The 106,744-nt window shown below is 44.6% G+C and overlaps 17 protein-coding genes and 1 long non-coding RNA gene across 18 annotated transcripts; 9 read left to right on the top strand and 9 right to left on the bottom strand.

The window, feature by feature from the left end:
* Positions 1-9,882: 9,882 nt before the first annotated feature.
* LOC125501156 lies at positions 9,883-20,815 on the bottom strand. Its single transcript, XR_007278684.1, has 3 exons — positions 20,536-20,815; positions 20,259-20,425; positions 9,883-10,188 (listed from the first exon to the last, which is right to left on the bottom strand). It is a non-coding gene; the product is annotated as an uncharacterized LOC125501156 (long non-coding RNA).
* Positions 20,816-34,032: 13,217 nt separating this feature from the next.
* Positions 34,033-36,323, top strand: LOC105690156 (myrosinase 1-like). Its single transcript, XM_012407725.4, has 8 exons — positions 34,033-34,176; positions 34,276-34,388; positions 34,482-34,615; positions 34,710-35,043; positions 35,124-35,460; positions 35,520-35,670; positions 35,798-36,039; positions 36,110-36,323. The coding sequence occupies exons 1-8, from the start codon at positions 34,127-34,129 to the stop codon at positions 36,246-36,248; spliced, it is 1,500 nt and encodes a 499-aa protein (XP_012263148.2). The 5' UTR covers positions 34,033-34,126; the 3' UTR covers positions 36,249-36,323.
* Positions 36,324-37,165: 842 nt separating this feature from the next.
* LOC105690150 (myrosinase 1-like) lies at positions 37,166-39,699 on the top strand. The gene is made up of 8 exons (XM_012407718.2): positions 37,166-37,402; positions 37,474-37,568; positions 37,668-37,801; positions 37,878-38,211; positions 38,298-38,634; positions 38,749-38,899; positions 38,979-39,220; positions 39,307-39,699. The coding sequence occupies exons 1-8, from the start codon at positions 37,356-37,358 to the stop codon at positions 39,515-39,517; spliced, it is 1,551 nt and encodes a 516-aa protein (XP_012263141.2). The 5' UTR covers positions 37,166-37,355; the 3' UTR covers positions 39,518-39,699.
* A 1,120-nt stretch (positions 39,700-40,819) lies between these two features.
* Positions 40,820-43,233, top strand: LOC105690200 (myrosinase 1-like). The gene is made up of 8 exons (XM_020854755.2): positions 40,820-41,143; positions 41,205-41,308; positions 41,385-41,518; positions 41,584-41,917; positions 41,978-42,314; positions 42,388-42,538; positions 42,606-42,847; positions 42,910-43,233. Exons 1-8 carry the CDS (start codon positions 41,058-41,060, stop codon positions 43,082-43,084), a joined length of 1,563 nt encoding a protein of 520 aa, XP_020710414.2. The 5' UTR covers positions 40,820-41,057; the 3' UTR covers positions 43,085-43,233.
* Positions 43,234-43,375: 142 nt separating this feature from the next.
* On the top strand, positions 43,376-46,660 carry LOC105690199 (myrosinase 1-like). The gene is made up of 8 exons (XM_012407815.4): positions 43,376-43,757; positions 43,877-43,986; positions 44,093-44,226; positions 44,310-44,643; positions 44,804-45,146; positions 45,225-45,369; positions 45,459-45,703; positions 45,782-46,660. The coding sequence occupies exons 1-8, from the start codon at positions 43,684-43,686 to the stop codon at positions 45,963-45,965; spliced, it is 1,569 nt and encodes a 522-aa protein (XP_012263238.2). The 5' UTR covers positions 43,376-43,683; the 3' UTR covers positions 45,966-46,660.
* An 84-nt stretch (positions 46,661-46,744) lies between these two features.
* LOC105690201 (myrosinase 1-like) lies at positions 46,745-48,994 on the top strand. Its single transcript, XM_012407817.4, has 8 exons — positions 46,745-46,886; positions 46,969-47,066; positions 47,174-47,307; positions 47,382-47,639; positions 47,720-47,903; positions 47,981-48,336; positions 48,401-48,648; positions 48,731-48,994. The coding sequence occupies exons 2-8, from the start codon at positions 46,973-46,975 to the stop codon at positions 48,852-48,854; spliced, it is 1,398 nt and encodes a 465-aa protein (XP_012263240.2). The 5' UTR covers positions 46,745-46,886; positions 46,969-46,972; the 3' UTR covers positions 48,855-48,994.
* A 3,958-nt stretch (positions 48,995-52,952) lies between these two features.
* Positions 52,953-55,317, bottom strand: LOC105690204 (UDP-glycosyltransferase UGT5-like). Its single transcript, XM_012407830.3, has 5 exons — positions 54,640-55,317; positions 54,181-54,551; positions 53,885-54,107; positions 53,506-53,725; positions 52,953-53,405 (listed from the first exon to the last, which is right to left on the bottom strand). The coding sequence occupies exons 1-5, from the start codon at positions 55,115-55,117 to the stop codon at positions 53,108-53,110; spliced, it is 1,590 nt and encodes a 529-aa protein (XP_012263253.2). The 5' UTR covers positions 55,118-55,317; the 3' UTR covers positions 52,953-53,107.
* Positions 55,318-56,074: 757 nt separating this feature from the next.
* On the bottom strand, positions 56,075-58,953 carry LOC105690205 (UDP-glucosyltransferase 2-like). The gene is made up of 5 exons (XM_012407831.3): positions 57,671-58,953; positions 57,227-57,597; positions 56,846-57,068; positions 56,558-56,777; positions 56,075-56,492 (listed from the first exon to the last, which is right to left on the bottom strand). Exons 1-5 carry the CDS (start codon positions 58,140-58,142, stop codon positions 56,195-56,197), a joined length of 1,584 nt encoding a protein of 527 aa, XP_012263254.2. The 5' UTR covers positions 58,143-58,953; the 3' UTR covers positions 56,075-56,194.
* Positions 58,954-83,695: 24,742 nt separating this feature from the next.
* Positions 83,696-84,690, bottom strand: LOC105690149. The gene is made up of 2 exons (XM_048655102.1): positions 84,189-84,690; positions 83,696-84,115 (listed from the first exon to the last, which is right to left on the bottom strand). Exons 1-2 carry the CDS (start codon positions 84,635-84,637, stop codon positions 83,881-83,883), a joined length of 684 nt encoding a protein of 227 aa, XP_048511059.1. The 5' UTR covers positions 84,638-84,690; the 3' UTR covers positions 83,696-83,880.
* A 1,344-nt stretch (positions 84,691-86,034) lies between these two features.
* LOC125500894 lies at positions 86,035-87,564 on the bottom strand. Its single transcript, XM_048655052.1, has one exon. The coding sequence runs from the start codon at positions 87,280-87,282 to the stop codon at positions 86,194-86,196; it is 1,089 nt and encodes a 362-aa protein (XP_048511009.1). The 5' UTR covers positions 87,283-87,564; the 3' UTR covers positions 86,035-86,193.
* Positions 87,565-87,906: 342 nt separating this feature from the next.
* On the top strand, positions 87,907-89,726 carry LOC125500893 (sarcoplasmic reticulum histidine-rich calcium-binding protein-like). The gene is made up of 2 exons (XM_048655051.1): positions 87,907-89,009; positions 89,096-89,726. The coding sequence occupies exons 1-2, from the start codon at positions 88,253-88,255 to the stop codon at positions 89,599-89,601; spliced, it is 1,263 nt and encodes a 420-aa protein (XP_048511008.1). The 5' UTR covers positions 87,907-88,252; the 3' UTR covers positions 89,602-89,726.
* Positions 89,727-89,865: 139 nt separating this feature from the next.
* Positions 89,866-91,679, top strand: LOC105690146 (glycine-rich protein DOT1-like). The gene is made up of 2 exons (XM_012407715.2): positions 89,866-90,462; positions 90,703-91,679. The coding sequence occupies exons 1-2, from the start codon at positions 90,099-90,101 to the stop codon at positions 91,677-91,679; spliced, it is 1,341 nt and encodes a 446-aa protein (XP_012263138.2). The 5' UTR covers positions 89,866-90,098.
* A 15-nt stretch (positions 91,680-91,694) lies between these two features.
* Positions 91,695-94,378, bottom strand: LOC105690145 (protein PFC0760c-like). The gene is made up of 2 exons (XM_012407714.2): positions 93,227-94,378; positions 91,695-93,151 (listed from the first exon to the last, which is right to left on the bottom strand). The coding sequence occupies exons 1-2, from the start codon at positions 93,555-93,557 to the stop codon at positions 91,953-91,955; spliced, it is 1,530 nt and encodes a 509-aa protein (XP_012263137.2). The 5' UTR covers positions 93,558-94,378; the 3' UTR covers positions 91,695-91,952.
* A 106-nt stretch (positions 94,379-94,484) lies between these two features.
* Positions 94,485-95,394, bottom strand: LOC105690144 (histidine-rich glycoprotein-like). Its single transcript, XM_012407713.2, has one exon. The coding sequence runs from the start codon at positions 95,314-95,316 to the stop codon at positions 94,582-94,584; it is 735 nt and encodes a 244-aa protein (XP_012263136.1). The 5' UTR covers positions 95,317-95,394; the 3' UTR covers positions 94,485-94,581.
* Positions 95,395-96,224: 830 nt separating this feature from the next.
* LOC105690143 (histidine-rich glycoprotein) lies at positions 96,225-97,192 on the top strand. The gene has a single exon (XM_012407712.2). The coding sequence runs from the start codon at positions 96,244-96,246 to the stop codon at positions 97,018-97,020; it is 777 nt and encodes a 258-aa protein (XP_012263135.2). The 5' UTR covers positions 96,225-96,243; the 3' UTR covers positions 97,021-97,192.
* Positions 97,193-98,867: 1,675 nt separating this feature from the next.
* On the top strand, positions 98,868-99,863 carry LOC105690142 (histidine-rich glycoprotein-like). Its single transcript, XM_012407711.2, has one exon. The coding sequence runs from the start codon at positions 98,982-98,984 to the stop codon at positions 99,714-99,716; it is 735 nt and encodes a 244-aa protein (XP_012263134.2). The 5' UTR covers positions 98,868-98,981; the 3' UTR covers positions 99,717-99,863.
* Positions 99,864-100,854: 991 nt separating this feature from the next.
* Positions 100,855-101,864, bottom strand: LOC105690172 (histidine-rich glycoprotein-like). Its single transcript, XM_012407748.3, has one exon. The coding sequence runs from the start codon at positions 101,777-101,779 to the stop codon at positions 101,018-101,020; it is 762 nt and encodes a 253-aa protein (XP_012263171.1). The 5' UTR covers positions 101,780-101,864; the 3' UTR covers positions 100,855-101,017.
* A 2,217-nt stretch (positions 101,865-104,081) lies between these two features.
* On the bottom strand, positions 104,082-105,178 carry LOC105690141 (histidine-rich glycoprotein-like). Its single transcript, XM_012407710.3, has one exon. The coding sequence runs from the start codon at positions 105,176-105,178 to the stop codon at positions 104,297-104,299; it is 882 nt and encodes a 293-aa protein (XP_012263133.3). The 3' UTR covers positions 104,082-104,296.
* Between the last annotated feature and the right edge of the window lie 1,566 nt (positions 105,179-106,744).

The following is a 106,744-nucleotide window of genomic DNA, read 5'->3' as shown; positions in this document are numbered from 1 at the left end:
ATCGCAGACAGGCGTATAGAGTAGAGCAGAAGCGATGCTGCAAACTGTTATATTCCTTTAATGTGGGTAAGGTATCCGCTTTGTAGCGCGCACACACCACTACCATACGCGGACGTTTCGAGTGGAGAAATTCCCCCGTGCAGAATCTCCGGAGAATTCAGTCGCGGTCTGTCGGTGGCTCTCTCCGGCTTCGTCCGCGAGCATTTCTCCTGAGTAACAACCACCACCAGCTACCGTAGAGATGATGGTACCACGCGGTATTCGCCGACAATGGCACGAGGAGTGGATGGTGTTGCACGCTACCCCCCTGCCCTGCCCTACCCTCCCCCCGCCCTCCGTACGGCCGCGGCGTACGGAAAGCCGAGGGGATCAGACGATGGCAAAATTCGAGAACTAGGCGAAGGTGAGACTTCGGTATCAGGGGCGGAACCGTCGGAGTCTGACAGCGTCGAGGATATATCCCGTGTGTCGCGTGAAGTGCGGGGTGGAATTTCAGCTCCGCTGTCGAGAAAATTCGCGCGGAGTCGAAGAAAGAGGGGCGGAGGGGGCGGGAGGGGGGGGGGCACATGCGGGTTCGTCTTTCGCGCGGATCCGTTGCATCTTTCCTCGTTTGTCGTTTCGCCGGAAACAAGAACGAGTCGAACGTTGAACCTCGCGATGGAACGAGTATTGGAGTCTCTGCGAGCCGTACCGCCAATTGAACATTCCCCGCCTGTCCGCCATCACGGTTCGAGACTTTCTTTGATTAAAAGGAAGCCACTCAACGGACGTAGGAAGCAGCCGCCTCAAAGCTCTTCTCTTTTTACGATAGCGAAGTTAATCCGTCCTCCCGAAAATGTTGGGGAGAATACTAAAGAGGTGACGTCGAACCGGTGTACTTATCGAACACCTGTTTATATCGTTCATGCAACGAGTGTAGGATACGTATTGCCGGAAGAGGAGTTGCTTCTTCGGATCGACCGACGGACGATTTTTGTTCGATCGAAGTACGAGGGAATAATTTTCATTTTCTTAGGCAAACGCTCAGCTCTTTTTTCGCCAGTATTATACGGACGGGCGCTATTTGTTCTCAAGAAAGTTGTTTGAAAGGGCAATGAATTATTTTCCTAACCGTCGAAATGACAAATGCCCGCGAGTTGCTTCCCTCGTTCCCAATACCTAGGGCGGTTGACAAGGGTGAAAATGGAGCGTCACGGTCGTTTAAATGGAAATATTCAGTCCGTTAACGCTCCGGGCAGTCCTTGAGTTCTGCTCTTGAGGGGCGTTCGCTCTTTCGAGTGGGTATCCGACGTGTGGCCGATTCGAGGATGTCGCAAAAATCTGGAGTGCGAAAATCGATGGAAAAAAAAAAAAAAAGGATTCGGAAGGCGAGGACTCTCCTCCGGAAAATCGGCGGGCTGCGCAGGCCTCGGTAAAAAAAAAACTAACCACGGATATCAACGAAGTTCGCGAAGAGCGACAGTGGTAAGTTTCACGCCGCAGGGAAATGTAATTCCCCTTTGTACGTGATGCAAAATTCATCCGGTGTCCGAACAAATGGGACGTATATTCCTCCGCGATCTCCGTCGTTTAAAGCCAGCGCCATCCGACAACACGGAAGTACGCATCACCGTTCACCCTGTGCTTGAAAATTGAAAGACTTTCAGGTGCGAATGTCAAAACGGTGATATCTTCCAGAGAAATTACAACATTCGTTTCACTTGGTTTCTTCTCTCTGTTTTTACGTGTGGTATAAATGAGTATAGATTCGATAATGATAATTGTATAGCTAAAGTCTGTGGGAAATGAGCGAACGATGAATCGTTATCAACAGTTAGACGGAACGATCGCATCTCCTTTTTATTTTGTCAGAAATGAAAATTTTTTCCATTAAATTCTGTAATAACGTATTATATAGATAGATTATGCGGCAACATATAGATATAGGAAGGCCGCGAATGAGGTTAACAGGTATGTGTGCCCGTGAGGTGAATCGTAACGGGAAAGAACTAAGAAAATTGAAAATCTGCATTGAACGGAGAAAGAAAAAAAAAAATAGAGTTGATTGGCGTCAGATCGATAGAAAATCTGAGACGACGACGACGACGCTGCTGGAATATTTCTGACACGGGTACTATTACCTGTAACGGCCGTGCCATACACCCGACGCTATTACAACCTCGAAGAAAATTCACCGTCGTTCGACGATTCCCGGAGTTACTTTTATCAACTCTCGCACCGTAAACCGCCGCGATTTATCGCATCGAGACGCGGAGTTTCAACGCCCCCCCCCCCCCCCCCCCCCCCCCCCCGATTCCTACGCGTCTTCCGATTGACGATTGTTTTTCGTACAAGAACCCCCCAACGAATCTCCGCGAATTTCGAAAGAGTTGAAAAAATCAAATTAATTAACGAACAAACGTTCGGATACGATATCCATACTCGGGAATAATCGTGAGAAATTCGCGGTGCGTTCTGCCTGTTTACACGTGTAGAAAAGATAACACACAGAGCAAACTATCCAAACACGCCTAACGATAGGGCCGGTGGTAGTCGAGCAGGTAAATAGAACTGTCAGTGTAAACTTGCTGTTTGCATTCCCGTAGTCATGAACACGTGTAAGTATGTGAGACATTTCCGCCAACGCCCGTTCCACATCCGGTTGCTACTCGATACTTCTCGCCGAGTTGCCCGCACCTGGTTTACCGAATACACGTGTCTACGGAATACGTGTACCTATGTTATCATAAACATGTGCGTGTACGTGGTCTTACGACAATGGCGGACACAGTTTTCTAAAGAATATACAGAAAATACGAAGTTACCGTTTTTCGCAAAAATATTACAAATTACGTGCGAACGTATAAGTTGAAGCTTTTAGCGTCACGAAAATTCGGGATCACCCTATCGAGTACCACCCGGACCCGGCCACCCTTTTATACCCGGCCGCGTATAGGTAGTTTCGCCCAACCACCGCGGGGTTTGGGTATGTACGCGAGGATCTCATCCACGCTTCGAATATCCCCGGAATAGTTTCTGGAATAGCACGGTACGATGAATGTGGCAAACTCCGGCACGCCCGTGAACGAAGTACAAATGTGGTACGTACACATACGGCCGTAGCCGGTGCTGTTTGCAACGCGCGGCAAAGCCATCGCTCGATGACGGGTATGGCGATCACCAACAGTGGCAGCCTTCGACATTAAACACAGATGAACATCCGACAACGAGTGGTGTACACATTCGACGTTGAACAGGTAACTCGAATTGCCTGTGCACACCAACCATTCGCACCGGTCAATTACACGGCGGGTTGAAAAAGCCTATTCTCCATGGTTTTTATTTATATACATCATATATGTATGTATATTTATGTTTCATCGATTTCTTGCGTTACCCTGACTTGAAAATTCCGACTCCGCAACTGTTTTTCCTATTGTTCGGTGAGATCGTTGTAACCTAAACCCGTGTTTTCATCGGGTTTGGCGCCCAACACCTGTTTCCGCGTCGCGCGGATTGATCCGGTAATTGTTGCGAAATTTTACCGTGAAACGTACCGCTCGAGATATCGCGAGGCAGGAAAACTGAGTCGCTTAGGAGCGTTCGACTGTTCGTCGCGTAGATTTCGGAGGGAACACCCGACGCTATCCCATCCATCCCTGTAACATTACGGTTTTTCGACCGTAAAACCCATCCCCGACACTCCCCGGTAATATAATCTGGCAGAGCGAGAATTTGAAACGTGACCGGTCGAGACTAGAAGCCGTAAAGAAACGGGCTTGACTTTTACCCTCGGATGTATAGCTTCTGCGGTCCATTGACGTTCGTTGTATCAAACCTTACTCTTTCATTTTACCCTTTCGACTCGTTTTACAACCCAAGTTTTTCTCCACTCGCATCGATACCGAGTCTTTCTCCGCACCCCCCCCCCCCCCCCCCCCTCGCTCTCGAGGAGGCGCCGTAACCCGCCTCGTACAATCGCTTTGACCCGAACACGTCTACCCATTACTAGTTCCCGCCGTCGTACGAGCGAGGCGAACTTATCCCATTGAGAAAGTAGACGAAAAATACAAGAATTCCGAAGCAGCGACCGTCGTCCTCCGATGAGAAATTGAGTCGCGAACGGGGAACGGCTGTGTCGACCTACGAAATCGGCTTCGCGTCGTTTCGCAACCCCCCCGTCACTTTTTTAAGCGTATTCGTTCCGCGCCACCACCGTATCGTATCTATAGCACGTTGTGTTCGGAAACGGATGCAAATTACTCGGTCTCGCGGTCACTACGAAGTGGCGGGCCGTGCACCCGGTGCCGCGCGTAATGAGGTGAACCAACTTGATAACTGTCTCCGATACATAAACCCGGGGGAACTACATAAACGTAACAAACTCCAGTCGATTGATATTAAACACCGCAACTTTGCACCACCCGAGCGCTATGAAATTATGGTCTGGCAAATTTCTGGCTCGGTGACGGTAATACGGAAAGATCGTCAGCTGTTGCCCGAGTCCTCGGGGATCACCGTCACCCCCCGAGAATCGCGACCGTGTGCCGTAAAAATGAAAATAAAAATGAAAATGAAAATATAAAAATAAAAATGAAAAATAAAAATGAAAATCGATTTCAGGCGTTACAATGATTTCTGGCTGACTTTTCATCGATCGTTTAACGTCGATGAATTTCGACGGTTACGGGAATCACGTATGATTGCGAATCGGGTGAAGCGACGACAAATCAACATCCGATGTACCTGTAGTAAACCCACCGAAGTGAGCTTTCGTATTTGTACGATGTAAACGTAGTCGTATTTGGGGAGGTGTAGTGGGTTATTCGTGTCAAGGGTAAGAATGATAGATACGGCGGGTAGTGGCGGGTACTAAGCCGCAAACGGAATATCATTTTTCCGCCGAGTAGAGTGGGGTTCCGAGGCAAACAGCAAGCTGAAAACGTTTACTCGTGGAAAGATTAAACAGGGTTTAGATAATGCTGAGTACACAACCGCCACTTCATTATGTATACATATGTACTATAAATTCGTCGATCGTTAGCCGGAGGTAAAACACCACGTAAAGATTATTTGGCCTGCAGTTCAGATTTTCATTGTCCGCGCGGATCGGACTTGTGGAATTTAATTGGATCAGTTCTTCGCATTCGGGTTATTAACAGTTCGATCGATGAATCCGCGTCAACATCAGACTCCCGCTACCAAATATCCTGGAGTTGGTGTTGGGAAAAAAGTAAAAATTGGCAAGAATTTTGAACAGTTGAATCAGAATTTAGAATCAATTCGAGGAACGGAAAAAAATGTTCGAAGAGTCATTGCGGGTGGAGTTGACGGACATTAAATTTTATTGTTCACTAAGCGAGATAACGAGAAATAGTGGCGAGGGCGTGATGAAGGTTGATGACGAGGTCGCGTGGCTTCCATCAATTCGTGTAGGTGTTTCCGAGTACCCACTGCACTATACGGAGAGAGGCTATCGGTTGGGCGTCGTTAAACGATACCTTTAAGAAATAGACTCTTGTTAAACACTTCCGTAAGTATTTCTCCGACAGCTAAGTGGATAATATCTGTTTTATTAGTTTTTGTAGAATTCTTTCTATGAAGTAGTCGATTTGTTCACGCGAGTCTCGCTCGCGTTTTTGGCCGTTCGCAGAGCTTGGAGATTGTAGCGAGGATTTTGAAAAAAAAAAAACATTCGGGAAATCAGTCCGCGGAATATCTTAGCCAGTGCAGGTGGTTCCATAAATATGCAGATGCCTTTCGATCCTGAAGCAGGAAGCCCCTCCGACTAATGGAGTCTTGCCGGCAACACGGTGATTGACTAATTACGCAATTAACTGATTCCCGTATCTAGATTCTGCCCAAGTTTTGGCAAAAAGGGAGAGAGAAATATAGCCGAATTAACTCGCGTACCATCGAGTTCCATAACGCGATACTAAATTCATTTGGCATCGCTGAAATACGTGCGTCGCTGTACGAAAACCGTTTAATCTATCATCTGAAAAAAAAAACAAAATAAAAAATAATTGATCCAAACACGTTGATTTCCGAATACTCGGAGCACGAATTTTGACGATCAATTGTTTCGATGTCATTCGGGGCCGATTAAATTTCATTTCGTAACGAGAAATTCCGTCGGTTGAAAAACCACAGGGAAGTAGATGATGATGACGATGATGATGAAACCGCTGTCGAACTGCAAGCATCCCCAGTTGCGGTGCACATGCGGCACGTCACCTAATGTACCTAGGGTAAAGGATTTATAAAATTATCCATGCGAAGAGATTCGGGCTTTAATCAGTCTCCCACTGTTTGGTTTCGAGATGTCGGTACACAAGGTGAAGCCGTTCCATGTCATCCGTTGTTGAAAGGCCGTCGCCTTTACCTTGCTATCGAGAGGAGAGTAGGAGAGGAGAGACGAGTGGGGAGGAAAATCACTCCGCGAGATGCTTCCTCAAATATCAACACAATCACGGATCTGAGACTACAGTTTCCTCTTCTCGCTTCGGATGTATAGGAATCCGACGTATTCCAACGATTATTACAGCGAGAAGGAAAATTGAAAGATATCGAAAACCGTGGCAATTGTTTCCAACTATTATTTATCGTTTGTTCGTATGGTTCGAGCTTGCGGAGGACAAACGAAAGGGGAGGAAGGGTTTCGGAGTCGTTCGGCGGACGGCGGGTTACCCAAATCGTAAAGCAGGCCACGCTGAGAAGAGTGTTCCGGAAAGCGAAGGTTACCGGTGTGCAGGAGCGGGAATGGTACCGCAGACCGTAGAGAATGAAGAGGGTTTGAAATCGTCGGAGCGGTAGGCAGCCCCGCGGTCGGTATGAGTTCTTGATTGAGAGTGGAACGGCTCAGTTTGGATGTGATATTTGTCAATGCGGGTGTATATAGCTGCCTTTTGTCCGTACGACGGTTGGCAGAAGTAGGTGAAGCCCGTACGAATTGCGAAGGGGATTGTCACGTGACAATGCCACCTCTAAATAAACCACCGTCCACTTCCATTCTTCGCGAAAGTACACCGCGAGTGACGGTAATTGAGTGAAAATAGTGGCTCACGAATTTTTTAACGGTTCGCCGAGCGCGGCCGAAGATCCAGGTTCGCCGTTTCAACGGCCTTTGTTCAACCCTTAAACTTTGGTCGTTGTTGCTCGATATCCTACCGACGGGCGTTTCATTGGATAATAATGTCCGTCCGGAATATAACAAGCGGCGAATCGCGCGAGCCGAAAATCGAAATCGAAACGTAAGGAGAGAAAAATAATTAAGTATTCGAAACTCGGAGTCGCAACAGCCCGTGCAGCGCGGTAGCTCGTTATAACTCGGGGTCCTTCGTCGACGTAGATTTCGATGACTCGAGGATCAACTTGAGCGTGAATACGATCCGTCAATCGTTACAATCTCGAGGTAGAGTAACTTTTAACAAACTAACTTGGCGAGTTCGGTCATTGGCGTAGCCGTTTGCACGACGAAGACGCGGCGTCGAGAGCAGCGCGGTGTTCGACAAATCCTATGTAAACCAGAAATTCATAATCAAAGCCCTCCGTATAATATGATGTGACAATGTACGTATACGTATTTATTCGAGTATACATCAGCCGCGCGCGAACATTGACGATGTACTTCCAGGTAGCGCGAGTGACTCTCGTAACTTTCCTTAAAGCTTTCGCAAAGAGTAACTTCTGGCGAACTCCTGGACCTCGAGAAGTCACGGAGAGTCATTAAAATTTATAAGCTTCCTCAATATCGACAGCTTTGTTTCTCAACAGTTTCCCCACACGGATTCTCGCGTGTGAGCCAACATGGGTTACCACCACGTACACCGTAGGTAGGTAGGTAGGTAGGTACGTACGTACACGCGTAGCTCGACACACTTACCTCTCGTTTAATGCGGTACCTCAACGTCGTAAACCAAGAGACCGAACCCACATTTTCCACTACATCTTCTGAGTGGTTGAGGGGAAATAGGGTTCGTTGTATAAATAAATACCTGAATAAGGTACACCGCGCCCTACTACAGATCTCCCGATTTTAGGCCACCGCGACCAATTTCCTACCGATATATCTGTTCGGTCATAGGAGCGTCGACGCTACACCCGGCACTGTAATATACGCCATTGTAAGTATATTGTCACGTGTTGCTCATCTGTGTATAATACCGGAAAAGGACCCTTTTCACTTCCGACGCTCCTCGTAAACCCTTGGCCCTTTCCCTCGTACGTCGCAAGTAATTACTCCGGCAATATTAATGAGTGCGCAAACCCCGTCTTTGTACACCGACTGACGAGACTCGGGTAAGAGAACGCACCAGCTGAGACCACCGAGAGGACGGCCGCCTGTGTCTACTTACGTGCAGACGCTATGTATGTACGTACGTAACGTGTACACCGTCGGCAGGCTGGTCTTACCGGAAATTATGCCGAACCGCAAGTGGCTGGTCCGCAATGATTCATCGAGGAAGTTCATCGAACAGCCAGAGAGGAGAGAAATTTTTTGCGGGTATGACGCCTGAAATTTTGCACATAACATTTCGGGGTGCGAAACGGTCGTGAGATTGGAGACAGTTTTTTGGATATTTTTATTTACAGAGACAAATGAAGTTGCGACGTACCTCGAGAGCTACCGAAAAGAAAAATCTTGATTGATTAGAAGGTCTCTTCAAATTATTCGGGGGCCGCATGATCAATTGCTGGTGGTTGGTCGAGAGGACGGTGGAAATAGGCGCGTACCTACTTCAGTAACTGATTGCCGTCCCGTTGATTGGCTCTCACCCCTGAATATACCTAACCGCCTCAGCGCGAACCCGAATACATTAAACCTGTAGCCTAAAAGTTTGGAGTTGAGGTTTAACCGGCTGTGGCTGTGGCTGCGGGTGCGTGGGCGCTGGAGTTTGTTGTCCTAATGTGAAAATTATGACGTGAAATTAAAAAGAAGTCGGCTTCAAGTTTACAGTTTCGAGAGACGGATTATTTTGCGATCACGCGTCGATCCCTTTTCTTCGCGCATAGCTTTTCGATTGCAAAATTAAATCTAAAAGTGGACGGGGTTGTCGGTAAACTATTCCGCCAGCCGCTCTGGCCACAGTGACACACAGTTCGGTTCAACTCGAATGCTGCGAATTCTTTGATTTCATTAGCAAAATTTTTCATTCAACGCGGTGGTTCTATGAGCCAGCGCGCGATTCCTACGGCGAAATTAAGTTTACAGCTCGTTAAATTACTCGGTAATTTGTTTTTCACTTTACTCGGCGCGGTATGGTCATACGCCCGTACTATACCAGCGGGTCATATTTTATATTTCCGGAAGCCGAGCCGAGTGCGTATCCACGGTACATGAAATTTCATACAAACCGTGTGGCTATCTAAATTCGAATCAGCGAGTACTCGCCGATCGCACGGAAATGTCCGAAGTTAATTTGAATTTCTTCGGTGCGTCGCAGTTTTCAATAAAACGATATTGCTGCTCTGCTCGAAAACGACTCTGGTCTCTTCTACGCTATCTCAATTTGTTTGACGTTTCAAATTGTGCATGACGAGTTCGACAAGGTCGAACCGTAACGAACGAAATATTTGTGAAAAAGAATGTAAGCGATTTTCTGGCCGCGCACAGAGATATCGCGACCCGTCAAAGAATTCAGGTGACTGCGTTATACTCGACCTGCAGCGGCGGAGCAGAAATCGAACCCACCCCCTCGACTGGAATTTGAAGTGAAAATCAGCTCGATCGTGAATGCATGGGGGACGGGTATTTTCCCTACCCCGATTGATGCCGTAATTTCAATATTGGCCAGAGACATTTGATTGATTACGGAACGCGTCAATCATCGAGGCGTCTCTCTGATGTGTCAATAAATTGATATTGGAATCATCTCTGATTGATGAAACAATTTATTTAATTAGTTACTTTCTTGTCTCTCGCGTAACGTACAATATTTACACTTTCCATTACGCCCTTCACACCAATATCAACATGTTAAACTTCGCAGCTTAATCGAAATTTTTATATCTTCTCTCTATAATTTTCTGATGCCAGTATAATTTGAGTAATAACAGCATCGGTGGATTGCAGCGTGGCGTGACTTATCATGATTTTCCGAGGGCCTTTAGTCTTGATTTTTTTCGATTTTCGAGTCAAAAATCAACATTCTCTTTTATTGCGGTTTCTTTGGTATTTCCAATTGTTTTGACCTCAGAAATCCGAATCTGAAAGCCAAATTAATCCATTTATAAAACTAATCGAGTTATCGTCAATTATTCACTTTTCGGAGTAGAAAAATCGACATATCTCAGTGGGAAAAATTAGTAGCTTAATTTGATCGATGAATTCGTATTCCTGGCGTTAAAAGACTTTAGAAAAGCATCATACGATTGATTTTAAAAATACTTCATTTTCAGCCCAAATATCAACATTTTTTTTTATTGTGATTTCTGTGGTATTTTAATGCAATACACTGACCCCAGGAATCTGAATTTAAAAGCTAAATTGATCTATTTATAAAATTGATCGAGTCATCGCCAATTTATCCTTCTGGAATATGAAAAAAAATTGACTTTTCAAAGTACTTATGTTAGTTTTCCCGAAGACTATTCCGATTCCACATTCGATGAAACTCGCAACTGTTCGGGGTTTTTCGAAAGATTTTTCATTTCTAGGTGATTTTTCGAGGTAAGTGATATTCACAGTGCATAGATGGAACTCTTTTTCTTTTCACTAGAATCTAGATGATAGTATCATAGATTCTATGATAGTATGGTCTGCACGCAAAGTAACCCATCATATAGCGCATAGTGTATTTCGCTTTGGGCATGTCAACCATCGATACGTGTGTTCGGATATAACGGGAGGTGAAAGATCGTCCATCAATTGAATCTTACTTCGTTCGAACAAACCGTCACGGTGTTCCGAAATATTTCGCACGTTGCTAACGACAACCATGAAAAACCAATATTCACCATCACGATCGTCGTCAGCGTAATTATTCCGTTTGAATTACTTTCGCGCGTCTTTAAAATATTTGTGAAACGCGTCATCCTATTACCTTGAATTTCAGTCGGTTGGTTAGCGGTGAACTTTCGACGAGAGAAAAGGGCTCGTCAAGGGAATTCGGAGTATCGGTGGAGATTATTTCCGGCTCTGCTTATGCACAGATTACGCTGATCGACGAATCGGAAGCCTTGCTCGCAAATAACGCGCGCCCAAATATTATAGCGGGAGATTGTCGAGAACGGCGGTAGCGAGGAGGAGGAGAAATCGCCGTGCGTAACATTTCGGGTGAATTCGAACGTAATCAGCTTACCTTTCAGGATGGCCGTCCATCCGACGGAAACGAATCGGAAGATAGAAAACGGAAAGGAGGTAGAGAAAACTGGGGGGGGGGGGCAGAAGGCAGAGGTCGTCGGGACACAACGGTCCGGAGGCTGAGAGTGTCTGCCGCTTCGCGCCACTTTGCGAATCACCAACAACATCTGCAGAAATAGAAATAGATGGAAAAGAAGCAAAGGGGACTAGGTATTTAAGAGTTCAACGGAGCCCCTTGACGAGGAACGGGAAGAATCCCGGCGCGAGTAATTTTGTCTCAAACAACTAAACTCGATTCTCGCCACTTTGACGCGACGGAAAAAGGATCAAGAGAAAAGGTACTTTCCCACTTTATCCGCTTGCCTTTATCGTTCATCAACGTCCTCCCTCTAAGCCGAGTATTCACGTATAATAATAACGCACATATTCGAACTCTTACCATTTGTAATTTTATTGACTTAATTAGAGATCTGAATCAACTGTTTATCGGTCGAGAAAACTGTAATTGATCAAGTTTATTTTTTTTTTCTTTCTTTTCCAACGAAATCGGAAAGATAAATGAAAAAAAATGGAGAAGCGTCTGCAACGGGGACGCGAAAGAGAAAAGCAGCGTGGAGATGAAATAGAGGTAGAGAACTTTACTCGTTTTCTCTAAGTACTCTTCGCATCGCTTTTAGCGCTCTTGTTGATTCATTAAAAGCGCCGGGTGTGGCGGCCGCTTTGTTTGAGTAATAGAGTATCAAGTAGCCAGATCTGATAGCAGTTCACCCCGGTGCAGTACGTTCATACGACTCAACTTAACCTGATGCAGGCGTGATGAGGAGAGAGAAAATGGTCGGGTGCAAAGGTACAAACAATTTCTCTGCCGCGCTATAAGGTTGCAAAAAAAAACAAGTGAATTGATTAAATGTAAAAACGAGTGAAGGAGGGAGACGAGAAAAAAAATGTAGATGAGAGAATCCGAATGTGGCAAAACATCGAGGAGAATTCAAATTAGATTTCACGTATATCGCGGTTGTTGAACACACGTGCGAATCGATCTACCGATTGTAATAACGCTGGAATTATCCATTTTATAGAACAAGCGTCAAATAGTACGACATTTCATGTTCGAGCGATGACGAATATCGATAAATTGCGCAAAATCGTCTTCCGGACAGGTGTGAAACACGTGGGCGGATATTCCCATGCGTAAAATTACCAGAGATTCATTCTGCTGTGGTACCGATCCGCGATTCGGGGGAATTAATGGGTGCCAAAGAAAAAAAAAAAAAAGAAAAAAAAAGAAGATCCCTCAGTCGATGGGTCGATTTCAATACTGCTTGCCTTTCACTCGACTCAAATCTTTTCCTCTCTCTCTCTCTCTCTCTCGGTCGCCCTCGTTCACTAATTGTAAAAGTCCAAATCAGGGGAGAAGAGTCTTTCGCCTCCGCTTCGCGACTCGTCTGAGGGTTTTCTTTTCTCTTCTTTTTTTCTTTTTTTTTTATTTTCTCTGCCTCCTCACGAGGTTTACGTAACGAAGTAGGGCTCAGCTTGGTGCGACATCATCACCGCTCGTGTTTGATGTGAAATTCTCACCGCGCGTCTGTTCATTTTAAAACAGTGACACCGAGAATTTTCATTCCCCATTATTCTTTTTTGGCCCTCGAATTTCCTTTATCCCTCATCATTCGAAGGTGTTACTGTACTCGAACGAGAACGTGAAGAAACCCTCTCGAACCGTACCCCTCGTACATGAATCGCCCTCGAAAAATAAATCTCAATGAAAAGCATGTCGGCATTTCAGTTTGCTTTCTTTCCTCACTTTTTCTCTTCTCCCTCTCCGACGATTATTATCGTTACATTATTTCGAGTTTCCGATGCTCGTATTCTTCGACAGCACTCGAGGCCTCGTCTACCCGCGACTATAGTACCTTGAAAAGTTGGCGAGGCGTTGGGGAAATAATTGACTCGGTGTAAGCAAGGGGGCGGTAAGAAAAGGGGCGTAAAGCAGAGGTCGTATAATTTTAATGTATGTAGATGAATCTCGAAAACACCCCGTTGTACCTATGCGAAAACAACCTTTACTCGGATGCGCGGCGTTTGGCTATTAATTTAATTAGTGACGTACCTCTAGCCGGTCGCGACACGCCCCGCGACCTGTGGGAAACATAATTATATCCTTTACACCTCGCCTTCCTTATTAAACACAGTTTTAGCTGCTACCCATATTTGCCGCTGCCTATACCCAAGGACGACTTGTTTATTTTCCGCCAACACCGCGCGCACCCTCTCGTTTCTCGTCATCATCATAATCATCTACCTAGGGAAACGATCAAACTGTGTACACACGCTTAACAGTGAGGGCAGAAATATGTTTCGATTATAATTTCAACGGGGAAATGAAAACGTGTGGCTGGTTCTCCTTTCTCATATATGTATAGTAAAAATGAAAGAGAGACGTTTCATTAATATTGAATAAAAAAAAAAAAAGAAACCGAAGCACGCGGTTTTACGACCGTCGCGATTTTGATTACAATTCATATACATGTATATACATATATAGGATTCGACATTTGAAGTAAATTTCGATTCCTCACATCGGTGTAACTATTGCCAGGAGAATTGTAATAATGCGACTCGATATCATTTGTCTCTATACGTCCAGGCGCGATGAATATCGCCGCGGTGTGATTATTCATATTTTTATTAGGACATTTTCAGGAGAAATATTACTACGTTCAACGATTCCCCTCCGTAGTTATAACGCACTCGCGGCTTCCTACCTCCTCGCTACAATTTTTTTAGGAAAAATAAAAAGCTTCGGGTATATAACCGGTTATGTAATATCCGTACATGCACTTATATCGCTAATGTATTTCACTGGCACTTAACTCCGATGACATATTTTTGGCGTGTATATGAGATCGCGATGTTGAAAAGGAAAGGGACGAGGCGGAGGAGAGAGAAAAAAAGAAAAAGAAGAAAAATTTTCTCCTTGATACACGTGCCCGATAAAATTGATCTTCGCGGCTGACGCGGTTACAACTTCTCCAATGATACGCTAACCGTGTAGGTATACGTACATATCTCGCGAGCGATGCTGCACTGTGCGGAGAAATGAAGGAACACGAACCTCTCCCAACGGTAGTGGCGTTGCAGCAGTAACACCTCTAACCGACGTTAAGTAAACGGTAAATACTGGGCTTGAAAAGGCTATTCGTCTCCCGCGTATTTGAATACACGCAATAAAAAGCGCCGCGAACATTAGCGAGTCGTTTCGCATGAAATATGTATATTAGCCCGCGGGTTCTGAGCCCCCGTACAATACCGATATTTATATGGAAGCCCGGGCTATTCATACCTTCCCCCGAAGATCTTCCATATTACCCGTCGCACAGTCTTATTGTTAACTTCCCTTTCACTCGAACGAAGCGCCAAGTCTCGAGACGATATAATAACAGATTTTTTTCTTCCTCTCTCTCGTCTCGCCGCACCCGAACTCCTACGAATCTCGCACACTCGATGGGATGGAAAAATTATCGCTCCGATTCTCCTTTGACTCTCGAGCGGCGTCGCGATCCACGCCGAAAAACGAGGAGCGGCATTAATCCGGAGGAAACGGGGTGGACTCAATTTTTAAGGAATTAAGAAAAGTGAGCGAAAAATTTTTTCACCCCTTTTCCCGCGGATAATCGTCAAACACGCGAACCAGTGCGAGACCAGCCCTTTTTATTCGGAGCGAACGATTGGTCGACTATACCCGAAAGCGCTGAGTATTTGAGCGTAAAATTTTCATAAGGTAAATCGTTGGTAAAAATTTATGAATAAATAGGTTTTTTGGTTCAGTCTATTTAACCGGGGTAACTTTACCACCGTTTATCGAACGCTCCTCCGTCTTCTTATAACTTCTGAGCAGTCAGCCGCTGTGGAGGGTATTGAATACGGCTTTTAATAACGGTGTACGAGAACAAAGTATCGAGTGTACTTACTTTTGACATTTTGTGTGTATACGGCACACGGACACCTGCCATTACTTTGCCGTGAGGTGGAATATATATTTTCTTCTTTATTTCACGGTTTACATAACCCGGTGCATCCGACAACAATTTTCCACTCTATATATATATATATATATATATAATATATTTCACGTTACCATTTCACCCATTTCGTTCCTGCGGATTCCAGACAGGGTGTTTTAACGAGTCCTGGCTCTCCGATCCCCCCGTAAACGATGCGGAGGCGAAGAAAAATGGCGAGATAAGAACCCGATGTATATTTTTTTCGACATCGTGATCCGCGGTCACGCAGCGAAAAAAAAAAGAAAATAGATCGCGCGGCGCTTATTCTTGTCAAATCTTGTTTTCATCCGGCGAATGTTTCGCACGTAGTTAGGTAGCGTGAATCCGATTACTTAATCGACCGTCGCCGGTGTTTGTTATATTCACGGGAGTTCGCTGGTATAGAGTAACAAAACTCGTAACACGACTCCTTCCATCAAAGAACCGAGTATTTCGCTCGAATGAAATAGTAATTAGTGCAGCAAGTGGTAAGCAATTCGTAATTATTTACCGAAAACATTTCCTCTCCGCTTTCATTCGTTCTATGCGAACTTACGAGCAAAGATTGTTCATTGTTCTTGTTTTATTGACATTCGTCATTAACTCGGGCGAATCAAACGAATGAAACGGCTCCGCTCAGCGAGGAGGGAAAAAGAGTACCTCGAGCATTACGTAAGACGGGTATTGAAAACAATTTTAATAACCTCGTTACATAAGCTGCGTTCAAAGGCAATCTCCTGCGTTATATCGGCTGCGAGAAGTAAAAGCGCTGATGTAAGTGACGCTCGAACCTCAACACCGAACCGACCCGAGGGTGTATCCCTAATCCCAGCGCTTCCACACTCGGCTACAGCTGCCGGACTCAGGACGGCGTATGCACCAGAAGTACATACGTACGTATATAGCGATACGCCTACTCTGAGCGTACATATTATTACACGAAATTTTGCAAGCGCAGCCGCATATTGTCCAGCTGTTGTACCACGTTCAGCACGTACGGATACACGTATAGTATAGTAGGTACGGTACCTGGCGGACGTGCCAGTTTTCTCTCTTATCGCGTGTACACGTACGAACCCACACAGGGTGGCGGTCGAACGTCCTCAGCGATCCCGTGCGTTGAAAATGTGGACGAGATAGCTTCGAGATAAAGAAGCGCGCATAGCCGAAGCAAAGAAGGAACGTCACGGGCGAACCCGTTGCCGCGCGATGGTGCACCTGGTTCACGGTCCGCTGCAACCTCTGGAGGGAAGCCAACCCCGTTTCTTCTCCCACCACCCGACGTGATAACGGAGATGAGAATTCCCCGTAGGTATATTATAAGCGTATCTCGAGCTCGCGAGATTATCGGTGCGCGGCTGTTTAATTTTTTATGTATACTCGACTTCTTTTTTTTTTCTCTCGTCCAATTCGAAGAAAAATTCAACCGCTTCGAGGACAACGATTTCGCGCGCGCGGTGCGGAGTTATCCGATTTCGGGAGGACGAGAGGAACGGCAGACGCGGCTGAGGATGTACGCACGGATATACGGGCGGGTACAGGATATAAGCGACTCATGCATTATTCTAATACGTGATAGAAATTGTGGCTGGCGCGGGCCACCCCGTTGAATAACCCATCACCCCGCTTGTTATCGGCAACTCGCCTAGTCGGGTTGGGTACACCGTGTAAAAGAAGAAGAGCGAGTTAAATTATTTATTACCTCTCCGAGGTTGATGACGACTAACCGTCTATCTCCTGTTTTCTTCGTTCTCGTCTTCTCAGAGAATCCGCGATACCACCGCGCTCCGTGTATTAAACTTATTTTGTACTGGCGTTATTGTATCACCGTAACAACGTTACGTGTTACGCGTACCAGAACGAACCACCTTTTGTAACGATGCGTGCCCACGGTTTCCGAGGATCGAGGAGGAGGAATTTCTCTCGAAAATCTAGATGAAATAAATTCGAAAGAAGAAGAAGAAGAAGAAGAAGAAGAAAAGATGAGGCGTATTCGCCGTTACGAATATTCGAAAGCTTTTCGATCGTTATCTTCGCTGTGCTCGGGAGTAAAAAAGATTTCGCAGTAATAAGTGATGAGTCGGTCGAGTGATGAGCGATGGCGCGGTGGGGTATAAAAGACGTACGTATAGAGCTTTACGTACGTATATAGATATACCCGTACCGTCAGCCGCCGCGGGAAGATGAAGAGATAGGAGAATGGACTATATCGGCGGGTGGCAGGAGAGTAGGAAGATATAAATATTTTATGACATTCGGTACACCGGATTCCTGGGGTTCCTTGGCGCAATGGCGATTTCCGCGGGTATACCTATATACTCGCTTGCTCGCCGAGGTATAGCGGGACGGAGGACAGCGTCGTCTCGTTGTTCACTTCCACGAGGACCGTTGCGGAGATTCGAGCTCGGATCCCATCCATCTTCGTCTACGACAAAGTCCGACTTTGCAAGGTAAAGCTTTCGCCGGTGTTACGTCATGATTGCGAATACCCACGGAAAAAAGGAAAGCGAGAAAATACAAGAGACGAACGAAAGCTCGCGGTAACAGCGTTGCGCGTCGCGTGTTTTATTTCCGTCCGATGACCGCTGCTTCGTCCCGATCTCGACGCCCTCCTCACGAGCAATAATCGTCATCGGGTGAATTTCGCTGCGTAAATTGTATCGCCGGTCAATTGTGGACGATCATTTGAACGGCGGTTGAATTTCGGTGGAACGATGCTCAGCTCGGTTAACCTGGGTCGTTGCCTGCGGCGCGGCGTTCAACCCTGAACCTTCCCTATCCAACCCAACCCAACTTACATCAAACTAGTCCCCGAGTGCTTTCCGAGTACGGGCAACCGTACGGAATTGATGGATCAAAGCAAGATACAGTCAAGTTAATATTATATGATGAAAATGGCGAGCACATGTGTACACCATCCGCTCCGTTCTACGTAAACCAACCGATGATAAATTAGTTCGTTTATTTTCAAGGCCGGAGCCCCCTGCCATTTCGCCGTCGATAGAACCGCTCGGTGTGCGTTAAAAGAATGTACGCGATATTTATTCAAATTTCATTTTTACATATATATACAATACCAATCGGCTCGATTCAAATTCACCGGAATATTCTACCGGTACTTTCGCTCGGTCATCGTTACCCCGAGAGAAGGAACAAAGGTGAGTAAATAAATGAAAAGCGGAAACGTAGTTGGCGCGGGTGGTTGAAAAATTGAAATTACTCCATCGGTCGGTCCGGCGGTGTCGTAAGTCGGTTGAAAGTAGTTCGCGGATGAGAATCATGGAAATATCGTCGCGTCCCCGGAATCCAGTTCCCCCGAGGACGGTCCTCGCGGCGTCGTCTGTCCGTCCCGTTTACCTTTCCGCAATGAGAATTTATACCACCACGGTGCATCTTCGCTGCGCACCCTCGTACCCTCGACCCCCCGTCATTCGGTTGGCTCCCCTAAGTTCGCCTCCACGTAACCAACGCTACCTGCATCACCGCGTGTATTATTATCTCTTCTGAGCAATTTGTTCGATATTCCCGTGTTTTATAGTAACCAGAAGCTTGTAACAGCGAGCCGCGCACCTTAGCGGGGAAAAATAACGACGGTAAATAAAAGGTAGACGCGGGAGAAAAACAAAACGAATTTCATAGAATTTATATTTATCCAATGCAGTGCGCGGTGCGGCTCGCGGAAAAATTGCCTGTAAATATTTATGGCCACATGCTAGATGTAAAATGAAATACCTCGGTACACGCGGCATTTGCGTGAATTTTTAGCGAATTATAACGCATTGTTTTACCGATTGATATTTTACTTTCGTTTTTCCGTCAATTTTTAATTTCTCGCCACATCCTCCGCGGAACGACCAAGAGCGAAACTTTACCAACGCGGTGGGCTTAGTAATCAAAGCTTAACTCGGAATTAACAACCGGGCTAATTCCGGGGTCTGCAGGGGTAACTTAACTTCCGGTTAGTCTAACCGGAAGCTCCGCTTTCCCCCCTCCCCCACCCCCTCCCCGCCATTCGGCGCAAAGTTCGCCGCTGGCCGGCCGGCGGATACCTCGATTCTAAAATTCAGTCTCCGCGTAGAGGATAATCGGACCTGCACCCGGTGGCTACCGGTCGGAAGGCACTACGGATGGCGTTGACGCCGTCCGCGCTTTCCTTACCTCGAGGCTTTCCGACCTCCTTCCCTCTATCCTCCCCTCCTTTATTGACCTTTGACCTTTGCTACAGCTAACTCGATTGTCCCCCATAGACTTTGAGGTGCCGACCTTAGTCCTTCGGACGTGAGTTTCGACGCAGACGGCAGGGGTACAAAGGTTTTTTTTAGAGGCGAAGAGTCTCGTGTTGTATGTATACAGGAATAAAAATTCCGTCTTCGTATATATCGAAGAGAGCTTGCGTGATTCGTATATAAGTCAAGCTTAGAAAGGTATATCGGTAGTAGGCCGAGAGAAACGGGAGGTGAATTTTTCCCTTCCTCCCCTCCTCCCTCTCTTTCAACTCCGCTTTATTCGAACCAGAGACAGAGAGTTCATTCTTCAACTACCGGTGAGCACGTCAACCCGGTCCGTAGACTTCGGGCGACAGGGAGACGGAATTCCTGATATCTAGGAATTTCATTTGCGAATTGTTCACTTCGACATTCGTTTATCCTGATTCCCGCCGCATGAGGGAATCGTGGACGAAGTTGAGAGAAAAAAAAAAAAAACAGAAAAGAAAAAAAAAAACACGTATGGTACGAGGGTGATCGCAGATAGAAAAAGAAGCACGCACGCACACGCGCTCATTGTTTTCCATAGGTACGTAGGTGAAAAAAGAAGTAACAATTTAATGTCGCTTATGGATAAATGTACTTATTCTGGAGAATCCATCTCCTCGCTGTTCTTCGAAACGCGGTGGGAAATGGAAGATTGCAATCGGTAGTCGGCGATTTTACCTCGGGGTGGGGGAGACGTTGTCGATGGCAATCGTGTCACATGACGTCGATAGAGGAGGCGCCGCATACATTAGGGTGTCTGCGGGTCGCTCATTGCCCACCACCCTCCGGGGCACGAGAGATCCACGTCGCCGCTTTGAGTCAGGTGTACTATAAATAATCCAAACCTGGAATAATGATGGAAATTTTCCCCACCTGACGATCCACCGGAAAAGGGCACGCGAATCACAAATTTTATTTATCGTCAAACAAGCGTGTAGAGGCACGTGAGACTCACCCTTGTACGAATTCCACCTATCTATAAAATAAATATTACCCCGCGATAACTCATCCTCGAAACCCCGGCGAACGTTTCTTTATCTGCGGACGTTTGAGCTAGAAAGAAAAAAAAAACAAGGAGTAGGAAAAGTAGACGTTCGTTGTACGTGAGAATACCGCCGCTCGGGTTAAAGTTCGTGCGACTCGGGGTGGCGAAATTAAAATAATGTTTTTCGTCACTTTTTCGTTTTATATTCGTCGTTTTTGGCGGTAAATTTTATAGCCGTATTTATTCGCACCGGCTGAGGGATTAATTGCGAACAGTAAAACGGGACTAGCGTAACGAATAAAGTCCGTCAGATACAGTAACGAGACCGGAATCCTCCGGTCTGCGGAGCAAGCATCGCTACCAAGGTATACAATATGAGCGCGCGGGCGTCGCGTCGCGACGGCTTAGTTAGTCATAGTTGAAAATTGCCTGGCGTCGTCCGACATTAAAGTTTCAACCTAGCGCAGACTGCGAAGGGTAGTTATTCGCCGAACGTCCGCCGTCCCGGGAACTGGGACACTGATTAAATAATGACTTCTGCTATCCACTGACGCCCGGAGATACAACGTAAATAATAACTTCGCTTCGACAAGCTACGCGCGCACGAATTGATCTCATCGTCCGTCGAATCAAAGATAAAAATCTTATTTCATTTTATCGAGTTTTCTCAACAGGGATACTCCTCGCACTATTTTCAATCGGGTAATGAGAATTCGACCAACGACACGAAAGGGAAGTCTTCGGTTCGCTCATTTTCTTGAAAGCATTTTTCTTTTTTTTTTTTTTCTTTTTTCTCGGAGCCGCGAGTCCTTCTTTCCGGCATCACAACGTTCGGGTGAATTAAATATCTTGAATAATTTTTGACAACGTTTTAAAAATCTACAGGTATCCGCGCACCCTCGTGATCGGTTATATTTATCTGCTACCGAACTCCGCGCGCCCCCATATTCTTCGTATCTTTCCAAACTCGACCTACTCCCGCGGGACTACAATTACCTTTGCTAAATTTATCGAAGCTATTTTATTGTACCAATAAAACTGCGTATAACGGTTTGACTTATCAGCATGAGCCACTCGTAAAAAAAATATCAGTTGCTCGCACGGTAGAGGTGGTCAATTCCCCCGGATCTTATATACGGACATAAATACACCCAGCGTACACGTACATCCGTCCTACGTGTTGAGTGAGCGAGTGGATACTGTATCTTTTTGCATTCCCCTGGATGCTTGGGGATCGTAAAACTCGATACGATATCAAATCGTGCAGTAAAACGCCACTCCCGCATCTATGGACGTACACGCTATCGTCTATGTGCGTACAACCCCTGCGATTCCAACGCCGAAATGGAACGTTTCCATACGCTTTCGTATGAACACTTCGCACGGTGGCAGTTGACGTTTCGGACAACGTTCCGGTACACCCCTGTTACGGCGAGATTTTGTCCGGATAATCAATTCCCTACCCGCTCGAATATGCGTTTCTACGTAAACGGGTATAGGTATATTCGAGAGTAACGTACCAATCGTACCAACTTCCTCCTCACGCGCGCACAAGATTTTATAAACATTCGAAAGCTTCGGATATTGCGAATTTGTCGGAGGAAAATATATATATTTTTTTTTTTTTTTTCCAACTGGGTAAAGATCCTTATTTTATCCTAATTATTTTTTTTTTTTACCAGGTTTTTCTCTCTCTCCTTCGTTTTAAATAATCGGGATAATCCCGAGCGCTCGAGACTTTTCTTCTGAGGTGAGGAGTGTGTTATTTTAGGAAACCCAGCGCTCCTCACTTATTGGGTAAATTTTTTTCACGCGGACATCAGTCAAGGCGTGACCGCTGTGTCGGGGTGAAGACGGTAGAAAATTGGCCGTCGATTTCTCGAGGCTAATAACAATCAATAGCTATTACGAAGGAAGAAGGGCAGGAATAGGGGGAGGGGGGGAAAGCCAAAAAAGTATGACAAAAAATGTGAGCGGCGACCGACCACTCAGAAAGTAATTTGCGCAATACGCTTCGACGGTCACCCTACCCGCGTAAAGTCGAACCGGCAAGAAAAATTTTAACCCCGCACGCGGTATCGGGGGGGCGAGCGATGTTAAAGTGCGACGAGCAGAAGACCCTCGGCCAGCCAAATTTTGTAATTTCATAACATTATTAATCCTGTGTCGGTATCCCAGAATCTCCGGGTTCTCATATTCCTTGAAAATAGTTTCAATTTTCAAATAACCTCGGAAGTCGATAAATTGAGAGGGAAAACTTGTTTTGATCTTTTTTTTTTTTTTTTTCTCCACCGTCGTTAATCGTCCGATAAAACAACACCGGCTCCAGTTAATCTCGCTAATTGTTATTTTTTCCTTTTCCTTTGTTTTTTTTTTTTTTTTTTCTTTCTTTTACTTCGCTAAACTTTTTAGCGCGTACATAAAAGTTTTTCACCGGAAATATGCCACCTGTGCGCGACGCGGCAGGTGCATCCGTACAACGTTGACGAAAGCCCAACTGTTATAGATATATATATATATACATATATATAAATCGTGCCTCCGCGGTACGTACGAAAGTAAGCGCGGGCTTCGCAGCGACGAAAAAGCTCGCGAAACGGTCGGTTTCCGCGATTTCGGAGTCGGGGTTTTTCATACCCTTCGCGGGCGTACTGTGCCACGGACCCTTTATGACGTTATATTATACGGGGTGGTACACGCGTAGCATACAAATCGTTTATGTGTATTACGGCGTGATCGAGTATATGGAGGTACGCCGTTGCTTCGAATATAGACATAACGTGGTGTAATTTCGCCGTTCGGAATTCTGTCCCGGTAGGTCGACCGACGTCCTTTACGGGCCATAGCGAGCGACGTAATTGCTGGAAAATTCCTATTGGCCGCCCCATCACCCCCAAACAATTGTCGCGCAAAGAATCATACGACCAACGGATGATGCAGCTTCCGTAACCGGAGCACCGCGAACACCTCTGAGTCAATTTTGTTCACGGCGCAACGTGCACGGATGTAACAAGAAAATGGCAGATCTCCCTCCCTTACATTGTACTCTATGAAAGGTTTACTCGGATTTTTCGTTTCACCTCGCGCGTTGGGTGAACTTACGTCATTTTGACCTCGGAATGCGCCAGACCAATATGTTAAAATATAATAATTAGAGTTTATCACGAGAACGGTCACCACGGGGTGGCCATACACCGCGGTTCGTTGTACGATGCTCGTAATTGTTTTAAGTCTGCTATAGACCGATTCGTTTCAATTAGCATGACGCTACCATAGTTTCTTACGAAGCAGCGATTTTTCGCCACGGGAGGTTGCCACGGACGGAGCCCAGCGGCGAAAGGGATGATATCATACGAGGGAAATAATGCATGTATCTTTATTCATTTACTTTTTATGAATCCCCGCGAAGCGAGCGATCGGAGCTCAGGTTACGTAGGTGTAACGCGGGTACCGCGAGAGTTCGCAGATCCGTACGTGGTTGTTGCGTATAGCTCCGAAAAAAATTCCCTACCGTATAACGACGTTATAAAGAATAATCGTCGATTCCCAAGCGTCTACTGTAACGGGTGAAACAAGACATTTTTTACATTAAATAATGCATGAACGGAATATTTACTATTGCGCGGAGCAGCTACTTTCTACACTCCACCGCTACCCTTATACTCTCCAAGGTCTAAACGTTTATTTCTTTTCCACGTTGTTTGAAAACGTGTTTTTTTCCCACCCGATGCATAATTTGAGCCCCGCGTCGCGCACCAACGATAAGCCTTGACGGTAGACGTTTTAAAAATACGCGGAGTGAGGCTAATGACCGTGCGATTATCGACGTATGCGGGGATTTGCACATTTCTTATCTTATCTTTGTTTTATCTCGAGTTTCTTCTCCGCATGAGAATCGGCATCGACTCGAAACCGGCGTCGCGCGACCCGTGAGAGCTGATTTTTTCGAGCGATTCGGATTACTTTTTACGGTAAAAGGTCCAGCTGTCGTTCGAAGTTAGGGGAGTAGGGTGTCTCCGCTGTATTGGGTATGTACGTACATCGGTATACTAACAGGGTATGGGACTCCTTCAGTGAGTAAATTTGATTTGCCTTGATATAGCTAGGCGGGCCGTTACGACGAATTTTCACTTTTTATGTAAAGTGGTTGGAAAAGTTCTCGCTTTTTTTTTTCGGTTCCCCCCCTTTTTTTCGTCGCCCACTTTCTTCCCTCCTGAATTCCCTTTCTTTCTCTCCTTCGTTCCTACGGTGGTTCTTCTCAACTCGATGCGGGTGCGGAGTCTAACCACGTAGGCTGGTTGCGTCATGTAAACACAAAATATCGCTCGTGTCGCACCCCAAACCAACAAGCCCCGCGCTCGCCTAGCTCACTCTCAACCCTCGCGAGCGAGCGAGCGAACGAGCGACGTCCTCTCCGACTCCACCCTACCGTTCACCGCACCGCGCCAAACGTTACAACTATACAAATATTTATGCCCAACACGAGTTCTTCTTTCCCCGTTCTCGTCATCTTATAATTTCATCTTTCTTCCAAAGCAAATATTTGCCACCTCCTCACCCTGTTCACATTTAGCCCTCCGCCACCCTTAGCCGCCCTACTTCTTTTCAAATTCACTCTGATTAGAAAGAACATTGAAAATTGAAGTCGTGTGACGAAATCTTCGAGGACGAGCTCATACCGCTCTGTACCACCGATACGTACTTCCGTAGAAGATAAAAAAAGGAGATGCGAAGGAGAGAAAACTACAAAACGACGACAACGGTGGGAGAATAGAAAAAAAGAAAGATGAAGAACAATTGCTTTATACATGTAGAGTAATTAATCCAGTCGAAATTCGTGGAATTCATTAACGGGACATCCACTATGGCAACGAAATCCAAACAATGCGTATTGAGTTACCAGCGGGTTCCAGCTATCCACCAATCAACGATCGGCCAACCGTCGAACGCAACGATCTGACGCTGTTTATTTAACTCGGCTACGAAATATCCATGAATTAATTAACTAACGCGCAAAATTTTCTGTACATAGGAAAACCAAATAAGGTCATTCGAAACACAACCATTGTGTCGGTGCAACGCCGTTTCGCCGATATCGTTCCGGCTATATTTCGTTAACACTATATTTCGCTGCGAATGACGCCTCGCTGTGTAACGAGACATTGATTAACTGCGCTCAATTATCGAATATCAAAGGTTGTAAAAACAAATTATAATTGCCGCACGTTCGTTCGAGCTATTTTTATTTCGTCTTATTTTCGGTCACTTTTTTTTTTCAATAGAACTGCAGGCCACGAAGTATCACGTGACGATGGGCCACTTTGGAAACAGTCAGTTTTTAAATGCGCTGGGATTTTGCATCGCGCATTTTTATCGCGGGCAATCAATTCCCAGACGGTGGAGTAATCGTCTCGCACTTGTCGCAACCCGGTTAACCACCGAGGGTGATACCACCGCTATCAACTTGCGTTGCGTTTTGTTTCTCATTTTCGGCCCGTCAATAACCTGACCCACTTACAGCTCTGATACCGATGTATAACTAAAATTTTCGCAACACCTTTGACTCTCGCGGATAAAATTTCTGTGCGCGAGAGGGGGAGGATGCATCGGGTGGGATGCAAGTTGAACTAGGTAAGTATGGAAATTCGGGAACAAGCGAAGTTGACTCACTCGACGAATTATTATAGGTAAGGTGAGGTAAGAAAAGGGAGTAGCGTGAGGAGGACGAGGAAGGAACGAACCGACAGACGTCGTAGGCACGGGGGTTGTAGGGGTCCGTCCCTCGCAGGTACCGACAAAACTTGGCTGAACTAGATGTAAATAAGGTTTACATATTCCGGTAATGCGCGCGGTACACATAGCAACCCCGTACAGTTGACTCTGCAGCACTGAATTGTAATTATGCAAAGAACCGTTCGCGAGGGGAGCCATTGTTGCTGGTGCTGCGCTACCAACGCCGACGGCGATGGTGACGATGCCGCGTTCACCTTCGCCTTCCACGATGATCAACGCCAAATATGAAACGGCGATGAAGCTGACCTTGAACGCTGCGAAGGAACGAACCATCCGAACATCGAGCGTACTACGCGGGGCTGTGTTTACTCGTTTAGTTTTCTTCCTTTCGTATTACGTATCGTTAAGAAGAAAGAAAAAAATCGAAGGCGACCACTCGTCGGTTTGGATAACCAGAGCGAGGAGTCCCCGACCTGTTTACATCCGTACGGGACGCGGGTGTATTACAATTCTATAAGCCGGGGGTGGGTACGATTCGATTTTATTTCCAAGCATAAGAATTCTATCCGTCGAACCGAGATACGAGGAGCTTGGGAATGAAAAGAAGAAGAAAGTTCGCGGGTTCGGAATCCCCCGTCGCCCTTGAACGTTCGACGACGTAGCGGAAGATCCTGATCGGATGACCAGAAAATATGATCGTTTGAACTATAGACTCGAATGAACAAAGGTTACCCCGTCGGTCCGGAGTAGGGTTGACCCCTTACCTCTTTTCTCTTCCAATCGCTCCCGCCTCTCATCCCTTAGTTTCTATCCCCTTTCTTCCTTTTCTCTCGAACCTTCTTCCTCTTTTTCCTCTAGGTCTGTCTAGGATGGCCAACTTGGCCGCACGATAGAATGAACACTCAATATAGGTGAGGCAATAACGCGCCAGTTGCTGCTCCGCTCTGAGATTAAAACGATCCTCCGTCCCGTTTTCTACCGAGCTCGACCATCATCCCTTGTCTCCCGTAACCCCGCGCACGCTACTCCTTCTATTTCCACTCCTTTACTCGTTTTCTGCTATACGAAGCTAAAACCCCGTCAGCTAGCTGCTTCGTGTGTGCCCCGGGTGGCACCACGTGCCGCAAACTCAAAGGCGAAGCCACTCCTAATATCTTCTTCTTTGTGCCCCATTTCTTTAGTTTATTCTTTTTTCTTCTCTTCATTTTTGCTGGTTTTTTTTGTGTTTTTTTTTTTTTCGCTTCCCTTTTGTTCCATCATCACACGGCCGGGGACCTACAAAATGAAAGCTGTCCAATGCTCCCGCAGGATACTTTTCGTATGATCATCGTTTTTCAAGGGAAAATAAATACGTAAAGAGAAAACCAAACAGAAGGGGATGGAAAAAAAAAATATTGAAAAATGAATCGTTGCAACTCTCTACCTGAATCCTTATTTCACCTGTTTGTACAGAGGGTGCGAAACTCGTAAACTTTATTTCTCGAGAATTGAATCCCTTCTTTAATAACGACCAATAGAATCGCGCGCGACAATCCGGTAAACGGAAAACGTGATTGCGATATTTATTTCCGTGGTGGTGGAATAAAAATTGGAAAAAAACCAAAAAAAAAAAATCGAATAAGTTAAAATAGCATTCTTCCCTTCGCGGTTTTATTAAACATCCATATCGACGGATTCACGAGATCCGAAGAGATAAAGTAATACAGGTCGTCGCTTTTGCTTGCAAAATCTAGACTATTTCCATCTACTTTATAGTTATACTCGAGTCGAGATATTTTATTCCGCGCCAACATCTTTTTCTTAACAAGCTTTCAGAATCGTTCCGGAACCCATCAACGGACTGCATCCGCGTACCGGGTTCTCCTGGCGGCTGCTCGCGGTCGAGTTAGGTTTCGCCTTTTACTGACCGCTGTAGGTACTATAAACTGAATTTTATTGAGAAATCTCGGAAAATTGAGCCGGAAAAGAGTTGACGCGTGTATAAGGTATCATCATCATATCAGACGTTACCGCGTTTACCCCTGTTCGTGCATGTTTTCGGCATCTCGCGATTTCATCAGTTGATTATTCCGCTATAAAATTGGTCGTTTTTGGTGTATCAGATCGCGGAGGTATCCAAATAATTCCGATGTTTAAACTGAGCTCTGCGCGATTCGCATATTGTTCGATAACTATGCGTTCAGACGTACTTCGTCTGCGATTAACGTAATGTATACGATCGCATCGTAATGCCATTGGGTAGTATAACGTGTAACTGTCGAAGGTAATTTTCGTCGGAATCTGCTACTGCGACTAGCGTTGGAAAATTTATCGATACCCTCCAGTCAAACGGCGGTGGATTTATATCCGACGTTAAATATTTCAGCACCCCGATTCCTCCGGGTGAAATAAAAATGAAGATCGGTATCGCCTCCGAGATACGTAGAAATCTCTTTCCTCGAGTCATTATCACATTTTCATCGGATGTTCCATGTTAATTAAAAATCGAAATTATTATTTCACCGTTCTCTCCAAAACAAAATGTAAATGTATCAGGTCTACGCTATTTATCTTCCTACCCCTTGAGCCGCTTGGAAATCCCTTTGGAAAAAAAAAAGGTGGAAGAGGAAAAAAAGGGAAGAGAGGATTCCTCAGTCTCCCCCAAGGTTCATGGGAAGATCGTTGTTATCGATGAAGTACACCGGAGTAGGGCTCGAGAGTCAAAATCTACGATCATCCTGGATCCAATTGTGGAAAGAGGGAGAGTTGCGCGTTACACGGAAAAAAAAAAGAACAATCTCCACTCCATTCCCACCCCGTTTCATTTTCCTCCCTTCTCCCTCGTACGCGCACCGCTTTCGAGGAGATATCTGACTAATCTTCAACCTTTCGATTCTTTTTTTTTTTGTTTTTTTGGATTTGAAGGATCGATAAATTTATAAATTTTCGAGGATCTTGAGGCACCGAACTTCCTCAGGCCAACAAGGATGCCTCTGTGCTTCGAGTAAATGATTAGAACCACTTACGATGACTCGAATGGATTATCACAAGGCTAATTAAACGGCTGATTTAATTTCCGGCTAACACTAATTGCTGCAATTTGCATAATGAGCTCACACGGTATCGCCTCACCGAGAAGTGTTATGGGGCACGTATCGTCCGTACCCAGCAGCAGCTACCGACATCGTGTAGCTGCGTTTTATATATATATATATATATATATATGTATATACATATGTATATACGTATGTGTGTCGTTTAGTCTCCGGCATCATGTACTAGAATACGTACAGTTCTGGTAGTCAATTCAAATTGGTGGTTATTCGGTCTACATGGAGACCCGATGTGTATATAGGCGTGGTTATGTCAGCCAACGGTAAACAGTCAGTTTTCCTACCTCAAATATGTACCTCGCTCATATATATTTTCAATTCCGGCCTTATTGATTTTAAATTAAATCAAATCTCTGCTATGTTTCGGCGAAAAAAAAATGGACAGTTCAAAATTGTCGGGTATCCAGGTTATAAATTATGTAATAATATACGGCTGGTCCCCTCATTCCATCATCGTCAGACAAAGAGGAAGGGAAAAAAAAAAAAACATTTACGGAGGGAAACAAATGGAAGAATTTCTATTTAAATTTTGTCACTTGAAATGGACATTCCATCAGTTTTCTTTTTCCACCTCTGTAACCGCGGAATAAAAGTATAATATAATCTAGACGTGTGTGACGAATAACTCGAGCATCTGTTGGTAAAAAGGGTGGTAGATATATAATTATTCAGGTTATCGTGTCCCAAAAATGTTCCCCTCAGACGCGCGCGGCATTTCGGCCTTACGCGTATACATATATTCAGGTATGTATACATAAGCGGTATGCATACGTGTATATATATGTAGAGGATCTCTCGGAAAAGTTTAGAACGGTAAGCAGTTGTTTGTAAACCTCCGCGCGCATATTTCCATATGGAAATATATGGGAATAGCTACTCTCGAGCCTGAGAAATGTCGGGTTTACCGTTCCTCGTTTTCTGCTGCACTCGGATGTATATGTACAGAAAATATGTCGAGGGAACGTTTTGTTCATTTCATTCGAATTACGTATTACCATACCGTAGCTACTTACTTTCCTAATTCCCGCCCGACAATTCCACAATTGAATAACGCGGACTTTATATATTTCAAACGAACACGCGTTTCCGCCCGTACGACGATCTCCACCGATTACACTTGCCGACAATGCCGAATTATTCCCCGCAGAACGCGACCCTTCGTTTCAGCGTCGGGTGGATCGTCGAAAGGGTTATTCGCTCCGAGAAATTTCCCACAGAAGGAGTAGGAAGGGATGGAAGGACGGGGGTTATATCGGTTATGAAGCGCAGCATGCCGCTTCATTATGCGCCGTTAACTGGCAGCGTGCCCGATCCTTTGATAAAGGTTTTCCCGCCCCCCCCGGTACCGCTGCGTTTTTATATTTCTTTCAGCTTCTTCCCTTCAACCCTTATATCTTATATCAGCGTCGTGAACCCCGCGCAAGTATTCGGGCATGTGGATCGCGAACTCTCAATTTTTGTGTTCATAGATCATTGGACGAGTGCGGTGTGCAATTTTCGCTCGACCGATATTAACGTGGTCTTAAAATTCTTCCGGAATTTCTTAGTTCTCCGTCAACTCTCTGAATATAGTATATCGTCAGCGGGGAAACGTGGGACGAAAAGGTCTAGCGGAATCCTTGAGACTTTATATTACAAAAGATTTAATCATCCTGATGGGCAGCTTAGAAAGTTGAGTCAAAGTTTTAGTTGAATTTTTTTAGGAATTTTCTAGTGCGGTCTCCGACGTTAATTAATTCTGCGGTATTAGTTCGGTCTTGCTACTTAATTTATTATAACCCGGAGAAGCCAAGTTGGGACAAGGAATCCTAGCGGTTATACGTCCTTCCCGTCGATAAAGGGGGACCGCTGATAAAATTACATAACTGGATACGCCATTCAGGTGAGACAGCCACGGAGCAGGTTCACCGGCAATCAGCGTCACCCTCTACCGTACGTATATACCTTATACTACAAATGCGACGCTTATAAAAAATTCAACTTCATTAACGAACTACTTTCAGCCGCCTCAGACTTTCAGCCCGTTTTCGCCCCGAACCAGCAGCAGCCCACCTCTTGTTTCTCACGTACGTTCCGCATTGGCTTTTGCACAGGAATTGAAAAATCTCGTTAATCAAATTCCTGCGCACAGTTCGAAAAATTTCCGCACGGTTTGTGTGTACCCTCGAAGAGGCGACGACAAAAATAAAGAATCACAAATCGATCCTGATTATTCAGTCGTTTTTGCAAGGATCCGGCAGAAAATTCTACGCCAATTTTGTTTCCTTTGTAAAAGACAAATTATTTATTCATAGAATGAAAGCAGATATCAGATGCCTGCAAAGACCTTTACGAAACAGATGCATGGAAATGTATGCTACGATCCTCCTGTACGTAACCTTGTGAGTCAGAGCCGTTATTATCCTGCAGGATAGGTGGCTGCAGGTAGCCGTAATAGAGGAGAGTATCAGCATAAAATACGTTCGGGCTTTTTGATCAGAAATTCCGGGGATACTTTCAAGCTTAATACGGTCCGGGTAGCAGTCATTTATAAGCGTAATCTGACATTAAAAGCGGGTCCCATATGCACGGGGTGCCGCTACCATCACCTCTTCGTAATAAACCTTCGCTACGATTAATACGTGAGCGTGAACCACGCCACGGATTGGAAAATTTTTATTTTCTATTCGCAAGGGAGCTAAGAGAAAGACGTTACGTCTCCAACCGGTGAGGTGAGTCAGAGGACACGGGGAAAACAATCGGAATAGGTCACGATGATTCTTAGAAATGAAATAAACACAATTTTCTAGAACTCGACTGATCGGATTTATTTGAATTGTTATTATCCATTTCTCAACTTGGTATGTTGTTGATGTTTTTATTTCGTTATACACGCAGCGGCGGCGATGGCGGCGGCGGCGGCAGCAGGCAGCAGTGGTGGAAGTTCGCGATTTTGTTCAGAGAGAGAAACGAGGGTTGGTATTGCCGGATCAATTTATACTCTCGGTAATCCTAATACGCCGTACTGTTTGTTTTTTAATATGGGATCATAAATTTTTACGCGTCGCTACACTCTGGAGTATTCATAAATTAGAAGGAGAGTACAGGAGCCACTCCATTCGCGAGAAAGCAATTTTCAGATCTTGTATTTTTCCCTCCCCTCGGTTGAAATAAAAACGAGTCGAAATCTTCGGTCTTCGGCTCTGTTCCAACTCGAGGGATACCAAGTAATGGATCTTTATCATACCATAATGACTTTGCCCATCTTCCAAGTTACCTATCTCCTCGCAATATATTTTTCTCGAACCAATCGTGCGTCGGGTTCCGGTATATTAAAAAAACGTTATTCCCTTTCAACGGAAATTCAGATGTTTTATATTAAATTTTCTGGCTCAAAGATTTCATCGTAAATCCAGGAAACAATCGGAGGAACTGAGTTGTACCGATCCTGCTCCGTTGTGTACGACCGCGAGACGCTAGTCAAAGTCCAAAGAACTGTCACATGCAAATGTAGAACTTTGCTTTCGGTTTCTCTTTCGCCTTGCTACTTCCACTTTTACATACCTATTCCCGTGAGTCTCCTGTCTCTCCGACTTCCTCCAAGACTTTAAACCATCGAACCATAAACTCACCCACCCGTAGAGCGAAAAAGCGAAACTGCTCGATAAAACATATCGGTGACATGTTGGTTCTCGATGGAATCATATTTTGCATGCCGTTACTCATCGCGGCGACGACAAGTTCTTATTTTACATATCTGTTATTTTTTCAAAGATACCAAAATCATCCGCAATATGAAATTCCGTTCGTATTATCCATCGAATGACATTGCCTGTTTTAAGAAAACAGCAGGTTATCTGACCGTCTCGATACGCTTCCTGATACTGGTTTTAGGTCAATCTACTTGAAATGGTAGATTAGGTGCAATAAATGACGTTGCATTTGCCTTGAAATTATGAAATAGCAGGAAAAAAAGAAAAATGATCGCGATATACGCTACTCGGCGTAAAATTCACTTGAATTGTAAATTTTTTTCTATTCCATTTCATATTTGTTTCGCAAGCCAGCGTTTCGGCTGCGGTATTAATTCGTTACGGTGAAAACTGAACGCGGAGTCTAGGACAAAATGAAACGGAGGAAACGAAGAAAAGTTTATGAATCTAGTAACTAAAGAAGTTTTCGTTGGCACTCGCAGGCGCTGTCTCGTTCCGCAGATATAGCGTATAAGAGTATTACACAATTCACCGAACTCTGGAGGAACTTCGAAGGGCAACTTGAGATTGAAAAGTTGACGATTCAGTCATCTAATGGCTAACCAGCGCGTAGATGGTTGGAAAAGTACCAACGATTCAACTACTTCCTTATCTTTATTTATCGCTCGCAAAGTCTCTGAAATTTGGGCCAATCGATCATCTGTGTGACGACCAAAAATTAAGAAACAAAGAAATTTATAATCACAAAGAGATTGAATACATTGAATTGATAATCAAGTGAGCGTAGATAATCCATTGAATTCTAAACAGCCTCGCTCTTCAATTTGACCCTGGGAACGACTTGGAGAATTTTTTTATATTATAAATATAATCGATAAGTTGATAGCGACTTTGAGTTTGCTGTATGCGTTGTTATCTCTCACGAAGTCCATTATGATAATTTCACTTAAAACATCCCACTCGAAACGTAAAACGTCACGGCAGCCACGAGCGTATATATGAAATAGCTTTTTCACGTAATGATGCAAGTCAGTTACATTCATCATGCGAAAGTGTTTAACATATGTGCTTTGCCTATCGGTGGTAACCTTGAGGTACGAGTGTACGGAAAAAATTTGCCGAATAAAACAATTGAATAATACAAAACAAACGAATGGTTCTAATTTGAGTGAAACTTTTGTCTGAATCTATAGTTACTCGGAGGTGCAAGCGACCAAAAATGACTCGTACTTCGTGATTCCGGAAGGTTTAAAGATCGGTGTCGGGACATCGTCCTACCAAGTCGAAGGAGGCTGGAACGCTAGCGGTACTCACATATTATTCATTTTCAAGCAACTTCTTCCGTAGACGACTATTACCGTCAATTTTTTCTATCAATTTCGCTAATCGTTCCTCACAGATAAGGGTGAAAATGTCTGGGATCGACTCGTTCACAGCAAACCATGGATGATTTTGGATGAAACCGACGGTGACTTGGCCGCCGATTCGTATAATAAATACAAAGAGGACGTGCATTGGGTAAAGCGAATGAAGGTGGGTTGTTTTTTTTTTTTTTTGCCGCCGGGAGAGTTTCCCTCCGTCGAAGTTGGCAGGTCGCTAATTGCGGGGTGTTTCTTCCGTGTTTTAGTTCGATCATTATCGAATCTCGCTCAGTTGGGCTCGCATACTGCCAACGGGATTATCAAATTCAGTAAGTAGGGAGGGTCTTCGATATTATCACAATTTGATCGACGAACTTTTGGCCAACAACATCGAACCTCTGGTGACGATATATCACTGGGACCATCCGCAAGTTCTCGAGGACATGGGAGGATGGACGAACCACATGATGGTGAAATTCTATCTCGAATACGCGAACGTAGTTTTCCGAGAATTCGGAGATAAAGTGAAAGTCTTCACGACTTTGAACGAACTTCAATTATTCTGTCTCAGCGGATACGGGATCGGCGAGATCGCCCCGGGTAAGTCCGAAGGTAGAGACTCGGCGGATGAGAAATCTTTCGGAACGTTTTTACTTCTTTTTTTTTTTTCGACTCACCAGGTAAACCGTTAAATATAACTGGAGCTTACTTGTGCGGTCACAACGCTCTGAAAGCACACGCGGAAGCTTACCATTTGTACAACAGGGAATACCGTTCGAAACAAAACGGCCGAGTGGGCATAGTGTCGCACTGTGCCTCGTATCTGCCCAAAACTCCGAACGATACTTTGGCCGCTGAAATAGCCTTCGAGTTCAGTTGCGGCTGGATATCGCACCCGATTTACATCGGTGATTATCCAAAACTTATGAAGGACAAGGTCGCGCAGTTTAGCAAAGACGCTGGTTTCACCGAATCGCAACTACCGGTATTTTCACCAGCGGAAATAGCGCGAATCAAGTAAGTCGATGGTAATATACTGCGGAGCATCGTCGTGATTCGGAATGATTCCTTTTCAGAGGTACTTCGGATTATTTTGGCATGAACCATTACACCTCGTTCTTGGTGGAACAAGTTCCGGATTCTGAGTCTAACTTATTGCTTCGTGACTCGGGAATAAAGCAAAGCTATGATCCCAGCTGGGAGATAACTGGCATGGACTGGCTTAACGTAATGACGACACCAACTTAATTTTTTCTCCATTTTCACTCCTTTAAATATCGGGGGTGTAGCGAAAAAAAAATAAATCGAATGGAATGTTCGAGATTCTTGTAAGAAATTCTTTAAATATTCTCAGATCGTACCCCACGGATTCGGTTATATGCTGCGGAAGATCAAAGCCAAGTATAACAACCCACCTGTGTACGTCACGGAAAACGGATCGGCCGACAATCAGATAATGGACGACCATCAGCGTATAAAGTACCATTTCCTCTATTTGAGAGAACTTCTTTCGGCAGTGTACAGAGATAATTGCAACGTCCAAAAATACACTGCCTGGAGTTTGGTAGATTGTTTCGAATGGTCCACCGGCTACGCGTAAGTGAGAAACGCCTTCCTCGATCACGATGCTTTCGGATCACCTATTTTTATTTTGAACATATTTCAGGGCCGGATTCGGACTTCTAGCCCTCAATATGTCCAGCCCCGCTCGCGAAAGGATTCCTAAATTGTCTGCTTCTTGGTTCGAAACTGTCATGGGGACTCGAAAACTTCAACCACCTTTCAATTCGACTCTTCAGAAATGAGATTGTTTGATTCTCAGCACAATGTATGACCGTCGTATCGAGCATATTAAAAAAGTTGATAATCGAATAACCAAATACCCATGACTCGAATTTTTATCATCTTTAAATTAGACTAGACGATAATTGTCGAATCCTCGTTACCCGCTACCAAAACGCGAACCAATTTTCGGATGAAAATCATCAAGAATTTTGGTCAAGTTCATTTGTGAATCTCATCCATAAATGAGAACGTTCTCTTCACCGTTTGGATGTATCGTAAGCATTAGAACGCAATGTCAAAAAGATGAGAATCTTTGGGCGCCTGAGATTCCATGGATGGAAATGATTCGAGTATAGATATAACCCCGTCCGTCACTCCGCCACGCTTGAATTACCCCAGAGTAAAAAGCTCTGAAATATTCACTCATACAAAATACATAAGGTGAAGAAAGAAAAACATACGCATGAATAGAGTGTCGTTTTACTTTGGACTATCGACGAAATAATAAGGATGAACAAATCTGAAACCGATGACGTGACTCTGATTTGCATGAGAATTTTATTTCCTTCATCGCGCAACAAATAAGTCCCGTACGTTGGTTACAACCCCACTGAAATCTAGCCGAGTCTCTAAAAGTAATTTGCTTGCCTTGAAACTTGGAATGGTTTTTGTATCTGTCGGATGATACTTAGTTCAATATATCTATACTTAAGATCAGGCTCAAAATAGATTTAAAGCTGTTGACAGGCGAATTATTTCTGTTGTATTGTTGCGATAACAATTATAACAATAAATGAAATGTCGCATCTTCAAAGTAGATACACGTTGATGAACTCCAGGACTTTGACACCCTTATCAATGTGGAAAATCGAATCGATTGCTTATCGTCTTAATAATTATTATCGCATCAATATGATTATTAATATATAATGTTCTAGTCGTCGAGCGTACTACTTTTACGTTCACGTTTGTTACGGCGTCGGATGGTGATCTTGACATAATTACTCCCAAGGTTTACCCATAATGACACTGATTCCTCAGATAATATAGACGATATTCCATTTTTAGTCCAGCAGTTCGCATGTGAAGTGGTGATACAAAAAAGGAAAAAAAAAAAAAAAACCAGGATGAAGACTTGGAGGATTTTTGTAATCAGCAGCATTTTTATAACAGGGTGAGCCTTGCATAAATACTTGAAACTACCCAATGAATGTCTATGCGTATATGGAAACTGTATTCCTCCAGATACTGTCAAGATGTGAATTTGACTTTTCCCGAACATTTGAAACTAGGGGTTGCTACCGCGTCTTATCAGACGGAAGGTGCTTGGAATGCAAACGGTATTATCAAAACCTCCCATCAATATTTAAACTAAAAATTAACCCCCCATTATAACCCAAGTTATCTCCAGAGCCTCGACTTCAAAATCTACTTTTCAGACAAAGGAGTAAACGTCTGGGATTTCTGGACTCACAAATATCCATCCCTGATCGCAGACGAAAGTAACGGAGATGTTGCTTGTGACACGTACAATAAGTATAAGGAAGATGTACAGATAATCAAGAATTTGGGAGTGAGTCATCAACATACGTAAAATGCACTCGTCGGTTCACGAGAAAGTTCGCATGTTATTGACGAATAATTTGCAGTTCAACTTTTTTAGATTATCGATAAGCTGGTCGAGGATCCTCCCGTCTGGCTTGGCGAATGAAATAAGCAAAGATGGGATACAATACTACAAAAATTTCATCACCGAATTAATAGCTAACGACATCGAACCCGTTGTGTCACTTTATCACTGGGATCATCCGCAAGTTATAGAGGAAATGGGCGGATGGACGAACGAATTGATCGTCGATTGGTTCGCCGATTACGCAAGAATTATTTTCACCGAACTCGGACCTTACGTAAAAATATTTACCACGATAAACGAGCCGCAAATATTCTGTTCGCAAGGATACGGCAGCGTCAAGACGGCCCCAGGTCGTACTCAAATTCACGTTCGATTAAAAGTTTGCGAGAAGCATGAATCTGTCGACAGAAACATAATCTCACCCCTTGCTCCACAGGAAAACTATTGCAGGATGTGGGGCCCTATTTGTGCGGTCACAACGTCTTGAAAGCCCATGCCAAGGTTTACCACATGTACGACGATGAGTTTCGCGCGACCCAGCGAGGTCAGATTGGAATGGCACTTTCGGCAAGTTCGCATTATCCTTTGGACGCTGACGACAACGTTTCGCCGGATACCGCATTCCAATTCGAATGCGGTTGGTTCATGAATCCAATATTCATCGGGGACTACCCCGAAATCATGAAAACTCGGATCGATATGATCAGCGAACGCCAGGGATACAGCGAATCACGATTACCACGATTTACACCGGAGTGGATAGCTTACATCAAGTATGCCCTTTATTTTTTTTCAAATTCCACACGCAATCCTCACTCCAAGGATCACTGCAAATGGAAATAAAAATACCGAAAATAACTATCCTCCTTTTTTCCGCTCATTGTCAGAGGCACCGCCGACTACTTTGGTCTGAACCACTACTCGAGTAAAATAGTGGAACCGGATCCTGAAGAGGAATTCAACGTATACAACACCGACGAGGGTATTATACACACTAGGAATTCCACCTGGTCTATGTCGGCTACTAGCTGGTTATGGGTAATTTATCACCGATAGATGAAGTGTTGATTGTATAGATCATTAGAGGAAATTCTGACGAGGAGACGTTGTTCCCCAGGTGGTACCGGAGGGATTCGGTAACGTATTGCGAAAGATAAAAAACGATTACGGTGACCCCACGATATTCGTTCTTGAAAATGGATATTCCGACGAAGGAGAGTTGGACGATTACCATAGGATAGAATACTATTATTCCTACTTGAAAGAATTATTAATAGCCGTCAACCGCGATGGCTGCAAAGTAGAACGTTACGCCGTATGGAGTATTTTAGACAACTTTGAATGGAGCGAAGGTTACACGTAAGTATTATTCGTAACGTCGTGATATCGGGCGTCCGCACTTATCGATCTACATTTCGCGTTCAACGCGCATTGATGATTTTCAGAAAAAAATTCGGAATCATTGGAGTGGACTTTGACAACCCCTCGAGGAATAGAACGTATAAATTGTCCGCAAAATGGTGGGAAAAAGTACTCCATACTCGTACTCTTCTAGAAGTACCCAGAAGTAGTGCACCGAACAATTACACCTGGTCTTTTATGATCACAGCTTGTTGCATTATGTCTGTTTTCAACTACTTCCACATTTTTCGCTAATTTACAAGCAGTATTCTTCTGCAGTGTTTATCGTTTATAACATTTTCCGCTCAATTGTACGCACATTATTTTCTGAGTAAAACCTGGAGAACCTTTTGCAGTCATCAAAAGGTGCAAGTGAAAAACAAATATCTAATTGTACAACTGAAATACTGAAATACAAATGAAAATTATAGCGATTATCACTAGGACTGCTGCAAACATCGAATAATTACGACCAACCAACTTCCTATTCCAAGGTTTTTCCATTCAAAGTCGACTACAACGAGTACATGAATTTCAATCATGTACTATCTAAAAATTTTTCTCCACCGTTCACCAGTCTATTTCATTATCGAGTCGTTGAAGTTACAGCTATTCAAGTCGTAACCACGTCGCGCGTACGCAATAAATAGTCGTGACACGCGTACGCGATAATGACGTTCGTAAATAATTATAATCTTATTGCGAATATTTTAAACGCCAAGGAATGCCATTCATTTAACCAGTAGTACAACGGACGTCCGAAATAATTTAAGCCTGAAAATGACAAATAAAATTTTTCACGTTGCAGAAATGTTGAAAAACTATGATATAATGCTGGTTCGTAGAAGAATATCCGTATCAGAAATCGGTTACATTCGCAAATAGTATACGGGTATTATATTTTCAGAGGTCAGAGATCGAAAGTAACTGGTGCTGCAATATAAGAGACGATATCGATGAGATTACTTCGAGCCATCATGATTTGAAGAAGTACATAACTGCACAGATGACCGGTTCAATGCGATGGGGTATTTTTGTAACCATGGTTCAAGTTTACCGATAGTTCAAATTCATCGATAGCATGATTCTCTACCGAAAACATAAAGTGCCGAGACAAATTACAAACAATTATCATCTTTAGATTTTATCGAAGAGTTATTGCACAAAACTTGAGAAGGTGTTATACAATCTTTGAGCTTCCAAGCAGTCCGATTACGAGTGATAAAAAAGATATGCGGGGGAAAAATATTTAATTTACGCATTATTTATACCCAGATTAAAGTATATACCGATAATCTCTTCAAAACAATCGCGTATCGTGCTCGTTAAATGCCGGTCCACTTCCATGCATACCTAATTCAGCATACCTAATCCATCAGGTAGCGATAAATCGATGAATGATGAATTACCGGCAACTTTCTAATCATAAGTCCACACCCACACCTTACAGTGTCTCACTTTTATTCGCTCAACGATTAGACGAGGACGAAAAAAGAATTAGCTTTTTCTATCCGAAGTTCATCGATGACATGTAACCGCATGATTATGTCGAACCACCCTTGAAATTTTATCGGCGATCGGTGTATCTTCCCTAACCGGTAGGACTAGTCGACCGGATCGATAGCGGAATACCGACAAAAGCTGAAAGACAATTCGGATGAGTCTAAAAATTAATTGTTATCAATCTGATCGTTCGATAACCAAATGATAAACCCATGCGATAAAAGTGTTTCTTATTTTTAGGCTTCTTAACTTGCCTGTTATCAATTGCTCTCGCGAATCTGTTTCGTACGCAATGACACGTTCGTTAAAAGGTGAAATTTTCAGAAATATGGCTCGATGCTTTTGGATAATCACTTTCATTAGTCTAATCTGCACGAAGTAAGTTCATACAATCTTTATACCAATGCTAAATTACTCTAATTCATAAAATGAAAATCAGGGGCTCCGAAGGCCAGGCATCCGGTCTGCAGAGGTTTCCCGATGGCTTCTTACTAGGAGCAGCCTCCGCGTCCTACCAAGTGGAGGGGGCCTGGAATGTTAGCGGTAATATGACAGTTTCAATTAACAACCCTCCGTGCTGACGATCATCTATTTTCCGTCAACGGAACAAACATTCTAGGAAAGGGTGTGAGCACGTGGGATCATTTCGCGCACACCATGCCAGAACGCATAGCGGACGGCAGTAACGGAGACATCGCGTGCGACTCGTACAATAAGTACAAGGAGGACGTTCAATGGATCAAGAGTATTGGCGTGAGTAGGATATTCGCAAGAATATTTAAGCGAAATCTCACCGTCATTTTTCAATGCCGCGATAGCTGGATCATTACCGGTTCTCGCTAAGCTGGACTAGAATTCTTCCGAACGGTTTCAACACTCCGGTAAATCAGGACGGTATTCGGTACTACAAAAGTTTGCTGGAGGAACTGAAAGCTGCCAATATCACCACTGTTGTATCTTTATATCATTGGGACCATCCGCAAATTCTGGAAGAAATGGGGGGTTGGACGAACGAATTGATGGTGCGGTGGTTCGTGGATTACGCAAAGGTTGTGTTCGATAATATCGGACATTTGATCGACATCGTTATCACGATCAACGAACCCAAGCTGCTTTGCCAACAGGCGTACAACAGCACGTGGAAAGCTCCAGGTACCTAAAAGCAGGATAATTTCTCTCCGCGGAGATTCAATGGCCCTTTGTTTAACGCAGGAAAAGTCTTCAACGATATGGGGCATTTTTTTTGCGTACACAATATTCTGAAAGCTCACGCGAAGACGTGGCATATGTACGATCAAGAATACCGCGCGACTCAAAATGGAATGATAGGATTTACAACGCCCGTTCGCGGTTGGGTACAAGGTGAGGGAGTTACCGAAGAAACTATCGAGCGAGCTTTCCAATTCGATTGCGGTTGGATCATGAGCCCCATTTACACCGGAGATTATCCCGAAGTTATGAAAACTAGAATCGCCGAGCGCAGCGCACTTCAAAATTATCCATTCTCGCGTCTACCCGAATTTACAGACGAATGGAAGAAAATTATCAAGCAAGTATTTCTACTCGAATCGCTCATCCCCACGGCCGATCGAATAAGACTGATCCATGTATTTCCGCTGCAGAGGAGCGACAGACTTCTTCGGCCTGAATCACTACACATCGAGTATGCCGACGTTCGACCCCGCAGAAGCACTCGGTACCTTCGCTTCGGATACTAATATTATTGGAATAGCCGATCCCAGTTGGCCTTCAGGCGCTTCCGGCTGGCTTCACGTTAGTATGAAAACATCATTGTCGCCGTAGCGATCTTACAAGCGATCTTTCAATTTTCGTTCTTCAGATTGTACCCGAGGGAATCGGCAACGTGCTGCGTAAAATTAAAGACACTTACGGTAACCCGCCGGTGTACATGTTCGAAAATGGGGTTTCCGACAAGGGTGAAATCGAAGATTACGTCCGAATCAACTATTATCACGACTACATATCAGAGATACTTACGGCGATAGTACGCGACGGATGCGACGTCAAGGCGTATACCGCTTGGACACTTCTCGACAATTACGAATGGGAAGCTGGCTACACGTGAGTGTCTATCGTCGGTAAGCCCGCAATTTCAGAATTGAACGTTCTTTCATTATTTTCAGCGAACGCTTCGGCATTTTGAAAGTCGATTTCGACAGTCCGAACAGAACCAGGAGTGAGAAATTGTCAACACATTGGTGGAGAGAAGTTCTTCGAACGAGAACCTTAATTGATGCCAGAGAATTTACTTCGCACCTCAGACAGCGGAGACGAGAAGGATCAACGTTCGAGAACTGAAAACATTCGCATTCTCTTATCAATCCGCTAGGCAAACTGCAGATTAGCGTCGCGTATGCCAATGTTCTTATTTTTGTGAGAGAAAAATAGTCGGACTTGGAAAAGCAATTATTTAACAATTCCTCCATTAAATATTACGTAATTCAATATTTAACGCGTTGCGATACGTCCTCTCCTCATTGACTTCCGGTCAGGGAACGGCGAGATACACCGAGATTGTGGTGTTGAAACAGACCAGTTTGCAATTACGATACCAGATAAATCTATCGCCCTTTCGATAATTTATATCTCTTGCGACTGGAAAACTACATATTTTGAAGAGCAAAAGTCACAGAGCTTTGAAAACGACGGGAGTGCTAAGTCGCTGACAACGTTGTTGTCAACAGCTGAAACGCAGAATTCGTTTCGATAAAACAGCAGATGAACGGCCTTCCACTTTAACTCTGTTTTTTCGTCCGTTTCGCGAGTATTCTGATTCAATCAGTCGTTCGCACTGCACGAGCTCTGCAATATCTTTCGGATAATTACAGTGGATACGAACGCCGAGATTCACCGAGCTTGAGAAAAAAACAGACGAATCTATCGGAATGTTTTAGTGGATGTGTAACAATTTAGTCATGGAGTACGTAAAATTTTGGATCCTTGTGTTCTGTACCTTTACAACGATTTCGCAGTAAGTTACCGCAATTTTTTCATAATACGAGGCGGAGAGAAGCGGTTTCCGAACGAATAGTAGTTCGTTGATCTTCGATTTCGTTATTTCTGTTTTTTTTTTGTAATTTTTATTCTCAGCACTTCTGCCGAAAGTGACGAGGACGATGACTATCTGACATTTCCACCGGGATTTCGCTTGGGTGCTGGCGGAGCCGCCTATCAGATCGAGGGTGCTTGGAACGTCAGTGGTAAAGAGAACGGAGAATTCATTATTTGTTCATAAGAAATTGGACGGTGAATCACTCGTTCGCTGTTTTACGACACATTTGATTCGAGCGAAAATTTTTCTTCCAGGCAAAGGCGTGAGTGTTTGGGATACTTTCACCCACACGTACCCGCAAAATATCAAAGACGGGAGCAACGGTGACGTCGCGTGTGATTCGTATCACAAGTACAAGGAGGACGTCCGATTGGTGAAAGAAATCGGAGTCGGTAGACTTGTGAAATATGACTTTCAAAGTTCGTCGATTTTACCTTGTACAACAATTTTCCAATTTTCTTTCCCATCTAGTTGAAATACTACCGATTCTCACTAAGCTGGACGAGAATTTTACCAACCGGTTATCCAAACGTGGTCAGCAAGGATGGACTACGTTACTATAACGATCTAATAGACGAATTACACCGCAATGGGATCGAGCCGGTTGTTACTCTTTACCACTGGGACCTACCGCAGGTATTGGAAGACCAGGGCGGCTGGACCAACGACGAGGTGGTCAACTGGTTCGGCGACTACGCCAGGATAGTTTTCACAGAGTTCGGACCGAAGGTCAAAATATTTACGACGATAAACGAGCCCACGTCATTTTGTAGAGAAGGATACGGACATCTCAACAGAGCTCCGAGTAGGTCGAGAGATCATCTGATAAATATTGATATTGCTCAGAATGCGAAGTGACCGTTACGAAAATATGTATTATCCTAGAGCACTGAAATACCGGTAAAAACGTACCTGTGTACTCAATTTGTCCCGAACGTAAAACTGACCTGCAGTTTCTCCACTAGACAAGGATCTGGATCCGTGCGGAACTTACCTTTGCGGTCACAATGCCCTCAAAGCTCACGCTAGAGCGTACCATATTTATGACCGAGAATTTCGCCCCACGCAGAACGGAAAGATCGGGATAGTCTTCGCGTGTCCTGGACAAATAGCGAAAAATCCTGGTGACGAGGCCACCGTCGACACGTATTATCAATTCACCTGCGGGTGGTTCGCGCATCCGATATATTCGGAAGAAGGCGATTACCCTCAAATAATGAAGACCAGAGTTGCCAAGAACAGTTTCGACGAAGGCTACTTCAGATCGCGACTTCCCGTCTTCTCACCAAAATGGATCGAATACATCAGGTTGAACCTTCATACGTTCGAACTAGATTCAAATCAGTTCACACACGTTTGACATCGATTGATTTTTTCACTTGCCAGAGGTACCGCCGATTATTTTGGACTGAACCATTACACCTCGGTGCTTGTTGAGGAAGCCCCGAAGGAACGAGAAACTATTTTGGATACCGGAATCCACGCGAGCGTTGATTCGAGCTGGCCTGACACGGCTACGAGTTGGCTGAAGGTCGTAATCATTGTTGTCCTCGAGTTTGTTTCAAAATCGAAATGGTGAGTCAAATACTGAAACGAAAACCCATCCATTCTTGTGTTTAGATCGTGCCTTCCGGCTTCGGAGGTATTCTCAGAAAGATAAGAGATGAATACAACAACCCTAACGTCTTCGTTCTCGAGAACGGTTGCTCGGACAACAGAACAACACTTTCCGACACTCAACGCATCGAATACTTCTATTCGTACCTAAAAGAAATGATCACTGCGATCAAACGGGATGGTTGTAACGTAACCATGTACTCGATCTGGAGTCTTCTCGACAATTTCGAATGGAACGACGGCTACGCGTAAGCAAATTTTATCGCCAATTATATCACATCTGGTTACACGTTATATCATGCTTACGTCCTATGCTCAATCTACAGAGAAGGATTCGGGATCGTACAAGTTGATTTCAAGGACCCCAACAGAACTCGAACACCCAAGCTTTCCGTCGATCGGTGGAAAGAAGTCGTACGAACCCGTAAACTTCAACCTTTGAATCCTACGATCGAAGACGCCTCGGAGTTATTTGGACACCAAGGACGGAAACGATCGGCAAAATGCTAGCCGTAGTTGTGAAGAGGATTTCTGACGTAACGCCGGCTAAAAATATTTGTCACGTACACGACTCAGCTACTCTTTTCGGGACCTACGGCAGCGTTTTTAAAAATATCAGGCATATTCGAATCATCTTTTTGTAATAGGCGTTTGTCCATATGAACGCACATTGTCGACGATCCGGCGATAAGTAAACTGGAATTGAAAGCTCTGTAATTGTTTGAATTCATCGAAAACTCGTGATTCCACGAGTTACGACCTGTTGTTTTACTCCTCTTATCTAACCAAACTCACAATCAGTTTTGTCGGAGCTGATTTTGACCGCCGGGTCTGGCCACCAACGTTAAAAAAATTCGAGTGGTTACGACGAAGAGCTGACGAAGTCAAACAAATCGCCGGAATAGATTAGAAATAAGTCATTCCCTGACTACGAACGCCACGCCGCGAAATTCAGCGATAGTCGGTACCCAAGCGTAGAACATTATAAACGCTGAATAGAATAACTTTTATGTTTTGCGTAATTAATGATATTATAATTTGCCGGTAGATGTTGAGTTGTGTCGTTGAACTTCATTAAATTTTTGCGAATGTTTTTCTGCGATTCGGTTATCTGTAACATATTCGGTGTGGGTTTGACCATTGGAAAGGTTCAACGATTATTGTCGGTCGGCTGATTAATTAAAAATAAACATTATCTAATCTAAGGCTGAGATTAATTAATTTCTCGATATGCGTACCTAATTGCTAATCTTTCACACCGATGCTGCGATCAAATTATGACACCAATACAAACTTGAATTGCAAGAAATCTTCACACTGACATGGAATTAATTTCCCCACCCAAGCGTAACTCAACATACTTGCAAGTAGGGACTCTGATGACATTCGGTTACACAAACCATTGAACAGTCGTGATTGCTGCTGTAGAAGGTAAGTAGCCTGAATACTAACGGGATGGGCTTCAAAAATTGATTTTTTTTAAATTCAACTCTGTTCAAATATCGATGTTCAGAACAATGGGGAACGCCGAATACTCCGTAATTCCCAAAGGATTCAAACTTGGAGTTGGAACATCAGCTTATCAGGTAGAAGGTGGCTGGAATGAAGGAGGTGAGCACGCTTCGTACTCCTGTAACATCTACATCATGTTTGCATCTAGTTAATAATGCATACATACAACAGGGAAACCTTCTCATCAATTTTTCTTTGATTTTCAGGAAAAGGAGAAAGTATTTGGGACCGTCTGATCCACTCAAACCCTGATGTCATCCAAGCCACATTCAACGGTGACGTGGCTTGCGACTCCTATCACAAGTACGAGGAGGATATCCAATCGGTGGCAAATCTTGGAGTGCGTGTATTTCAACTGTTTTGAAAACGAGACGAATCGTCAGATTCTTTTTCATACCAACCTTTCTTCCACAGGTGGATTTTTACAGATTCTCAATATCTTGGTCCCGTATTTTGCCCACTGGATTTGTAAACAAAATTAATCCGGAAGGAGTTCAATATTACAACAATTTGATAAACGGATTAATCGCTCGCGGCATCGAGCCGGCAGTGACCATATACAATTGGGACCTACCACAACCCATTCAAGAATTGGGAGGATTTCTTAGCGAACAATTCGTCGAACACTACGTGGACTATGCTCGCGTGTTGTTCGAAAACTTTGGCGACAGGGTCAGCAAATTTTCGCTAACGATTTTCTCTTCACTACCGTGTCCAGCGAATATCGGAGTTGGAAGTCTGTCGTTTTTCAGGTAAAAACTTGGTTCACCTTCAGCGATCCCCTGACCATCTGTAGAGACGGATACGGCGGTGGAGGTTTGCCACCGAGTATCGAATCTTCCGGTATGGGGGATTATGTTAGCGGACAAAATCTGCTCAAGGCCCATGCCAAGGCTTATCGATTGTACCACGAATGCTTCCGAAGCGAACAGAAAGGTAAAACTTTCGCGAAATCTTTCAACAATCTTTCGATTGTCAATCGCGAATCGCTCGACTAATTCGTCATTTTTTAGGTCGCGTGTCGATCATTCTCCAGTTGCCCCGATACCAGGGGGATTCTTCGGAGGAATCGGGACTGGTCGAAAAATCACGACAGTTCACGTTCGGTTGGTTCGCTCATCCGATTTTTACCGAGGAGGGCGACTATCCCCAGGTCATGAAGAACGATATAGCGCAGAAGAGCGCCCAACAAGGATTCCTCAGGAGTCGACTCCCTAAGTTGGACAGATATTGGGTGGATTTGATCAGGGGGAGTGCTGATTTCATTGCAGTAAACACTTCCACAGTCACGATCGCTCCTTCGAATCCGGACTCCGATTATGTTTCGTGGGAAAATGATATCGGCGCGAGTCTCAGCGACGACATAAAGGTACGAACAACGTCGATTGTTCGACGTGGAATGGCATTTTCAGAATTTCGTTTTCTTATTATAGGAAAATTCAGTCGATTTTAGAGACGTATTTCGCTGGGTGAAGAATGAGTACGGTGATCGAGAGATAATTGTGGCAGAATCTGGATGGGCCGAAGGTGCAAACTCCGGTCTAGAAGATCACGAGAGAATTCGATACATTCATCAGTATTTGACAGAGTTATTGAAGGCGATCCATATCGACAACGTAAACATCACCGGTTACACTTACTGGAGTTTGATGGATAAATTCGAATGGCGCGAGGGATTCGAGTGAGTTTCATTCGTTCGATTCAAATTAAAATCGATGTGCAAAGAGTGCACCTCACTGATTCATTGACCGAACTGTTGATAGGGTGAGAAGTGGTTTGTATCACGTGGATTTCGAAGACCCGGCCAGACCTCGCACGATGAAAAAATCGGGAGACTACTTCCGCGAATTAACTTCGAAACGCAGACTACCGGAAAATGTGAATTAAGAGCTCTTCGGTAAGGACATCCTGCGCACCTTGAAATAACAAAAGCTTCACTGGATGTAGAATTAATTTGCGAAGTGAGGTAAGCGAACGGTCATTCGTTTACGGAATAAATGAAGCAGTTGCTTTTGTTAGAAATAAAACCTGGTCCACCGACGTTCAAAAGCCGTCGGAGTCTTTCCTCCCTCCAGAGAAATCATTCTAATGCTCTTTATACCTCGCACGCGTTCTTTCGGCGGATAAGCTCGAACCCTTAAAGAGACGGCGTCCAAAATTCATCGACGGGTGACCTCAAATGGACCCGAGTTTACTATCTCGCTTCGCGATAATGTAAAACCTACCGTGGGAAAACCCGAAATCCTCGACCAAGGGATGATGATGCCGAGACGATACTTCAATATTTTTTACACCTACATAAAAATCCGTCCGAAATGCTTCGAATTTCTGATAATTGTTCTAGGAAATTAAAACGCAGACACTCGCCGGATTCTCAGAAAGGTTGCAATAAAAAAGATCCGTAGATGCCGAAAATACTCACGACCCACGCAGATTCCCACGCAGGACATCGATCGGTTGTAGAATGACCGGGGATTTCAAGGGTAGCCGAAATCAACCGTTTTCGAGTACCGTGAACCCTCGGAAAATTTTCCCGAACGAGCAAAAAAACAAAGGTTTCAACTTGATTATTTTTAGATTGGAGTCAATATTTTCTTTGCGGCTACGCGTGTGTGGAAATTTTTTTTAGAAAAATAATTACCTACCGGTAGCTACAGAGTCTTTACTGTCCGTAACGGAGTTAAAGACTCGGAATACCTTTGAAACTTTGCCGGTGTATCGGTATGTGTATCACTTAAAATTTCCGAGGGTAGTTGGCTTCGATCTAATTCGATTCGCCATCTTGTCCGAAGTTCATTACGCTGGTTGGAAATACAAAAGAAAAGGGTAGGCAGCTACGGCAATGTCATTAACCGTCCTCGGGTAACGTGATTACCGTGTCCATTCAAACGAAAGCAAAGAGTTTCCCTCGGCTTGCTGCAACCACCCCGTAGTAACTTCCGTCGACTTGTGAGGGTCAACGAACCGTTACCGTTGCTCGTCGAACTAACGGATATATTTTTCGTTATTCGATTACCGCGAACGGCAAGGTGTTCGTTAGACACACCGGATAACGTGAATCCGCAAAGCGGATCGCTAACACATGTATTCGAGATGAAGGAAAACATGATTTTTATGGTCAAATTATTCCGCCCTTATCCACTTCGCTCGGATATCAAAATTCGACAGTTTAAGATTGGTGGCATCGCGCGGTCGGTTTACAAACTTACCAAACTTCTCGTGTTTTTTCGGTAAGAATATGAGGTCCAAGTTTATATCTCTCGATACACGCTCGACCGAACGGACTACTTGACTTCAGGAAAGTTCAATCCGGTATCGGAAAAAGGTTGATGTATTTATCCGACATTTTTGCCTCAACTCCGAGGCAGTTACATGTATCGGCAACTTTTCCAACGTATACGGTAAGTACTCGATCCGAATTGTTGCTATTCACTTCTAGAGCAGAGATGAAAATCTGCTTGTTTTTTTTTCTTTTTTTTTTTTTTTCCCCCCCCCCATCCCACACGCAACTATTCAATGTCATCATTCGATCCGTGTAACCATCTCTGCGACAACCGCCCTATACCGCGCAGCTCGAATCCCCTCGCCTCGTTTTTCGCCTGAGAGATTGCGAGCCCCGCATAACTCGATTTTCGTACAACTATCGTACACCATTACTTGCCGGTACACATAAGCGCCGACTAGAACTATAACTCCGAATAGTCGACGAAGAGGTTCGCCCTCCCCCATAAATCAAACCAAGCTTTACTCATGCACCCATATGATGGGGCTCAAATACGACCGATGGAATATCGATGGAAATTCTAACGCAGGCGGAGACTGCGCGTACGATTTTCCGCTTTTCTAGAAAAGGGACATGGTTAACCGTTGTTTGGGATTTATTACTCCTCTGCAAATGATCCCCGCTTCGACCGAAGCCAAACCGTTGGTATCATGATCTAGCCATAATGTACGAGACGTGTAACAGATCGCGTCTTATTTTCTCTCAATTTATCGTCGGATTTTCATGATATTTTCTCCCTCTCGCTCCCTCTCTCGCTTTCTCACGGGTCTGGTGAGCAATTTTGGTAGGGAATTTTAGCGGGACTATGTTCGGTGAAAGAAACGAAATTTACTTTTATCACTCTCAGCGGGCTTCGCAATATCTACCTATTACTCGGTCCTACCGCAGACTTCTTCGACGCCCTGCTCTTATACATACATATATCATCCACCGGCCTACGCACTCTTTTTAAAGAACCCTCGGGCGGACCTGACGCGCCTACTAATGCCTGAAATTTTTGTATTTTCATGTCCCTCTGGTCCCTCCGTACATCGAAGAGATTCGTTATTCGAATAACTACGACGTGTTCGGATGTTTTTCACTCGTGGCAACTACCTCGATTCGCGCGCACACACGCGCGTAGCGTAGCGTCACGAGTCCGAAGACGTCTGGATCAGCAGACGTCCATTGTCGCTGATTTTAGATGAAACCGGCACCAGAAGTAGTACTTCAATCTGGTTCGAAATCTTCGCCTCGGTTCGGTTAAGTTTTCGCGAATAGGTGGCAGACACCCCGTCCAATTTCCTTGCATTCTTCTACTCTCCCTTTCCACCCTTTATTTGGCAAACGGTCTGGAATTTTCGAGGAAAACTTCTCGATTGGAAAAGTACCGCATTAGCGTTCTCTGTAGTGGCTCTGGGCAGAAGTATACCCTACATCGCTTTTGATAAGCTCGAGGTTCTCCGCGCCGTTGTATACCTATGTATACATACATGGAATATCCTAATTGTGATGCGGCTATGGTATATTCAGCGGTTCTTCAATTCACGCTCACGCCTTCAGAGCTATATCTGAGTTTATCGAATATACTAATGCGATGGAATCCCGAGAATGCATTTCGGACAGCTCGAACGCTTCCCATCTCTGGATTCCGCAGTCGCGTTCAATCGTTGACATCCCGAAGCGCGCGCTAATCCTTGTTATCCTCCGTATCGCGTGCCTTAAATGCGAAATTACATTACTGCAAAGAAAAATGATACGTCGCTCGGCGATTTCCACTCTGATCGGGATTACGATATCACACCGCATCGTAGAAGGGCCGAAGATATCGATCGAACCCGATACGCCGTCCGCCGTTGGAGTATTTTGGAAAAATGTCATTAGGCCGTAACGAAATACCGAAATACCGATCGAAATGCAATTAAAAAAAAAATCAGAAGAAACAACTTGTGAGGGTCAAACGATCGTTGTAACCTCACCCTCGTAATTATCGGCACCGGACTCGCATTCGCCGTGGGGTTTTCGATTCTCGTGGTACAACACGCTCGGTCGAACCGTCGGCACTAAATCGAGAGGAAAGTTCACCGGGCCAATTATATGATACCACCGATCGTTTACGTCCGAAACAATGCAAGTATTATTTACGGATTTCGCGGTCCAATAAAGAAAGATATATCGGGAATGAAATACATTTTTCTTCCCCTTTCCGAAAATGACGCCGAAACCGACGCCGACATTGGGGCAAGCTCTAATTTCAGAACTGACCAACGGCTCTTGGGTCCCTACAGTATTGTAACGTTATATCTCGTGTAACTTACAACCTACTTCATACGAGGGCGGTACGAGTTACGAGCTCCCTAATAAAATACGTAATTCATACGTACCTCAATTACGGAAGGAAAACAGGATGACGTATACGTTCGTTTGTTTATTACGTTTGAAAATATTGATCCAACGATCAAATCAACACCGAGTGTATGTACATCTTGAACAGCGAGATTAAGTAAAAAGACAAAAATAAAGAGCAGATGGCCTCTGCTTGACACGAGTTTATAGAAACACGAGACTAATTAACCTGGGGAGGGGGAAAACTTGAGCAATATTTGTTGTTTTTTTTTTCATTCTGGAAGGACAAGCAAATATCACCTCATTGAAATTGTCATCTGAGTAAAGAATCTTCGATTCACCCAAGTATTTGCCGAACTAACACCTATAAACAAATGTTAACATAAATTACTTCAATTTATTGATCCATAGACGCAGTGTTGACTGATATATATATCGATCGTCAATTCTGCCTATATTTGCACAAGTTTGTTATTACGATTCAAACAGTCGATACAAAAAATTTTTATCGCAGTCTAGAGGACTGAGAATCTCAGGATGTTTTTCGTTTCGTTTCAGCCGAGTTGTATCTGCGTATGGCGGATACGCAGGAAAGCAAGCGGTATAATAAAAATAATAAAAAAATCGAAACTAGAGTACATCCGGAAGATATAAAAGCAATCAAGTCCATGTCTTGTCGTTGGTACCACGGCGTGTCAGCTATGATACAATGCAAATGCGATCCACCCCTGTGACGTATAATGTGTTCCGTCCACCATATTCCGTTTTCCAACAGATCTTGCGAGTTATCGATCCAACGTTTTCGTAAATTCACCATATTCTCTTTGTAACTGAACCTCGGAAGAATTGAAACAGTTTAGATTAAATTCATACGACTAGTATTCGTTCGTAGTATGAAAGTTTTTTCTTTCTCAGAATCTTGTGAGTCACCTGCTATCGAGTGTTACAGCAGTGATTGCGTCCACCAGACTTTTCTCATCTAATTTGGCCACTTCCAATTTCCTGGCCACCCCGAGAGATACTAGTTTATCAATCTGCATCTTCTGATCCGCCCAAGTAGGTATGCCAATCAGAGGAACGGCGTTAGATATTGCCTCCTCCGTGCTCTGAACACCTCCTTGATATATGAAGGCCTTCAGATTCGGATGCGCTGGTGAGAATATTCCAGATATTGTTAATTAAGCTCTATTGTACTCGATCGTAAGACGATCAAAGAAGAATTCTTTGTTTTCGAAAACAGACGCGTCTGGCAATTAGGAGAAAAAAAAGTGTTATCCCGAGTGAAATGAAAATATTCTCTTCTAATTACCAAGAACGGCTTGCTGTGGGACCCATTTCATGATGAATACATTCGGAGGTAGCCCTGGAAGAGACTCGTCTTCGAATTTCCAGAGTACTTTGAAGGGAAGTCTCGAAAAGACCGATAATAAAGCTTCCCGCACTTTTGACGATAACATCGTACTCTTCATGTTAGTACCTAGACTCATGTAAATGAACCCGTTTTCAGAATCGTTCAAAAATTCGCCAAGTCTCTGTAAGGGATAAAAATGAAAGAGGCGGAACTCACAGAATACAGAAATTTCTCTTTGAAAATTGCGAATATACCTGCGGCAGCTTGTCCGTTCGAGTGTCCAAGTGAAAACTACCGATATTTATAATTTTCGGAACATTCGGTTCCGCGAAGGTGGCCGATGTACGTCGATTGACAAAAACTAAACTGACATTCGTCTCGAGTTCGGATAGATCCGGAATATCAGGGCCAAGATATTTTTTGGCGATAGCTTCCTGCGACTTCGTATGCAAAGTTTTATAATAATATAGAAACTTCCAGAAAGAAAAAAAGGTGACAAGTCTACGCCAAAAACTCTGGGGTTGATCAGCGGTATAAATTTCCCAATTCGAAGGGTGGGAAGGCAACATAGGATCGCCCAACGAATACTTGATGTTTATCGTAAGTCCGGCCATAGGTGTCATGCCTTGACAAAATATAAAAAAAAAATAATTCATCCGTCACAGATGTTCAATGAAACTTTCATTCGGTGATAAATTAACTGACTCGCTCACCAATAATCGGAGCATCGAACCGTTTCGCCAGAGGATAAAAGGCGGGCCAATACAACAATTCCAGGAGTATTAAATCAAATTTCTCGTTCGCATTGGCGGCGTATAGTTTCTTGAAATCGGGATGTTCGAAGATTTCCACCGTTTGAAGGTTCAGACCCTCACTTATATCCGGAAATAACGCCGGCCAGTCCGTAAAGTCCGCTATATTCACCTTGAGGTTGGATTTGTAGAGATGACTAACGTCGATTTCGGTGTAATTCTTCAATTTTGGATCATTCATTGGATCCGTTGTAATGGCTACGATCTCATGACCTCGCTTGTTCAAGGCTAAGGTCAGCCCGCGAAAGACAATCTGATGGCTGAACGAAGCACGAGAGCAAATACTGAGGATCCTGTACCCATTTCCGAATTGAAGAAGGCTCAGGAAACAAATCGCGAAACTATAAACGATCGCGTCCGTGGCGAACATCGTGTTCATGAAATTATAACGATGTACACTACCGTCTGCTTCCAGTCAGCTTTTTATGTATTTGACTTGTATCGATGAATATTTATTTACATTTGTAAGTAATGCGTTTGCGCAGTTTTATCTCATTTACGTAAATTATGGCCATAGAAAACATGGGGAACAAAAACGATACAGTCAAACGAAACACCTGCGTTCACAATTCCAACTCCATTGACTCTAGACTAATTTCAAACTTATTACTCGGCGTGATAAAAAATCCATGATGGGTTGATATAGCATCGGAGTCGCACCGTTGATGATTTTCAAACTCTCGACTCCGAGTTCACCGTCTTGGAAAGCTTCACGCGTAACTTGTCAGTCGGATAAACAACTAAACTTATTTATTTATTTATTTTTTTTAATGGGCACAAAAAAGGTGAAATTCTATAAATGAAATAGACTGTGAGGTATGTGAGGTTTAGTAATTAATGTTGCTAACGATAAAAATATTTAAAATACTTCTTTTCTAGTATTTTCAAATGAAATATCGCGATAACGCTTTTTCATTCATATGTATGTATTCGTGTGTATGAACGAGAATAGATAACGAACGTCTGGACATAACTATGCAACGGGAGGGTCTAGCACTGCCGAACCTCCGATATAATCTGTGCCGCCGGCACATGTCGACTTTGAAAAGAATTTTTTCATCTTTTGGTTTTGAATTATCTCCAACAATACCAAGCACACGAAAAATCGTGCTGTACGGTATATATTCCATTCTATGGATAGTCGTTTTTGTCATTCAACCTTGGATGGATCAATCTTCAAAACTGCACGTTGGATACAGAAATAATGTGCGCATAACAAGCATACCGTTAATTCATTGAGGTGAATAGTGAAAACTGAAACAGCTCTTTGTCCGCGAGAGTTCAACTAGCAATAAGTTTTGACATTGATGGAATACTCAATTTTTCACGCACGTCATGGCTTACGAAGGTTAGTCTTTATCTTATGTTTGACTTGGATTTATCAGTACGATAATTTGAATTACATATGGGACTTGATGGGCCGTGTCAACCGAAAGATAACGATCGATTCTTCGGATCAATTTCGCTTTTTAGCCTCATCAAGTGATCGTCTTGTGGACGAGCCATTCATGTAAATTATGCACTTGTACAATACGATCAAAGTTACGAATAAAACTGTCGTAAACGTGGCGGTAATAAAGGCCACGATGTCCATGTCATTTTTCTGATACCACGGGTCGTCAGCTGTAGATGAACGCAAATACGGAGTGCCTCTGTGCCGAATCACGTGCTCAGTCCACCAAATAGCGTTCTCCAATGGATCATTCGGTCTATCCGAAATCAGAGATTTCAAATTCAGCATATTCTCCTTGTAACTGAAACACAGACAACGGTTAGAGCGGGATAGATATTTGAAGAGAAAAAAACATAAACGAATTACCTTCCGTCGGTCGTGACTGTTCGTATCGCTTCTAATAATTCTTCTCTTTTCAATGTCTTGATCTCTATCATCTTTGCGACACCGAGCTGGACCATCTTTTTCACCTGCATGTCTTGATCTCCTATCACCGGTAAACCGATAAGCGGAACCCCGTTGGATATCGCTTCCTCTGTGCTCTGAAGCCCTCCCTGATATACGAAGACCTTCAAATTTGGATGCGCTGACGAAGGAGGAGATAGAAAATATAGCTGAATTTTTTATCGGAGGTAATTTCGGTCTGTTCAATACCTAGAATAGCTTGTTGTGGAAACCATTTCATGATGATCACGTTATCGGGCTTATTTGGAAATTCATCGTCGTCGAATTTCCAAAGTACTTTGAACGGGAGTTGCGAAAACGCGGCGACGAATTCAGCTCGCATTTCATCGGTCAACATGAAACTCTTCACATTTGTTCCAAGACTCATGTAAATGAAACCCTGAGTTGCTTCATCCAAAATTTTCCTGAGCGACTACAAACGAAAATCATGTACCGTCACATTGCATTTTGTTTTCAAATCTGCCCGAATACCGCAAAACAGATCGAAGAAAGTCCAAGTAGCCGCTACTGATTGCGAGAAACGTATTTCGAAATATTAATCCTACAATACCGACAATTAGTGCTACGTACCTCCGGTAAAGGTTCGAGTTTTTTCGATATGTGGAAGCCGCCAATCGGTATGACACCGGGTACGGTCGGTTTGGTGAAGGACAACGGTACCTGCTGATTGACGAATATCAAAGAGATATTCTTCTCCATTTCAGCAATGCTCGGCACGTCGTTTCCAAAATACTTTTTGGCGATCCTCTCGTTATCCGGTATCCAAGTAGTTCGATGAAAGTGAATATATTTCCACATCCTGATGAAATTACTGAGCCTTGGCCATAGCGAATAGCTGCTGGAGTCTCTGTTATCGAGTTCCCAGCTTGACGGATGCAAAGATAGAATGGGTATGCCCAACGAGTACTGAGTAGGAAGCGTCAGACCCATGGATGTGATACCTACGGGAAATAATGGTAGAGATTGTTTCTCATCAATGCTCGTCCGACATCGTTCGATTCTTCGTCTGTTTACCGATTATCGGAGCATCGAATCGTTTGGCCAAAGGTAGAAGCGCACCGCTCAGAAGCAACTCAATCAACACGAGGTCGAATTTCTCACCGCTCCCCGGCGAGTACAATCTTTTCACCTCCGGATGACTGAGGATGGTTTCGGTTTGTTGAGAAAATAAAGCATGCATTAACGGTAAATTGTCCTCCCAATTGATAGCTCCTCGAAGCATAACGTGATCGAATATCTTGAAGCCCTCGTACAACACGTGTAAGTCGATTTCCGTGTAGTTCTTCAAAGCGGGATCTCTGACCGGATCGGTAGTGATAACAACCAACTCATGACCGCGTTTATTCAAGGCTTTGGCCAGGCCTCGGAAAACTACTTGGTGGCTGATCGAAGGTATGGGAAATACACCGAGTATTCTGGCACCGTCTCCATGCTCCACGATGCCCGTGAACAGGAAAATAGCAACAGCGAAGAACCTCCACAACATTCTGTCGATCCCACTAGTTTCAAGTACCGGCTTTGACTGGTAATGACGTGTACGTCTAAAAATCCAACAGCCAACGGAGCTGACTTCCTCGATTCCAACCGGTCGATCAATGTTTCTCTTTCATTTCGAAGTAACAAAAAAACTCATCACGTGATTGATCGTAACTTCACCTGCGCGTGAGCGTAATTATCCCGTGGGCTCTATCTATCTGTTGGTAATATCTGTACTTGGACTGAGATTAGAGTGACACCAACGGGAAAGAAACTCAAGATTCGGTACACATCTCTCTCAATCAATCAACTGTGTACTAGACAAACCGAGAAGGTGATGTATTACGATTATCAGAAGTTAGTGCGTCATAAAAACCGTAAGTATTATCGGATCATGCGCATACATATTAACACCATCCAGCGATAACCATTGCTCTCGAGCGTGATCGCATCACGATCCAGACCTTATCACCGAATACCGCAGACCGCGTAGTTCTTGCGTAGCGACCTAGGATTTCATACGCCCAAACCAACGATAAATGGTATAAAAATAACGAGTCCGAGAAAAATCGAAGTGATCCAACATTCCTAGTTCGGCTTCTCCGAATTTTATTCTCAATCGGTACATTTCTCGCTCTGCGTTAATTTTTCAAAAGCATAATGAGATGGAAATCACAGTGAAGAATGTATTCGTGAGACCTCATCGGTATCAGCTTCAAAAAAATCTCATTTACATTGATTCATAATTTCAACGGAAACATCGTGCCTCCTTTGATGTCCGTCAACAGCGCGTACTCCGAACATTTTATCGTCTCGCGACGATGCTAATATTATGTGTTTACGCGCAACAATTACACAACAAAATTTTATCTCCCGTATATTAACCGACGGATGTGCAGATTGCAGAGTAAATTTCAACTGATCTACTAATTGAATTCACGCATATTATGTGATAATCGTTAATGACATCATAGGTAATGGGGTACATGCAGGTCACGACCACTGCGAGCCCGATTCTTTTTATTATTTTTCTGACGAGCGTGAAAAGAGATAAGAAAAAGCTCAGAGCGGTATATGGCGGCACGGAAGACGTGTGGAAGTAAACTGTACTTCGCCAATTACGATACCGCAAAAATTTTCAGATAAAGTCGGACCGATAACCGTGACAATTTATTGCGAGACATTTATAAGCCGCGCGACGCATCCGATGCGGAGTTTATCCGTTTTTAAGCCACGAGGTATCTCAGGGACGCAGAATCCGGCGATGGGTGCATCGACACGGGAGCGAAACTTTTGATTACCGTCGGGCTCATATAGAACTCCCTCAATTCGGCGAAGGATAGTGCAACAGCTCCAGAGAACTAGATACGTTTGTTCGGGGAGTAAGTCCCAAACTTGGTCGGACTGAATCCAATCAAGAGATACCTACCTACCTACCTATTCCGGAGTCTCGACGTTTCGAGCTTCCCAAGTCCTCGTGACCATCTTTCGGTAAACCGATCCGATCTCCTACCAAGCAGTAACTCGGAACTGCGTTATAATACCTCCGACAGGATTCGATTTCAGATCAAACAGAGGCTCCCGACACTCTTAGCTTTCCTATCGCGGCGTATTTACGGATTCCGTGCCACCGGGGTATCCCCCCGATCCTGGTACACTCGAAAGCAACGCGTCGCAGTCAACGCGAGTTCAGCTCCGCGGCGATGATCTGGATCAATTCTGGCACGCCGGACGATCGATTGCAATCGATCGGAGAAAAGTGGATATCGCATCGTTGACACGCGCCGCGTCCGACGGCGGAATTCATCGACGCGCGTCGTGATTATTAGACGGGGGGAAACAGGCGTTGCCACGTTCGAACGAAGTTTTCGACCTCGTTGGAAAACCCGGGAGGGAAAGTATTTCTGAACTTTATCGGGAGTCTCCTCGTTCGAGGGTTCGTCTCGAAACCGAGCGGTTTCCCAACCGGCTATTAGCTGTTAATGTTCGTCATCCGAACTTTGGAGATTTCGTACCTCTGTTGGGTGAAACAAAAAAAGAGATAATAAAAATGCGGAAGAAGGTAACGCCCAAGTTCTCCGTGTGCGTTATGTGTGGTACGGTTTCACACCGATCGTAGATTTTGAAAAGTACGTTATCACCGGAGGAGTAATCCTCAGTTTTTGATCAAACAGCGACGTCATTTCGCGGATAATCCCCGCGTATAACGTGTACTATAAAAGGCTTTGTTATTTGCACGGGATTCCGGCGAAGCGGTTTCAGGGTAGAAAAGGGGTATCTAATTTTACATTGTCACGCGTTCTTTCGAGAGCAGATTGAATTTCAAGCGTAGTGTAAAACGAGTTATCTCGAATGTTCGATCTATCAAAATTCCCGCGAACATCCCTTGGCTTCGCGGCGCAGAGACATCGCACCCACCCTTCGATCCATCTCCCTGAGCATCAGAGACTATACCTAAATATACGTTATCTAGATTCGAGCGAGAGGATGGAGAATCACCGGAAACCGGTAAATTCCCTGAGAAATTCCTTGGAATATCTCCAGGAATTCTTCAGGTCCACCTGTCCCGACAATATACATCCAACGGTTAATGAACCGGAAGTAATCGCTCAGATTTATCACCGTACACGTAATTAGCCTAATTTTTTTATTCGACTCGCAATTTCTTCGCGAACATATCACTGCGAAGATTTGCTATACTTGTTATATGTTATACGTACTCGTAGTGAGATCACGAGTCAACGTCTGAATCTGATTACGGTGCTGTGAGATCATTCAAAGTTTATTTCGAGCAGTTTTTTTCTCGACGACAAGCGAATCATCGAGATAACAAAGGTGAAATTTGGCGATGATCGCGACGCGATCAACGCGATTAGGTACAACGTATGTACATACTTTGGCAAATTCGAATACTAGGAATGGCGTACCTAATCCAAGACATTTTCTGAAATTCTTGGAATAATTTCGAGGAGAATTACAAGGCCGATTTAGCAACGTACGCCCGCCTATAGACGCGTAACGAGTCAACGATCCGTAGAACCTTCGTGCTCGCTGTCTCGCGATGAAGTGAAATTCTTCGTAAATCTCGCTCCTTATAACAATTTGGTTTCCTCGATCGCTGAAGTTTCGGTATCGATCGTTTCCTCCCGATCGAGAAAAAAAAAAAAAAAAAAAAAAAACAACCACGGGAGCGCGCAGATCGATTTCACGCGATTAGCGCGGGTCACGGTCAATTTGCAGTCGGTAATATGCAAACGGCAGAAGTGAAACTGGCGGTTTTCGGTTTAAAAAGTGAAATTCACTCGAAAGTAAAAGCGACTAGTCGAGTGTGGAGAAACAATCCAAAAAAAAAAAAAAAAAAAAAAAAAAAGGTGGCCCCAGGAAAGACAGAGACGAGACATTACCGGTAAAAATACCGCGCACAGACCTCTATTTGGCAACAACTGCACGAGGTTTCAGAAAATATACAATCGTTGAACGTTGCAGAAGCGAACGTGTAGCAGACTTCGTCATTTTCAACCGAGCCCGAGTAGCAGGCGGTGTCCAGATGTGCGTATAAAAAATATTCAGACCAGCATTATTCCGAAAAATAAGATAAAAAGAAAAAAGGAGGAAAACTTTGAGCACGGATCCTCCGGGCCTCTTCCGTTTCCCTAATAGAGGAGAAAAGAAAAAAAAGTCGACTCTTCGAGTTGACGAAAAAGAAGAAGAAGAAGAAAAAAAAAAAAAAGTAGTACACGAAATCGCGATTGATGGGGTATTTTGTGAGGGACAAACATGAATAAGAATGGGATCTTGAAATTCAAATAAGAGTCGACAGCTGTCTGATAGCGGTATGGCGTAGGGTGGTTTGGTTTCGGATCAGACATTAGATAGGTGAGCAATGACACGGACGATTACACCAGTCGGTGACTCGACTCCTCTTTCGATCTTACTGTGTAAACAGATGCTACGTTCAGCTTACCGATGGTTTTCTGTAAGAAGTAGAGCTGCGCATGCATATTCTATTTATCTTCTATCTCCTCACATCTGTGACCAGGCTGGTCTGGTAGTCTGCCAACCTCGAGCTTATACGATCGATTATTCTTTCTTTTCTTACCTCCTCCCATTTTCCCCCCGCATACTTCGTCCGATGGAGTAATTGCGGGCGCGCGTCAAATTCGCCGCACGTGTTTATCGGCTCCGGTGGGTGTGCGCGCGTAGTGCGTAGTTCGTCGGGAACGAGACGCCTATTGAAAATATTATCCTTACACGGCCGACTGTTGAGCGGACGAAAATAACGCCGGTTAAAATTGATCGACGGCAACTTATGAAAATCTATACCCGTTGTACAGCCTCGGAGATGTAATACGTTCTCGTTATAACAAAGCGATAGGCAGTTACGGCGGTAAACTGATTCGACACGCGAGGCTTTGTTGAAAGTTACCTGTAATTAATACCGACGCCCTGCAGCGGCGTCTCTCCGCACCTGAGGAATACCGCGAACCGCTATGTAGATAGCACAAAAACTGTCTTACGGTTTTTCACTTCGTTTCAATTTTAATTTCGATTCTTCGTTCTCTCGTTTACTCGGAACGGAATGGAATCGATGATCGTCTTCACGGTGTATCTACACGGTGCCAATTTTGCGGGGCTGCTATTGACTCTGGTTTATTTTTTGGGCGACGATAGGCGATAGGGTTGGTAAGAGGAGCAGAATTCCGGGTGGGCGGGCGGAGAGGGGGAGGGGGGAGGGGGAGGACCGCGACGCTGTGTCGCGCATACGAGATTAGCGCCGTAATGCCAAATTGCGTTTCTCCGGTTCTACCTCAGAGGGGAATTCCTTCTGAAAATGCAACCGCAGAATCCCGTTGAATGCAACCGGTATAATTGCGGGCAGAGACATGTGCCGTTCTCAGAGATCCCTCTGTCCTTGACTCCTCCCCCTCTTTTCCTCTTTCTCATCTCATCCCCCGGAGCTAAGGCCACCTCGCATTCCATCTCTTCTCTTATACGTGGCTCTCCTATATCGCCCGCGGAACGGGCGGAGGAATGAACCCTCCCTCATTCGCATACAAATCGTCTGGTTGTCCTTCGTGCCAAGCCAAACCTCCCCGCACTCTATGAGCCGCCAGATTAGAGAATTGAATTCTCCTTTTACTAACCATTCTCTTCCTTATTACTCCGCTGATCCGAATCTCCTATTATAATAGTATCGTATCGTCGCAGACGACATTTCGTATTAGAATCAAATTCTCGGGATATCTGTATGCCGTAGCGTTCGTCGTGTACATACTTCCCTGCCGCCGCTGCAAACTATTTCGTAGGACTGAGGATTACGTCGGGAAGCTCATACTTATAATCATCCGACTGAAAGCAGTTCTCCATCACTGCAGCTATTACGATATCTTCGAGTATATTCCACTCCACATTCGGACTCACCGAAGATATGATTTTAATAATTCCAACGTAATGCTGTACAAACAAAACAAGGTTGTGAAAAAAATTGCATGCGTCAAAAAATCGTTAAATTTGGGGTCGTTGGCGCAAAGGTGCGTCTCTTCGTAATACGGCTTGCCAGGGAACTTGATAGTGATGTGAAAAGATTCCGAAAATGATCTCAACTAATACACCCTCCGTCTAGAGTCACCCTAAGTAGGTTTTCTTGGGAAAATTTTCTACGGTCGCTACTTTAAAATAAGAAGTAAAATTACTCGTAGTATTACGAGCTGCGTGACCGTCGCACGTTTACGAAAGCAGATGCTATAGAAGTGAGTAGGTGTACGTATATACGTATATACGTATACAGTTGATAACCTGGCCTACCTCCGTGCCATTACTCGGAGACTTTCCCTTTCCCTTTTTCATCCCCCTCCTTCTTGGAAACCGAAAGAGAATTTTACTTTTAAACTTTTTATACGATCCCTCTGCCTGGCACCCACTGTACTTCCTTTCGCAGTCTATAGATTACGAACCCTCCTTCGCCCCTTCGCTACAAGTATATATCCACACAAATCAGACCGAGTCTATTTTCGCTTTGATTTATTCACATATTTATTCATTTATTTCTTTATCTATTTATTTATTTGTTTATCCGACTATCGATTCTGTCAACTGTCGTCTGGCTCTCCTCGTCTATTATTAGACATTTTCCGAAGATCTATGGTTTGGAACTAACCTTGCGACCTCTGTTTGACCTCGAAAATTATTAATTGCGATTTATCTAGTGTTCTACCAGACGACCGGGAGAAAGGAAGCCGCTATCCCCCGTGGCCGAGCTTTTTGACGTATCTACGGTATGTGATATATATATTTAAATGTCCGTACACGTTTTCTGCGAATCTATGTTGGGGACATGTGTTACATACATGTACACAATGTACATGTGTGTAACGTTTAAGGCTGTTTATATCTCGGGTATAATTAAGAGGACCCGCTTAGCCGGCTCGTTTGGGGAGCGAGGCACGGCCTGGTACATCCTTAGACATGCAAACTGTTACCGTACGACGTACGTTCCAACTCCCATGACCCTAACAACAGACGATTCGTCGCCGCGACCGCGACGACGGATTCCCTGAATTATCGTTACTTAAATTACCCCGGACGGATCTATCCACAATTCTCGAGGAAATATGGCGCTCCGTAGCGAAGAACATTTGATCCCTGGATCTAAATCAGTTATAAACAGCGGTTATTGCGCTTAACGATCGCGGGAATATAGAAGCAATAATCATCTTTGAGGGGGTTCGGGAACACGAAAGTCTATTTCCCGTTCCACTGTTGTAACGGCGCATTTCAAAAAATAGTTGCGTGGAATAATTTCACTACGCTCTAACAACGGAGTTCAGCCATTACTGGGAAAATAATAAAGTTCATTAATTTCGGTGCGGTGAAAATTTTATTTAATACACCAGACCATTTTCGTTTCCAGGAAGATGAAGTGGTTACACGGCAAACTGCTGCACGGGAAAACGGCTTCGTTCGAGCGTCGTCGTCCCACCCTTGAAATCTCGAAATGGGCATTCCGTAATACGTTACGGCTTCGCGCGGTGGTAAAGCCGGCTCAGATTGAAAAGTGGACTCTGAAGAGAAAAAAACACGACGGGGTTTTTAACCCCAAAGCTAAACAAGCCTTCGCCGTAATAAAATTTCGTCGACGCGTGCAGCTAGTGGTTTATCAACGGTCGTGCGCTGAGGTTCGAAAAATAATGGCCTTATGATATCGGGCGGCTGGACAATCACGTCACGATGACGTGTGGAATGATATCGTCAGATTTCGACGCGTCGGAAATTCGGCCTTCCACTTAATTCCGTCGGCGATACGTCGGCCGTCGCGGCGGTGACGGGGGCGGGGGCGGGGAGGGCGGTATTCAATCGGGGTTGAATTATTCGCTTGGTGAAAAATGCCCGGTCTGCGGCGAATGATGTACATAATAAAATATCAATACTGTAAAATCCCCTGCAACCAATCGGAGGTCGGTTACGCCGACTACGGCAGGGGGATGTATATGTATAGATTCGGATAGTAAATCCGATCACTCGTAAAAATCCCGAAAGTAATTTATAACAATCATGTCAGCCCATTACTCGTTATGAATGACCCATCGCATCGCGAAATAACGTAAAAAAAACGGTGACGCGACCGAACCCGTCCTGATCTCGTAAATCTCATAAATCCCGGATGGTTATACGGGCCGCGGAGTGCCGCCCGTGTGTTCGCGTACGGGTTTGTAATAATTAACATAGGATGATGCTTGATATAAATTACAATTATAATGATTTACTCGACGCGATATTCCCTACGTTAACATACATACCTATACACCGCGTACATGTACGTACGTAGAGCCGGGTGTCCCCACGACCCCTTCGCTCAGCGGCGGCTCTTTCCGGCATCCACTGAATAAACATGTCCCTCGGCTAACCCGGAGAAACATGCCACACCGTACCGCCGACCACCGACACCTACGTCTAAATCCTTATCCTTTTCCAGTCAACCGAGGCGAATCTAAACCTCGGAAAAGTCACCCCGGGATGACCCGACCGTCTGACTAACCAGACTTTGCTTCGAGGACCGACGTCCCCTCGGGGTGGTCAGCCTGTGGGAGTAACCCCGACGTATAGTTCAAAGTTCATTTTCACACCCAAACGAATGTATGCGAGGACTGCTCCCAGCCTATTTCAAAAACACATCGGGATTCGGGTGAGCTGATTCGTTATCAGGATATTACCGCGGGGTCGGAGAAATGGCCGCGATGATTCTGTTCTGGTGGGATGAATCTCGCCGCAGCAAACTCGAAGGAGATCAAAGATGAGAAGATTGCAGTATTCTTCCCCTAATAATAACGAAACTTTCGAAATTCAAATCGTGACTTTTTCCAATACCGTCAATCGGTCGATGAGCCTCGACTTTTTATTCTCACGAGCGGGACTAACGGAGCGACGACGATGTGCCGAAGGCCACGTATAGGTGGTAGTGAATGGGAAGTTAAGTAAAGATATAATCGTGGAGCCGGTAAATTCACAGCCATCGTAACTCACGCCGAAACATCAGCTGCAGTCAAAACGCTTTGGGATTCGATGAGGGTCATAGGTGATCCCAGATCCTGCAACAGCGGTAACAGCTGTATTGAAAGCCCTTTTCCATCGTTGAACTTCAGTTCCGCCATTACCCAAATGTCAAAAGCATTCCTTTCTGGGCCACTTATTTGCCCGGCGCATTTTGCTCGGCATTGGCTAGAAACCTGCGAATCGTAGGTAATCTTTGTGAAAATATATATATGAGGCATTCCACGTCGGACGAGCCACTCTTACCGAAAGATTCTTTGAACTCGATGAAACTTTTCACGAATTACAACTGAATTGAGCTCAGAATTAATCCCCTCGAGATATCCGTGATTTTTTACTTTTGGAATCCATAAATTGGCCATAACTCGATCAGTTTCACCGATGGATCAAATTAACTTGCGAATTTGGATTCCGGAGCTGAATTCACATCGGAATACCACAGAAAATCAAAAGAAAGTTGTCAAACTTTGACCCAAATTTTGTCAAAAATCTGAAACTGTAGGGGGGGCATTTTTATGGCTCGTTAAATTTTGATTCGATTAAACAAAGAAGGGGAAAAATTTTTTATTAAGTTAAAAAAATATTTTGGAAAAAGTGGCCAGCTTACGTCGAATGGCCCATATACACGACATACATACATGTATATTTCTCCGTTGTTGCGGGAGTAATTTTTAAATTATTACAATTTATTGCTAATCAAAAAAAAATACATGGTATTCATCCGTACGAAAGAATTCTTATTGCCAATCGTTGCTCTCGCTGCTAATTCGACGTATGCAAAGTCCATATAATTTGGCAAAGCAATGGCGAAGAGGGACGAGATAGCCTGCGGGAAGGAGAGGAGAGACGGGGATCTGCAGGAATGTTTATAGCGCGTTCTGCATTCCGTTCGTTAAAAAAGTAACGCGATATCAAATTGCATATTCACCCTCGTATAAACTGCCTCGACTCTTTTCCCAATCAGGGGAATTTGACCTCGCCTGACCCTGCGCCAAACCCCGGCCGGCACCCTCCTGCTCAACCCCCTCACCCCCCCCGCGGTATCGCTCGCGAAGCGCCAATTTCATTCAATATTACTATCCAGACGATCCGCACTTTTTACTACGCCACTAGCTAGATTTTAAATTCACATTTGCACGTAGTCTCGTATAGAGAATCTCCGTATATTTCTTGCCGATGGATTCTTTCGGCTTCTTTTTTCTTTTCGATTCATTTTTTCTCTTCCTTTTATCTCTCTTCCTCTCGTCGGAAATCCCGTGTACCCTATCATTTCGCAGATCGCTCCGAGAGATTCACTTGAAAATTGACTCACTTCTTATTATGCATAGAAATATTACAAACGACGTTATGATACATTCTTCACCGTAGAGCGTAGTAGTTGAAATTAGCTATCGAAACGAACGAGTTTCACGATCGAGCTCGAGTTTGTCGATTTTTTCCAACCATTAAAATCTCGACCATCGAACATAGGTGTGCGTTGAGGTGATTTATTTAATTATTTTTTCATAGGCGGGCGGTTTATTGTTCGAGCATTGCAGTTCTCTTGGACGACTGGCGAAACGTAGTCGGCGTTTTTCTCTGAAAAATTGAGAAATAATTCTGAATCCGTTATGATTGTAATAAAATAATCTCGCCGCGTACGTCCCCGGGGGGCTAGTATAGCCACGGTAGAGTTTCCGTTAATTAAATTTCGGTGTCACGTCTCTTCGAAATCCTTGAATCCACCTCAACGCGGATATATATATATATATATATATATATATATATGTAAGATCAACTCGCTGTACTCTCACTCTTATATACCGACCGACGGACGAATAATAAGCGAGGTCTTGTAGCTTCGCACCCCCTGATGAATAATGTGCATTATAGGGCGGTTTTTGTTTTCGTTAACCAAGTTTAATTAAACCCTGTAATTAAACTTTCGTAGGAATGGAAATCGCTAGTTCTTCTCCCGTGAACTCTCTTTCCCCTTGCACCGTATATTTTCTACTTTACTTCCCCCGTAGGAGAACCCCCTATTCCTCCTTATATCCCATGCAGCGGCAAGACCAAGACCGAACGACTACACGTTTCTCGACTACCGAAGAGCTGGAAATTCCTACGATGCGACGTCGGGGCGTCGCGGCGCTTCCTGCGGGGCCCTTTACCCTCGGTCTACGGTCGTCATTAGCCACCATTTATTCCGACCCCATTTTACATTTAGTGGTCTCTCTGTTTATAAATAGACTTATAAAGGGCAGCGCTCGGGAAAAACTAGGGTGAAGGCAAAACTTCTGCACACCGAATTCGGAAGAAGGGTCCGCTAAAACCGACCCGCGCCATTCAATCTACGCTAGGTCAACCGAATAACAATCCCGACAGGCAATAATGCCGAGTTCGATTCCGAACTGAGGGCCCTAATTTCCAACCGCAGAATCGTGAAATGGGACAAAATAAAAATACACCTCATTTATACGTCGCGACGTTTCTCTCAACCTCTGGATTTTATATACCTATACAGAGGCGACGAAATTGTGTAATTTGCCGGATTATTGAACTCGGCTTTATTACTAATTTTGTTCATTTCGAAACGATCGTTACTCCATACGTGATAAAAGAACTCGAATCCGGGTATAGAAAATTAAAATTCTATTTACTCCTGCACTGTACCGGGTTGTATTGTGTTTCGCGAAATTAACAACGCTCAAATTATGAAGAAAAACAAACAAGGGACTCGGAACACCGCTGCGCACCCGGACCAACCTTTGATGCAGCTTTTTTCCCGGGATCGCTTCAACTGATTAAATTTTTCACGTTTTGAAAAACTCTTAGCGCAGGTAGGCGCTTTTTGAAAACCACGCCTGACCGCACATCCCGTCCGACACCTCTCGTTGAATCTGAATGTTTTTCAGAATTCCACCGACGAATGAGGGATTCGCAGAAATTTTCTATAACCTTTCTTCTCTCCGTGAGTACATGCACGTTCATAATGTACATGCGTCGCACGAGTGAGCACGTGTTACATTATCTCATTTGCGCAGGTGGACGGACCAGCCAGCTCATCTCGTTCCCATTTATCAGTCACCCCTTTCGCTCGTTCTTCCGTGGTCACAAGCTGAGGTATAATCAGCTGGATTCATTGAAACCGCAAAAACGCAAACGCTGCATAGCAGTTTGCATTTTATTTGGATAGAGCTAACGAAGCGTCTCGTTCGCACGGTAGACGAAAATTTTATGAAATATTCAAAACTGCTCCGCAATCAACACCCGGAGCTTTTGCAACACGTGCCATTGCCAACGCCTGCTTCTGTACAACCGCGACAAAGGGAGGAGGTCTTCGTAAATTTCCGTTTCCAAAAAACTAACGAATCGAACGCATCACCGAAAATTGAGCGAAATCTTCGTTGCAGTTTTCCGTTTTATTTTATTTATTTTTTTCTGATATCCAGGGAAGGAGGCGAGAGGGTTTGCGAAGAACAGAAAAAAATGATCAGCGACTATTTGTCGTAGTTGGTGAATTTCACCCTCTCTGGTTTGTCCGTCGATCCTTCGCCCATCCGGTAAAACCAATCAAAATTCCAAGGTGAACCGGCCAATTCCCAGCCCATTTGTCATTCCCGTCAAGCCCTAGTGACAATGAAATGAGAGTGCGTAAAAATATTCAGAGCTTCTGGCAAAGTCGGATGCGTAATTTCCAGACCCGAACCCCTTGAGCTGTAGGAAGGTCGACCGAAGAATTTTCTCAAAGGGGCGACGGCTACGGGAGCTCGGCTAATGAGAGACGTGCCATAAAATCCTTATTTGCATCTAAAACCGGATTACCAAAACGAGACCCGTGTCCGTCTCTCGTCTCTCGTTCTCCCGTGCCTCGCCTAAAACCACTCTCGAAAACACGAAATCCAATTTTTTCATTATTATTATTAATGTCAACGTCGCAACTACTTGATTCTTGCCCGAAGATCCGGCCTTCTCATATTTATTCAAAAGAAACAAAGTTCTGATAATTTTCCGAGAATCACCTACCGCCGGAACACAATCAGAATTTTTCACGCGATGCGACTTATTCGCCGTGACGTCGAAGTGGGTGAAAAAAACGAAACGGCAAAAAAAGTAAATCGGAGAAACGGGGTTTCCAATATCCTGGAAAAAGGACAATGAAATGCGCGACGATCAACCGGTAGAACAACGATTCGTCCAATGGATATATTACAGCCGAGTTTGTCGCCAAGACCGACGCCCGCTCCGTAGTCCAACTGTAGGAAAAGTCCGAGCCCTGCGGGGCTTGAAATCGAGCGATAATGAACGGACTCTAGGCGATCCGAGGACGAACCGACGTGTCGGCCGTTCAATCCGAGGAGATGTATAAAAAAAAGAAAAAAAAAAATGGTCAAGTTACTACTTTCGCATTACATCCGAACAACGGAAACAGATTTTTTTTGTATCCCATTCCTGACAGATCTGACGGCGAGGGCCAAGAATTACGATAAAATCTCGATTCGTGGTCCCGCTATAACTGGACGCTACGTATACCTATCTGTCGGTGGTAGAAAAAATAACGCTGTCATCGAAATGCACGTACGAAAGTATTAAACATTACGGATGTATGAACATGCGCATATATATAGAGTGTTTTTTTTATCTACCTACGCGGTGTCCACCGTTCGGACATACCGATGAAATTATGTCGGGGTTTCGCGGGGATGGTCATCGATAATGCCAATAAATCACCTCGTTGTCATTCTACAGGCTATACCAAAGGACAAATAACGACGGACAAGTGGACGGAGGTTAGAAGCACAATTTCAATATACCACACCCCAGCCCCCCGTGCACGAAAGTGAACGAAATGAATTATTGATCAACGACACCTTATTCCACGTATACATCGACGTCTCCATCGTTCCTGTCTTCGATTTATTTTTCTCTCGCTTCTCTATTTCTCTTCCTCGCTCCGCCCTTTTTTTTTTTTTTTTTTATTCCTTCTATCTTTTTTTTCTTCAGTCATTTTTCCAGCGAAGTACCAAGAGGGCTTCTGTAGTCTCACGTGTAAGTCCCGGCAACCTCCGTCGGTTAACTAATGAAAATCCTCGCAGAAAAATTGATTTCATTTTAACTTTAACTCCAGGCTTTACCTTACGCAGATTGCAAGTGCAGAATTCAATCTTTTCTTGTCGATGTGACTAATGAAGGACTGGAACGTCCCGTTCCTGCAATTCTGCGATTCTTTTTTCTATTCTTTTTTCTAATTTTTTTTTTTTTCACCCGCCGCTACTCAAAGGTCGCGGTACGCTACCCCGTGACTCCCGAGAGAAAGGGACGTACTGCTCCGAAGGTGAGAGATAAGAAGTAAGAGAAGTTCATTCGCCTAGCAAAGGATCAATCTGTGATTTCGTCAAAGTCTGCAAAACCTGCGGCTTAATGTCGCTCGCAATCCGATAGAAACGATGTAAAACATACTTACATAGATTTTATGTATACATACCTGTACAGAAACGTACTGCAATATACACGTACTATGTAAGGGAAAGAAGAACGCGACAGGTTACAGTCGAACAGTTCGCAGCACCGCTACTGGTTGGAATGAAGGAAAAAGGAAAAAGAAGAAAAAAAGGGTGGTAACTTTTTTTTTGCGCCCTTCTTTTATTCGAATTTATTTCTCTGACGAGAGATGTATAGCCACTCAATGGGGCATCATTTGGAATTGATCACTCTCTCCGTATAATAATGATTTACGCAATAAAAACTTCCGGTTCATTTGAGAGTCTTTCGTAAACGAGTTTGTTCTGAGTTTTACCACGAAATCTTTGGACCTATAGTGGCTCCGTATACGTTCGTTGGAAAGTTTTTAGGATCGTGTTAGGGTTGTAACTAAATTTTCTTATTTTTTTCCCCCCTGATTCGAAGAAAGCGAATTCGAAGTTGGCTTTTGATTGAACCAGTTGGGAAAACCTACCCCGAAACGGCGTCGGCGACGATATGTTTTTTTTTTTTTTTTTTTTTCAGAGTCTCGCAAATTTATGCGGAATAAGATGAAAAGAAATTGTTCTACTTCGTACGTCTTCCTTGCGTAATCGGCTGATTCCGCACGTGCGATGCGAACCCACGTATTTGGGGTCACGTTCATCCCTTAAAACTTCGTTTCCGAAACCATAATCCTTTTAAGAGCTTCGAACTCATTTACTCCCCAAAATGCTGCACACCTATTTTTATTATATTTCCTAATATTGGTCTTCGAGGCGGTTTTTTGAAACTGAATATTTAACACCTGATTAAAAATCGGTACGACTTTTATTGACCACGCTGAATTCTTCCAAAAAAAAATAATAATCACATTGACAACGAGAGCTTTTCTTCTGGTATATCTAAAAATTCCACATGTGGCGAGTTGGACCAAAAAAAAAAAAAATGATAATCGATTCATAAATTTGAGGACGATATGTTCGTCGCCTTTTTTTCATTAAACTAATTAGGTGGTACGTTGGAATAAGAAAAAAAACTCATATTATCCTCGCTAAAAATAATTTGATAATTTCGAAATAGCAATTAGCTGTGGGGGTGTTTTATCGGGAGCAAGGAAATGGAAACAAAATATTCCGCAGTCCTCGTATATTTATAAATGTGAACATATTGTTGGCAAATGTTTTTGCTTTTTTTTTTCTTGTTTGTTTGAAGAAGCTTTTGAACCGGTGAATGCGTTTTTTTATGATTATCATATTACATGTACTCGAAGCGTACGAAAAAGAGCCGCAAGCTGTACGTACTTGGAGCGAATGTAGAACACGAACTTGATGAAAATTTCGTATCATTTTTATCACGCTATTACCAGACCCTCCGTGAACCGAGAGAAACAGGCTTGTTCGTTTTAATGATAAAGGTTAGCCCCGGAAAAGCCTTAAAACGAGGAATACCGAAATGCCTTTTACATAAGACAGCTACTGTGGTACGGGTCAAAGTTGAGCTACTCGGCAATGAACTGTAATTACATATCGTTGTAACCATTTCCGTTTCTGTGCTGGTATCTCGGAAGAAAAAACGGAGGGAAGAGCTCCTTCTTCGATGCGCACCCTGAATTGAGTTATACCAAGTTCAAAGAATTTCAAAACCATTTTTATCGTTCGCTCTAAATTCAGCCCGCACGTTAACTGCCCACGCACGACCTGAGGGGGCTGATCGTATATTGTTGAAAAAATAATTAGGAGTACAATAGTTCGTACCGCAATTATTCATAACTGATACATTTGAAAAATGAATTAATAAAACTGTCTTAACGCGGATTAACGAGAAGCTTGAGCGTGGGGGTTTAATTTGAGCTGTTGTAGGTAACGCTAAAAATAAATTTTCTCATTTTTCAACCGTAACAAACGAACACGCTTATAATTATCGCATCTTAATTATACGCGAGTAGTAATTAGGAGCTGCGTTCCCTCCGGAGTTTGCGGAACAACAGTTTTATCTTAATCGAAGCCTTTTTGGCCCTGAGATTTTAATTATTTCAATTTTTTTTCTCCATTTTTACACCGCAAAAAAAATCATGCGTCATCCATAGAGAGCGTGTGCGACAAATATGAGGAGTTAATCGATTTTGAAAATTTATTTCAATCCGTTGGACTTTCGTATTAGCAGACGAGTATCCCACTGTTACTTTCTCTTTCTCAGAACCGTCTGATACCAAGGATAATGATTGGGTGATAAATCTACCTAGACGCCCTTGGTTTTCTCCACTCTTTATTATACAACTCGTATAATCGAAGGATTTTCATTCGCTGAATATACTTTACATACCTGCGCCTCGTATATCGTACGACTTGACGGAAGGAAAGTAGTAATTAAAGATTTTATGAAACCGATCGGGTGGAATGTAATGGAGCTTTTATCGGGCTTTTAATTATAAGTTCGATGGCCATTCTGGGTTTGCAGTGTTCACCGCAAGGGCTGACCAAACGGGTGGGAAATATTATCACGGATATCCCTGGACGGGGGTTCGGTTACCCCTGTGGCGCGACCTCCACACTTTTCCCATCGGTGATACGTACGCGCTCACATACGTATCGAATGTCCGACGACTATTAATTTCCTCTGCAATTATTCCGTAGTTGTGGCTGACCACGTCATCAAATTGCATAGAACTTTTCACTCAGCCTCGTAGCGGCGAATGCGACTGCGAAAGAGGAATTATTTTTATCGCCCCATTTTTCTACCACCTCCGGAATTACCGAATTAAATATTTATATGCCTTTGGAAATTCATACACGCATCCATATCCGGGGCCGCCCATATTATCTCCGAAATTATCGGACCTCGGACCTCGAGAAAGTCAAGAGTCGAGAAGGCAGGTGATGGGCTCTGCCGAGTTCAACCGTCTCCGGGGTGTTGTACCGAATCCACTAAAAACGGGAGCTTCTGACCTCAGTCCGTGCCTCTGGGAGCAGCCAGTCGGACACCCATTTCGTTGCAATACCATATCACTCTATTCCATTCCATTCCATTCCATTCCATTCCATTCCATTCCGCTTCACCGTTACGATATACAGATACGTGGGTATAATACAACGGGACAAGGGTGGGCATGCTGGAAAACATGGAGAGAAGGTGAAGACAAAGGGGGCGAAGGGATGGTTGTACCAACGTTCAGAGCTGCCCTGTTAATGTGGCTTGTTAAAAGTTTGTTTGTAAAATGAGTCGGAAACAAATTTACTATTCGTGTTCGTACCTGTTCAACGTATGTATACCACGTACGTACGTACTAACCCACCAAGTTAAATTCAAATTGTACTCCATAGCGAAAAACTTTACCCTTACGATTTTACAATTAAAAATAATTCACTCACTCTCCTGCACCCCTACCCTCGTCGCTGCAGTGAATGCAACGAGGCGATGGCACTGTACTCGTATAATTTCCGGTCTTTAAGCATAATTTGGTGTGATACTCCTTCCGTAATTACGGGAACTATTACGATAATTATTCTTACATATACGGGAGTTGTACGCAATTTCGAATAGTTACCTACATTATCACCGGTGAAATTGTTCTCTTTTTTTTTTTTTTTGTTTCTTGCACCCGCAACATCGAAAGCTCGTAAACGAACAACGGTGGAAACGGTGAACTACAAAACGAGGTGAGAGTCGTCGAATCAACGTTATGGAAAAAAAGTAAAATTTCGACCACCGTTATTCCATTTAATCTTCAACTTTATTTTTCTTCATTAGGTAACGTACTTGAAAAATGAAAATTTGGGAATACAGATGCGCTCCAGATGTACTCGCTCCGATTCGTGAGATATTATGGGAGGTACGATCCCGCGCGATTCACCCTACGGTTGACGGAGTATAAAATCAGTTGTTTCTAAAGTACCTTGAGATTTGGTTAAATAATTTCTTTAAGGTTTAATCCCCCTGATCGTTAAGACTAAATACACTTTGGTAATAAAGACGGACTTAACGGAATGCTTATACTCACCCTGTATATATGTACATACAATAGGTAACTCCGGTGAAGGCAAAGCCGAGGGAAGTAAAGTGAAGAGAATAAAAAAAAAAAGAAAAATAAAAAGAAAAAAATGAAGGGGGATGCAAAAAGAGGAACACCGTCCTTTCTCAACCCTTGAAAGTCGCCGAAAGATGGAGCGAGAGGGCGTTAGACGAGATTGCCTAACATTATCGTCCATAAAAGAAGGAGATATAAAGAGCAGCCTGCTTTTAATGCACTACTAAAAAGACGCTACAGCACGAAAAGAATAATCGACTCGACTGGGGTGGCGCGTTCGCGATCCGCCGCCTGCACCCCCTTCATCGCCGTACTAACCCCGGCGAACAGCTGGCTGAGAATTCCACTCCGTTCCGGGTACAGAGTAGAATTCGTGTCGTGATTTCTCCGTGTATGTTTTATGCTTTATATGAGTTGCCACCTCGTCGAGAACTCCAACGGTCCTCAGCCGGGACTGTAAACTATAAAATGCAAAAGAACCGACCGACTCCGAATCGCATCGTACGTTCCATGAACCGCGCAACGCACAGGGCTGCGTTTCCCCTTTCTGCGTTTGAAAGTAAAACCAACGATTCCCCCCCCCCCTCCCCCCCCCCGATCGATAGTTTTACAGTTATTTTTACCGTGCTTTTACGGTATTTTCTTATTTCCGGTTCTCTTGCAAGTTTCTCGTCTCTTTCGAGACCGATTAGCTGAAAAATCCTTTATTAACGAACGTGATGATGAAACAAAAGCAAAGATTGATCGTCAGCTAAATTTGCCGCTCGCTCAATCAATATGATTCATCTAAGGAACTGTGCTAAACGAACGCTCAACCCGCCCTGTAAACACGGACCTCTTAGAGAAAACTTACGCCAAGGGTTGTTTACGAACCGTAACTTGATAACACACAATAGACTGTATTATTAATAAAACGAGTTTTACAACCCCAACTGTTATCACCCCACTTTCACGACTAGCTGAAGCTCGTATTTTCCACCGTGTGTGGGTATAATTCATGAGTTGTAAACTAAATTGAATCCCCGTTAAATTATCCCTAAAAAGACCTTTCGCTTTTCCATGTGTGTATATACACCTATACCCACCTACCTACCTACCATGCAACAAATTTGGTCGTAAAACTTCGTACCAGCAGTTATATCCGACGGCCGTCGAGGGTTCTTAAAATATTTCTCGAAATGTCTGCGTTATTTATTTATTTTTTTTTTTTTCTCAGAATTACTTGTTTGTCTGGCCGATTTTTCGGAGTCGCCCGAAGCCTCGAGATTATTAAATTCCCCGTTCGAGCCGTTATTTCGAGGGATTCCGAGCCGTGCCGTAAACCGATGGTAATTTTCGACCCGTGAAGATCACGATTAAGTTCGCCGAGTGACTTACGCGTAAGATAAATAACGAGATAATTAAAGTGACACCGTTATTTATAAAGATGCGAATCGCTGGGAAACGTTTTTGAAAAAAGTTTACGTCGCGAGAGAAGTCATCCGTAGGTAAAGTAAAAAACGTACAGAAAAAAAAAAACAGAGAAGAGAAGAGCGAAAAGCCAAAAAGAAGAAGAATAAAAAAAACTGAATACTACGCAAAATAAATAAATAACATTGAAGTCTATTTAAACTTTTTCAATTATTTCGATATCTCCTCGGGCAGGCTGCGTGGCGGGGGATGCTGCAAAAACGGAATCTCACGTATAGTACTCTGCAGGTTCTCTCGTTATTCAGGGTACGGAAAAAAGGCTGCCGCTTTTTCTCACGTTTTCTATGCGAGCTTTTACCGATTTTGCCAACGGCGTTTTACATTCGGTATAAACGTTTGATAAATAAGCACGCGTGTCTTTTTCGTACGGCAGAAAACTGAAAAATTGAATTCTATATATCAGAGGAGAAGAACTGCGCGAGAACAATACCGAGCATTCCAAATCCTCGGGTCGAGTGCTTCCGATGAAAAATTTTTCAACTCGGGTTCTCGTTTCTTCGGGCTTTGGTTATCGTTTTTCGTACCCTCTGGATAGTTCTATTCTTCATTGGCCATACATTCAATAATCTCTAAATTCATTCCCCCTTTGCCGATGCAAAGGCAAACATTTGCGCCTTCTGGTAGGAGGAGCGATTGTTGCTGTTTGTACTTCTATATAGAGCGCGGGAGAGGAGAAAACTGAAGAATGGAAAAAGGGGAGAGTAAGTGAGCTGCAGCAGCAGCGGCAGCAGCAGCAGCAGCTCGAGGGATATTTGTCAAAGGATATTTATACTCTTTTTCACTGTCTGAGTGTTTTAATTAAAACCCTCTTTGGTTCTGCCTCGCGCCATTCTTAACTCTTGGCTAACACTCGTTGGTGCTCTTTAGAATAAACAATACCGGGAAGCACTGAAATTCAATTAGGGATTCGCGATTCTCCTCATATTCATACCCGCTGTATTAACTCGTCGAAAATTTCTCGACCTTAAACCTGCACCTGAAGTGCGACCGACAAATTGCGTCCTGAAAAGTATATATATACATATATATGCAGATGACGAAATACACTCATCGCTTGCTCCAACGTTCGATCGGCCCCACGTTCATTTTCCTTCGTACACTCTTCGCACCTGACAGATTTTTCGTGCTTATCGGACTACGTTACGTACGTACCCGATAATAAGAGTGAATGAATACCGCACCACAAACAGTAATTGAAATTGACGAGATACTGATTGCAATCAAAGCCCTTTCAAGCAACCTAACGCGGTGTGAGCGCGATGGCATCGCTTGTCTATTCATGAAATTTACTTCGCTTTCATCCTTTTTTCTTCTCCTCGTAATTATTTTCATTTCAAATTTTACTTTCTGAAATATCCCATATCAGCTCCTCCTTTCCACTTTCTAGATTTTTCACAAAGATTTTGTTTTTTTATCAACGATCCTTGCGAAAGATCAGAGCGATATGTAGCCGTGGGTAGAAAATAATCAGAATAATTTATACAAACAAAAAAAAAAAAACAAAAAAAAAAAAAAAAAGAAAGAGGGAAAATTCTATTTATCCTTTGTGAAAACTTTCAGCATTTCTCTATATATTTGAAAATCAAAGCCCGAGCAATTCAAACGCTCATCCCACACAGATGGAGATGAAGGAATTTGCAAATGTTTGGTAAATACCGCGCGCGAAACAGTTTCGTTCATTCGTTCGCGGGCATTTTAGAAGGAAAACAGTGAGTGGCAGGCATTCCCGTATTTCGCGTATCGGTATGTGTATGAAGACTAGAGGTAACCTAGAACTAGTAAACTTTCTCGATTAAAAGTTAATTACTTTCCAACAACTAACGCCGGCTTTCAATTCAAACATGAATAACTATATACAGGTGAATTTTACTCAAACAAGAAAACCGTTCATGAAATTAACGCACGGTTCATCTCCGACGAGTGATCACGCTGAGATATCATAAACAAGATCGGTGAAAAAAATTTATTCGCGAAGCAAAAAATTTCGGCGAAATTCCAAACTCTGAAGAGGTAGGGGTGGGGAGGCGAGGGGTGGACGAGGACAAATTAGCAGTTGCAGGCTCGCGAAGCCTTGCCAAATTGAATAGAAATTCCTAGGAGGATCGAGTTCACGAAGAGGACATAACTCAGGTCGAAGACGGCGAGAGAGGTTTCTCTCCTCCGGTGTTGAAGTACAGGTACAGCTGTATATGTGCGGTATTACATTACACCTGTATATATACATATATATATATATACATCCACACGCCACGGACGTGTTATAGCCGTGCAGAAGTTGTGCGTCTGGAACTGCGAAGCAAAAGCGTTTCCCAACTGCGGAGAGGTGGAAGGATATCTTCTGCGTGTGCAAACGTGACTCCGACTTGACGGAAATGTATAATTAATCGTTGAGGTCCTGCGGGTTGAGCCGGTTTGCGGTGGCGCAATTATAACGTAGTTAATTAGTCAATTGTCAAACTATTCGGAGGACAAGAGTACGGCGAGGCGGTGTTACGACAGTGGCAGCCAGCCTCGTTCCATAATTTTCAGTGACGGATGCTGCATCCTGATATCTGCGGAGAGAGAGAGAGAGAGAGAGAGAGAGAGAGAGAGAGAGAGAGGAGCGGCTCGGGATATCTGTATATCATTATCAATAAGTAAGCGGTGGAGATGCCGCTGCGAGAGAATATGAAATTTCACTAGGTAAATACCGTCGGGTAAATATAGAGGAGTGAAACAGTAGAAAAATAAGAATGAGAGTATAGGGAGAAGGAAGAGGTTGGGGCGCAGCCCTCGGTTCAGCAGGTGCATCTCGCATCGCCTCGCCTCGCCTCGCCTCGCCTTGGCTCTTTTCGCCTCGTCTGGATCGTCTCGGTTTCGAGTCCCTCTATACACCGGTTGAGTCTCGAGCGGGATTTTTCATGCATTGGGCGGATTCACACGGTTCGAGTGTCGCGGAAGAATGAAACAGCGAGAATTGAGAAGGATTGCGAAAGGAGCGAGTGTGCGAGGCGACGAGACTGTAGGGTTCGCAAACAAATCGATATGCAACTGCGTTCCTTCATCCTATTTTCGAACCGCTCGACAAATAGTACTTCGCAGTTTTCGAAGCGGCGCGTCGCCCCGCGCTTCGCCGTAGCGTCTTTGAAAAATTTTTTTTACTTTCGTTTTTTCCTCGCCTCTTTTTATCCTCCTCGCGCTTTTATATACCGCATTTTAACACTCTCCAAAAATTTTTCGCTCGCTCGCTGAGACGCTGGGAAATTCGAGGCTCTCGCTCGCTTTTCTCCGTTCCTATAGAATACAATTCTTCATCAACGTAGGGTCGCGCGCCATTTGTAACTATAGTAACGAGTGTAATATCTGGAGCAGCTCCGTCGCAATTCTTGCGTCGGGCGGCCAACGCGGAGAGCCGGGAAAACACTTTTGTTAATTAAGTGTCGTTGTTGAACCGAGGCTAGTTCTTAATCGAGTTATTGCTCGAATTAAGGGGTTCGGAGACAACAAGAGAATTCTTGGGTCGACTTTGGCTAATGACTCACCCGTAGCAGGTAAACATATCCACTTACCGCCAAACTAATTAACTTGTTTTCTCGCATAGAAACGGCAGAAATTTGCCACAACAACTATGACGGCTGTACAAACAGCGGGAAAATAATCCAACAATTATTTTCCAGGGAAAACAGGAGCGGCGCCCGAATCGATGCTGTTTATTCGACTTCTTTTTACCTTTTTTTTTTTTCTTCTTTCTTTTTTTTTTTTTTGCGAGGCTCAAAAACCGTGCACCTGAATGATTGAGCGAACGCCCACAGTTCGGTGTGCACAACCGCCAAGTACAAACAAGTCAGAAACCATTCGGTCTCTACGCTCTACGCATACGCGGTAATACAACGTACAGACACCAAATTATTCATTATTCGGAATAATTTAGTGCCACGAGAATAAATTACGGGTGAATCTATAGAGCATTACTTTCTTTTTATCCAAATTACTCCTTACGCACTCCGTTGTCGTCCTCACACGCTCGTAGGGTAGTCGTCATAGGAACATCCCACCTGCTTCCTAACTTTGAGGATCAATAAGAGCTCATTAGCGAGCCTTTGACGGAACAGAGTGACGTCGATATACGGCGATACAAGCGGCATAAACGACAGGAGCGGCGATGGAATCTTCGCGGTCAATATGATTCAACGATATTCTATAGGTAATTCTATATTATGGACATGGGATAGGTGGGTTGGGATATCTGGCGTAACGTTCGCATGCACAGATACGTATAGGCTCGTGTATATTGAGCAGTGTGGGTCGGCGGCCTCGCGAATATCGCTCGGGGCACAGGACCAAAGGGAACCGCGGTAACGAGTACAACGTTCGGAGTATGTTCACCGACCCAGAAACACTTGCGGCCATTACCGCGGGAACGACCATTGTCCATCTTTCCTCGACCGAACACCCTTTGGCATAACCGAGCGAACGAACGTCGTCTGCGGGGAACCGGTACATTCGGAAATAGTATTATTACAGAAATCGTGATTAAATAATTTCGCGAGTGACGACGATTCAAAACCATTCGAGAAATTCGCTTGAAAACGTTACGGCGTGTTGATCGTACAGTCGTCGAACGCGATATTCTGGACCGGTGGCGTTAATCGTTGATCAAATATTTCTTAATCGTTGTAATCAGTTCAGGGGGGATTTTAGCGTCGGTGTAACCCAATTTCAAAATCCTAATTCGGCAAAGAAGTGACGCAGCGCGCGGCTCTCACAGTCCGAATCCGATAGCGGTGGGGCGAAGTAGAAGTCTGCTTAAACTATTCCAATTCGGCAAACAATCCTCGATGTCAGAGGAATGTTGGAACAGTACCGGCGACCAATGCGTGCTACTCTAGCTATGTACGTACGTACCGTACATACGTTATACCTACATACATATACGTATGTATGTATACGTGGACCATCTATTCCAACGTTGAACGCTACCAATTGCCGCGGCTATGCGACGGGGGTGAACCCAGTCTACGGTACCCACGTACACGGTCCACCTTTTGCAACGTGGAGCCCGTAAATGACCCCATTCAGTAATACTTGTTTCATTAATCCGGTTATGCCCGTTTCTGTTTGTCAGCTCCGCTCCCGCGAGCTTCAATTTCCCATCGTGTATACTTACCACCGCCGAAATCAAAATAACGTAGCGAGCAGTTATAACGAAACGTTCGTAACGGTTGAGACGCGCGCGATGCGCTCGCAGTCGACGAACATCCGCAGATGTACGCGGGAATCGATCTCTTTTCGAGTAATTCAATTAATCCATACCCGCGATCCGTCTAAACGCCGACAATACGTGCACGCGTAGAACGGAATGAGGAGAAATCCAAGCGACACCAACAAGCTGCGACTGTAAGATATAGTACACCTTGTACGCTCTACGTGGATGAGGAGGCAAAGCTGGCCAAGTAATCGCAAAGTTTATCAACTGTAATTCCGCGACTAGATAGTTGCCATAGTATTAGGTGAGTAGTCGGGTATGTGACGGAGCTGCTGGGGTTGATTCATTGATTATTTTACCGCGTCTCCTACACCGGCGGGGCTCCACCTCAACGTCGATCATTCGGGCTTCCAGTCCAACTAAAACTGGAAGCTCGCTGATTCTGTACCGCCCCATTACTTGTACCATAGATATACCTATACTTATATTACAGCTCGCCGCTTCTCCTTCTGATCCTTCTTCGGGAGATCGTTCAAAGTCACGAACCGGTGAAAACAAAAATTCCCCCTACGTTCGTTCTACGGACTTTACTTTAGCCGGTCTCGCCAACCTGCCAATACTTCAACAGACTTCGCGGTCTATATCGGTAAAATGGATTTCTACCGACGTACGTAACGTACGTACGTACGTACATGCCCGGAAACGGCGAAAGAGTTTAGCTTTGAAGGGAATCCAATCGCTCGAAGAAAACCAAGAAAAAAAAAAAAACGACTCAAAACTGTACACGCAATTCTTTCCGGGTAATAATAGAAGTTTATCGAATTTCACTCGTCGTCGCTACTTTCCTCGACGAGGCAAATTTCGGTATAACAGTTGGTTCGTTAAGTCGGTAACATCTGGTCGCTCTAATTGCAACCCGAAGATGTGAAGTTTGATAACCACCTGTGCCCTCGCACGTGAACACATGTAGAACGTTTCAAAATCTGAACTTGAACCTATCCGTCGCTTCGCATCGGAATTATTTATTCATACGGACGAGGGAAATAGAAAAACGATCGCGAGGAGGTGTCTTACAGGCGATTACCTATCCGCCGATCGTATCTCAGGCGTCGTAATTTTCTTCTTTCGTTTCCTGCAGACCGGGTAGGGTCGGCAATAATCCTTGCGAAATCTTATCTGGTCCACGTACACCTCGACTATCGTATGGGGTGCTCGGATGTGCCGGAAGACCTGCTTACCGTCGGCCATGTATTTTTGGTAAGGGATACTCCAGACGCATCTCCAACCGAAACTCTTCGCTATTTTGGCCGTGTACCTTTGGAGGTTTTTAACGTTATTACATCGTACGACGTGGCGAAAAGAGACATTTTCTTTTGTTTCGTTACCACCTGCTCGTGCAGTCGATCCTGAACAATCTGTACCCACAATCCCTCGCTAGTAGCCAGCTGTCCCGAACGAGCCTTTTGGCCAATCCTTGACCTTGACACTCGTTTGAAACCGAAAGGTAAGTGCATTCGAATATCTTTGGAACGCAATATTCTTTCCACAAGTCGGGTGAAGCGGTTACGTGGGCGTAAAACTTCAATAGATTCTGAATCGATTCGCACTGACACCGATCGGCGAGACACACGAGGTTTCGAGGGTCCCATGGACAAGAACCGGTGTTGATCGCCGCGCCAACGACCCTCTCGTCGTTCCGACGAAGAGCGACGATCGTCATACCCTCCTTCATTCCTTTGCGTATTATTTGGTCCAGGAGGGAGAGGTCTTGCCCGGGAAGTCCCAAGTTCACGATCGAAGGTTCGAACTTTAGGTAAGTGTCGCGCATCACGCACATCACGGCTTCGTGGTCTTTCGATCGGGCTAATCGCGTGAAATATTGTTCACCTCTGTCCTGTCGGATACCATTTGCGACAATTACATACCCTCGTTTGTACGAGAATTGGAAGGGGGGGGGGGGGGGGGGGGGGGAAAATATATGCCAATTATTTCTATTGTCAAAAAATGTCTCTTTTTATCGACCGGACATTGTTACGAGATTGGAATTTCAAGTGTCGGAATTTTTCGCACGCTCGTTCAAATTTAAAAGTGTACGAAATCTATTGTGAGAAAGGAATTATAATATGTACATATTCCGACAACGATTAATGAACACCTGTGACTAAATTGCCGGCGAGGAACGGATCTCACGGTAACGATTCAGGAAAAGCTCTGAAATTCTCATTCGGCGACTCACCTGACGGCCAATTTTACGTCTAAAAAAGGACCAGTAAAAACGTGAGATATTATTATCGCGGTATTTTCGGGGCAGCGAAATCTTCGGAAAACCTGTATTAAAAATTCTTCTCGCGACGTTCATTCTGAGAATTTTAATTTTAATTTATTTTCCTCGATTACCGGGCTCGATCAACGTTTTTTTTTTCATTTCGTTCGGCAAATTTTGGGTTATGAATATTTTCTGACGTACACGTGACGAACGTCAACGGCGAGCAAATTCGAACACTGAATTAGCATTTGTTTATCACCCTCGCTTTCCGGTTCTCCGCTATTTCACCGTCAGTCGTAATAAAATCGTAAATTTATATCGGTAAAGTCTACTCCGATAACAATATACACGAGGTATCGTACGTACGATTATAAAGGGGGAAAAGAGAATCAACGTAGATACCGATTTCTCAAAACGCTACTCCGAATACCATTGGAAATGTGAATTTTATTCTCACAATCCAAGAATATTGCGAGGCGAACGATAACAATCATGTTATTCAGCAACTCGATGTATTCATCCCTGTTCTCTGACGCTATACGCAAGACAGTGCTCAGAATAGTTGATTTATGCGTTCTGCGAGTGCTCCATTCTCCCTCAACAGCTACCAACTACGTATCTACAACGGCTTATTGTTGATGAATTCACGGAAACTGCAACGCCGCGGTTGCCGTTGATTCAACACGGAATATGGTCGGACACCGTATGCGTAAATGTATGGAATACCCTCCCCTACAAAGCTGAGTAAACAGGCATACATCCCTATCAATGTCCGTATAGTTGCATCAATTATTCCTCATTTATTCTCATTCGAGCGCTCCCCACTATAATTCATTCCGATTTGTTACCGTACGTATACACAGAGGTCTGGTGCGCGTTACGTCGCAACGTCTGCGATATTGATGTCCGGTAAAGCGGTTGATAAGGTCGGGGGTCGATTGGAAGAAGACGCGAACGAGGAAATATGGTTTTTTGTTCTCATAATCTTTATTCACGGTCAGATATTTTACAAGTCCGTTTTACGTTTGAAAACCACACTGAATACGCGTGAAATACGCGTGAGTTAGACAGATTACATAAAACAATAAAAATTCCTATTTCTACGATCGTTCTATCCTAGGTCAGCTTCATTTCTCCGCGCTATCGCCGCTGCTGAATCCGTATTTTTTGCCCTCGGCGACCGCCCCTTTTTTCGCGAACTCTTCAAAGTTACCGAAAAATCCCTCGTAGCCCTGCTTGGCGGCGTGGCCCTTTTTCGCCTCGTTTTCACGGCCCTTCGCGAATTCACCCTCCTTGGCAGCTTCGGCCTCCAGGTAATCAGAATCGTGGCTACCTCCCTTCTTGTAGGCACCTTCGCTGGCGGCGTGTTTCTCGCCGTAATGCCCGTGCTTTTTGAACTGGCCCCCTTTGTGGTCGCTGTCGTAGAAATCGGAGTCTTTCTTGTACTCGTCTTTATGGTAGACGTTATGAAAGCCCGCGTTGTTGTGCCCCTTCTTGTGGTTCCCTTCGAGCTCGTAACTCGCCCCCTTGCTCGCAACCGCGGCGTCCTTGTGCCCCGCGTAGTGCTTCTCCGTTTCCCCGCTGGCTTTCTTCTTCCCCGCGGCCTCGCTGTAGCTACCCTTGCGACTCTCGTTGTCGTGTTCGCCCTTCACCGCCTCCTCGAATTCCTCTGCCTTCTTGAGACCCCGCTCTCCCTTGTTTCCCTTGGCCGCGTGTCTCTCGGCGGCGAATTTCTTGCCGGCTCCCTCCTCGAATTCGCTGGATTTGCCGAGTTTCGCCGGAGCCGCGTCCGCTTCGGGCGTACCCTCGACGAGAGAGCTCCTGTAGGATCCGAGGGCGCTGGGCTCGAGGAACGACACTTCCATGTGATCGACACCCGGCGGTTCGACCCGGGTGTAATGAGCCGGTAACATTTCAGCGTCGGGTTCAATTTCCAGAGACGGTAACAGGACGAACTCCTTTTTGGCCGAACTCGAGGACTTTTGCCCACTAACCGCGGGTTTCTCTTCGAATTCCTCCAGTCCGGCGTTCACGATTTCCGCGTATTTCGAGGCGGGCAGATCCTTGTAAACGTATCCACTCGCGGACGATTCGAGATCCGACATTTTCGTCTTTGACATGAACATTTTTCCCGCCTGTTCCTTAGCGGGGTGGGGCGTAACCGCGGCGAGAAAACAGACTGCGGACAAACATACTGTCATCCACGTGGACCCCATAATAGCCGTGCGAAGATCAAAGAATATATGTATAGAGTCGTTGCGATAATATGTTCAAACTATTCATCAAACGGTGTCGGGAATAACTGTTACCCCAATAAAGATCAAACGGCTCTTTTATACCTGGCGAGAATCGGAGAGCTGAGGTACCGGATTGGTTACCATGCCAAATGAGAATGCATTTGGAAGGACAATTTGTCAGGTATTTCAACAAACTGTAAGATTTCACGCGGTCGAACGGTATTGCGCACTCAAGGTTACCACTGACTCAAAACGACTCGCTGCGGTGGTGCAAGCTGCGAACCACGAGCCGGTCAACCGCAAGACTCTTCGAAGTTACAAGCGGCTGGGATAAATTCGTAATGCGAAATGGCCCGGCGCCTCGACGCACAGTTACAACCGATAATGTTTCAGCGATTGCAGTGCTCCAAGCGATTCACGAGGAGTGACCGGTGCGAACTCCGATTCCGTTATACCTCCAATTAAATTTATCGACGAATTAATTCGACCAAGCGGCTTATCGAAACACTCAGATCGTACGGACCGATATCCCCCCGGAGTGGGGGAACCCCTTTTAGTTAATTTGTTCCGTTGTCCGGCGAATGACCGTGACTAACGAGTCCGCTTGCTGCAGTTGCGTCAAAGTAGGATATTCAACCGTCCGGGCTGAGGAACCCCGTACACGATTCGGCTTGTAAACCGCCGATGAATTACGCAAAATATGGGTGTATACCAATTTACACCGACCACCGAGCGACCACCGCGGAACGCATTGTCAATAACACGTTGTTCTTGAATTATCAATGACCGTGGAATTCCTATGTATACATACACTTATATACAATGATATCCCATTCACGGTCTCGTACACCGACTATATAAAGGCTGGCAACACCGTCCAGAGTCAACCAGTGAACCGGCTTCACCCTTTACCGCCGATAAGTGTATTTTCAACGGGCAAACGGCGACAATGGGGATCTCGGAAACAGCGGCTCGATCCGCCACCGCCTGTTTTCTGCTAATAATCTCGCTGGGCTGTGCCGTCGCATTACCGACTAACGTCGAACGCATGACCGTGTCCCGTATGAAAATGGCCGACCTGGAGACATCGGCAACGGGATACTCTTATCATCAGCGACACGGTGCGCCGGCCTCTTACGTTCAATACAATGATCACGGCACCGGAAGATACTACGAAGCTCCGGCGCCGGTAAATTACGTGTCATCCGCTCCCGGACCGCTCGCCATTTCCACCCCGATCGCGTACGGTGCGCCCAAAACTATCCTACAACTGGAAACGGTCCCGGTTCAATACGGCAAACAGAACGGTTTGCCACCGGGTTACATCGTCCCGCTCTTGCCGCAGCGGGAACAGCCGTTGGCACCTTACTACGTACCCGCGACTGAAGCACCGAAACCAGCCTTGAAAATTGAAATCGTCGAAGACGAGGACGAAGACGATGACGAGGGAGACGAAGAGGGAGACGAAGAGGACGACGGAGACGACGACGGAGACGACGAAGAAGAAGACGTCGGACCGGAACACCCCGAGGGATCATTCGGTCACGGATTCGACGGACACGTCGAAAGTCACGAGGATGCGGAAGGCCACCGGCACGATGCAGAGGAACACCAAGCTCGTGGGGAGAAGGGAGAAAAGGGATACAAGAATTATCACGGATTCGATAAAGGAGAAAAAGGCGAACACGACAGCGAGAATCACAAGGGTAAGCGGATCGGATAAACGATCGTTTTTATTGCAATGGCATTATTATTATTGTATTGAAAATTACTTTTCGTTATTTCGATATAGGTCAATACAGCGAAGACGCCGGAAGTAAAAAAGCCCACAGCGATAACGCCGCTCATTACGACAAGCACGAGGTAAAATCTGAAGGTGAAAGTGGCGCCAGTTACGGAAAGGGTGCATCTCACAAGAAAGGACATAAGACGAGCGGTTTTCACAACGTCTATCACAAGGACGAGTACAAAAAAGACACCGACTTTTACGACGAGGCTCACAAGAGCGGACAGTTCGAAAAGCACGGCGCTTTCGGGGCCGAGCACGCGGCTGGCGAAGGCGCGTTCAAAAAAGGTGGACGACACGATTCGGGGCATTCGGAAAGTGAAAGGGGAAAAAGTGGGGAATATGACAAGGGGCATAATCACGAGGAAGCCGAAGGACACCGGAGGGAGGAAGGAAACGAAAAATACCACGAAAATTACGAGGATTACGCGAAAAAGGGCGAAGCCAGCGAAGGCAAGACGCACGGTTACAGCAGAAAGAATCGCGAGGAGCCGAGCAAATACTCTTCTTAAATTCCATCGAGTCCGCCGTATCGCTACGAAACCGAAGCTTGTTTTTTTATTCCTGCCAAATTTGATCTGTTGTGTTTGTTTTTAACGTTAAGTTCGCATAATATATTTTTCAGAAAGTAAACGAATTTAGAATTTTTATTATTTTCTCGCACCTGCCTTCGTACGATTCATACCGTCGAACATTCTTCAGGAATGTCTCGATAAATCGTTAGCCTATTTTCCGGATGACCGACCCGCGCCAAATACAATACCTCAACGTGTAATAAGAGACGGATCTGCAGCGTCAGATTGAGAACGGATATACGTCTGAATTATACCTATAGAATTTGTTCTCTAATTGGCTTGCACTCCACATATCGTCGAATGTGATGCAACCGTGGACCGGCAGTTGCCAAAGATTCTTCATATAAAAGGAGCTGAGAATTTATTCCCAACATCAAAACAACCGGCTCCGTTTAGCGAACAGCAACCACATAAATACATCGCCGTACCCAAAAATGAAGTTTGCCGGCGCGGTTTCCGTGATGTGCCTCGTGGGGTTTTCCGTCGGTGCGGAAAACTCGGCTTCGCTGGCGGACGATTCCGATGAAAGATTGTTCGTCGCCGGTTCGGGTTCCGAAGATATGGAGGCGTCGGCGACGGGCTACATTTTTCGAAGAAACGGTAACAACGGTCAAGGGCAGCTTTTCAACTCAGGAGGCCTGAGTTCCGGTATATCCGGCGGGTACGGCTACGGTTCACCCCTTCAAAGCATCGGATCGTTCGGAGGTGGAGAATTCGGCGGCTCCGGGGGACTGGGTCAATTCGGCGGAGGGTCGGGTTTTAATTTCCCCACCAAGTACGGGGGGATCGGAAACATAGGTTGGTCCTAAAATTCAATAATATTTTATCAATTTCACGTGAGGTCCTTGAATTTCTGTACGTCGATCTGACGCAATCAGCTCAATAACGCTGAATCGATTTCACTGCGAGTAGACGTATCAAGGTCTTCCACGCAACAACATTCGATGAAATTGATTTCTTAACGAACGATTTCCACCACGTACAATGATACCGTTACCCCACATCCGCTACAGGTGTTTTGTCTTTCCGCAAATCTAGGCGCAGGTGGGATCGGATCCAACGAGTACAACGTGGAAAATTACGGTGGAAACATCGGGGGCTTCAACGACGTCGGTTTGGGGCTTGGCGGACTCGGCTACGGTAGTTCCGGTAACTTGGGTCTCGGCGGCATCTCGCAAGGTTCTCAACTCGGCTACGGAATTTCAAAAAATGGCATAGGCCTGGCCGGGGGTTTCGGGAACGGGAGAATCCAGTCGGGGGGGTTTCAGGGTGGCCTGGGTTACGGAGGGGTTGGTCTAGGTCATGGACAGTACATTCCAGCGACGGGGTCTCTTGGGGGCGCGGGACTAGGAGGCATTGGTGGAGTGGCTAGCGAGGCGTCTTTCAACAAAGGAGTCGGCTCTGATTTTCATTCGGGTCAAGAAGCCGCAGGTGGTGAGAAGGGATCCAAGGGGTACAAGGTCGCCGAAGGTTTCGACAAGGGCGAGAACGGCAAGATAGACGAACAACAACAATCCGGGGGGTTCAGTAGCGCGGGTGGCGAAAAAAAGGGCGAATCGGAAGAGGAGAAAAAGTACGCCGAATCCGCCGTAGCGGCGAAGGGCGAGAACGGTGAGACTTTCAGCAAAAGCGGTGGGCACAAAAAAGGGCACAAAACCTCGGGATTCCACAACGTCTACCATAAAGACGAATTCAAAAAGGATACCTCGTTCTACGATTCCGACCACGCCAGTGGACACCAGGAATCCTACGGTTCGGAAGACGCTCATCACAACGCGGCTGAAGGTGCGTACGAAAAAGCCGAAAAATCAGACGCCGCTCACCATGAGGATAACCAGGCTAAAAAGGGATCCTTCACAAACGGACATCAGTATGGTTCCGCTCAAGGTCACGATCGAGAAGAAGGCGGGAAGGAACACTACGACAACGGAATACAATACGCCAATCAGTTGGGACATAAGGGAGGGAAGGAATACGGTCAGTCGTCTGGCGATTTCGTAAAGAAAATTTATTAATCGGTGTTGATGTAATTTCGTTTTGATATTTTTATTCTCTCGTTCATGGCAATGGTATCGGTATATATGTACCTTGGAGTTATGTTGTTTCATATTTATTCAGGCACGTAATGTGGAATTATTCGTGCTGATTTTATTACTGTTATTATTACGTATAGAAAAAAATTATATATATATATATATATCTATATTACATACATACTTACGCAGTTGTAGAATTGGTGTTACGTCTTTAACAACCATTTATCGTTAACCTATGGAAACAATATCCCGTTAATAGTCGGCATGATAACTGTCCCCGTAATCCGATTCGTATTCACTTTCCCCTTCGCCCCCGTAGTCCGAAAAATCACCGAAATACGAACTGTCGTCATCTTCTTTGTAGCGAAGGGCGTCATCGTCGACGTATCGGCCGTTGTCTTCGCTGTCGGATTCTCCGTAGCGCTCATCTTCCGAGTCGGAGTCATCGTGGCTCATTTTTTCGTGGCTTTCATCATCTGCTGAATGATGTCCCCCGTAGTCGGCGTCCTTGTCGAAATGTCCGTCGTTATCCGCATTCGCGTAAAACCTGTGATCCTTGGTGTATTCGTCCTTGCGTAGAACGTTTCTGAATCCCGTTGTCTTTGAATTTTTTTTACGGCCCTTCTCTTCCCCGAATCGACTATCTTCCCCACCATCTTCCTCCTCGTTACGATCGCCTTCGTAGTCTACTTCGTCCTGAAAATCCTCGTCGCCATTGCCTCCTGCGAAATAATGGCTCCTCTCATCCCGCGAGTCACGGTCACGGTAATATTCGTCTTCGTGGGTGAGACGGTCTCGGTCTCGGTCGCCCAGAGAAATCTGATTATACTCGTTGAAAAAGTCGTCCATGAAAGAATTCTTCGTGTTTCCGAATTTCGTATCCGCGTAGCGAACGCCCGACTCGTACTCTCCGCTCCGTTCATTTTCGTTGTCCGCCGAATGAGCATCGGATGCTTCTGGGATATTAAAATGATGGAATTCCTCGCTTTCGTCCCCGGAAGCGAGATATTTTCCCGTTTCCCCGTCATCGACGTAGTCGGGACGTCCCCCGAAAGCCTCGTCATTGCGGTATCCGTTGTAATCCTCGGATCCGTCATATTTGCCAGATTTAACATATATCCCCTTATCTCTCTCGTTATTAGATCCGCCGTATCCATCGTCCGAATCATATTTCTCTTTCCCGTCGCGCACCGCGCCGCTGTCAGCTCCACAATATTCCCGGGTGTAGACAGATGGTACTTTTTTGCCGCCCTCCACAACTTTGTCATATTCCACGTACGGTTCGTATTTTTCTTTTTCAATGTAACTATCAAGTCCCGGCCTTTTTACGGGTCTGTCAGATTCGCCTGTATTCTTTTCTCTAACGTCGGTACCGCGACTACTACCAGGATCCGGTTCTTCGACTCCACCCAACGTGACGATATTTTCTAGATCAGCGTTGCTTCTGCCTGCTGTAATCGATAACAAAGAAAAATAATTCTTCAAAAAATCAAAATAATTGATCGGTCAACGGTAAAGACTCTTACCAATTAGATGTACCTTACTCCAGGGGACCTTTACTCGATGATCGGATCGACTGCCGTAATCATGGGAAACGACGAAGCTGTATCCCCCGGCAACCCTGTAACCGCCACTCCTCCCTTGGCCACCAGGAGTATTCTCTGCACCTGGATCATCGGCTCCCGCGTATCCTCCGGGATGGGCATTGTCGTTGACACGATGAACGGGGTATCCGAAGGGTGATGTTCGGAGATCCTGCATCAGTTTCTTTATTACGTTCATCGAATTAACATCGCCCTGTTTCGTATTGGTCCATAACAAAGCGAAGATCAGAAGACTGATGCGTCTGGTTGACATCGCGGATCTCGACGAGGTGTCGTTTAATTATTCCAGCGTTAGAACCGTCATTGACGGGTGACTAGATAAAACTATTGAGAAACTGGATCATTTTCAGATATTTATACGGCGTGCGTTCTACCCATCGATTAACAGGCGCGATCAGCACCTGCTGCGGAATGGCAACGCCCCGTGGAATCTTTTTGCAAATAGCTTTTAGGCGGACACATTCGACGACGCGAAATACCTATCGACAATTTGTCCCCCGTAACCGACAATCGTATCCTATTACGTGGGATTCGACCATGCGATGTAATTACTGTGGCAAATGGCAATTTATCGTGGTCACTGAACGACGAGCGCAGTCGCTGTACTTTCACGATCCCGAACAACGTGACGGACGTATGGGGTGTCAAAGATGAATAATCGCGTAATTGATGATGAGCGGGATTGAAAATCAGCAGACAACGAATTTGTTCGATAATTTTAGAATTTTGGAAATGAATCGACGCGGTATATTGTTTTTACCCTGTTTTCCGAAATCGGAATAAATCTTCTCACAATCGGATGTGCGGTTAATCGCAATCGCGGAAAAAAAGATGCACGTTCAAATGAAGTAAGGGGCTCTTAAATTTTTACTTCATCCGTTTGCAGAATTTAAATAAAACCTAGTACGCGAAAAACTCCAGTGTTTAACCGAGTGTTAATCCGAACTGCATAACAGTTTTATTGCAATGTTTTAAAACTGACCAAAAAACGTATCTACTCGTTACGCTAACAACGAGATCAGTCGCGTACCGCTTTTGCATTCAATTATAAAAATTTACTTGCAAATTAATCTTTCGCAAAGAAATTCTTTTTACTTGTACGACGTATCGACGTGGAATAAACTAGGTAGTTTTTTAGGAGAAGGTTGGAAAATCGACTACATCAATAAGCGTCCTCTTCTCAGGTCCAAACTACTATATTTTTTTCATAGTAAATAAATAATACAACAGAAAATACGAAGGTAGATAAAAACGTAACAATTAACATCTGTATCATCTTAGTGTCCCTTTTTGAACGCCCATTTTTTGTGATCCTCGTGACCTCCTTTTTTCCCATGTCCGGAATGGTGGCTATGATGTTCATCGTGACCCGCAGCGCCCTTGTGGCCTTTGTGATCGTGATAATGTGAGCCTTTCTCATGTGCCCCTTTTTTGCCATAGTGGTCTTCGTGGTGGCCACTTTTATGATGTCCCGCCTTGTGATGCCCGCCTTTTTTGTGCCCGTGCTCGTGGTGATGCCCTCCGTGTTTTTCGTGGTGTCCCTCGTCGTGATGTTCGTCGTAAAATTCTTTGTTCTTCTTGTACTCGTCTAACTTGTGGACCTCGTGATGCCCTTTCGTGCTGTGCCCTTTTTGGTAGTGTCCTTTTTCTCCGTACTTGTGACCCTTTTCTCCCTTCTCGCCTTTGTGATGCTCGGCGTGATACCCGTCGTCGTGATGATGACTTTTTTTGTGTCCACCGTGGTCGCTGTAGTGACCTGAGTGTCCTTCTTTGTCGTGGTGTCCCTTGGAGCCCTTCTCGTGATCGTGGTGACCCTTGTAACCCTTGTCACCTTTTTCACCCTTCTTGGAAAAGTGATCCGCGTGGTGCTCTTCGCCGCCACCTTTTTCGAAGTGATGATGCGACGCGGCTGCCTCTAGATCACGACGACTTCTGGGGTCCGTCCGACGAGCGTCCGTCGGATCGAAACCCAGAGAAACAGCCAGCAAACACACCACCACCAGGCACTTCATAATCGCGTCGATTTGGCGTACCTCAGAGATCAGACAAGTTGTTGGTCACTGCCGTCTCTATTGTGCTGAACTTTTGGTCTTGCTCGGATTTTATATCGGTACGGGGAATAATCCCGGAGATATTCGAGAAGCGGTAGTTTGTTTCTTGGCTAGTTAGAACATTACGAAAGTTTTCGTCTCCTTCACCTATTTGAACGCATTCAATCGAATGCGACAGATTTCAGTTAACTAGACAACCGATAAACCAAGACACTCTCAGCGCTAACCAGACACGTTATGTAATGTCCTGAAATCATTACAATGCTTGCTCAAACTCTACTCCGTGACTAACTTATAGTAGAACGATTCCGTGAGAATGGGCTTTCCAGATTACTACACGCGTGGTGAAGACTTTATTAATATACATCCACCGATCCGATACACCGAACAATATGAGGCATCGCGGTTCGACGAGTCTGAGAAATTACCGAGTAAGTTGTAACGGACTCGGTCGCTCTTCTTCGAACACCTTCCAAGAATCTTCGACGCGAGAAAATAGTCCTTGGATCGAAACTTGTACGCCTCGAACTCAGTGTATAATGCAATACGGTTTTTTTTTTTTTTTTTTTCCAATTTCTCGGTCTCGCGAGAGCTACCTAACGAAACAGACAGACGGGATTTGTCGATTTCGGTGACTCAGTCGGTCGCATTAGAAATTTTTCGGCATGCTCTGCCAGCGACTCGAGCTGCCTAACCCTCCTTCTCCGCAAAAGTGCAGTGATTTCTAGCTGGATCGCGATAATGCGTTTGCGAAATATGTGACAACAACGATTGTGAATGAGCGAGCGAGCGTTTGGGTTACTACTCGAACGAAAGCGATTACGTATAAGCGCAACCTGCTCCAAGTATATAAGGTTTGTCTCTATTCCATTCCGTCAGTCAATTTCCATGCTCAGTCCCATCGGCACAAACATGGGGAGAGGGTTCGGTATCAAGACCTGCCTGGCTTTGGCGGTGCTTTGCGCCGTGATAGCCGCCTCGTCGGCGCGAGATGTGAGGAAGAAGCGGGACCTGGAAGCTGCGGCTTCGGGGCACGGTCATCATTCCGAATCAGGCGGAGGTCACAAACACCACTCCGATCACCACGAGGAGCACGGCGAGAAGGGTGACAAGGGATACAAGAACCATCACCACCACGAGAAAGGTGATCACGGCAAGCATGGTAAGGAACACCACGCCGGACACCACGAAGAGCACGGTGGACACAAAAAAGGGCATCACGACGAGGGCGGCAAATACGGGGAACACCATGAGAGCGGTCATGGTCACAAGGCCGCTAAATTCGGAGAGAAGAAAGGGCACAAGAAAGGTGAAAAGAGTCACGGTTATCACAAGAAGGCCCACAAGGACGAATATCACAAGGAGCACAAATTCTACGATGACCATCACAAAGGAGGACACCACGAGAAACACGGACATCATCACGGACACCACGGATCCAAGGAAGGACATCACAAGAAGGGAGGCAGCCATCATTCCGGTTACCATGACGATCACTACGGAAAGAAAGGACACCATGACAAGGGACACTACGACGAGGACCACAAAGGATATCACGGAAAACATGGACACGACGAACATCACTCTCATTACGAAGACTATGGAAAGAAGGGTGGACACTCTGGGGGAAAGAAACACGGTTTCTCCAGCGGACATGGTCACTAAAGTGACGGATAGATTACAGTACAATAATAATTGTTATAATATGTTATTCTTTGTTATTATTTTTCTGTTGACTAATGCTATGCGAAACACTGTTGACAAATCATAGTTGTTGATTTACTGATGTAAGTCGCATAAAATAATTGATGAAATTAAACCAGATCATTTACAATAACTACGACTTTTGATTGTCTCGTTTTATTATGGCTACAGCAATTTGGGAGGCAACAAAATAGTTTGAATCGTCGGATATGAAACGGCGATTCGACGGAGGACCGATTGTGAGTATGAAATTTTGCAGAGCGGTGAATCTCATTGTAAGAGAACGAGCTTTTCAGCAATCTAAAATGTGAGACCCAAGTTTTGACGGCGGCGAGACTATTCTTCTCAACAAATTAAGAACATTGACTATAAAATCTTAAGTTCTTAACGAGACTCGCGGTCTTTTTAGATCGCCCGGAACCCTGGAGGAAAGATTCTCGTTAAATTCATTATCCCGCTTCTAATAAAAACTATTAAGCCTTTCCGCAAACTTTCTTGCGCGCGTGGGTACACCCTTTTTACTTCACAGTTAATTTATGCCTCAAGCTCAGGCGTTATTGTTGAATCCTAGTCACCGAAAAGGTTATACTTAATTATATTAAACAACTTTATAAAAGGTTCAAAATTTTCAATGTCGCGGAAAATTCAATTCGCTCTTATCGTCCCTGTGTCCGGAATTCACTTCGGAACTATAGATTCTATTGCGGTGCACGAGAAAAGCACGGGCTCTGTTTGAGCAAATTATTTACTATCTCGAAGGAGCTCCTATGGCTGTGAGTTACTAATTAATCGTAAATACGCCTATACATTCTGCTTTAGGCAGTCTTTAACTGTGAATTCGCTTATGTTCACATCTAGTTAATCTGGCACTGTAGAAAAGGTAATTGCCCTAGGACAAGCAAACTCCCTTTGAAGCTTTCGCTGAACCGAACTTCAAAGGGATTTGTATAAGGCCGAAATCTAAAAGCATCGAAGTGAAAGCAGCTTCGGCCTACCGACGCGACGGTGGTGGAAATCTTACATCGTTCTCTTTGAAGAATCGTGCAATCCAGATCAATGTTCGACGGAAGCTCTTGTCACAGTCGATCAAAAACGACACCGCGCTGACGAATGAAAAATCCGCCTCATTTTAACTGCGACCTTTCACATTGAACCCTGCAACGCACCCGTCACAGACATTGCGACAGACGATAAAAACGTAACGATACATCGTTCCTTCGTTCGAATAGCGAACTTCAAATTTTCAAATCTTTCCGCGCGTGGTCGTACTTGTACGCGCAACTACTTGAGTACCTAGAGATTTGTGTCCGAAAAGATATTGGGAAAGACAATGAAAATTTGAAACTTTTAATTATATCGCCGCACGTCGTACCGATTGGAGTACAAGCATCCTGAGAACGAGTGTTAATTGAATTGCGCAATTAGTTTTATATAATTTTGACTCGAGGAGTTACCGCTATTGCAAAACAACAATCGGTTCGAAAAAACCGTGCACCAATATGACAGCGAAAACTGTGAAAGCATATCTCAGAGATTTGTTTAAACGGTGTGTCGTGCTGCGGTGGAATTTATTGCAACCTTACAACTAATCGGAAAGTGATACAGTTCGATGTGTTAGGATAAAAAGAATCGTTGATCGGGTAATGCAACACCTGGGGAAACCGTTTCTGGCGCCCCACTCACCCAGATGCAAAGTATCTATCGTTAAAAGTTTAGTCCTCTTCGCCCAAATCTCCACCACCACAACAACCACCTCCTCCATGATAGCGACGGGTCAATCGTATAAATAATAAGCCATGGGCTACGCAAAGTCACAACTTATCCGGCAGTCGATTGGCGAACAATCGCACGGTATCATTTGAGTGACGAAAAGTTGAAGAAAAAAACAGTATATCGCAACAAAGAGGAAGACCGTGAATAATATGGTTTCTTTACGCGGCACATTGCCGTTGTGCATGGCGCTGCTTTTCTGCGTGGCGATCGCATCGTGCAGAGAAATCAGGGACCGTCGTGACCTTGAAGTAGCCGAGTCCAAACACCACTTCGAAAAAGGTGGCGGCGAGGAACATCATTCCGATCATTATTCGAAACACGGAGACAAAGGAGATAAGGGTTACAAGGGGCATCACGGTCACGAGAAGGGCTCTAAGGGACACCACGACAAAGAAGGACACTCAGGTCACTACAGCGACCACGGTGGTCACAAAAAAAGTCATCATCACGACGACGGATATCATGGCGAACACCACAAGGGTGAGAAGGGAGAGAAGGGTCACAAATACGGAGAAAAGGGAAGCTACGGTAAGGGTCACTCCACCAAGGGTCATCACGAGGTGAAAAAACTAGACGAGTACAAGAAGGACAAGGAATTCCATGACGAACATCACGACTCTGGTCATCACGAAAAACACGGAGGGCATCATCACGAACACGGGCACAAAAAGGGCGGACATCACAAGGGTGGACACCACAAGAGCGGGCACCACGAAGACCACTACGGAAAGAAGGGACATCACGAAAAAGGATCTCATTACCACGATCACAAGGGACACAAGGGCGCCGGAGGACACGACGAACACCACAGCCATCATTCGGGATACGGAAAGAAAGGGGGTCACGAGGACCACAAAAAATGGGCATTCAAAAAGGGACATTAAATCGAAATGATTCGATGAACCCGAGATACCACCGGCTGGTTATACGACGCTGAAATGCGTCGGTTTGTTGATTTAATTGTTAATAGTAATTTACCGTTATTGTTGACCTATTTATAGAAAAATAATAAAAGAATTACGTTACCCTTACAATTCATCGCCAGTTATTTTCCGAAAACACATAACATACCCGCAATATCGAAGTCTCGATCAACGCACGAGATGTGGTTTTCTCGCACAGAATCGAACAGTGCCGAGTGCTTTGACCGTTATGCAAGCTTCGCTTATTGTTTCTAGGAGCATTGAAAACAGACACGTAACTACCAACGCGATAGATATTTACGGATAAAAAAAACCGTAAATATGGATAAACGCGCGTCACGAGAAGTATCTGGAAGATGGTTACCAGAGCAAATAACGTTCTCGTTATTAATAGCCACTAGAAAACTATTTATAGATGTGAAAGTATTCGGGAATTACACGCAAAACAGATTTTTTACGACAGTTTTACTCGGATAACATGTAAAAGTTTGCGTTTTCAACAACCGCAGAATTTTCTTAAGATAAAATACATTTACGTCGCTTTTTACAAGCGTTTGAGGAATTCTTATGAAAAATCGATACAGGGAACGATGTCACGTAACGTTAGTTGTAGGTTCAATATACCTACGGTTGTAGCGGAGAGACTGTTTTATTTCAGCCATGATGTAAGAATTCTTATTAGAGAATCGCACCGGATCACGTACTATCTTTTTTCGTAATATGAATGCAATCGGATCGGTTTTGTTATTCATTGGATAAAAATAATTAAATTTTCGGTTCAACAGCTCTGGCAGAGTTTCGGTGTCGTTTTGCAGTAGTCATGTAATTTAACATTGCTCGTTATAGTATTACATTCCATAACTTTTGTCCAGCTGCCATGCAGTCAGCGCAATTACCGAAATCGCAAATCATATATAATAATTTGCCGTCATTCAGTTTAGTTTGTTACCAAACCAACCTTCTGCTGTAATTGACAAACATTCTCCATCATTTGTGCAATATATGACGAATTTTGATTCGTTGCTAAAATTGCACGGGAGTTAATTGAAAATTTTATCGATCCATAGGGTACTTGAAATAAGTTTCAAAATTCACTCGGTTTCTTTCAACAATTATTGTTTAATATAAGAAACAATTACAACAATAATTACGGACTAATTAACAACAGAAATTTCTGGTTGCGGTACAAGCGTCTTGGGTATCCTCAACACTTTTGAACCGACAACAACAACAACAAAATGACGAAGAAAATTTTATTCCTCTCAGTGGTGACCGCTAGAAAATCCGTGCTTTTTTCCTCCGGAGTGACCGCCTTTTTTCCCGTAATCCTCATGGTGGGCGTGGTGGCTCTCGTGTCCATGTTTGCCGTGATGACCCTTGTGGTCTTCGTCATGATGACCCTTTTCGTGATGGCCCTTCTTGCCCTTGTGATCGTCGTGGTAACCGGAATGATGATGGCCTCCCTTCTTGTGTCCTCCCTCCTTCTTTCCATGGTGTCCGTGAAAGTCACCGTGTTTCTCGTGGTGTCCACCTTTGTGATAATCGTCGTAAAACTTGTGCTCTTTGTGGTACTCGTCCTTGTGGGCCTTGTGGTGATAACCGCTGGTCTTTTGACCTTTTTTATGGCCCTTCTTTTCCCCGAATTTCGCGGCCTTGTGACCCTTTCCACTCTCGTGATGCTCACCATGCTTGCCGGCTTTGTCGTGATGCCCTTTTTTGTGTCCACCGTGCTCTTCGTGGTGTCCGGCGTGGTGTTCCTTTCCATGCTTACCGTGATCACCCTTGTCATGATGATGGTGATTTTTGTAACCCTTGTCGCCCTTCTCGCCGTGTTCTTCATGGTGGTCGGAATGGTGCTTGTGACCTCCGCCAGACTCGGAGTGTTTTCCATGTCCAGTAGCGGCTGCGACCGAATCTAGCTCCTTTACTTCTTGCACTTGTACGTCCTCTTTGGCGATACAAGACACCAGGACGGCACATAGTACCGCACTGGCTAAAAAGACGTGTCCCATTCCTCGAACCATGCTTGAAAGTTCGAGCTCGAAACACGACTGACTGCCATATCTTTCGGATCCTATTTATATCTTTTTCCTTTTTAAACTCCCGAGGCTCCCCCGAATCCGAAGACTAAAGATTCAAACCAACTTGCAGCCAGCTGGTTTCGCTTTTCTCGGATATACGGAGGAGTGGAGGCTACGCGATGCGCAGTCATGTGGCAAGCCACCGGTTCAAAACTACAAACAATGCAGACGCAGACAGTCAGACGAGACGTGGAAGAGGAAAAACCGATCCAACTCATACCCGCCGAAAGAATGGAGCTAAGTTTTTTATTTCATTTGGTCAATTAGGCTTACTCCTTAGCCCAGATTGAACGGTTACGAAACTACGACGTTAGATAACGTGTCACGCTACGGATAAGTAGAACTATCGTAACTGTTATCTGAGAATCATCATTACGAAACAATTAGCTATACGGTACAAGTAACAGATCAATCCGCAGCGACTTCCGACAGAATATTTCGGGCGCGATTCGTCGTTTGCTCAATAAGAATTCGTTTATTTTCACATGTGATTGTAATCATTAGCGGTACTTTTCTCTCCCCGTGTAGCACCGCTCGACCCTCGATATCCGTTGGAAATCACCATAATTAATATGCAATTTGAAATTTGAACTTGATCACGCAAACGCGAATTAATCAATAATTATTCATAATGAATCTATTTCAACAATACATCGTTCAGTTAATTGATGCATATGCCTTTTACTACCGGCAGTGCATAAGTTCATGAAAATAATCCGTAAATGGGTATGTTGTTGGAAAATTGAATAGGTTTTCAGAGTGATTTATCCTAATTAAATATGATCCGTAAGCTGCCTTCCCTCGACCGCTGCATCATAATCATTTGATTATTTCCAACCCTAATTAAATAAATGGGTATAATCTATCGATTTCCAGACTGAATTAAAATTTACGTATCACGTAGATTTGAGGTAATTCATACTGACGGCTCTCCAACGGGATTCGATAAAAAATAATTGTCCCTTGCGATCTGTTTGTCAACCTGAAATGCGAAGTAAATGATTGTCGAGAATTCTCACACACTCTCGATCAATTAATATTTTGGCTTCGAAGGTAGGACTATATTCCATTCGCTCTGTAGTGAAAATTTAATGAATTCATTTCGCTATACGTACGCGATAAATAGTCACACCGAGCTCATTTCGGTAGGTAGAACAATTTCAGGTGTTATTTTCCACAATTGGTTTTTTCCCCGTACAACACCTGGACGATTATTTCGCTTCAGCGTAACGTACACCGTTATATCGTTGCTGAATAAAAAAAAAAAATAATTTTCGCCAAATTCCATTCCTCGGCGTTGATAACGAGCACGACGGTGTCATCGTTACGCATTTTCGAATACACGCGCTAAAAGTATTCCGAATTTTGATGACCCCGTGATATTTTATCGGTAGAAAATCCAGCGATCCGTTCGAATTCCGCTGCTGCAGTCGGTGGGTTGTTCCGGATAATTGGTCGTCAAGGAATGCAACGTGGATTTAATGAGAGACGCAGTTATCAAAATGACAAAATAGCAGGAATCGTGTGGAATTTCATTTATTCATAATCCCTGGTGAACATATACTTTTTAACAAAATGAGAGCTACGTATTTACCCATAATTACAGAGTACAGTATACTCGTTATCACGCTGTAAGTACAGAGAGAGATTGTCGGTGCTTGCGTGTATTACTATGTTTCTAGAAAAGCAATTAACGCTACGAGAGACATAAAGTAAATTTCCTGGAAACAGATGGGCAGGAAAAATTAATTGCGCGTAAATCTGGCAGTTAGTTTGTTATAAGCGTATACAGTGAAGCGCGAACCTTTTCAAAATGTATACAATATACATTGGACGCGCGTTGTGTACTTTAGACGCGTACGAACCCGATGCAGCAACCCCCCCCCCCCCCCCCCCCCCCCCCCTGGAAGTCCCGCAGTTAATTCGAGTGATGTGAATCGCGTATAAAACTGAAGTTTAATCACTTAAGCAAATGTCGTGGAAGATCAGTCTCGCGCTTGTAGTGAACGTTTAAAACTAAGACGGGCAATGAATTTAGCGTGGAAATAATAAAACCGTGATTGGCTCGGAATTTTCAGGCTATGACGTCGCCTGCGACTCGGACGTTTTCCGCAACAGTCGCGGAACAGAAAAGACCGTAAAACCTTTCTGAGCTGAAAGTTGTTTATTACAACGCAGGTTACGGAAGTAATGTCCTCCGAGCAGTCTTTCGGGGAGTCGTAAAAGGAATCGCAACCAAGTGAACTCTTGATGGGTATAGGGTGAGTTTGTATTGAACGAACAGGTATCAGCGGACAGACTATACGTACATTTCATCAGCTACACATTTCGTGTGTACACTCGGTTATCAGGTATACAAAATGATATTACACTCTCGTTAGACAATCTCGATAATTCAACAACCTATTTACAATAACTAATGCAACGATGATATTCAGTTTTCCAAATCGTTGGTCGTCATCATCCCTTATGGCCCTTGCTGTATCCGTACTTCTTTCCGTCTTTGTGATCGCCTTTCTTCCCGTAAGAATCATGGTGGGAATGATGCTTCTCATATCCATGTTTCCCATCATGTCCTTTGTGGTCTTCGTCGTGATGACCCTTCTCCGAAGATCCCTTCTTACCGTGGTGATCGTCGTGGTATCCCGAGTGATGATGTCCTCCCTTTTTGTGACCTCCTTCTTTCTTCTCGTGATGCCCGTGAAAGTCACCGTGTTTGCTGTGGTGCCCACCCTTGTGATAATCGTCGTAAAATTTATGCTCCTTGTGGTATTCGTCCTTGTGAAATTTGTTATGGTATCCCTTCGTCTTGTGACCTTTTTTGTGGCCTTTTTTCTCCCCGAATTTTCCGCCCTTGTGACCCTTTTCACCCTCATGGTGCTCTCCGTACTTGGCGGCCTCGTCGTGGTGTTTTTTCTTGTGACCGCCGTGCTCCTCGTGGTGTCCCGCATGGTGTTCCTTACCGTGTTTACCGTGATCCCCTTTGTCGTGGTGGTGTTGACTTTTGTAACCCTTGTCGCCCTTCTCGCCGTGCTCTTCGTGATGGTCAGAATTGTGCTTGTGACCTCCTCCGGATTCGGAATGTTTTCCGTGCCCCGAAGCGGCGGCTTCGAGATCCGTATCACGTTTATCTCTCGTTTTAAGATCCCTAACGTCACGAGCTGCCCCAAGGGCAACCAGGGCGCAGAGTATCCCCAGGGCGAGGAGTAGGCGGACCCCGACACTTCGTGCCATCTCGATCTTTCGGATGTCGAAACAATACTGATGGATTTGCGGTAAACTTGGTGACTTAAATATTCTCGGCAGCGGCGTGCGGCTTCCGGGCATCTCGATCACTTTCATCTACGGTAAGCAGGACAAGAGAGCTCCTGAACATAGAGGGCGATTGTTAACACAGTCAACTGGAGGGGCGCACCCGGGCTTTCACGATCTCTCAACCGAAACTTACTCTCAACTGAGCGATCGCCCGAGCGCGGGGCATGCACTGCTGATCGAGTGAGCATATTCTGCGACGGTGAGAAAATCGGCAAAATCGAATCATCTCTACCGTCGGAATTAATAGTCCTCGACTGGAGCCCCATTCACCGAAATTCTAATTACCTCGTCGATTACCAGGTCACTTAAAGCCGATGCGATACCGTCCTCGAATTCCTGAGACCCCCGTGGTTTAGACGCCAATAAGCCCATTCGACCTCCCGAACCTTCCTACTTCCTTCACTTTAATCGGCGCATCGATTGATTGGGTAAACCGAGCCGGCGAATCGATCTCAGGGATAAGTTCGTGGTCACCCGAAGGGCCATCGATTCAGGGTTGGTTGGTCATTCGGCAGTAGCCAGTAGCCCCCCGAGAACCCGCTATTAGACTAGCCATTAGCGAACCAGCTAACATCCGGTCACCGGTGCAACGACTTCCTGCCGCAAAGCTCGGGTTACGTAACTCCGGAGTTCGCCGGCTCCGGCAGCTGCTCGTCTCTCTATGCAAATTGAACTCCACCTACCAATTTACAATCGACTCTGCGGAGTACATTTCGTTCGCCAATATAAATCGGCGCGTGACATTTTGACCGTCTCTGGTCAACGTATAAGTTGTACGGATACTCCCCGGGTCAAACGTGGTCGGACTATGATACCCTCCTCACTACCAAGTTTTCCGCTTTCGGAACTGACCTAGGCTGACCTTGTCCGTTACGCTCGATCGATCGAGGGTTCATGAATCGACGTTGCTTACGGTTATGGTTGGCGCACAATTGAAAAACGGAGCCATTGTACACCGGCCCGCGTATTTTGCAACTGCAATGAAAAAGAACATCAATCTAAATAATCTGCTGACAGCAGGCCGACGTCCGACTATTTCACTACCTGCGGATCATTTTAATTACTGCTGTACTACTCCAATTTTCATCGTGACATTACATACCTATATACGTATACGTATATACCACGGTATTCGTAAATAAAACTACGTAGTAATTGATCAGCCCGTGCACTCGGGCGTGCAAAAATTCGTTCGAAAATTATCGCGCGTACCAATAAGCCGGGTGATTTGGTCATTAATCGCACTACCCGTCAAATAAATCCCTCTCTATACGTATAAACGTAGTGCCATCATAGATATAATGGTAGTGCGCACTCGGAGCGTCATCAGCCAAAACCATCCAACTCCGTACGCGTTGACAGCCGCGTCGGACTTTTCTCCTATTGGAGTTGGTAGAGTATAAATGAAACAATTTTACGGCACGGAGTGCATAGCTTTAAAAAGAGTACGATTTAGAGTACGATATTGGCTTCGTGAAACTGAAAAATTTGGCAAAAAAATAATACGCGGGTACGATTATACCGGTGGATAAAAATTTTTGAATCATGCGACATGCGATACAACGCGGATTCACGAGTGTGAATTGCTTTTTC

This window comes from Athalia rosae, chromosome 5 (assembly GCF_917208135.1).
Source record: "Athalia rosae chromosome 5, iyAthRosa1.1, whole genome shotgun sequence".
Classification (NCBI taxonomy): domain Eukaryota; kingdom Metazoa; phylum Arthropoda; class Insecta; order Hymenoptera; family Athaliidae; genus Athalia; species Athalia rosae.
This window is presented reverse-complemented; position numbering and strand designations above follow the sequence as displayed.

Bases quoted from the DNA above. Each gene is read 5' to 3' on its own strand.
- LOC105690149 (XM_048655102.1), bottom strand. From the start codon at position 84,637: ATGTGCGTGATGCGCGACACTTACCTAAAGTTCGAACCTTCGATCGTG. The intron at 84,116-84,188 runs GTGGTAACGAAA...AAACCTCCAAAG, and splicing joins AGGATCGACTGCACGAGCAG to GTACACGGCCAAAATAGCGA.
- LOC105690143 (XM_012407712.2), top strand. From the start codon at position 96,244: ATGCTCAGTCCCATCGGCACAAACATGGGGAGAGGGTTCGGTATCAAG.
- LOC125500893 (XM_048655051.1), top strand. From the start codon at position 88,253: ATGGGGATCTCGGAAACAGCGGCTCGATCCGCCACCGCCTGTTTTCTG. The intron at 89,010-89,095 runs GTAAGCGGATCG...ATTTCGATATAG, and splicing joins CGACAGCGAGAATCACAAGG to GTCAATACAGCGAAGACGCC.
- LOC105690150 (XM_012407718.2), top strand. From the start codon at position 37,356: ATGAAGACTTGGAGGATTTTTGTAATCAGCAGCATTTTTATAACAGG. The intron at 37,569-37,667 runs GTATTATCAAAA...TCTACTTTTCAG, and splicing joins AGGTGCTTGGAATGCAAACG to ACAAAGGAGTAAACGTCTGG. The intron at 38,635-38,748 runs GTATGCCCTTTA...GCTCATTGTCAG, and splicing joins GAGTGGATAGCTTACATCAA to AGGCACCGCCGACTACTTTG.
- LOC105690204 (XM_012407830.3), bottom strand. From the start codon at position 55,117: ATGAACACGATGTTCGCCACGGACGCGATCGTTTATAGTTTCGCGATT. The intron at 54,552-54,639 runs GTGAGCGAGTCA...TATTTTGTCAAG, and splicing joins GTTCGATGCTCCGATTATTG to GCATGACACCTATGGCCGGA. The intron at 53,726-53,884 runs GTAATTAGAAGA...TATTCTCACCAG, and splicing joins CCCACAGCAAGCCGTTCTTG to CGCATCCGAATCTGAAGGCC.
- LOC105690144 (XM_012407713.2), bottom strand. From the start codon at position 95,316: ATGAAGTGCCTGGTGGTGGTGTGTTTGCTGGCTGTTTCTCTGGGTTTC.
- LOC105690199 (XM_012407815.4), top strand. From the start codon at position 43,684: ATGTGTAACAATTTAGTCATGGAGTACGTAAAATTTTGGATCCTTGTG. The intron at 43,987-44,092 runs GTAAAGAGAACG...TTTTTCTTCCAG, and splicing joins GGGTGCTTGGAACGTCAGTG to GCAAAGGCGTGAGTGTTTGG. The intron at 44,227-44,309 runs GTCGGTAGACTT...TTTCCCATCTAG, and splicing joins GATTGGTGAAAGAAATCGGA to TTGAAATACTACCGATTCTC.
- LOC105690200 (XM_020854755.2), top strand. From the start codon at position 41,058: ATGACACGTTCGTTAAAAGGTGAAATTTTCAGAAATATGGCTCGATGC. The intron at 41,144-41,204 runs GTAAGTTCATAC...AATGAAAATCAG, and splicing joins ATTAGTCTAATCTGCACGAA to GGGCTCCGAAGGCCAGGCAT. The intron at 42,315-42,387 runs GCAAGTATTTCT...TTTCCGCTGCAG, and splicing joins GAATGGAAGAAAATTATCAA to AGGAGCGACAGACTTCTTCG.
- LOC105690146 (XM_012407715.2), top strand. From the start codon at position 90,099: ATGAAGTTTGCCGGCGCGGTTTCCGTGATGTGCCTCGTGGGGTTTTCC. The intron at 90,463-90,702 runs GTTGGTCCTAAA...CCGCAAATCTAG, and splicing joins CGGGGGGATCGGAAACATAG to GCGCAGGTGGGATCGGATCC.
- LOC105690156 (XM_012407725.4), top strand. From the start codon at position 34,127: ATGCGAAAGTGTTTAACATATGTGCTTTGCCTATCGGTGGTAACCTTG. The intron at 34,177-34,275 runs GTACGAGTGTAC...CTGAATCTATAG, and splicing joins CTATCGGTGGTAACCTTGAG to TTACTCGGAGGTGCAAGCGA. The intron at 35,461-35,519 runs GTAAGTCGATGG...ATTCCTTTTCAG, and splicing joins GCGGAAATAGCGCGAATCAA to AGGTACTTCGGATTATTTTG.
- LOC105690172 (XM_012407748.3), bottom strand. From the start codon at position 101,779: ATGGTTCGAGGAATGGGACACGTCTTTTTAGCCAGTGCGGTACTATGT.
- LOC105690205 (XM_012407831.3), bottom strand. From the start codon at position 58,142: ATGTTGTGGAGGTTCTTCGCTGTTGCTATTTTCCTGTTCACGGGCATC. The intron at 57,069-57,226 runs GTACGTAGCACT...TTTCGTTTGTAG, and splicing joins AACTCGAACCTTTACCGGAG to TCGCTCAGGAAAATTTTGGA. The intron at 56,493-56,557 runs GTAATTCGTTTA...TCTGTGTTTCAG, and splicing joins ACAGTCACGACCGACGGAAG to TTACAAGGAGAATATGCTGA.
- LOC105690201 (XM_012407817.4), top strand. From the start codon at position 46,973: ATGGGGAACGCCGAATACTCCGTAATTCCCAAAGGATTCAAACTTGGA. The intron at 47,308-47,381 runs GTGCGTGTATTT...TTTCTTCCACAG, and splicing joins AATCGGTGGCAAATCTTGGA to GTGGATTTTTACAGATTCTC. The intron at 48,337-48,400 runs GTACGAACAACG...TTCTTATTATAG, and splicing joins GTCTCAGCGACGACATAAAG to GAAAATTCAGTCGATTTTAG.
- LOC105690142 (XM_012407711.2), top strand. From the start codon at position 98,982: ATGGTTTCTTTACGCGGCACATTGCCGTTGTGCATGGCGCTGCTTTTC.
- LOC105690145 (XM_012407714.2), bottom strand. From the start codon at position 93,557: ATGTCAACCAGACGCATCAGTCTTCTGATCTTCGCTTTGTTATGGACC. The intron at 93,152-93,226 runs GTAAGAGTCTTT...TATCGATTACAG, and splicing joins GAGTAAGGTACATCTAATTG to CAGGCAGAAGCAACGCTGAT.
- LOC125500894 (XM_048655052.1), bottom strand. From the start codon at position 87,282: ATGGGGTCCACGTGGATGACAGTATGTTTGTCCGCAGTCTGTTTTCTC.
- LOC105690141 (XM_012407710.3), bottom strand. From the start codon at position 105,178: ATGAAAGTGATCGAGATGCCCGGAAGCCGCACGCCGCTGCCGAGAATA.